The sequence below is a fragment of the Grampus griseus genome (genome assembly GCF_964374135.1).
Source record: "Grampus griseus genome assembly, chromosome: 12".
Taxonomy (NCBI): Eukaryota; Metazoa; Chordata; class Mammalia; order Artiodactyla; family Delphinidae; genus Grampus; species Grampus griseus.
In genome coordinates this window covers 73,241,754-73,360,689 of record NC_139006.1, presented here as the reverse complement: position 1 = coordinate 73,360,689, position 118,936 = coordinate 73,241,754, and the positions used below count along the sequence as shown (strand labels likewise).

At 44.8% G+C, this 118,936-nt stretch overlaps 1 protein-coding gene across 8 annotated transcripts; it reads right to left on the bottom strand.

Moving 5' to 3' along the window:
- Positions 1-3,056: 3,056 nt before the first annotated feature.
- On the bottom strand, positions 3,057-111,856 carry ZNF532 (zinc finger protein 532). 8 transcript variants are annotated; one of them, XM_082667831.1, is made up of 12 exons: positions 111,633-111,856; positions 109,958-110,039; positions 109,764-109,873; positions 74,413-74,532; positions 59,766-62,128; positions 47,631-47,812; positions 43,016-43,192; positions 35,718-35,880; positions 31,518-31,799; positions 8,850-8,962; positions 6,499-6,646; positions 3,057-5,082 (listed from the first exon to the last, which is right to left on the bottom strand). In XM_082667831.1, exons 5-12 carry the CDS (start codon positions 62,109-62,111, stop codon positions 4,588-4,590), a joined length of 3,906 nt encoding a protein of 1,301 aa, XP_082523957.1. In that variant the 5' UTR covers positions 62,112-62,128; positions 74,413-74,532; positions 109,764-109,873; positions 109,958-110,039; positions 111,633-111,856; the 3' UTR covers positions 3,057-4,587. The 8 variants fall into 8 exon arrangements, with proteins under 8 accessions (XP_082523957.1, XP_082523956.1, XP_082523958.1 ...); XM_082667830.1 differs by lacking the exon at positions 74,413-74,532; XM_082667832.1 differs by lacking the exon at positions 74,413-74,532 and having other exon boundaries at positions 111,697-111,856.
- Positions 111,857-118,936: the final 7,080 nt, after the last annotated feature.

Genomic DNA, 118,936 nt, shown 5'->3' with positions numbered 1-118,936 from the left:
TCCAGGTTCTTTATTTAAAAGATGTATGCTTAAAAGTAAGAGCTACAATCTGGGATCCTTACAGCATCTGATCTGCAGAGAGAGAGAGAGAGAGGGAGGAAGAGAGAGAAACTAAATGGCATAAGTATCATCCTGCATTTGGCACTCCCCTCTTTATTTTCAGACAATTCTCTGGGACAGATGAATGGTTCCTTTAAGTCATATTTTATTTATGAAGTTCTTTAAACACATTTCTTTTTTCCCCTTCCAAGTAGGCATCAAAAAAAAAAAAAAAGAATAACAGTGCTCACGGCATGATGATTATGAAATAATATATTAATCTCGGGCAAAGTTTTCAACAGGAAATTTCCGTTGGTCAAAGATCCTGGGACGGAACGCACTAGCCCACCGACCGTGAAGAGAGGCACCCATCAGAGCTTTGGGGTGGAACAGTTGTTCTTTGGAATACTTACTGGAGTAGGAGTCAGGAATTTGCGGAAAATGTGTTTGGGAGGAAGCAGTTGTCTATGCCAGGGATGCTAAGCCTGCACTGTCCTTGTCTTCATTTCATGTTTTACCACCTTGATGGTATTCTTCTTTATGCATTACTGTTACTCAATTATTGGTAACAAAAGCACCCAACCACACACATTCAAACAAAAACTAACCTTGAATGAATATCTAAAGTTCATCTGCCCCACGAACAGCTCTTAATTTTGACTTCCATATTTCTATTTAAGTAATCTAAACGTTGAAAAAAAATCTGTTCGTGAAATCACCTAGGTCTGAACTTTCAGGCTTCTCTTCTTTCTCTGTATCCCACAGCATGAAATTTTCCTTGATGCTCCTGAAATGCTACCTAACTGCAGCCTCTTTCCAAGATTACTTCCCCCACCCTGAGCCGAGTCCTCATGCCCACGTGGACCACTGTGTCGGCACCATAGCGACTTCGATTTCAACGTTATTCCTGTGATGGTCATTTATGCTGTGCCAATATTTTCAGTCTTCTGCTTTCCGGGCGCATGGTAGGATTGCACTTCTTGACCTCCTTGTGATTAGGTGGGACCATGTTACTGGTTTTGGTCAATGACATGTGAAAAGTGACATCTGTCACTTCTGTGCCAGAACAGTCAATTGCACCTTCTGTCTGCCCCAATAAGCAGCAATTTTGTTGAAAGTGGGGTAAGGGGATAAAGAGATTTGGAGCAATGTCTCCAGTCTGAGCAAGAAATAAGTCTCAGGGGACTTCCCTGGCGATCCAGTGGTTAAGACTCTGCACTTCCACTGCAGGGGGCACAGGTTCAAGCCCTGGTCAGGGAACTAAGATACTACAAGCAGTGGGGTACAGCCAGAAAAAAAAAGAAAGAAAAATAAGTCTTGTTATAAGCCGTTAAGATTCAGGGTTACAACCATAGCATAACCTAACTTATGCTGATTGATACACTCCCACCATCCACCTCTTTTTTGTTTAATAAATTTATTTATTTACTTTGGCTGTGTTGGGTCTTCATTGCTGTGCGCAGGCTTTCTCTAGTTGCGGTGAGCGGGGGCTACTCTTCATAGCACAGCCTGCGTTCGGGCTTCAGCACTTGTGGCTCGTGGGCTCTAGAGCACAGGCTCAGTAGTTGTGGCGCACGGGCTTAGTTGCTTCACGGCATGTGGGATCTTCCCGGACCAGGGCTCAAACCCGTGTCCCCTGCATTGGCAGGCAGATTCTTAACAACTGTGCCACCAGGGAAATCCCTTCCACCCTCCATCTTAAGCACTGTCACCAATTAATCTGGTAGTCACTCCCCTGTCCAAATAACTCATCTCTATCAGAGTACAAACCCCCGAAGATTGTCATTCAAGGTTTTTTACACCTTGGACCCAGCCTACTCTGTCAGCCTTGCCTCCCCTTCCCCACCAACAGAGGAAATGGGATTCCTAAAAGTTCATGGAATGTGCCCCAGTTTTCTACCTTTGGTCTATGTCCTGTTTCTCAAATGCCCACATTGACAACCACACCCAGTATCTTTAGCTAATGAAAAATGGGTAGAATTCACAAGTCCCAACGTGGATTTTTTGCTCAGCATTCACCATGTTAACCCAAGTATTCATGTCTTTTCATTAACAGCTAAGAATTTTCCACACTGGCTCTCTCCAGTTCCTTCTATTCCCCCTCTGGAGCTCCTATGAAACGTGTTAGAGCTGCTTATTTCGTCCTGGACTCCTATGCTCTTCCATATATTTCATCTCCTTATCTCTTTGCTGCATTCTAGGGAATTTCTTCACAATCCATCTTCCAGTTCATCAATTCTCTCTTCAGTTGAACCATCCAGGTTTCCTCCCAGGGCTACAGCATCGGGTGCTGTTTTTCTACTCTGGATTTTAGTTTCTTCTTCATTTTGGACCTCTGGGCCTATTTAAAACCTTTCCTGGATGCTCATCTAGGCATTTAATAGATGCCAATTTCATATTACCCAGCACACCTGGGTATTTATGAGTAGACAGCCTCCCAAGTTATCTTATAAAAGTCATAGTGCCACAAACAAAAATTTCTAGTATTGTGTTTTGCATACTTTTTATTTGTTGAATAACGGAGTATTTGTGAATATGTACATAAACACATAGAGCGAGCACTAGATTTAGAGCAAGAATATCTGGGTTCTAATACGCAAAGCCACTTACCAGCTCTGAGGGCTTAGGCCAAGAACTTAATGAGTTCAGCTTCCTCGACTGTAAAACTAGGCTATTAGACCCGTGCAGCCCACCACACAGGTTTATTGCAAGGTTCAAATGCAGAAACATATGAAAAGTGCTATGAATACAACTTAAGAGCAATACAAGTATAAATATAACAAGTAACAGCAATTGAATTTCAAGTTGAGGCGTACTTAATCACACCCTCGGGTTATACCGAGGTACTGATGGAGTCGATATGTTAGCTGATTGCTAACAAGAATGAATATGCCGCTCTCCTGAGCAGGGAGAATTCTGCGATACCCCGTAGCCCAGCCCTGCAATGAATCACTCCCTAAACTGCATGAAGATGTCAGCGACCCACCATCAATAACTCTCTCACGGAAGCACAAGGGCCAAATGTCCCACGTTTATTTACATATGAAATGTGTTTAATACAGTTAGGATGGATATGGTTAGTGCATGACACCTAACAGCAGCAAGACCTTCTGAGGAACCGAACGTCGACTACAGTATATCATGCAAGTATATCTATATATACACAAAAGAATTTCTTCTCTTAAAAAAAAAAAAGTACAAAACATGTTTAGGGATAAATACAAGATATAAAATGCAAAAGAAAACACAAAACCAAAAAGTATAACTCTCCCAGAGAACTAGAAACGTTTGGAAGGGACAGAAGAGTACCTCGGCTGCACTAAGAAAGCGGAACTACCGATGTTAAAGATACTTATTTAAATGGCTGAACTAATAAACCCAGGTGGCTCAGTGCTGACTCGAACGGCCAATTGCGACATGCCGGCTGCTGCATCAATAAGGTGGAAGTTGTGCATCCCAAGTCTAAGTACCAGGACGTATGGCAGTAGCACCCTGAACAGGAAACGCCAACTCTTTAGACAGCAAAGGGTTAAGTCAATTGTGATTTTTTTTTTTCCTGTCAAGAGCCAGAGAAATACTTGATATTTTTAGTTGTGTCTTTGCAATAGTTAATAAATTACATGACAAAAGCTTGACTATATAAATCTATTGGTCTAACTACGTATTTGTAACTTTGACTGTAGTCCAGCCCTTTCGCTGCTGTATCTCCTTGTGCTCTTTAGAAGTCAGCCTTGCAAATCGGCCCAGAAAGCCACCGCGGCCCCCAGCCACCCCGCACCCCCGTGTCTTCCCTTTAGGATATCCTTCTTCTCCGTTCTGAGATGGAATCAATCCACGTTCCTTACTGGATCTCTGGCCCAAGTTTTCATCCCCCCACTGAGAAAGAAGCGACCTGCAAGGCTGCTTTCGACACAGTTTGGCCTGGAGAAGACGCCACACGCCGGGCTGCGGTCCTGACGGGGCCGGCACCCCCTGGCGGAGCAGGCACGTTGAGGATAGTGCTAAGACACTTAAAAGTCCCTAGTGTTTTTGAGACCTACAATCACCTACGATTTATGTAGTGAATTCTAAAAATTAAAAACACTAAAAAAGGCATTATCGTAGCCTGTAATTAGTTAACCCATTCAAATCTGTGACATACAAAATGGTTTATTTGAATTCAGGAACTGCCCCTGATACTAAGAACTGTTTTAAAGAAACAGTACAAAAAGAAAAATTCTAACTCAAATTAAAAAAAAAAAAAAAAAACCAAGAACGAAACAAAAAAAAACTTCAAAACATTTTCCACTAAATACTGATATAAACATGTAACAAAGAGTATAAAAAGTTATTCATTTAAATATATACAAACTCTTTTCAACTCAAATACTGTTTTAATACTTAATCGAGGAGGATATACAGGAGGAGGCGGAGAAGGGAGTGGAAGGAGGATATATTGCAACAGCCTAGACAGTACTGTTAACTCTATGATAACTGCCAACTTTTTGTAAGAAAACTGTCTCTTTGCTTCCAACGTGGACCGGGACTCTCGGCGGGAAGGGTGCGCGGCTATTTCTCCGCTGAGCTCACTCTTTTGGATTTGATGAAGGCCATGCCGTGGGTCCGCATGTGGGCGTTTAAGGCAGCTTCCGTCTCGAACGTCTTTGCACACACTTTGCACGTTCTGTCCGACACGGGGCCGTCGGCCGGCGCGTCCTCTGGGCCAGGCTTGTTCTCCTGCTGGCTCTCCTCGCCGGCCCCGTTCTGCTTGGCCGCTGGCTGCGGCTCCTTCAGTTTGTGGACGATGAAGAGGTGCCGGGACAGGGAGACGTGCGACGTGTAGCAGAGGCCGCACTCGCGGCACTGGTGGGACGAGCCGTCTGACTTGTGCTGTGGAATGTGCTCGTGGAACTGCAGCAGGTTCTCCGTGGTGAAGCCGCACACGGCGCACTTGTGCACCTTGAACACATTGATCTTCAGCTTCTTCAGGGGCTGCGTGATGGCTCCTCGGGGAGGTCTGAACTCTAAAACGGGTTCTTCCAACTTCCGCTTGGGACTGGGAACCTTGGAGAGAAAAACAGAGCGGGTGACGCACTGAAAACCGGTCTCTGGGCGGGTGACGGGCGGTCGGTGCTCGCGGGCTCTGGGGCTGCGGGGAAACGTGTCCCAGGAGCGGGGGGGTGCGGGCTCCTTACGGCTGCGTGGCTGCCGCCCCACCCAAGGGTCGTGCCTTCCAGCCCCCCAACAGAGGTGGACTCAGCTCCGGGATGACCAGGCATCCTCCAACAGCCGGCTTGGTAGGACAGACAGGTCCCAGCCCTCGTGGGACACAGGCGCCAATGGAGTGACGAAGAGCCACGAAGGAGCCAGCGTGCAGTGTGGCAGGGACAGCCTGCGCCAGGAGGCCACACGGGGAAAGGGGCCCAGGAGGCGGGCCAGGGGGGCCGGGGCAGGGCGACCAGGTGAGTGTGCAGATGAGGCCGAGGAGAGGCAGGGGGCGGGCGGACTGAAAAGCACCTCGTGGAGGAGAAGATGTCCGCACTTGTGCTTCTCCCGAGACTCAGGCGGAGCCACCTGAGCCTCACCGGGTCTCCTAAGCGCCCTTTCCTGCCCACTCACCTTCCTCCCACCCCTTCCCCTCTGGCCTCATCAAATCCCCTCCCTTCCAGCTCTCTAAAAAGCCAAGACGAGGCGCCGCCCTGTCCTCCCAGCTCTGCAGCCGTCCTGCTTTTCCGCCTTGACCTAGGGCTGCTCCTGCACGTACATTCTTTAATTCCATCCCCGCCTCCCCATCACTTGAGGGAAAGGGTTACAATTTAATGCGACACGAGTCTGACTTGTATTCTGATTTCAATGATGAACTCCTTGAAAGCACACACAGGCTTTTACCCAGGAACGTTCCAGATGCAGCACAGGGCCAAAGACGGCAGGTCTCCTAAGTGTCTGCTTTACTGCAACAGCACTTGCGACACACACACCGTGTACTCAGGTTAGTATATGTGCACTCAGGTTAGTATACGTTCTGTTGTCTGCTTCAAGTTCACTACCTACTGATAAGGCACTATCTACGGATCTTATCTTAATCCTTTATCAGTACAAAGAGAAGCTAAATGGAATCAATTTTGATTAGGCACCTCTCACAACCAATATACTGCCAATGAAGAGGAGTCTAGATTCATACAATCTCCTGGCTGAGAGACCATTTCTGTGAGTCAGCATAACATTTTATATGTAAGTAGATCAATCCCTAAAGTTGTGTCTGGAAGGATACAGAAGAAACTTAATAAAGGTTAACCTTTTAGGAGCAAGATGAAAGCTCAGAACGAGTGCAGAGAGAGCTTCCCTATTATTTTAAAGTTTTAGGCACAGTGTGAATTTTTAGAACTGTGTAACCGTAGAATAATTTAAATGCAAAAAAAAAAAATGGCAAAAGCAAGTCAACACAACTTCACTGTAAAGAGAACACGTGCAGTGTTTGACCTTGGTATCTTCTTTTATTTCTGCTTCCTCCTCATTGGTGGCTTCTGTCATTTCTTTCAAGTCAGGATCCTTAATTCCGTGCATGAGTTGGATGTGTTTCTCCAGCATTAACCGTTTCGTGAAGGTACGCCTGGAGTCTGGGCAGTGCCTGTGAGGAAAAAGACAAGGAAATAACCTACTTGCTTTAAAGGAACTCACTGAGGCGCACATTCACTGCTGAAAGCCCTCAGCCGGCCGACAGCCCCGCTCAGAGGGGCCAGGGTCGTCTGCATGAGTACCACTGGTCCAAAGCGAAAGAGTAATTTTGCTATGAATCATAGTTTCCAATTGGTGGGAAAAAAAAAAAAAACTCTTGCAGCTTTTGTTAAAAGTTTTCTATCAGTTTTTGTGTCCTTACAGGATCAGCCTAATTTGGGTCAGATGGAGTATTTATTTTCTGAGTTTGGTTAAAGTATTACTTGATTCGTTATTCTAGATGGCTGTAATTTTTAACATGGAGAACATTAAATTTCAAAAGTTTCCTTTCCAGTGACTCAGACGGTTCCCTCAGAATTTACGTCATGAGACACTCTGATAGGAAGAAAGTCCGTGCCTGACTCCTTCACGCTGGTGTTAACGATTCCTGTCCACTCTGCCGTAACACAGACAAGACAGACTGTCTCCCCGTCAAATTCCTCATCAAAGCACAAATGCAATATGCATGGTTAGAACCGCAGCGCTCAAATACATGTGTTCAGTCAGTCGATTAAAATGTAGAAAACTGTGAACAGATATCCAAGACAGGTCAATTATTTAAACTGTCATTTCAGCGTGTGCAAAATTATGTTAATTACGATTACAGTTCTTCTTTAGAAGATATGAATTTATCATTTTCTTAATCAAACAGGCCAAACACAGGTAAACGAAAGTTAATGACCATGGTGATTACAGATACTCTTAAGCCAGACATCAAGAATACCACTGCAGCGAAGGTGGATGGAAAGCGCCTCACGGCTTATGAAGAACCAAATTTGCTGTCTTCAGAGAGGCTTCTAAGCATTTTATAATGATTGGCTCCCAATTCTGGTGTCATGTTAGAGACGCTCTGTGGGGCAGCAGTGGGAGTCAGCACCGACACCAAAGAACAGACGAAATAGCTGGACAATCCCGGCGTCTTACTGCCTTACAGTCACTTCACGAGGAAATGAACACCCCCGTTAGAGGAAGGACTGTGCCATCCACGCCAGCATTGCTTTCCATTTTCTCAGCCCAGGGTTTCCTCCTAAATTCACTGATTCTTTCAATGCAGTCTCAACATACAGACTGTATTTACAGAATGTTCTCATCTCACCAAAATCACTCCCAGCTTCAATTTCACGGAAGGAGGGTCCCTGTTTTCCTACCCAAGAAACATTCCCTACCTAACCAAGACACAGCAAAGCCCCGGCGATCTGGTAGCTGACTTTCTCACGTTCCCTCAGCCACGTGGTACACGGAGTCCTGCTTTCATCACGGCCACACGCTGGCTGTATGGCTTCTGTGTCGTTTAGTCCTCTTTTATGGGAAGTGCCTTAAAGTAAGTAACCCTGTTACATCACCTCACTTCAGGCATGTTCTGAGTGGGTGAGAAAGCTTTCTCACTAATAATAATATGACAATCGCTGACCTTCATACACAAAGAGTCTCATGGACTGTCCACTCAGTGGGGTGGCCCACTCAGTTCCTTGAATTTGGTCTCTAACCAACAGCGTGTGCTGAGATGAGGGATGCACTGCAGCCGAGGGGCAAACGTCCAGCCCAGGATGACTCCATGACTGGCCCCACCACGGCCTGCTCGGAACCCTGAGTACATCTACCAGCCCAAACGGCTTCCTGATGCTGCCAACGCCCTGTGTGTAAGAGACCGAAGAGCATCTCATTCAACCGTGCACCTACCTGCCCGTGAGCCACTTCTCCAAAATTCTCAGGAATAAAACGCCTACCTCTGTATAATGGGTAAGAACATAGGTGGGAATTCCCTGCGAGTACAGTGGTTAGGACTCTGTGCTTTCACTGCTGAGGGCCCGGGTTCAATCCCTGGTCGGGGAACTAAGATCCCACAAACTGTGTGGCCAAAAAAAAAGAACAAAGGTAACAGATAAGAACATACAAAGGGTGGGCAAGGGGCTGCTCCTTTTTATTTTAATATTGTTAAGTGTTACAAACCAAGCAAGAATGGTCTGTCAAAACAAAATACAATTCCGAAAGGAAATCCATACACCATGGAGCAGAGAATGGGAAAATGAAAAGTTAATGGTGAAATGGGAAAAACCTTCGAGAAGTTCCAGGCTAATCCTTTCACTGTGCTTCCCACATTAGAAATCACGACTTACGAGCAGGTATAAACTTTCCTGATGCCTTTGTGCTTGATCCGGTTGTGACGGCACAGGCTGTGGGATGAGCTAAAAGACTTGTCACACTGGCGGCAGGGGTGCTTCTTCATTTGCTTTATTAGGAGAAAAAAGAAAGAAAGACACTTGAGAGAACAAAAACGGGAACACTTTACAAATTAAAAACTCTTTTGTAAGAGTCTAAGTATCACTGCTGTTTAGCAATACAGTAACAAGACTAGAAGATTTTAAAGGTGTAACAGAGGACTTCCCTGGTGGTGCAGTGGTTAGCCTGCCAATGCAGGGGACACGGGTTTGAGCCCCGGTCTGGGAGGATCCCACATGCCACGGAGCAACTAAGCCCGTGCGCCACAACTACTGAGCCTGCCTGCGCTCTAGAGCTTGTGCGCCACAACTACAGAGCCTGTGAGCCACAACTACTGAAGCCTACGCGCCTAGAGCCAGTGCTCCGCAACAAGAGAAGCCACCACAATGAGAAGCCTGGGCACCACAGTGAAGAGTAGCCCCTGCTCAACGCAACTAGAGAACAGCCCACACGCAGCAATAAAGACTCAATGCAGCCAAAAATCAATCAATCAATCAATCAATTTAAAAAAAAACGTAACAGAAAGGGTGGGCAGGGCTGGAGTAATCATGGAGGGGTTCATTTCTAGAGAACACACTTTATCATAAGACTAAAAAACTATTTTTTTCCTTAAAAAGACTTATTGTTTTGATTGAACACAAACACCCAGATAGCTGAAAAGAAAACATTACATAAATTTTCTTTGCGTAAGAGACGTTATTTTTAAAAAACAGATAACCTAGAAAAACAATCTTCAGCAGATACCAAATAAAGCCATAGTTAATTTGTTATATCCAGAAAGAACAGGTTTCCTTCTCCAATATGCCATTTTAAATTACATCTCTGGCTAATTTTAAACATTTTAGCTTCTCCCCCTAATAACTAATTATTGCTTAAATAAGGAAAGAGTTTTCCAAGAATGCTTTTTGTTTTAAATGATACCATTTGGTTATCTCAAGAACACAAGTTTGAAACCACTTTGGGGATATTGCCTGTTGGTATATGTAGAGTGTGTGTGTGTGTGTGTGCAGGGGAGGGACACTGAGAAAGCAAGAGAACACGATCAAGAGATATATAAAAATCTGGGCTTCCCTGGTGGCGCAGTGGTTGAGAGTCCGCCTGCCGATGCAGGGGACATGTGTTCGTGTCCCGGTCTGGGAAGATGCCACGGAGCGGCTGGGCCCATGAGCCATGGCCGCTGAGCCTGTGCATCCGGAGCCTGTGCTCCGCAACGGGAGAGGCCACGACAGTGACAGGCCCGCGTACCACAAAAAAAAAAAAAAAAGAGAGAGAGAGAGATAAAAGTCAAAGTTTCCCACTTTGGCTAAGACATAATGTTAATTCAACAGATTCCCATGTGGAACGTTTGAAGTCAAATTGGTGGCTTAACATTTAACACAAATTATTTGGGCATGATATGCACTGCAGTCTGGAAGTAATGTCACATCACAAGGAAATGAAATCAAGAAAGAACTGTTCGCCTCGTGAATGAAACAAATTTGGCTCATCAGCCCTCGTAAAAAATGGGGATGAAGAAGGAATACGTTCTCACGTGAAATTGTGTTACTACTTTGGCAGTAAGAAGAGATAAGCAAGCAACTGTGACCTAAGTGATAAAGAAATGATGTTTTCTAAAAAATTATTTTTACATTAATCACCTGACAAACACATCCTTATTCAATCTGGTAAGCAATTCTATTCAGGCGGCTGAGAGGAGTCCCAGAGATGGGCTGGCACCTTTTCTCCACCACTCACTAACCATGTGATGGGGGAAAGTGTCCCAACCTCCATAAACACCCACTCCCCAAGCTGTCAAGTGGGGATCACAGCAGTGCCGTCCTCAGAGAGAGTGCTGGGGGAAGGGGGCCACTGAAGGGCTAGCACAGTGCTTGGGACACAGAGAAATCCTCAATATGTGTTACTTTATTAGTAATAAGAAAGTTACATGTCCAAGTTTCATTTTTTAAAAAGTGGAAAACACAATCTTTTAAATAAAACAAATCAGTCCGGCGGACGCTGAAAAGGTCTTGAACCCAGACAAAGGCAAAGGAGGAAGTTCCTTCTCCAAGTTAAAGATGAAAGTCGTACCATTGCTTGTACTGCTTTCCTAAGCATATCCCCGGGATATATGCATATACATCATGTATCCCAGACTGTAAGAATCATCTCTGGGGAAAAAAAGACACAACAAAGCAAGTGACCAACTAGTGCCTGAGATATCCTGTCCCTTCTCCTTCATAAAAATTTTCGATCACATTGAATAGGCCATCCCTAGTCTCTTTTATTAGCATATGTAGCCAGAGAATGAATAAGAGGTTTCTTTTACAATAAAACTTTAAGTCAAGAACAGTCAGTTATGAAGAGTTCTACTATGTTTCAATAAAGGTTTTTAACATCTACAAATACCTAACTCCTGTTGAATTCTGTACATATAAGATGGACAATGTTAAGATCACCTGGGAGAGCTGAAACATAAGACATCTTTCTAAAAGCAAGACAGTTGTAGCAAATAATCATAAAGGAGGGAGACAACGGAAGTGTATCTTTCTAAGCACAGAACAGGGCAGAGACCTCAGAGACATGCAGACTGGATTTTCTATTATGGTGAAGATTTTAATATTCTACTTCTTGTTACTGTGTAGTTATATTAATATCAAATCAAAATTGTAATAGAGAAATATCAATAAAGAAATCCTCAGAAGATAATAAAATAAATGAAGAGCAGTTTAGCTAAATCAATAATTATTATTTTCAAAAAGAGTTGACGATACTCTTTTTCAACATCTTTATGAAAAAAAATTGCAGAAATGAACTGTGCAATCTCAAAACAATGGGGCAAGGTTTCAAAATCACTGGTGACAAGAAAACTACAAGTTAAACTCCAGTTTCCAGATCAAACCTGCCATGTTCACAATACCTATCAAGACAAATGACTTTCTTCTTTGTTAAATTTTAGATACTAACTTGTTTAAAGGTGCTTTGCCTAATTTATCTTCATAACTTGTATCTTCAATATTATAATAGTTCATACTGCTACTTTATGACACAGGGAGCAATTTTTAATCAAACAAACATGGGAAAAAACAGTATTAAGAAAGTGTAGGACTTCCCTGGTGGCACAGTGGTTACGAATCCGCCTGCCGATGCAGGGGACACGGGTTCAAGCCCTGGTCCGGGAAGATTCCACATGCCACAGAGTAACTACGCCCGTGCGCCACAACTACTGAGCCTGCGCTCTAGAGCCTGCGAGCCACAACTACTGAGCCCACGTGCCCCAACTACTGAAGCTCTTGCGCCTAGAGCTCGTGCTCCGCAACAAGAGGAGGCACTTCAGTGAGAAGCCCGCGCACCGCAACGAAGAGTGGCCCCCGCTCGCCGCAACTAGAGAAAGCCCGCGCGCAGCAACAAAGAGCCAACACAGCCAAAAGCAAATAAATAATTAACTTTTAAAAAAAGGAAAAAAAGTGTAAAAGTCTATCATCATTCTGTTTTCAAGACTTTTAATGTCCTTTACTTCTGCTGGCTCCAAGGCTGCATAAACTGATATCAACAGAACCAGGGCCTTAAGTGCACTCTTTATAGTTAACTAAAATCAGAAAAGAAATTTATGAATTATAAATTATTTTGTTTTTAAATAGAACTCTTTAAAGAAACAGTGAACTAATAAGCTGGAAGGGTCTGAAAATTCTGCTAAAACGTTAGAGCAAAATATCAAATAAAACACGTGGGCACACCTCCTGAACTGTCTCCCTCATCTCCAATTTCTGACTCTTTTACCTTTGTGTCCTGTAGGGAAGAAAGCATTATTATTAACTGCTCTTACCAAACAAACTCCTTTGTTCTACATGCCCCAGCCCTGGGCTCAGGTCTGAGCTCTGGGATTTAAAATGCCTCTGAGAGCCATTCTTTTCGGATGGCACTTGGTGGAGGTGGGCGCTCTCACGATCAGACATTTCCATGCTGATAACCAGTCCCTTCCTGTCTCTTGGCTTGAAGGCCTCTGTCTCAGGTGACTCTGAAGAAGTTAGAGGGAGAAAAGCCACAACTTCACACTCCCATCTGGCCAGACACCCACGCATCTCCATCTCTTCTGCGATTCCCTCCTCCACGAGATATCTGCCTCACACCAACACGCACAGGGCCTCCTTGACAACCAGCACACGTCCAGGAACAGCCGCAAGTTTAAGATTAAACGGGAGCGAAGTTATTCCCAAAGCACGCTGACACACATCCTTCAGCTCTTATCATAGCGGTTTCTATGAAAAAGGAAAATCAAACCAACTGCATAATTTACGCCTACCACAGCAGCAATCCCTCAGAATTTAACTCCTAAAACCCTGGACCCTTCCACTTGGGAATCTATTCTACAGATAAACCCGCACATGGTACAGTCAGTTCTGATTTAACACAACATACATAGAACACGTGCTCTAAATCATTGAACTATGCAGAATCAGGCAACAAAACCCACAAGACTTCCAGCAACAGTGAAGTTCAGGGCATAACTTTCAAAAACTGCCAATGACCCATTTAATAAAAAACTAAACTAGCATGGATTTGCACATGTTAAACGGTTAAGAAACACATATTAGGTGCTGCAAAAAATGTGGCACTTTACCTCGAAAAAGACCTTCAGTTTGCTTGTGGAAGTGAGCGCCAGGGGGCTTGCTTGAGTTTCTGTAAAGTGGTGTAAGGAGGGTTATCTGAAATTGGAGGGAAGTTGTAACACCAGGTGTGGACCTGTGTGACTCAGCCCACGGGGAGATGAGGTCACTGGTGAAGGCAGAAGGTGTGTGCACAAGTGTGCCGGATGGACTCCTACACAACTCTGTTGCACAGTTTAATGATCATCTAGTGTTTCTCAGGGATGGAATCACACGAGCAAACTCGGAATTCACATTATGTTTCAATTGTTCCCTGATGTATCAACTACATTGGAACAAATCTGTGTTTTCAACACAGGCATTACAGCAGAACTGACTGTACATACAAGGTTATTCACTGCAGCCCTGTGTGTAAGGGGAAAAGATGGGGAAAAATGTGGGTCCATCCAAGGAGAAATGGTTAAATAAATGATACGTGCTCAAAACAATATTCTTGTCATAAAGCAGTAGAAAAGAACGAAAGATCTCAAAGCACTGGTATGAAAAGAACTGTAACATAAATTACATGGAGACAGAACCGGTGCAGAAAATTAACTTAATAAACTGTGTTCTGTGTTAAAAAGAGGTAAAAATGAGAACACAGATGCATATACGATGATACTGGCATAGAGAAACTTCAAGGGTGGCAAGGGTAGAAATAATGAGGCTTTTAACTGCATTCCTTCATATTATTTGGATTTTTGAACCATGTGAATATAGCTCATATAAAAAAATTATTTTTTTCTGTTGCCTCAAAAAGATCTTAGGTCAGGTTCACTGAGGTATTAATTTACGAAATGTAAAATTCACTTTTTAATGAGTTTTGGGAAATGGACACAGTTAAGTAACTGCTACTGCAATCAAGATATAGAACAGTTCCATCACCCCCCAAATTCCCACGTGCCCCTTTAGCGTCAACCCCTCCTTCCTACACCCAACTCTTAAAAACCACTCATCTGTTTTCCATCCTACAGTTTTGCTTTTTCCATTTGTCACGTACGTGGGACCATGCAGTATAATGTGTGTGGTTTTGTGAGCCTGGCATCTCTCACTCGGCATCACGCATCGGCAACTCTATCGAGTGCATCAGTAGTCCGTGCTTCTCGCTGCAGAGGAGTACTCCGTTGTATGGACAGATCCCTGTTTGTTTACCACTTACCAGGTGAAGGACTTCAAGGCTGTTTCCAGTTTTTGAAAATTATTAAAGTATACAGTATAAACTATAAACATTCATGGACAGGTTCTGGTGTCAACATATGATCTTATTTCTCTTGGGTAAATACCTAGGAATGGGATTACTGGGTCCTATGGTAAATTACATAAGAAACTGTCAAAGTGTTTTCCAGATGGCTGTACTCTGTTTTTCCACCAGCAATGGATAAGAGCTCCAATGGCTCTGCAGCCTTCCCAGCACTTGATATTGCCATTTTGTTTTATTTTATTTTATTATAGCCATTATCAAGGGTGGCTAGTGGTATTTCATTGTGGTTTAATCTGCATTTCTCTAATGACTAATGATAGTAAGGTAAAAATTTTTCAGTTAACAGATAAAATACCTATTTATATGGTGTGCCTCTTCCTCCAAAGAAAAGCCCTGAACTCTGTTTTTAGTTTTTTATTTTGATTTCAGGAGGAATTTCACTCTCTTGTAAGGTCCTTGAAAACAGAAGCTGTGGGTCATCCATCCTTACAGCCCTGGCATTCAGCACACAGAAAACACTCAGTAAATAGTCACTGTGTAAATGAATAAAAGAAAAAAATAACTGAATACACAATTATCTACTGGAAAAATACGAGCATGTGCTACAAAGTGTTCACAGAATAACAAATTTACCATAAAGTCCTGGACAGAGAGCAAGCACTGCTTGTTTCTGGAAGATGGATGAGACGCGGGCATGTTTAAATCCTGGTAAGAGCCTCTAAAAAACAAAAACACTGGGCTTCCCTGGTGGCGCAGTGGTTGAGAGTCCTCCTGCCGATGCAGGGGACACGGGTTCGTGCCCCGGTCCGGGAAGATCCCACATGCCGCGGAGCGGCTGCGCCCGTGAGCCATGGCCGCTGAGCCTGCGCGTCCGGAGCCTGTGCTCCGCAACGGGAGAGGCCACAACAGTGAGAGGCCCGCGTACCGCAAAAAAAAACAAAACAAAACACTGAGGACAGAGGTGGGGAGACAGGGAGGGACTCACACAGAAGGAAGAGCACATCCTCCTGTGTGACTGGAGATAAGGCTCTGCCCATAAACAGGTGCAATGCTTACATGGCCAGTGGTGGGCGGGTGAAGAAGGGACTGGGAAACGGAAGGAACTCCTGCCTGGCAGCTTCCATATCAAAGTGAAGTGATACGATGCATCTAGATGCTGCAGCGTTCACTTTCTTTCTCTTACTGTTGCCAATTATGAAAATAACAAATGGTTATTGCAAAATAAAAGACAATGAGATTGCTTCTAATCTCACCAACTGAGGTAACCACTATCAATTTCTAGCTGTATATCCTGCCCATGTCTTTTCTGGATACACGGATTCACGTGTACTTATGAGTCTGTATTATACATATTGATTTGTCACCTGATTTTTTGCTTGTAAAGCACACATAGCTACACATATTTTGATGACTCCACATTCTTCTGAATCCACCATCGTATTCTATTGTATAAATGGACCATAATCCATTTAAATATCTTCTATTAATGATTTAGATTATTTCAACTTTTACAGATAAAATTTTCTATAGTCAACCAATTATTTCCTTTGGATAGATTTCTGAAAATAGACTTTCAAGTTGTAAAAATGTTAAGGCTCTGTGTCCCTTCTTGCCGAACTGTCCTCAAAAAGGACACCAGTGACCTAAGTCGGTGTCTCTTCATCAGGAGTCTTCAACACCAGGTCACATTCTTCAACTCTGCCGAAGTCAATGGTAAAAATTCTACTGCACTTTTGTTTCTCTTCAATGCCTAGTGACGCTGGACATCTAGGCACGTACTCCTGAGCCATTTATATTCCCCTGGGGAACTGCCCGATCACATCCTTTCTGCGGTTTTCTATGCAGTGAGGGCTGGAGACAGCAGGTGGGGAGCTCAGAGGGCAGACAACAGAGCCTTGCACACCATGGTGAGGGCTCCGGATCGTCCATGAGTGCGAGGAGGGGGCACTGAAGGGTTTGAGCAGAGGACCAATATGACCGACACAGTTTAGATGGGTCACCCCGGCTGCCAAGTGTGGAAGCAGGGAGCCAGGGCACAGGCTCCAGAGGAGAGATCCTGTGCCCTGGGCTTGGGAAAAAGGGTGATGATAAGTGGTTAGATTTGGTATGTACCTCCAGGGTAGATGTATGGATGGGCTGAATGTAGGTGACAAAGAAGAGAAAAAGAGGGGTCAGTCATCACTCCAAATTCTTTGGCCTGGGCATCGGTGGAGCAGAGTTACCAGCTACTAGTTGGGAAAACGGGGAGAAGCAGGATTAGGGAAGGAGAGGGATCAAAAGAGTTACGTTTCGGATACGTTAAGTGTGAGAAGCCCACTGGAGATCTAAGCAGAGATGTTAAATAAATAGGTGGTTAGCGTCAAGTCCGGATCTCAGGGGAGAGGTCTGGCTGCAGATACAGATCCGTGAGTCACTAGTACATAGATGCCACTCTGAGTCATGGGCCTGGATGAGAACTGTCTGAGAGTCAAAGGACACGTCAACGTTCATAAGATGATAAAGACCAAGAAGAGCTATCGATGAGGCAGGATGAGAACCAAGAGAAGACAGTGCTTAAGAGGCCCAGCAAAGAAAGCACTTCTAGGAGGACAGAGCAGATGAGTGCTTCAGGCAGGTCAACGAAGACGCCAACTGAGAAACCCAAGGCCCCTGAACTCAGGGACACGGAAGCACTGGACAGGCTGGCAAGAGTGGCTCTGGTGGAATGGGGGGACGAAAGTCTAAACAGGAGAAGGAGGCAGAAAACAGAAGGACAGAAAACGATTCCAGGGAGATTTATTATAAAGGGAGGGAGAGAAAAAATGGCAGTAGGGAAGGGGGGTGAGGAAGGCTGCTTTGCTAGGATAAGGGTACCAGGGCAGAGCTTTATGATGCTGAGAAAGATGCAGGAGAGAGTGGACGAGTGTGGGCGGCTGTGACACCCTCGAGTGGTCAACAGGGGGCTGGATGGAGCGTGCAGATGGATGGGCTGCCCTTACAGGGGGCGGGGACGCAGGATCATCCTTTGTAATGGGAGATGACACAGTATTTGAGATCAGATGCAACAGGGTTTTCACTGCACCGTCTCCTTATGTGTAAGGCAAAATCCAAACTTCTTGGCTTTCGAGACGGTCCACAATCTAATCCTCAAGCCACCATTATGACTACATCTCCTGGGACTTTATAAACCTTCCATTCAAAGCCTCTCAAATCCACATCTTCTGGAGACCATGACACATTCCTCCCTGCTCTTCTGAGACAGCCTTCCCTCTCCTGGACGCCCATTCACGCCCTTTCCCCCTCCAGCCAGCTCAGCTCTCAGGTCCTTGGTGGGCCTTCCGCTCTCCAGCCACCTGCCTCTCCTTCTCTTGCCCACATCCCACACAGCTATGAGTGAATCTCTGGAAACACACATCTCAATGTGTCCCTTCTCTCCCTAAAGCCCACCTGGCGTTCTCTGCAGCTTCAGGGAATGAGGCCGTTGGACTTGCCCGCCTCACCCATCCCAGCCTCCCATCACCCCCTTCCTAGAGCATCACCCTCCAGTACTACGTGCTGGCAGCCACCTGGCAAAGCCGTGACGGTTTGTACCACATATCCATTCTCCTCCTGCTCGTCTGCACACAGGGCAAATCCCTCTTGTGCACCCTCCAAATACCTCTTTGGATAGTATGAGGTAGCATCTCTTCTGTGCAGCCTTCCCTGGCATCTCCCCACCCCTGCCGATGTCCCACGGAACAGTGACGCTCAAATCCTGTACCTTAGATGTAAGTCTAATTCTTCTCTTCCACGTATCAAACCCAATTTTAATTTTTAATTTCACTCTATCCTCCCGTGATATAAGGCTGGACTATATTTTATTGCTCGCTTTATTCACAGAGCCTCAACAGGTACTGAGCTAAAATCTGAATTGAATGCACCTTTCGCTTAGCACTTAATTACGTTCACACCTTGTGATGCTCCTGAGACTCTTGTTTCATACCCAACTCAAACTAGTTTTAGCTTTAAAAGTATTTATCCTTTATTTTTCTACCCAACTATAAGCATCTATAAGGCAAGAATTACATTTCACACTTGGAGCTCCCTCATAGCAAACACTATGCAATTTGATAAATATTTATAGAATAAAAGAAAGATACATACGGAAGAACATGGTGTAAAGCTAAACATTCCCTAAGTATGACTGAATGGCCTGTTCTAAGCAGTTGCAGAACTGTACATTATTCCTATAATATGCAAGTACCCAGAGGCACCAAAGACTTTAAAAACAAAACAGTCTAGACTGATAATCTGAACAGGTGAAAAACCTATCTATCTATCTATCTATATATACATATAGTCTAATATATGCCTCCTGTAATATAAATTAGCTTCCCTACAGAATAAGAATGTACTCAGATTACATATAAATAACTCAATAAGTTGATTATTAAAAAAGAAATTCACGAATGAAACATGTATCATTAGCATATGTATTAAATAAATAAAAGGTATAATTTGCATTGTGAGGATTCTTGAAACTTTTCACCAGGATAAATAAAAAGTAATGCTTCATTACGTATTTAATTCATCTATTTCTATTAGATCCGGATATAGTCAGTATGTGCCCACAAAACTGTAAAGCTTTCACTCTGTATGAGTATTACCTACAGTCACGGATGGTGAATCACAAGAAATAGCCCTGCTCACCCAAGCCACCTGTGCTCTCTTAGAAAATGGTCTTGTACGCACACAAGTAGAGTAGCCTTCCTCCGAAATCTGGAATACTGTGGGTCATAAATTCTAGTCTTTTCTGAGAGAATTTAATATCTAGGACACTAGTGAGATTTTCCAGTCTCACTACATCTAAGAATAGACAAATAAAAAGGTATTTAGAGGAACACAGCACAGGAAGCTCAAACTTCGTACATGTGAAAGCACCAAGAAAAATAATTTTTGAGTACTAAACCATCCAAGCTTCCACAAACTGGAACTGCGTGGTTTGGGGGAAATACATACAGAGGATAAATTTAGACCAGAGGTTGGCAGACTTTTTGTGTAAAGGGCCAGATTGTAAATAGTTCAGGCTTTGCAGGCCATAAAGTCTCTGCTGCAACTACTCAACTCTGCCTTGTAGTTCAAAAGCAGCCACCACAGACAATGACGAATAAATGAGTGGGCGTGGCTGTGTTTCAATAAATTATTTACAATAACAGGTGGCTGGCCTGGGAACCAGTTTGCTAACCCAGATTTAGACCCCTGTCTCGCATTCTACAGAAAACAGAGCCAAGTCTCAATCATTCAGAACCAAAACTATTTAACAAAGTAAGTAATCCATCCGGGTAAGAAAAGAAAAAGTCATAACTACTTTTTGTAGAGGAGAATGGTTTCCTTTCATAGGAAGTGCTCAGAACATGTCCCACGCACCACCAGGATCTAGATTACTGAATGAACACTGAGTGGGAATCTGTGACCTCTGAGTCACCTTCCAGAGCCATCTATTTTATGATTCTTACCAAGTCAACCATGGCCTTGTATTTTCTTTGATGCCCCCACTTCGGGATGTAAAATTATTTTCTGGTTGTTTTGGGCTTCAAGGTAGTATCAGCTTACTGAATCGGGTGCTGAATTATTATTTTTTTTAATTTTAATTTTTTATTGGTGTAGAGTTGCTTTACAATGTTGTGTTAGTTTCTGTTGTACCACAAAGTGAATAAGCTGTATGTATACGTATATTCCCTCCCTCATGGACCTCCCCCCACCCCGCCCCATCCCACCCATGTAGGTCACCACAGTCGGGTGCTAAATTCTTAAAATTTAAAAACCTGGTCTGCCAGTTGGGACTTAGGAACGTATTTTCCTAAAGAGATTACACATGGATGCTGCATTCCTGGTCAAGCACACAGAAGTCTCCTCACATCACACCACAATACCGCACCAATATTCTAAAGCCTCGCCACCATTCTCCGATCTGGTTCAATGAAGAAACCCAATCCCAGAGCAAACCTGGACACTTCAGGTCATAAAAGAAACTACTCTCCTCCCCTAGCCTCAGCCCACTGGATCTATACCTACATCTGCCTGCCGGGGATGCCACGGGCAGGGAGGGGACGCTGGGGCACAGGAAGGGACTGAGGTTTGACAGAGAACGGGGGTGGGACCCTGGGAGGCTTCAGTCTGCGTCGGGGGCAGTGGAAGCGGAGAGGAGGAAAACTGCTCATTGGTGACAGCGAGGGAAGTCAGTCCCCGGCTTCAGGCAATGTTTTTAATAACAAACGTTCTTAGGCCAGCAAGTCCTGGTACATTCACCCAAAGCAGACGGAGACGGCCAAGTCTCGTATTCCTCCCATCTGGCAACAGCGCCAGCCCGGCATCCAGGGAGCCTCCACCTCCTAAACCTCGAGAGATAAACAGAAAGAGCCCAGGGAGGAAGAGTCTTCCTCGGTCTCCAAAATCACAGCAACCCTGCTGGGCCGTGCACTGCAAGCACCTGAACGTCTGCGAACACCTCAGTCCCTGCAGGCGCGGGAGGCAGCCCTCTCTAACCAGGTGCTGCCTGCACGCTCCCAGGGCAGAGGACCACCGAGCTGTACTTCAAGTGCAAAGACACGCTGCGCTGCAAGGAACTATATTCAACACCCTGTGATAAACCGTAATGGAAAAGAATATGAAAAAGAATGTATATATGTGTATAACTGAATCACCTGCCTGTACAATAGAAATTAACACAACACTGTAAATCGACTATACTCAAGTACAAAAGAAAAAAAGATACCTTGTGCTGGTCGGCAGCACCAGTGCTTTAAGTTCGATGAGCTCACACTGATCCAGCCCCTTTTGGCCAGAGGCTTGCACCCGCCAGGCGGCAAGGTAAAAAATACAGGTACCATCCACACTTCCACAAAGGAGTGAGAGTAGCCAGCCAGGGCCTGGGCCTGGCCACACTGAAGGCCCGGACAGCCTGGTTCTCCAGTACCCCATGGGGCCCAGGGCTCTCTGATTCATTCCACACTGTTAACTGAGCTCCTACTTTCAGTCACCAGGATCTCCCTGCTGTGTAGCGGGAAGATCACAGTCTGCTGAAGACGACAGAAAAAAACTAAAGAGTGGATGTCCCATTTATGACTGCAGTGGCCACAGGCAGGTGGAAGAACACAGAGAGGCCCCACGGGCACAGGGGCACTGCTGCTGGCCACAATTAGCTGGATCCACCTGGGAGTTAACCAGGCAACGAGGCAAGGACAGGGATTTCCAGGCAAAGGGAACCGAAGTGGCAAAGACAAGGAAGAGTGTGGTGTGTGTGAAGGGACCGTAAGCAGCTCTTCTTGCTGCAACCACAAGGCCTGGCAGGGCAGGTGTGGGAAGGCCCAGGGGAGACACCAAGGGCCTCGGGACTCCACCTCAGACAAACCCACAAGGGTCCACCCGTGACAGACAGACAACGTTCCCAGGAGATGCTCTGGCAGTCGTGCGGGGATCTACCGCTAAGCTGTGTTACCTGCTGCTGGGTCTGATCTCCTGAGTTCTGACTGCAGGGCGACTGGTTCTGTTGGGGACCCTCTCTATTGGGACCACTAGCAGCTCCCGCTCTGGCTCCACCAGCCCCTAAATCCTACAAGACTTTCAGAGGCGACCTCACTGACCTGAGACTTAACATATTTGCCTACTACTTTGTTATTATGTGTATTGTACATCTTTTTTGGTTTTTTTTGGCCATGCTGCGAAGCTTGCAGGATCTCAGCTGCCCGACCATGGATTGAACCCAGACCACGGCAGTAAAAGCGCCAAGTCCTAACCACTGGACAGCCAGGAAATTCCCTGTACATTTTTCAATTTGGGGTTTTATACTGAATATCCAATGGAATGTGCAGTAACATGCCATGTCCTACAGTGAATCAGAAAACGTTCACCAAAGGAGCTCACAGAGAAAGCCATTCTTATCCTTTAGACTATGTAACTGGGCATATATAGATATATATTTAGGGCTTCCCTGGTGGCGCAGTGGTTAAGAATCCTCCTGCCAATGCAGGGAACACGGGTTCGAGCCCTGGTCCGGGAAGATCCCACATGCCGCGGAGCAACTAAGCCCGTGCACCACAGCTACTGAGCCTGCACTCTAGAACCTGCAAGCCACGACTACTGAGCCCACGTGCCACAACTACTGAAGCCCACGTGCCTAGAGCCTGTGCTCCGCAACAAGAGAAGCCACCGAATGAGAAGCGTGCGCACCACAACGAAGAGTAGCCCCCGCTCGCCGCAATTAGAGAGAGCTCTTGCGCAGCGACAGAGACCCAACGCAGCCAAAACTAAATAAATAAAATAAATGTATTTTATAAATAAATAAATAAAAAATATATATATATTCAAAGTCCTTCAACTTTGTTTGCAGAAACCTCTGGTGAGTTTACAGAAAATTGTCTCCTAAAATAGCTGCAACGGATGTACGAGCAGATATAAATGTTTTACATCTAAGAGCAAATCTTCTGAAGCATCTGCAAAAAAAATCTCTTCTGGCTATAAACAAAATTTGGAATAATATTTTAGAGTCTCATTTGAGTCACATTTTCAAAAGAACTTAATGTTTCTTGAAGGTTTTATTTTTCTTCATTTTCTGTCCCTCATAAATTTCAGAAGTGGAAACTGGTCACTCAACTTGTCCTTTCATCTTCTTTGAATTTAGTGCCAAATCTCATAGCTCCTTCTCTACATCTGTAACTGTATTTTGGTTCAGTGAAACAAGGCAGAATTGCTGGGAAGGCAGGGGCTTTCCAAGTTCTTGTTCAGGGTTAAAAAAAAAATAGGTCTGCTAAAATAGTTTAACTGGAATATATTAGAAACTAACATCAAAGAAGTAATTATTAAGCTTTTTTTTTGGCCGCACTGGGCGGCTTGCGGGATCTTAGTTCCCTGACCAGGGATTGAACACAGGCCCTCAGCACAGAGTCCTAACCACTGGACCACCAGGAAATTCCCTAAACTTTTTAAATGGAAGGTAATGCCCAAGATAAAAACTTGCTGCTTTCTACATATTTTAAAAGATATATTAACTCCTAAATTGAAGTGATTCTCCAGTGCCATCTCCCTGTTAGGCATCAGTAAGAAGTGAACAGTGAACACCCTCAACAGCTCATCATGCAGAGTCAACTAACTAATTCCTTCGGAGCAGAACTTCAAGGGACACTTCGAGGGGAGGAGTGTGACCAAGTGTGACGCTGTCACAGTTACCCACGGTGGACCCCACCCAGGTCCCACCCGCCTCTCCACGTCCCAACCCCCCAGACCCAGACCATCAGACAAACTCTCATCCTGATTCTGCTCTCCCTGAGAGCCTCTACTGTAGGTAACGCCTAGAGTCAGGCAGCGGACTCCTTCACGCATTTCTGCAGGTTTCTGAGCTCTCTTTCTGCAGGAAGATCCTCTATCTCCCAGGAAGCCCACTCCCGCTACAATCCACTCAGCCACAAACACAACCCAGGCAGTCTCTAAGAAAGGGGAGCCACCCCAAGCATCCCGAGACCCCGCAGGAAGACCCGCACAATGAATTAACGACACCTCCCATCACTGCAACCACTCCAGGAAAGCCGTGGGTCCCAGCTAAGGAATCTGAGACTGTTACGTTCAACCTTCTCCCTAAACCATAGACACATGCTCGTTTAAGGATGACATAAACAACTTTAACCAAGACCGAACGCCTAAATTAAAGTGACGATGGATGGAAAGTCACATATTTGCTAACTGTTCCACATCGGTACTGAAAGATCCAATGAGACGAAAAGTAAGCTCTTTTTGAAATATCAGGCTTTCCTGCTCTGCAAACAGTAGCTGCTAGCATTACACTGGGGAGTCTGGATCGGAATCCTCCCTCTGCTGCTTACAAGCTGTAGAGCCTGGGGCAATAAATCAACCTTCCCTAAGGTTCCATTCCTCGCCTGTAAAACGGCATTCGTAACAACGTCCACCTTAGAGCCTGCTTCAAGGACAAGCGCACTACTTATCAAAATGGTGCACGCCACACAGGCAGGAAGTCCTCAAACCCTGTCATCTCATCACCCCACCTTCCAAATCAGCACAACTCACCGACATCATCAATAGGTGTGTCTTAATATGCTTTCAACTAAAAACGTTGACATTTTTACCTTTAAAGTTTTTGAATCACATAGAAGACTTTTATAAAACCATATAAACTATACTAATAAACCATGTAATAGAATAAAATATACTAAAATTATAATAAATGTATAATTTAATTATATAGTAAAATATATAATTAAAATATATTCTAAAATTTTACATATTATAATTGAATTATAATAAAAGAATAAATATATTAACAAAATATCAATTTCAGTGGCCAAAATTAAAAATAAGTCTCCTGAAACCAGCAATGATGTACATTTCTTGCACAAAGCATTAATATACAAACTCTTAACTTATGTGACTTTCAACCCTTGGGTTCAAATCTGATGCCAAACATACAATCAGGTGGGAAACCATCCTTCACCAACAACTGACCAGGAATAGTGCAGAATACACAAGTGACTTAAACACACTTCTCCTGAGACCTTGAGCAATCACAAATAAGTTCTAAGCCAAAAAGATATGAGAAACTGATGTTTTTCACCTCTTGCCAGGGTGGTATAATTTTGGCAGAGTTAACACCACCACAGCTAAAAGACTGAGTTTCAGGATAAAACCCTATTCCTCTTCTTACAGTCATATTAATTAAAGGCCTTTTCGTATTGCTAAGTAACGCAGGCATAATGACAACAGGATGAACTCTAACTAAGGCTAAAAGAAAGTGAAAACATCTGGCAATTAACTGCAAACAGTTAACTGCAAACAATATTTTCATACTCTTAACTAATAATCACCACCACAGTAAAGCAGGAAGACAGCAACAAAAAGGAGATGTAACATTTTATTACATAATTTTCTCTAAAAGTGTTTCAGAAAGATTAAGGGAAAAGTATGCCCTATCATATATTTCATAAGCATGGCTAGGATCCAGGTCGGATGGGTGCTTTAAAAAAATACATACATAAACACACTCACAAACGTACACACACACAGGAAACTCAGCATCATTTAAAAAGGCAAATGACAGCACGCTCACACCAATAGCTCTGCTAAACTCCCAGACACTCTCATCGTTTCATTCTCCCATTTTCCGTTTCTGCCATTGCCCCCTTTTCACCTACACCTCTGAGTATGCTCAAAGTGTATTTCACAACAGAAGAGACGAAATAATATCAAGTATTCCAGGTCACGCGCAACCAGTACCAAAAAAGGAGGCGATGAGATCTGTGGACTTTTTTTAAAAGGGTTTACAAACCGATTAGAAACAGAAACATGAAGACATCCTGGAATAGTTTCCAATTAGGCACTGAAGAGTGAGACTCTAGGCCCAGCTGCGCATCTACTCACTAACGTTGAACTTTCCATGAGTTGTGTCACCTGCATTCACCCGCAACAGTGAGCATTAGGTGGAGTCTCATAAACAAATGCACTTGGGACCAGCCTCCCCTGCACCACAAACCAGCAAAGGTGTGTGCTCCAGTCAGATGAGCGAGGGCCACAGCAGGTCCCTGGTGATACCAGTGCTCTTGACCCTGTCTACACACCGGAATCACCTGGCCTAACATGCCAATGCCAGGTCCCATCCCCAGCATCGCCCAGGAAATTGGCCTGGGGAGCACATGGGTGCTGGGATTTTAGTGTCCCAGGTGATTCTAATGCGTGGTCACTCTGTTGGACTCAGTTCCACTGGGGGTCACAATGACTTTGTTCTGCAAGTTCTGCTGCAATTTACAAATCAGATCAAGTGTAAGAAGAAATGCTTTTTGCAGATGGATGGAATGACTTTTAGACTATGATCGCATACAGATGCCTACTTCCTGGTAGCTAGGCCACCACTGCATGTATTACTACAGATGCTTTCATTTAATCCCGGTGTGAGTCTGAAAGGCATCCTTTCTATTCCATCCCTTTACAGGTGGTCACTTGGCTGCTGCCTGAATCTACCTGCCCATGACAAGTAGGTAGGTATTTCACCCACAAGGCTCCAGCTGCCCCGTAATTAATCATGCACTGGTCCTTCTATGGAGGATACAGGTATCTAAAGACAGCTATAAAAGCTCCCTCAGACTCCAACTTCTCTTCCTCCTTACATTGTTTCCAGACCCTCACCCTTCCGGTTACCCTCCTAAGTGCTAGTGTCAATACCCACCTTCAGTCAGTGCCATGAAAACCCGGGCACACCACTTCCAATGCCGTAGCCACCGCACTGGGCATGGTAAACGTTGCCTGTCGTTTCCCCCTCCCTGGCCCCCCAGCCGGGGCACAGTGAAGACTACACTGCCAGTGGGTCTGCTCACATGACCTGTACTGGCCAATGGTATGTGTTGCATGTCACAGCCAGAAATATAAGGGCGTGTGATTCTCTAGTCTTTTTTCCCTACTGCAGGAAATGTTGAGATGATGGGGGTGAAAGAAATGGTCTTGATCACTGAGTCACTGGAAGGAGAGCTGCCCCAGAGAACTGGTCACACTTGTAGTAAGAAACTCTGCATGGGCAAGAAATAAGCATTTCTCGTACAAATCGATGGGCTCTAGGGGCTTTTACTGCTACCTAGGGTACACCAACGGTGTAGCAGGAGTGGAGATCTATACGAGATGCAAATTATCAGGCTCCATCTCAGACCTACTGCATCAGAAACTGTGGGGGGGATGGAACCCAGAAATAAAGATTTTAACCAGCCCTCCCCCAGGGGATTCAGCTGCACAATCAAGTTTGGAGAGCCACTAGCTAGATTACAGCGCCAAATCAAAGGGCATCCGCCTCCCCGATGGGAATGCTATCTCTGCAGCCACAAAGGATGGTGGTCTTAAGATGGGCAAACAAAGGTGCAATGTTTTTTCACGTAAGATGACTAAACCCTACCTTCTCCACATGATATCAGTGTGCTTGATTTTTTTAAACCTAAATGAAACGTCTGTGTTTACTTGTTAAGATTTACCTTGTGAAATCCCCCCCAGTTTCTTTCCCTACAGTCAAAAGTCACTGATAGAAATACTGGGTAAAATCTGATCCAGAATGGAAGCTTTCTCTCCAACAGAGCAATGAGTCGAGAGCCAGCTATAAACTCAACGTCTCATCAGGCCCGTCTGTGCGATCCTACACAAAGCAGCACTGAGTGACCCTGTCAAAGGCTGTGCAAAACCCACTTACTCTCCACCTCTGGTGTTACTCTACCTACCACCAAGTACCCTGGTAAACGGAAGAAAATAAAACTTACCTGGAACTACCTGCAGTTAGGATTCACCACATTCTTTTTCCTGGTGCTCAGAACCAAGCTACTCGACAACCTGTTCTCTGAAATGGTTGGGCTCCGTAAGGCCAGAGAAAGAATTCAAACCCAAGTCTGTCAGGCTCTGAAAGCCCAGGCTCCTCCCAATTTCTAGACACAGAACTGGACCACACCTATACCCCGAGAGAACCTCAGCAAGTCTCATAAGGTCCATTTTGATGGCATCTGAGTCCCAGAATTCAGTAAATGCAAATCTGCTTTAGGATCTTTCTATTTAAAAGTTAATAATGGTCCCTTGATGGGTAGGGGTACCTGGCAGCAAATGAGAAAATGGCTACAGTTATCATAGATCACTGAGTAATTCTCAAGATATGAACAAGTACAGACAACTTTCACTTTTTTATTTACTATCAGGTGCCTTAAATTCTAGATTTATTTGATCTGTGAGAATGACCTCAGACACTATCTCATTGAGGGGATCCTAATCTGAGGTCCCCAGGACGCCCCTAGAGCAACCAAGAAAGTATCTCAGGAGGTACGTGAGCCCCTAAAATTGTATATAAAATTCTGTGTATTTGTACATTTATCTGGGAGAAGGCTCACAGCTTGGATGAGATCACTGGATTAATAATACTGACAAGCTCATCTTTCTGATTTCATATTTGAGAATAGTTTAAGTTCCTTGTTGAACAGGCTTAAAGCTTCTGTAAATGATACAAGAAGCTGAAACACTTGATAAGTGGCTGGATTTCAGGGACTGGAATACAGGCAAGAAACCAAAGCTATAAACAGAGATTTGGAAGTTATCTGCACATATACTGATATATATGAGAAGTGAAGCTGTGAGGATCCCTGAAACTTCCCAGAGAGAGAATTACCAGGAGAAAACGCAGGAGAGAGTGTACTGTTCCACACTTAAGAGTAGAAAATGCTTTTAGGAAGAACTGTCAGTCGGGTGAAATACTGCAGTGGGTCAGGGACGTAAAGACGGAGAAATGACCACCTGCCTCGACAAGGAGGTCACGAGTGAGGCGGGTCTGGCGACGGAGCCCGCAGTGGTCAGCTGAGGAGCACAGGGGTGGAAATGTGCGGAAGGCAGGGTGCCTGCTGGCTGTCCGAAGGCAGGAGAGAGAAAAGAAGGGGGCAGGAGATCTGAGGTTTGGGGACAGGAGGGAAGGAGGAAAGAGTGGGAACAGACACAAGGACGTCTGTAGGTGGGGTGTGGAAGCAGAGGGTCCAGTCTGACTCAGTGCGGAGAACTCGCACTTTGGTTTCTGAGTCAAGTTCAACACTCTTTTCATTTCAAAACAGCTTATAAAGACGTGTCTTCCTTCCCTCCCCACCTCCCTTTGGTTCTTTCAGGAGGCCCAAGTGAACAGCATTGAAGCTGTAATCTAACCTCATGTGCCTCACTCCAAAAGGCAGAGAGTCTCAACTTCTTCAAAGCTAATCCTAAAATCCTGCTAAGCTAAACATTTCCTCGGTGACGAGCGGTGCCCCGAACGTCAGGGCTCACACCGCGTGCGCGGCGCGCATGCGCAGACCGCCGGCTGTGGTCCCGCAGGAAGGTGTGACATTTCATCCCACCAACTCTTTCAACGAGCTGTCTCTTCATGTTATATTCTAGACCCAATAATTGTCAGACGTGCAAGATAAAGATATTAAAAAAAAAAAGGAAAGAAAATAATTCTGAAAGGTTCCAAGTTGGTTACAGAAATCTCAAATGTATAAGAAATGAACGGTTCGGACTACCAGATAATTATTACCGTCTGCTCTCGTTTCAACATTTGTTAAATCCAGTTTGGATGCCAAGAAAAGAAGACTTTTCCTAGAATCATCACACTGGGCTCTGAAAGAACTACAGGTCATGTATTTATATACTAGGTTTATCAAATATTGCTGCAAAAGAACTACCAAATATTTAGCACAAATATTCTAAGATGCTACAGCCCATGAGGGGAGCCTAAGGTTGAGACAGTTAAATGAGCGATGTGCTTGCTGCTAAAGCCATTTATATTCTCTAAGTAACTAATTCTTACATGAGGAGATACTGAATTAAGTGTAGCTAGACAAAATATAATAAAAAAACATCTTTTTGCCATCTGTGATCATTGTGATCAACGCTCAAAGGCAAGTTTACATTGTTTGGATGGCAGGAAGGCCAAACATGCCAGCTTCATGAGTACCTCAAATAAACAGCATAAATGAGAATACAAAAGTAATGCTTTTAATTAATTCGTAAATGCTACAGAAACAGACTTTTCAAGGATCTAGTATATACTAATCACAAACCAATTCTTATGCACTTTTTACACAGGTTCCCCAAGAATAACTATTTGGTTTTATTGGCTTAAATTAAAGCAATAAGATGGTTTCTTTAAAAGTACAGTGTCATCTGAACCAAAAGTAGGACAAGCTGGTATTAGGTGCCTCAGGATGTGAAACAAAAATACAGCAACGATGACGTATTCCCATCTAAAAAATTCAACCTGAATCTAATCCAATTTCTAGGAATTATGGGATAAAGAGAAACAAACAATGTCAAAAGGAAGCAATTACCTAAGTCCAGAAATGTGAGGGACAACTACAGGACAGATAACCCAATTTTTCCAACATATACAGCACATTAAAAAATAAAACAAAATGGAAGAAGGAATGCTAGAGAATAAGAGATTTAAGTTATACAACAACCAAAAGCAAAGCAGACTCTTTGGATCCTAACTGGAACAAACCAACTTTGAGACAATGAGAGTAATATTAAAAAATAATCTTGCTATTTTTATTAAGTCTAATAACGGGCATTAAAAAAAATCCGTAGTAGTTAGAGATGTATACTTATTATTTTAAAAAGAAAAAGTATGCACACTCAGATTTTTCGGAGATTTTGAGTTACAGAGCTTCTCCTGGATGGTTTATGGCTGAGGTCCTTCTCCTATCACCAAACTCAGGAGAGAATCACAGAAGTCAGACAAATGTTACAGTTTTCAGAACACCCACTTTCTTTCTCTCCTCCTTTCTCCTTTGTTTGTCATAGAGCTAACAGGCAAATTCAAATGTTTTTAACCTTGGTTTATCATGGTTCTCCGTTTCCTCAGCTATAAACACGGCTGTGGTGGATAACTCCCTGCTGGCCCCGGGGAGGACAAGTGAAGGCGTTATCAGCAAAATCACACAAGATTATAAGGACTTGGAGAGTCTTTTTTTAAAAATTCTTTCGGCCACGGCACGCGGCATGTGGGATCTTAGCTCCCCCATCAGGGATCGAACCCGTGCCCCCTGCAATGGAAGTGCGAAGTCTTAACCACTGGAACACCAGGGAAATCCCAGAGAGTCCATTTTATAGACTAAGAAACTGAGGCTCAGAGATAATGAGTGATTTTAGAGGTCATCCTACTAATTACCAGCAGAGCCAAGCAAGCACCCACGTCTTGGAGTGTCCTCCTTACACTGACAGGGAGGATTTCACTCGTCACTTACCTTCCCATGCTCCTTCCTCACGTGGGAAATGTAAACATCTCTTTGCGTGAATAACCGGTCACACTCCCAACACGTCCACCCAGGACTGGCCACTTTCTTGGGTTCCAAAGATTTTTTCACGGGTGATGGGGATTTCTTTTCCAATTTCTCTTTCCCGTTCACGGATCTGGTGTCCTCTTTGTTTTGATTTGCTGAATTTTGAGTTGTGGGCTTAATGCTCAAAGGCAAGTTTATACCCAAGTTTGGAGGCCCTTCAATACTTTTCAATGTTCCATGCATAGACTATGTTATAAAAAAAAAAAAAAGAAATATCTTTCACAAGTCACACCACTAAAAGAAAGCACATGTGGACTATCTTACTACATTATAGACATTTCAGTATGATTTTATTTTCACTCAGAAATATTTTTTAATATAGCAAGATGAAAACCTAAGCAAGATATACACATAAAAAGAAATAAAGGAGTATTAACTTTTACAGTTGCTCTAAGTTATGCGTTTCTTGTTCCAAGTAATTTTTAAAAGCTTATTTGCTTGTGCCATTTTAAAATTTGAAAAGAAAGACTTCTGTATTGAGTCCAAATCATTCCTGGCACTCTGTCATCCCCCAATGTACCAGAGTGAGTCCTCTCTACCACAGACCACTTCTGGTGAAGAACATTTTACTTTCACATCTACCCAAAAATGTTTAAATAGGCTAATATACTGGTAGGGGTTCAAAACCCTTAGCTAACCAACTTTAACAAACACCTGAGACCAATGTGTTAATAGCAAACCTTTCTCCCTCCCTCGAAGGTCTTTCACATTCTTGAAATACTTCTTACAGTTTGGGTTTTTGCTGGGGGGATTTTTGGTAATTTTAATCTCTCTACCCCTATCCCAATCCATCCCTTCTTACTGATAGCACCCAGACATGTGAACTATACACAGTAGCTGCTCAAAAAGCCTTTCTAAACTGCCTGTTTATTATCATTAACATAGTAGCCTCCATAGCCTCAACTTAAACTCACAGGATTTCAAATTCCACTGGCGTAAAATTAGTGCAATTTGATCCTGAAGCCCTCGCTTTGGTTTCTGTTTTGTTTGTGTTCTAGAAGCCTGGAGTCCAAAAAGAGAAAGCAAGCAAATATGTCTGTGCCTCAATTTACAATTTATCTTTGGATGGGGCTGTCTCATATCAGTATCCTCTGAGTTCTTGAATCTTCAGAAAGACAACAGGACACGTCCTAACTCGTGTTAGCACGGCTAGTGCCCTGGGCCACAGAGACTCACACTGGCACAGACCTCAGCTCCCTACTCTGAGTGTTCAGGTAAGAAGCTGCTCCTCTGGCGAACTCACCAGCATACTTTCTCAAGGCAGGCTCTTCTCTAAATTGTACCAAGAATTAACCAACCTTCTTCAATACCGTCTCACCCCAGCGGGAAAAATGGGGCTTCTATAATTTCCTCATGAGCAGAGGTTATAGGTCTCCCCAGACAATCGTTAAACTGGGCTGTGAAAAGGGCCTGGGCTGAATGTCTAATGTGCCTCTGCAAAGAGAAAATCTGGGGAGAGATGTCATCTCTTGACACCAAACACTGTGCATTTGCTTCTTTTCCACCATGCAGTGCAGAGGCCTGTGTTTAAATGGTCCTTTTCAAAACAGAAGCCAAATTTTTACATTTTTAACCACTTAAAACCCAAAGAAAACAAACCCCAAATCTTCTGATGTACTTTTCATAAGGTTCTAGGCAAATGCACTTTTACTAACTAAAAAGTTGAAGAGAGGGTAAAGTATCAAAGTATTCTAAGATAGCCTTATGCTATAGAAACTCCAGAAAGGCAGCAAAAAGTGCTGCTGTGACCACAGAGCAATGGAATGTGTGCAAAAATGAGAATTTCTGATTTACTCATTTTGTTTTTATATTTTAAGTAAAAATAAAATTATTTTTTAAGGATGAATGTCTTTTTTAAATAAAAGAAATACAACTTAATTCTTCTGGAATTAATGCTTCCTTAGCTCCTGCAACAATAAAAAACCTGAATGGGGCTTCCCTGGTGGCGCAGTGGTTGAGAGTCCGCCTGCCGATGCAGGGGACACGGGTTCGCGCCCTGGTCCGGGAAGATCCCACGTGCCACGGAGCGGCTGGGCCCGTGAGCCATGGCCGCTGAGCCTGCGCGTCCGGAGCCTGTGCTCCGCAACGGGAGAGGCCACAACAGTGAGAGGCCCGCGTACCACACACAAAAAAAACAAACAAAAAAAACCTGAATGACTATAACTTGAAGGTTTACTTTAAATGGAGATGCCAACATGGAGCACAGGGGTCCCACACAGTGAATAAGTCCACACTGTGGTGGAACAAAGAAATTATACAAATTGGATTAAATTGGGCAAATAAAAATCTACCTCTAAATAAATATGTATGTAGAGAAACAGGGTTCCTGGGCTCCTTTCTCTTAATTTCTTCCTCATGAAAAACTGAACAGCGCTAGTATTAGACAATGTAAATAAATTCACAAGCTAGATATATACATACATGTAAAAAACAAAAACAGGGTGCCCCTAAAACTAGCTTTATCCTTACCCAGCCCCAAACACGTAAGGGCAGGATAATATTTTCGAACATACAGAACATACTTGAAATAAGAACAAAAGTGAGCATTCCCACTGTTTTTGTACCATGGAGTCTCGTGAAGGTTCAGATGAATAAACACAGTTCTCTCCTCCTTGTGGCCACAGGGTTTACCAGTTTTCTTCAGTCTCTATTTCTTGGAACCTTGTATTCCTCCAAATTCAGTATTAACACAAGGAAGACCCTAACCACAAGTGGGATGACCCCACTTCCAGATGTAACACGAGTTCCAGAAAACAAATACTTTAAAAGCCTCTAAGAAGCAACTTTTCTTCTTTTCCTCGCACCCCACCCAACCCGCATATCGTACATGTAAAATATCTGGGTCTGATTCCTATGTCCCTGTGTTTTTATTAGCAGTATGTAGTTTCTCCTGATCATTCATTAAATATTTATTGTCAAGATAATTTTGTAATTTTAGTAAGAATCTTTAAAACATCTTCAGAGGATTTTATTGTACTTAAAGTGAGAATGAGGAAACACTTCTCCCATGCATTTTCTTCGTCCTAGTAATGCCACGCCGTCACCACCTTCACCTGGCTTCTAGTGAGTGGCTTCTAGTGAGTGGCTTCTAGTGAGTGGCCTCTCTGAGAGGTTTTAGGCAGTTATGCTCATATACACTCAACACGGGAACTTTCAAGAACTAAGAGTCCATTCATTTAACTAACATGAGGTTAGAATAATTTAGAGACTTGGTTTGCTCTTTAAACTGAACTTTTCTGTATAATACATTTAAAAACAGAAAAACTAAGAGAAAGAGGGATTGAGTTTATGTAATACTGGGTCTGTTCTCTTTTTAAAAAGGAAGTCACTTTAATCTCTGAGAGCCAATGGATATTATCTCCTAATGACACAGGAATCAAACTGCTTAACCTCTCACAGTGGACAGTTAAGAGGCTAGGACTAAGCTCTGTCCTTAGTGAGCTTAAAAGGCTATAAAGAGATTTAGGTGCCCCTTTTGGGGACTGGAGAGTGGTTCGTCCAAACTGGACATTTATTCATTTCATTAACTGAACACCCAGCAGGTGCCAGATACTGTGCTGTATCCTGGACATTTCACTGTCAGTTTACATGCAAACTTGATTAAAAAAAAAAAAAAGACTACAAGATCCAGGGCATCAATTATAATGCAAACTTAACTGCTTAAGTAATTTCAAGGGAAAACCTTCATTTTTCTAAACACACCAGTATTTATACAAATTAACATAATTCATCAGAGTCCCTGTCTATTTCTAAATCCTACATAACACCAAGTTCTCAAAAAAGTAAACTTCACAGCCTTCATTTTCACATATGGGGGAAAAAAAAAACCTAAAGCTTGATTATTCTTTTAAAGTCAGGGCATGCATTTGTTACTTTGCTTTGATTTTTCATGGTATGCAGACCAGGGCTCGGGAATAAAAAGCATCCCTCAGTTAAGTGAACTCGTGATGACAGCATGTTGTAAATTGCTCATTACCAACGACCAGCGTCCATCCCTTCCTTCGACAGAGCACATGCTTTACCGGAATCTGCAGCTCAGCCTTGATTTATGACCAATGAATGGATCTGCGGTTCATTTAAAGGATGTAAGAGATGCGCACACACCTTGATATGGTCCATCATGAGTTGCTTCTGTGCGTATAAGAGAGAACAGTCTGGACACTTGAAAACAGACACCTTCTGGTTTTCGATGTGTTGGTCAAAGTGGCGATACAGCAGGGTTTGCAGGGTAAATACAGTGTCACACATGGAACACTTATATATTATTCTAAAACAGAAGAGGTGCAGGGAAATGTCAGTCAGCCCTCATCTCTCAGGCCAAAGGAACCACTACTTCACATCCAAGAATTCAGGAGGCAGAAGCAGCAAGAACAGACAAACACAATAAAAAGAATAGAGCAGTTTAGCTTTGAAACAAACTTTCGAAGGCAGCTGGCATCACTGGAGTGCAGCTCAACTTAACATTTTGGGATAGAGGCACTGGATCACATTTGCTTAGAAATCATTCTACTACCCACAGATCTACAACTGACATGGTTTTACAAGGTCTTTACTCGTAAGCTACTTTTAACACAGAGCAAAAGCATCCTTGATTTTTTTAAAATATTTTTAAAGATCAGACAAGGAACACAGCCTGATGGTAGTACCCTAACTTGAGAGAATTTGACTGATGAACTAAGCAGGCCCACACGTCTTGGATGCCTGAACACACTGTTACTTGTTCCAGGTTTTCTTTCAGAGTTAGTAGTAATTTTACACTTGAACATCACTATTTCTATACCTGTTCTTAACAACGAAAGCCCTGCACCAGGAAGCGATTATGCATGAAAATAAAGACGCATACAATAAAATCCACAAATCAAATGCTGCTTCAACACCTGAGTGCCTACTGTGCTCTAAATGGTTTAAAATACTCACTATCCACTACAAACCATTTCCCTACCTAATATGTTACTACCAAGCAGCCTCCTGAAGTTAACTCAGCAGCTCTGAACCTTCTGGACATAATTCCTTTATCCATCCACACTTTCCTCTGGCCGTCAGGAGAGAGTCCTCCCCGCTGCCAACCTTTGCCCCCAGGGATTTACTGGGTCACTGGTGAGCGCGTCTGCCCACAGGAGGTCACCCTTTCCCAACAGGGTCGTCCTGGGCCTTAAGGGAGGCCCTAGGGACACCTGTGTTTCCTCTGAACAACCAGGATCACCAGAACAAAGAATACCGAAGAGCAGCTTAGGAAAATGGCAGAGAAACCCTGACCAAAGGTGTGAGCCACATGAGAAAGAAAAAGCTGAGGTTGTTTGCTATTTCTACAGAAAAGTTAAAAAAAAGGAATGGCTTTCTTCTTGAAACCACTCGTCTCCTCGCAGGGTTTTCTTAAGAGAGCACTTCTCACGTACCTTCGGACTTCGCTCTCTATTTCTATACCCCCAAATTATAGATTTAACTTGTTTTCTTTTTCCACATGAAATTTATAAATTTAATTGGCGTGAGTGACATGTTTTTAGAAGGTCCTGACATGTCAGTTACCCTGGCACAGAGCACAAGCCCCCTTGATGGGAGAAAGGTTTTTTTTTTTTAAGATCAGACAAGGTTTACAGGATTTCATCATTCAGCCCAAAGGTGGTACATTAATGATGTGTCACCCTTAAGTTTACCAGATGCGACGAAGATGTGCATCTCCTCACTGTCTGAAATAGCTTAGAGCTGGAAATAACCCAAACGTCTAGTAATATAAGTAGTTAAATAAGAACAATAATGTATGATTTTTTTTAAATTATGATGCAGACATATACCAATGACATGGAATGATCTTCATGCAAATTAAAAAACAGGTAACAAGACAGTATGCGGGATACGACCACATTTGTTTAAAGGGTATAGAAAAGAAACAAATGGTATATAACTATCATAATCTCTGCTGGATGGTAATTTTTTATTGTTTTGCTTGCTTATATTTCCTGATTTTTCTGTAATTAGCAGAATAGCCTCAAGAAAAGTACTAAGACTTACTAGCTAGGCTAAATATTTTCTCAGGACTCTATTCTTACACTTTCAGAAATAACTCTTTCATGAAAAATGGCACGGCTTGTTTTATTCATGCTACATTCCTTTCAGGTTCTGTTTGTTTTGCTTTGTTGCCTTCTACTGAACTGCAAAGAAAGTATAAGACAGGACATAATCTATTTACTTCAGCATTTTTCTGAGGAACAGGTTTTTGGTGTAATACTGGAATACACCCTACAAACCACTAACAAATAACCAGGGGGAGGGACTTCCCTGGTGGTCCAGTGGTTAAGAATCCTCCTTCCAATGCAGGGGACGCAGGTTCGATCCCTGGTCCGGGAACTAAGATCACACATGCCGCGGAGCAGCTAAGCCCTCGCGCTGCAACAAAGAGCCCGCGTGCTGCAACAAAAGATCCCACATACCACAAGGAAGATCCCACATGCCACAACTAAGACCCGATGCAGCCAAATAAAAAAATTAAAAAAAAAAATTAGCTATCCTTAAAAAAAAAAAAAACTAAGGGGAAATGGTGACCTCACAGTGCAGAAATCTGGCCGCTGCCAACTGGACTAGATGATGGAGGGTAACATCCCTAGAAGGACAGGTAGGCGGTGAGCATCCTCGATGGGATTTGATGAGGAGATTCCTGCCTGAGAATGTATCCTGAGTCCAACTATGAGAAAGCGGGGCCGGGCCGGGAAGGAGGGTCATCCTCAGAACACAAGACCGGTATCCTCTGCTGGATGAGAGGGGGAAAGACTGAGCAACTGCTCCAGATGGAAGCACGCTGATGGGACAGAACAATTAAATGCAAAATGTGCTCCTGGACTAGATTTTGTACCAGAAAGAAAGGGGAAAAAAAAGACAATATCTCAACTAGAGAAATTTTCATGGGATCTATGAACTGGTTGGTAATGTAATCCATGCTGGTTCCTGGTTGGGAGGCTAGATGGTAGTAATAATATACATGAGTGTCCTTTTGGGGAGGAGAGGCAGAACACACTCAAATATTTATGTCATGATGCCCCATTATTCCTAAATAGGAGACAGGGAGAGATACAGAAAGAAGAAAATGAAAGGATGAAACAAATGTCAGAAATGCTAACAACTGGGGGATACGGGTGAAGGGGACGCACGAGTTCTCCACAGTGCTCTTTCAACTTTTCTGTAAGATAGAAACGATTAAAAAATTAAAAACTGGGGGCTTCCCTGGTGGCGCAGTGGTTGAGAGTCCGCCTGCCGATGCAGGGGACGCGGGTTCGTGCCCCGGTCAGGAAGATCCCACATGCCACGGAGCGGCTGGGCCCGTGAGCCACTGAGCCTGCGCGTCCGGAGCCTGTGCTCCACAACGGGAGAGGCCACAACAGTGAGAGGCCCACGTACCGGAAAAATAAATAAATAAAAAAATAAAATAAAATCTGGTGCTAATGTCAAAAAAGAAAAGTCCAAATAAGGGTACCACGAACCTGACAGACATAGTGATAGGCCGTGACCACAGAGCAGACTCTCCAACTATTGCTACAGTGCAGGAAAGAACCACAGGGAGACTGGCGGGCAGAGAGGAGGGAGGGCTTTTGTTCAAGAAAAGGAGACCAGGACTTCCCTGGTGGCGCAGTGGTTAAGAATCTGCCTGCCGAGGCAGGGGACAAGGGTTCGAGCCCTGGTCCGGGAAGATCCCACATGCTGCGGGGCTACTAAGCCCGTGCGCCACAACTACTGAGCCTGCACTCTAGAGCCCGCGAGCCACAACTGCTGAGCCTGCGCACCTAGAGCCCATGCTCCGCAACAAGAGAAGCCACCGCAAGGAGAAGCCCGCTCACTGCAACGAAGAGTAGCCCCCGCTCGACGCAACCAGAGAAAGCCCACATGCAGCAATGAAGACCCAACGTAGCCCAAAATAAATAAATTAATTAATTAATTAGAAAAAAGACAGGGAGACCAGTGCGCACAAAGGTGGAGTCTACACGGGCACAGCATGCTGGGGACAGTGTGGCTGGATGCAGGGGAGGTACTTTGAAAGATAAACCTAAAAGTTTGACTTGACCCAACTGCAAGACTTGAGTGAATGGCAGGATAACTGGACTAGAACAAAGGAGGGAGGAGGTGGCTGAAAAAATCTGCAGGGGTGGGGAGGCAGGGGATGGAAGGTAGGGGAAGAAAAACAGGAGGTGGAAAGGAAAAAGTCAGTCCAAAAACCCACCCTCAGTCAGGACAGAGTGCTACCCTTGAAACAAATGTAAAAACACATGAGTAAAGGATTCTAAGCTCAGAATTGCTGTCAACTGCCTCCATCGCCACTGAGTGAGTACAGCCAGGTACAAGGCACCGTCCGAGTAGGACACATCCCCACACCTCCATTAGGTGGATCTGCACCACTGCCCCCTCACAGCTGGGACACGGGCTCAGAGATTAGAGAATCTGCTTGATGCTGTGTAAATCCCAGGGCCGTGCTTTAAATTCAGCTTCGTCTGAATCAAAGTCCTCCACCACGCCGCTACTGTAGTTTTGTACCGTTTTATTTCTCAGGAACTTGCTCCAAAACTCCATCTCTTGGGACTTCCCTGGTGGCGCAGTGGTTAAGACTCTGCACTCCCAATGCAGGGGGCCTGGGTTGGATCCCTGGTCAAGGAACTAGATCCCATGTGCCGCAACTAAGAGTTCATATGCCACAACTGAGGAGCATGCACGCCACAACTAAGGAAACGGCGAGCCGCAACTAAGGAGCTTGCCTGGTGCAACCAAATAAATCTTTTTTTAAAAAAAGGAAAGAAAGAAAAGAAAAGAAACTGAGACATAAAAAATTAAACAACTTGCCAGTAAATGGCAGAGCAAATAATCTGGATTCAGGGCCCATATTCAATCACATAGCAATCAGCTGGGCACTCATGATAGGAGACCCAGGAGTGTCATGGATGAGGGCACTCAGACTCTTTAAAAAAACAAAATGAAACAAAAAAAAGAACAACTCCGTCTCATACAATTCACTTTGAAGTCCTCATTGCTCTATTTATATACATTTAGAAGAGGCAAATGGAAGGAAGGGAAAAGCACCCAAAGAAACGGCTGGTTAATCAGACGTCGAGGAAGATATAAAAAGTCACAAGACTGTATCCCCATAAAACCTAGTAGTGGACATTCAAAATGATCTTAAATTACCCAGAAAAGATTAAAGGGTGTTCAAAGTTCCCTTTGACACAGCAGGGAAACATGCCTGACCACACACTGGAAAACAAAGCACTGGAATGGTACCTGCACATAATAATCACTACATCTGTGAAATAAAAGTCTTATGTTGTGCTTTTCAAGTTGAGGTGCTGGGACTCTTCATGGGTGTATTTTCAGACTTCCATATATTCTCTAAAGGAAATGGGAGGTGGGATTTTCATATTGATCTTTAAAAATTAATGTAAATCATCTGCATAATTTTGAGTCATCTGCATAAAACCACCTTAACCAAAGATTCTGAGTCATTTGCATAAAACCAGTTAACCAAAGACTGCTGGGAGATTTCATGCCTGATGTTCTACTGGTGTGGGAGCTACTTATTTACGTGGGGCTATAACTTTAACAGAACAGAGATCTAATGTCGAACGAAAGCTTCTGGGTCAAATGTAGGCCAAGCAGCTCCCAGCATGGCACAGGAAGCCAGGCTTTATAGAGTGTGCATAGGGAAAGGTGGCACCTGTAGTACGGGTGACAATCACAGGGCCCGAGGAGCAGCATCTGCTGCTGCAGTGAGGTCTTGACTCATTACCCTGAATTAATGCTGTTAGCTGTGCTCACTGGTCTGGGAGTTTTGCTGTGTTTTATTTGTAAATTTGTTTTAGTTTTATAGTTTAAAACTCAATCGTTAATGCCTACCTTTGGGCTTGCACCTGTTAAAAAACCACTGTAGTAGAGAAAAGTTTTTAAGAAAATACTGGAATGATTTTTTTCCTATACATTACTCAAATTTGAGGAATATTGTTTTAGTTTACTTTAATCGTTTGCTATGCTGTATTCCCAGGTAACAACCACTGTTCCAGATTTCATGCACATTCCAGTGAATAAAGTTTTATTTACTTGAATAAAAAAAACAAGTCAAAAACTATATTCACCGGGGGGTTGTGGGGGGAGAGAGTAGGGGGTAGGGCAGACTATGCTATTGTCCGAAAGGCTGATGACCAGGAACACCGAAGGCTGTTTAACTGACGTTTCACTAATGTCTGTCTTCGGAGTCAAGACACCAAGTCGTATGTGGATCCCCTAATTTGTAATGTGTTTCATTTTGAAGATCTACAAAGATCAGAGTGAAGGTCCTATTAGAATAAAATTCCATTTTCTCATAGTTTTTTAGTAAACAGAGTCACTTCTATCGTGTTTAGCCAATGACATTTCTCCCAAACTAAATGTTACATGAAAGCCAGACATACATAATATGGCATATCCACATATCTTCCCCCAATGCTTCCTTGATTATAGAGTTTTAGACAAAACACACCAATAGGTTTGAGGCAGCAAATCTAGCCTCACATAATTATCAAATTCCACACTGCCGCAAACAACACAGGAAGAAAGTGAACATCAGGCCGGGCATCTGATCCAGGGCTGTGTGCACATCCAGGGACCAAGGAAGCAGGGGAGGTGCCGAGGCTACGGGCTCTCCGTGTGCCAGAGAGAGGGGCCACGCGCCATGCATTTTAAAGACCTCACCCTGCTTTATCCTCACACAAACCCGGGGACAGAAGCGTGACCCTCACTTTACAGGGGTCAGTGCCAGCCCAAGGTCACTCAGCTGGTGGGTGGCAGCAGGATTCTGACCCCAGCGCCCTCACTGCCTCGTCTTTGCGAAGCTGGCCACCACTGCAGGCGGGCAGCCCGTAACTGCCTGCTGAAGCACAAACTCAACGAGGCAAACACTGACAAAATTAAGAGCGAAATCAAGCAAAAGATGAAATTTACTTTTTACTAATCAAGGATTTACATCGGCTATGAAGTTAAAATGCAGGAACCAGTGTCTTAAGTAGACTTCATCTTATAAATGTTACTGTGAAAAGTGTATAAGAAACTATGAAAATTGAAAGAGGACAGTTTTTTACAGCCTTCCAAGAACCTATTAAAATCATCTTAGAAAAAGAACAAAATCATCTTAAGAAAAAGAACAAAAATGATAAACATTCACCTGTTTAGCAGAAACTGATGACAAGCGCATGAATGGTAAGTGACATTTTAGGGCAAAGAGTCCCCCCTGGACAGGACTGAGAGGTTTAGGGAGTTACGAGCTATACTTCGCAGAGCATCAAAATCTGCACAGCAGCATAACTTTTCATATCTTAAATTATATCCCACAGAACTACCACCTCTTCTAAATTACTAATAAAGGAGTGGGGTAAAAGGCGAAAGGCAGCATGACTTACTTTGGCTCTCCTATCTTGATGCCGGGATGCTGCGTGTAGGCATGAGAATGTGTACTTGGGGCAGACTTAAACGCCATTGGACAAATAGGACACTTGTAGAAGACTTCACAGTGAGAACCTTGAATGTGAGACTTCAGTGCGGCCACATCAGAGTACACAACATTGCAATGCACACATCTGTTAGAAAATAAACACACAGTCGTTAGCACGAGACCACTAAACATGTATAACTTAACTGTGTAAAACTGGGTAAAATGAACAAATAGCCCTTTAAGGTTCTTAGGAGCTTTTTTAAGCGTGTGGGTTTTTTCTGTTTGTAACAGATCAAATTATTTTTATATATTTGAGAAGGAAGATCATGAAGAAGAAAACTAACACTCCAATGGACTATTTTCTGAGCATCTTTCAAGTTTCTAAGAATGAACATCCAGACGCCAGGCTGTGGTGAGACCAATGGACCATGGGGCCACGTCAAGGCCAGCAGCACAGCAAGACCCTACGACTGCTGGCTTTGAGAGGACCCCCGCACGCTGGATTCTGAGGTTCCCACCCATCCCCAATACCCAAAGGAAGAAAGCTTTGCTATCTAATCCTATATGCCATTGGAATCCTATATGCCATTGGACCCAGAGGAATGCATGAGTACTGGCTCCAAAGCCACAGCCGCAGTGTCGTGACCACACAGGAGGCACTGAACGTTCCTGGCGGCTACAGAGAAGGTCAACCACCTAGTGTGTTTGTCTCCTGGAAATTCAATTTAAGTACACTTACATTAGTTTAACAAATGACGTGAAAGATAAACCGTCTGAAAAACCAACCTCCCTATGTAAATTGCCTCTCTATCTAACCTCTTCTTGAATTTCTAATAATTTGATGATTAGCTCACTCCTCACTCAAATCTAGTCCTACAGAAACAAACTTTAGAACTTGGAGACACTTCCCCCCAGCCTCACCTTTCTCACGCAAGGACGCCCAGCACCCCTTAACAGTCCACCCATCTATCACCTAGTCTTCCTTCTTTGTTCACACCTGAAAATTATTTGAGAGCGGTCTCTCTGTCGACCCTCGAGGGTCTGCAGGGGCAGACCTTTCACACACCCGGCAGATGTGTCCTGGTGTGAATGTGAGGGCTGACCTGGGGGAGGAAGACTGCAGTTGGGGCTGCCTTCCAGGGGCAGCGCTCGATGGCGTTGACATCTAAGACACTTCTGTTCTTAGAACCTCCCTCCAAATTCAAGGAGCAGCTTCCAGAGTCGTACAGGAGTGACACACTCTAAACTACACGTGCTCTATAAAGCCTGCCATGTTAAGCTTTGCGGGCATTTCATAAAAATCATAATTAATGCCTTAGCATTTTAAATGACTTACGGCATCATGTTCAGCAGCATATACATTAAAAGCACTGAATATAGGAGAATAAATACAGAATGCTCCTCTGTCCTATCTACTTGACCTACTGTTTTAGGCAATAAAGCCACCCAAGCACACTGCAACAATTCTGAGTTAACTAGAACCTGGGTTTTCTTGAACAGGTTACTGATCCTCTCTGGGCTGGTTTCTCATTTGTTAAATGAGAAGAGTTGGAATAGATAATTTTTTAGTCCTTCCCAACCCTAGAAGCCAGTAATTCCTATGAAAGAGGAAGATAACACAAAACAAAAACAGATGGGTTACTAACTATTAAACAAAAGAATCTGCTACATTGTGAATCATAAAGTATTTTCCCCATCAAGAGTACAAAGGTGTATTCAAAGGGCAAAACACCAAGGAAGGGCTGTTTCTCTGAAGTCGCCTGGAGAGGAAGATTTAATCTCTAAGAAAACAAGCAGGAGGTTAGAGAACCTACAGCTGATAAAGGAGGTGGCTAAGGCTTGGTCCGAAGAGCCTCATGGAGGCCGAGGGAAAGCCCCCCTCCCCTTAACGTGAGGAAAGAAAGGAGAAAAACTTAAAAGAACTTGAAAGAAACTTGTAAAATATCTGCCTACAAGTGGAAGAGGCCAATATGGAACGCAAATAAGACAGAAAAATAGAAGGAGAATTTGAAGGGTTCATACAGCATCCTAATGCTACTAAAAACCCAGTCTATTAATAAATATTTAATATAGCTGAAGCCCTGTGTGTTCCGGGTACCAATTAAGTTTCTCTTCATTAAAAAAAAAATTTTACAGTATACAATCCTATAATTCCCCTCCCTAGACGCAGATCTAGTGGATCAAGAAGCAGAAAAATTCAGAGAAATAAATGACTTTTACCAAGTCAACCAGAAGCTAGAAATGGCCTCCTCACTATCTGGGAGACGCAGTGTATGATCAGGAAGAGAGCAGACAAGGCACCAAACCAGGAAGAGGCTGGGATCCTGACACAGTCAGGCTGGGAGCCACGCCAGAGAGGCTCCTCTGGCTAAAAATGAAATAAAGAAGTTTTTTAATTGGAAAAACTATAAAGCCAAAGAAGGAGGGGAAAATGTACAAGGTCAAGGGGCTGCTGAACCCCAGACAAGTAGCAGACTGGACCATTATTTGAAACAACAGGAAAAAAACTCAGGTCGCATTCTGTTCTATTACCTAAAGAGGTAAACATGAACTAAACTTCAGAATGTACAAACACAGTGTTTTTTTTATAGCTCTTGTAACCCCTCAAATGCAAGAAAAAAAGTCTATACTAAACACAGAAATTTTAGTAAAAATTCAAAGTGCCAAATTTAAGCAACTCTGTGAATGAGGGGGGAAAAAAAAGAAAAGAAAAGCAAGAGATGGTCTTTTCCAAGTTGAGTTAATTACTTTTAGCTTGCCGGCAGAGTTTTTGTTTTAATTTAGAAAAGATACCAGGAATAGAGCTTCCCTGGTGGCGCAGTAGTTGAGAGTCCGCCTGCTGATGCAGGGGACACGGGTTCGTGCCCCGGTCCGGGAAGATCCCACATGCCGCAGAGCGGCTGGACCTGTGAGCCACGGCCGCTGAGCCTGTGCTCCGCAACAGGAGAGGCCACAACAGTGAGAGGCCCGCGTACCGCAGGAAAAAAAAAAAAAAAAAAAGATACCAGGAATAGCTAGCATTATAGGAGTCTTACTTCCTTTATTCATTCCAACTTAAGTTCACTTTCATTATATTAGAAAAACCAACTATAAATATCTGAGGAAATTGGCATCCGTTAAAAGAACTGCACTTGTAGTTTTACATTAAATAAAGAATCCAGTAATAAGAGTTTCAAAACATGGGATAAGAACCAAAGTATCACTGTGTATGAATTCTGTGGAATCAAGGGCACCTTCAATGTGGAACATTCCTCTTAAGCACTTAGCATGCTTTTGGACTATCCTGTTTTGCTCTGTAACATGCCCACAGAGATGGAGGCAAACGTCACACCCATTTTACAGACAGGGCACCAAGGCACGAAGAACACATGAATTACCACACAATGAGGAGCCTAACTGGTACAAAAACCCTGGTTTCTAAGTTTCCAAACCAAAGGTTTTCTACTAGGGTGGTTGCCAATCCATTAAATATCTGTGCATCACAGGTTTGGAGGCGTGAGATAAAAATGTGAAATAAGTCTTAGTGTTAGAAGAATGGACTGAACCACCTAGAAATTGGTGATGCCATAACGTAAATTTAACTGAAATAAAACTTTTAAATCATACCGACTGGCCTTCATTTTTATAAAACATCATATCTGTATCACAACTAAAAGAAAAAAATAATTGTATATTAACAGTCTAACATTAACAATACCAGGTGAACAAATGTTCAAGTTTAAGATAAATACACAATACAGTAATACCTCTATTAACAAAGACACTGTATATCAATGACGTGTTTTCTGGGTGGACCTTCACTGGATCAAAATGTACAGGAATAAAATGTTTCTAAAAGGTACAGGAATGCATTTCAGAAGGTCACAAAGTGGAGGATCAAGTTCAAATGCATCATCGCTCAATACGAAACTAACATTTAGATTTGTCAGATGTTGTAAAAGACTAAACTAACATTAGCCTTGTCAGATGTTGTAAAAGACACATCTGAGAATATTAGGGGGCAGTGAAAGGGGTCACGGTTAAGATGTGCAGAGATGAGGGAGAAGCCTGGACTCAGGTAATGGAGAAGAAGGAATAAAGGAAGGTGATCTGGGGTGGAAGGCTCTTCCACAACGAGCGGTGGTAGGAAAGGACACACACCCAATCCTTTAACAAGACAAGATAAAAGTAAGGGACCATCCATACCCTTTCTGTTTTGATGAGAGCAAGTATTCAGAGGTACAGAAACGCACTGCATTCTTGCAGGGCTTAAAATGCAGAGAGCGTGACAACAGAAGTATGCTAGAAAGGGTACAGAAAGTATAAAGGCTCTAACAGTCAATCAAGGCCAAACCTTACCACCTGCACACTTTTGCTTAGAAGGATGGGTCCCATTGACCCTCGGCTTCGTGTGGACCAGAGTCAATACCACATTACAGGATTCACACAGATCAACTCGACTACAAATGAGCCAGGTTCCCAGAGGATCTGTTAATCGAGGTATCACTGTATGACCCTGAAAACGATGTGCACAGACCACTCAGAACCCTGTGCCCTCAGACGTGAATAAGCTTTATTTGCACAGAAATGAATGATATACTGACCGAAAACCAACTCTCCGCGTGTAGTGCAGACAGTTCTTGGTGACGTGGGTCTGGAAGTGCACCGACCTGCAGATGGCCCCGCACTCGGGGCAGGTGTAGGGAGATTTGTGCTGGTGGATTCTCTGATGAGATGCGTAACTGCACTGGTTAGGAAGCAGCATCTGGCAGACAGTGCAAGTCTTCTAAATAAACCAAAGGGGGAAACAGGGTTGGTCCTACGAAGTATTTTCTAATATGCAAAGAAGCTTGGTTAAACCTCAAAATAAGTATACAGCGGTCATTTCAAATACTAGGATAATTGATTTCCAAAGAAAAAGCAAACTTAAAAGTTAAATGGTCAATGTAAAATGTCCCTGTAAAATACAGACAATATGTACTATGTAGTCATGCTCATCCCAAAGTACGATGTAAAGAGACTGTTAGCATTAGGTAGACTTCCAATTTTGTTACGTTTACATTTTTTTTTTTAGTGTGAAGAAGAGGTATCCTTATAAAGTATGTTAGTAAATCTACTTTAATGTATAATTAACTTTAAAATACAAGTTTATGGGCATCTATCTTGACAGTAGAGCTCCCACAACTCAAAAAAGTTTCTTCAAAATAATAAAAATTAATTAGTGGTTAATCCAGCTTTCTTTCTTTCTTTAATTTTTTTCACTTCAGTTATTTGAGATCTGAAACACAGGAATGCAAAAAGAATGGCCGCAGCAATCAGTTGTTCTTTTTTGCACATGAACTGGTTTCTTAAGTGGATGAACTGATCATTATGACTTATGATTAAAACCAACGAACCAAGTTTAGATACATAAATTCAGATATGAAATTGAAACTTCACAGAGCTTAAAATCTAATCACATATAAACTAAAACAGACTGAAATCCTCTGTGGAAAGGGCTCTACACCATTCACTAACCAGGAAAACCTGGAACACACTACATCGTTTTCATCCCCTTAGATATAAGCACTAAACAAACATGGCATGTTTTTAAAACACAAAAAACTCAAAGTAAATATAAATAGAGAACTCAATTACTTCCATTCCAAAAATAAACCTAACATAGCAGAAGATAAAATGTGTCTGAATACTATCTGGACATTCGTGCCACAAGTACCTACTACTACCTTCTAAAATGTGTAATTTTTATTAAAGTCAGTTAAAGAAAGCCTCAAAATATAGACTCCAGCTAAAACTGAAACAATCTTTTGTACTGACAACAGAATTAAGACATTTTCAAAAGACTTTTTATTCTTTCAGCTATTGCAAACAAATTAAGGTTTAAACTTCTGAGGAACCTAAACTAAGAAAAATCAGAAACTCACTTGAAAACTCTTTCTTGGTTCTCTCCTGAAAGGCCTAAATTACAAATTTTATCCCAAAAAATGTTTATTGCAGTCACAAAATAAGAACATTACAGGCAGCTATGATGAGGTTAAGCATCATTTAAAAATAGCATTCCTTTTCTAATAACACATATTCCAAAGCCACAGCAACGAAAACCAATCAACAGATGCATTAATTATAAGATCCTGGTGACACCTACATTATCACAGGTAGTCTGTTTCTTTGAATGAAGGTTTTCTATTCGCTTTTACCACACCGTCATTCATCCCAGGCAGTGAATGATAATGTCTGAATTTCCACAGACATCTCAGAATGTCTTGCACTTACTTAGGAATAAAACCAGTGTTTTCTACACTCAAGTCAAAACATTTTATGTTTATCATATGTATTGAGCCCATTCCGCTCTAAGCCAAGTGGTGAACTAGGTCCTTTAAACAGATGAACTTCGATACATCACCTCATCTGATTCTCATCATAACCTATGACGTGGATAATATTATCTCCAGTTTACAGATGAGGAAATGAGGTTTAGAGAAGTTAAGAAACTTGCCAAGACCTCACAGCTATGAGGTGGAAGAACCGGGATTTGAACTGGGCTCTGAATAATTAATTCCAAGGCCAAGGGAGGAGTAGGGTGGGGGTCCACAAGGAATAAACAAGCAAAAACGCGCCCCCCGCCGCCGGGCAAATGCACGTGAAGGACAGAGGACCGCTGTCAGGGTTACAGGCCATCCCCCAATCCACCCCCGCAGCTTCTCCTTCTCGGAGAGTGATGTGGTTCTACCACTTTTATTATAGGGAGAGACAGCAACAAAAATAAAAACAGGAGGTCGAAAAAGGAGACAAAGTATGTGCTCCTTAAAGCTGAAGAGAAGTTTCACATGATCTCTCATCAAGACATGTTAACAAACACCCTTCACGATACACATAAAATTCACAATGAATTACTTAAACACGCTCCCCTACTGGATGCCCGTATGTTTGTAACACACGTAACTATAAAAATAGTTATGGACCGGTTGGTGGGTGAAAGAGCTCTGTTACTAGCAGGTCAACTAAAATAAGTATCAAAATTATTCAAGAAGAGGTTTTGTTAATTAAAGTGCTCTTTACGATAGAAATGTCTGACTGCAAAGACTATGAAAAATGCTTTTAGAGTAACAAGGTCACCCAATTACCAACCTTTCAATAGCGACCTCTCTCGTACCAGTCCTTGGAGAGGGGACGCATTCCCTTCACACTGCACTGTGCAGCGGGGCGCTCCCTGTGGCCCCAGGGCTCTGTGAGAGCAGGCGGCAGCCTCTGCCCTCCCTGTCCCCTCCACCACTGATGAGCTACAGGAATCTGCACTCAGCCATTTCCATGGGCTGAGGCGCCTCACCCACTGTAGGTACAGAAAGAAGTACAGGCGAGGGTGGGAGCCAGAGTGGGCTACAGCCCCAAATCACAGTGCTTCCATATTGCTGAAATGGGAGAATTCAGTGCCTGGGAAATCACATCAGATTAAGTTCTACTCTTTAGTTTGCACACACAGATGCATGTGTATTTGTGCGCAGACTCTGTGCTGACTCCCACGTTTCCGTTTACCTGTTCCCACTCCATTCCATCTTGAGAACAAGCAAGTTGTCTGGACTGCAGACGTTCTCTTCCTGGATACTTGTGTGCTAGCAATAGTTTTAGGGTTTACCTAATTGCTCTCCCTCCAGTTTTATCCACCGCCCCTGTTTTAGATAATGTGCCCTCTCTGCTTCCTGAGACAACGGTGACAGATCTTCACAGCACAGAGGAGCAGATGCCATTAGCTTCTCTGGGATACTGGGAATTCACAGTGATGACACACGTTCTCTGGATCTGGGGAGATGCATTTGAGGATGGGGGCAGGCCAGGATTTCTCTGTGGTCTACAAGAATCTGACTGTCTTTTCTTCCTTACTTTAAATCAAAGAAACAAAAATGTATCTTAAAACTCTAACTCTCTACTATACAAGCTGAGGCTACTTTCGACAGGATAAAGCAGGTTAACGTGACAGGACCTGCCTTCTGAACAGAAAACAGTATAATAAAATGCATTTAAATAGTCTCGTGTGTCTTTTGACAGTTTACTTATGTCATCTGAAAATGGAAAACGTTTGCAGTACTTAGGTAATAAGCGGTTAATTTCTAGTCTGGGGCAGACTCATTTGCTCAGAGAACTGCTACTTTTTAAACTAAAACATTATTTTTCAATACTCAGGTAACATGAGAAAGTTGAAAATAAAGCTGAAAAGTAATCACACTCACACTTGACAGCTACCTGCATTGCACCCTTCTCTGCCCAATCCTGGCACAGAGAGTGAAGGCTAGGCCTCCAACGCAGGCTGTGAGAAACGGGGTACACTGGGGCCCTGGTAAGGATTCAGATAGCCCTAGGGCTCGGCACCCTCTCTGTATACAGGAGGAATTATCTGAGTAACAAGGAAAACAATTCTATGTGTTTCACCTCATGTTTTAGGGAGAAGAGGAGCAAGGGAAAAGATGAGGAAGGCTTGGGAAATGTGAGTAAATATAGCATCTACTCATGCTTAAATTTCAAACAGACCAAAAGCCTGTGACAGCATGAGACCCACTGATCCAGAGGTCAAAACACTGTCAACTTAACAGTCAGCCCAGATGCTAGGTACACTGTTTCTGCCTCACTGACAGCAGTTTTGTAATTTTCCATCTACAGTATAATTACCAAATAATAGTAATAATAATAAAAGTATACCAGTTTGTTTTCTGGCTCTCACTTTCACCCAGTTTCACAATGAGAACACAGACAAAGCACTGCATTTCAGATCTCAGTTAAATGGAAGTAACACAAAGCAAGCATTATAGCAGAAATAACTGTATATACCATTGTTCCCAATGCTAGCTGTTGGTGCTGGTTTTGTCCTCAAATCATTCTGCACTAAAAATCCCTAATAAAAGTTGACAGTGAAATGAGCAAATTCGCAGAAAGCAGTATGGTCCACACATATAATCCACTCAGATGACAATCGCTCAAGAAGACGGATAAATTAAGAGTTGATAACATTAAACTATCAACTGGGACAGGACTAGCCTGACCAAAATTAATAGTAAACGTTTAGGAGAGCAGGGCCAAAAACCAAGCTAATGATGGTGTTTGGGGTGGGCGCGGGAACTGAGGCGGCCCCACGGCCTCCAGAAGCAGCTGCTGGAGCAGAGTACGTCTAGAAATGAGACCTGGGGGAGGCTGCTCGGGATAATTTAATACACCTGGTATGTTCTAGTAATGATGCCCATAAACTCCCTGAACCTGAACTGAATCAGCAACCTCCCAAAATAAGGACCGTGGCAGATAAGTCACCTTCACTTGCACCCTTGAAGCTAATCTGAATGTAACCCCAGGGTCCATTGTCAGAAGACTCCTATGGTCCCTGCAGCTGTAAAGTTCTATGCTTCTACATCTTAGGTTACCAGCATCAGAAACTGGAAAGAATAGCTAGCAATAAAGAAATCTTGCCTCAGGTTCTGAGTTGGCCACTGATTGGGCATTTGTCTCTTCAACTGTAAAATAAAAGAGTTGAGCAAAGGACCTATGACATCCTCTGATTCTACGGCTGATACAGATTCTACGGGAAGAAAACTGATTTTACCAATTCGGAGGTTATAATACGCGCTTCCAGTCTGTACTTGGCTAAGTTTAGTTGTGGTTTTACCAAGAGGTGAAGCAACAACATTCCAGTAAGTTTAATTTTCAATTATTAAAACTACAGTTGTCAGCTCTTAACTACTTCATGGAGAGGAGGGAAACTTCTCTAGCCCCTCCACCCACTCCTTTTTCTCAGTGTGCCCCAAGGCAGGAATTATTAATGAGATAGGGTGGAACATAAACCGACAACCAGGGCAGTTTTACCGGGGTTAGAAGTCGATGTCCACGTGCTCCACTCTTATTGCACCGCTTGGTTCAGGGCGGCTGGGAAGGGCATGACCCATCCCAGATGCTCCATCGCACCCCCACTCCTCGGGGCTTGCTCCTCGGCAGGGTAAGCAGACGGAGGCAGGGCAGACTAACCTGGGCCCGAGCTTGCCTGGGGTCCTGGCTCGGATTCAGGCTCGGGGGATGCAGGGTGAAGAGGGCTTCCAGCTGAACCACAGCTTCCCACCCGGCTCGCCACAGAGACCTGCATGCGGGTTTGCTGAGCACAGGGCCAGCGAATGATAAAGCGGCACTCTGAGTCCCTGAGTCCATCATTCCCTTGTATAGACTGGCCACAGAATACCTTTAAGAGAAGGAGTAACTGACAAGGCAGAATTCGGCAAATGCCACCCAAACCTTACTTTATCCCATGACATGCTGGCTCCAGAGCCTGAGCACGTATGTACGGGGTGACGGTGAGAGGAGTTTCGCGCAGACAGCCACAGCTGGTGTCAAAAGAAAAAGAAACCCTTCACCGGGTTCAAACAAGCACCCCTGGACCAACTTGGAAAAGGAGCCTTTCGAACCATAAACAGGGGTGAAAATATAAATGGGGAGAAAATGAAAGATAAAAAGAGAAGGGAGATGGTGCCTGCACTAAACCGAGAAGTCATTCTCAACAGAAAGGCTGAGGTCTGAAGAGGCCGCGTTCAACACATATGAAAGGGAGAAGAAGAGACGCTCACTCCTGACAGCTGCCACAGATAGGCCAAGATGGAGGTGACCTCACTGAGCAGGGGACATGCCTCAGGCTCAAAGAGGAGAGGAGTCCAGAGTCAAGTGGAATGCTGTCGTCCCAGGAAGCCTGACTCCAAAAAGCGCCTGAGAACCACAGGCCGGAGGGCCTCAGGCAGAGCCCAGTGACGTAACCACACATTCTCTCCTGGAGGAGCTGTATTTGAAAAAGTAGAGTGAAACTTCCACTTCAAGGGAAATGGAATAGAAGCACCTCTCTCTATTCCTTCCACTAAGTACAACTAACACTTCTGGGCGTTATATATACAACAAACATAATGAGGCTCTGGAAGGCAGAGAGGAGGCAGGCTGGCGAGGCACCTCAGGTCCCTAGTGATGAGTTCTCCGGGGTTCTTTTTGCCTCACGGATCCCAGATTTGGAGCTGAGGAAACGGGGAACCCAGGAACGCCAAGGGGCACAGACAAAAAAATCCCCAACAAAAGCCTGCTATCTTTAGCCAAAGGATCCGGAAAGGGGAAGCCTAGCAAAAGACAATTACTGCTCTACTCCAGCCAAACACCCCAGGAAGCACTGCGCCCTCACCCATAGCACGCCAAGTCCAGGTGGAGCCCAGACCTCCGCTCCTGAGGCTGTAATAAGGTGTCCTAGTACCCTCACCCAGATGGTATCAGAGATGGCAGCAGGGAAGTGGGACCTTCATCCCTACCAAGTGATAATGAGTCCCTCCACCAGCCCAGCGGGTGTTTAAAAAAAAATCCCAAAAAAAGAAATCTCCAGGCCCAGATGGTTTCACTGAAGAATTCTGTCAAATATTTAAAGAAAATCTAACACCAGTTATAAGTCCCTTCCTATATGAATACAGATGCAAAATACTAACAAAATATTAGCAAATATAATTCACAATATATAAAAAGAATTACACACCTTGATCAAGTGGGATTCATCCCAGAGATGCAAGGTTGGTTCAATATCTGAAAAATAATCAATATAATCTTTCCCCCCAAAAAATACCCTAAATCCAATAACGAGTTTAACAAAGACAAGGGATACATGATAAATACACAAAAATTAATTGTGTTTCCATATATTAGCAACGAACATGTGAACACTGAAAAATATAATACCATTTACACCTGCCCACGTGCAAGGGGGGCAGGGGGGAGGGGAAGCACCAACAAAACGTAAAGAAAGAAGGAAAGTAAGCAAACAAAACATGTATAGGGCTTGTATGATAAAAACTACAAAATGATAAATCAAAGAAGATCGAAATAAATGGAGAGACATTCTTTGTTCATAGACTGAAAGACTCAACATAATAAAGAAAAGACTTCCCCCCAAATTGATATACAGGTTTAACATAATTCCTATCAAAATCCCAACAAGAATTTTTTGGTAGATTATAGACAAGACTCTTCTAAAATATATATGGAAAGGCAAAATAACCAGAATAGCTACAAACCGATTTTGAGAGGAAAGAATAAAGTTGGAGGAGTCAGTCCACCAGAGTCCCAGAAATGCCTCCACAAATATGCCAGCTGACGTCTGACAAACTGCAAAGGCAATTCAATGGAGGAAAGGCAGCCTTCTCGACAAGTGGTACTGGAGAAAAAGGACATGCATGGGGCAAAAGAAATCTCCATCCAAGTCTCACACATTATACAAAACTAACCCAAAACGGGTCACAGACTTAAACGCAAATCATAACACTAAACTTTTTTTAGAAAAAAAACATAAAAGAAGGTTCTCAGGATCTACAGCAAAGTGAACTTAGACCTGACACCAAAAGCACAGGCCGTAACAGAGAAAACTGATAAATGGGACTTCATCAAAATTAAAAACATTTATTCTGCCAAAGACCTCATAAGATGAAAAGACAAGCCACAGACTGGGAGAAAAGACTTGCAAACACATACCGACACAGGACCAGTATCTAAAATATATCAAGAACTCTTAACACTCAACAGTAAAAACAAACAAAAAAACGAATTAGAAAATGGACAGAAGAAGAGACATTTCACCAAAAAGGATAGGCAGATGGCAAATAAACACAAAAAGGTATTCAACATTATTAGCTATGGAGGAAACACAAATTAAAACCACAAGATATCACTACACACCTATCCGGATGGCTAAAATACGAAATGATGCCACCACCAAATGTCGGTGACGATGTGGAGAAACTAGACCACTAATACACTGCTCTTGAGATTCAAAATTGTATAGCCGCTGTGGAAAAGAATTTCTTGTGAATATAAATATGCAACTACCATACAACCCAGCACACAAAAGGATTTACCCCCGAGAAAGGAAAACTTACGTTCCCACAAAAACCTGCAGACAAATGTTTGTGGCAGCTTTATTCATAATAGCCCCAAACTGGGAACAAACTAGTGATACATCCAACAACCTGGATGAATCTCCAGGGAATTACGCTGAGTGGAAAAAAGCCAGTCTCAAAGGCTACATACGGTATGACTCCATTTATATAACATTCCTGAAATGACAAGATTATAGAAAGGAGAAGAGATTAGTGGCTCCTAGGGGTTAAGAGGGAGGCAGGGGTGGGAAGGAGGTGACTGGGGCTCTAAAAAGGCAATATGAGGGACTCTTATGGTCGTGGAAGGGCTCTACGTGTTGACAGCATCAGTGCCAACAGCCTGGATATGATACAGTTTAATAGTTTTGCAAGATGTTACCATTGGGGGAAACTGGGTAAAGGGTACACAGGATACCTCTGTATTATTTCCTACCATAATCTACAATTACCTCAAAATAAAAAGTTTAATTTGAAATGGGATGATCTGAGAAGACTCAAGGTGTTAATTAGCACGGAATACTTTCGGCATTATCACATAAAATTTTTTAACTACCTTGGCAATTATAAGTAGAAGGTGGGCAGGAGAAAGGAAGGGAGGAATAGGAAAATCCCTGATGGGAGGCAGGAAGGGAAGGAGGAAGGAATATCCCCGCTGTCAGTGAACCGGCACACCTTTCTCTAGGTCTGGTAAACTCACACGTGGAAAGGCACGGAGCAAGGGCCCGGGGGCCTGTTAGTCTTGCCAGGGCCCTGAGGTCACACCCTTTAACCTCCAGAATCAACGCTAGCTGGGGTCAGTACAGGAAGCTGTTGTACATGACTCTAAGCCTATGTGCAGACGTAGGGAAGCCCGGCCTGGGCAGACCTGAGAAGAGCCAGAAGAGAAAACGGGCAGCTGCGGGCCCGCGGCTGACCCTGTAACGGTCCCCACCCCCGGGCAGTGAGGCAGCCTGCTCCGGCTCAAGTTCACGCACGAGTCACCAGGAACGGGGAGGCCAACGGAGAAACGGAAAGCAAGACAGAAAGAAGGCACTCAGGCAAAGACTGGTGCTTGAGGTGCCCTTAGATCTTCTTACAAAATTGAGAAGTTGAACTATGTGTTGTAAGTGCCCTCGTCAGAGAGGAAACAGTTTATACAGGTGGACTTTTTCCCCCATACTTAAATTTAAGTTCACAAACTGTAAACCGGCCAGCGGTTGTGTGAATAGCAAACTGGAGAAGACGAAATGAAGAATTTTTCTCTTTTCTCTCCCGTCCTTCCTGTCTTCAGCCCCAGCCTCCCATCGCCATGGGTACCTGATGCCGCGCCAGGGGCCAACCACAGGTGGGGACCACCCGAGCTCCCGCTACACTTGAGGCTAGGACAGCAGGAGCTGCACGGATGCCACTGGCCTCCTGGGCTGCAGGAGAGACTCGAGGAAGGTGTTAAGGAGGCTGAAGAAGGGGCAGCCGCTCCGCACCCAGGGGCGCAGGCTGGGTGGCCGGGTGACAGACCAGACCAGGCTGCCCCTGCGTGCGCAGAGCCCCCGGCAGAGCCTGAGAAGAGTGGCAAGTTGTGGAGGGGATACCGTGGTGAAGGGCAGGGTTTGGGTGAAAGCAGGGGCACTAGGAGCGGGAGACGTGCCTCGGGGTGCGCTGGCGCTGCCAGCCAGGCGGTGGCTGGCTCAGGCGGCAGCTGCAGCTCACTCGACAGAAATGCTCTTCTCGGGTGGGCTGAGTGGACCCTAGCTCGGCAGAGTCAGAGGAAGGAACCAGAACAAGGTGACGGTCCGGCCTAGCATGACCTGGCCCTGGAGTTAACATATACTCTGCCCTGACTCACCCCTCAGTGCTCCAGGGGACACGGGGGAGCTGCGCTACCCACCTGCCCCAGCAACATACAAAGAGTCAAGCAAAGCAGCCACCCACACAAGCAGAGACGTCCATCTCTTTCCCTGAGGGGAAGCGCTTCCCTATTTGACCCCGGTTCAGCGGATGAGCCTAAATGGTTAACAGAGAACAAAAACGAGGGGAAAACAGGGAAGAAAAGGTCCCCAAGGGAACAGACATCTCTCAAGGCAGCTCCACATGCCAATACGGACCAGCACACGTGAGCCGGGACATACTCCACCACCTGCACAACATACCACCAGAACAGAGAGAACTACGGAAACGGCTTTTTCTTTTTTTTTTTAACTGCATCCTTTTAAGACAGAAGGAAAGACTGCCCCTTTGATGAAGCGGTGACCAGGTAAGAGGAACCCAGAAAGAACCCAAGCCCTGTCACCAGGACGCGCTTGGGGGGCTGCAACAATCACTTCTTCTTGAACCAGCTTAACCACCTGAGCGCTTTACCGTCAGAGCCAATGAAACATGTAACATCCAACGTTCTCGATGCAAGAATGTTCTCGAAACTCTTTATCGCCTCCATTTCCACTCAACTGAATGTCCACAGGAAAAGTCACTGAGGCATTCTTGATCTTTTGTTCCCCAAACTTAAATCCTACAAAGAACTTGACTCAGCAGTTGCCCTTGGGGAGCTGATCACGGTGACAGTACCAGACGTCTGAACCACAGCATAAAGCTCCTCGTCACAAGACAGCGGAGGCAAGTAAGGGAAAGATCAGTTTACCACTGGGGCTTCCAAAACAGAAGTTTGAGCCAGGGTATATATCAGCTCAAACCAGCGCCCCTTCTAATATCACACGTTTCCTGGTTTGCACAATAAATCATATGGTCTCTCTAGCTTGAATTAGTTTCACTCAACATGCCCAGTTACTTCCATATATCTGTAAAACACATTTATCTACTGCCCAGAAGTTGCCTCATGGAGAGAAGCAAATGGTAGAGATAAAACCGCCGACTGACGCGCACTGTGAAATACATCTCACCAACACCAACCTACACATCACCACAAAAAAACAAACCAAAAATGCCACAAACAAGGGATTTCCCTGGTGGCACAGTGGTTAAGAATCCACCTGCCAAGGCAGGGGACAGGGGTTCAATCCCTGGTTCGGGAAGATCCCACATGCCACAGAGCAACTAAGCCCATGCGCCACCACTACTGAGCCTGCGCCCTAGAGCCCATGCGCCACAACTACTGAGCCCACGCACCGCAACTACTGAAGCCCGCACACTCTAGGGCCCGTGCTCCACAACGAGAGAAGCCACCGCAACGAAGAACCAACGTAGCTCAAAAAAGAAAAAAAAAAAAAAAAAATGCCACAAACAAACTCAAAGGTATTCTATTTAAATGGATGGGTTTTCCGTTAGAAGGTTAAATTCACTGCAGTGGAGAATATTACTGAATATACCAAACCAACACCTTAAGTAAGCAGGCATGCCTGAAAAGTGGGTATCAACTGGGTGTGTTTAACTGTAAAAGACAATAATTATAAACAACAACAGGAAATTTTTAAATCCCACAACGGTCGCTAATAAATGACTCAGGAACGCTGGTGACGTAGCCTGACTTGAACACTTAATCCAAAGGGTCTATACTATCACTCGCTAGAGCTCAGACTTCCGACGTAAATTCCAATCACCCAACAATTAAGAACTCCTTTACTTACCCCACATCTAAGGTGCCATGACCCAACTAGTACACAGCTTCTGTCTAAAACAGTCATCTTCAAAAACACTGATTTTTAAATAAGATTCATATTTCAACACTGCTTTATGCAAACAATCCTCTCTCACGTGTGAGTGTGTACACAAATAGACACACACATCCCCCCATTTAACTGAGCTCCCGCCCCTAAAATCCACGGGCACGGTATAGAGCACTCATGCCTACAGACTCGTCACCGAAATACCAAAATGTAAATGATACTCTACTTGTCCACTTGTATCTGCAGCCTGCTGGAAATGAGTGGCCAGCGACGTCTCATCCTGGAAAACTTCATTACACTCCAAACATTTCAGACTATGCCTACAGAGCTTGGATGGGTCTTCATCCAGAGGCATAGCTGGAATGATGGGTGTGCTGGAAGGGGCTGATATGACTGTCCCGGTTATGCCAGACTGAATTTTTGTTACAGTGTGTGTGCCGGCTCCCGAGGAGCTCGGGAGGGCGGAAGATGAAGCAGGAGTATTGCTTGATGGAGAAACAATCATCTGATCTGCTGGGACTGGCTTCAAGATCAAGTGTGAACACTGCATCACCACTCCCTTCTCCTTGTGCCCGCGGGCATGGGACAGGAGACTGCACTTGTTGTAAAAAACGAGGTTCTTGGTGCAGTGGTTGCACGTTACTTCGATGCGCACGCTGCGCCTGTCGTAGTGTTGGGTCAGGCTCTTCTCAAGGGCGAAAGAGTCCCCACACTCCAAGCACTTGTAGCCGCGGGTCGGTAACGTGATGCCCGCGTTCGCAGGAGGACTAAGGTTGGGGATGTAAACTGGGACTGGGTTGACGCTGCTCAGCACCTTGTTGAAAGCTTCCACCACAGAACTCTGCAGGGAGGACACCACCTGGACCCGCGACACCTTCTTGGGTGGCTGTGAGGCCGCGGCACTGATTATTGCCTGCTTTATTTGCTGCTGAGGTTTGGTGAGCACCTGGCGGAGCTCGGAGGTGGCCTGGGCGCCCTGAGGCAGAAGGTTAAGGTTGGCAAGGTGCACAGTCTTTGGCACGAGTTTGGCATTGGCCAAGCTGGAGGCCGGCACCACGACGGTCTGCTGCTGGATGGCGTTGGCAGCTTTAATGATGGCACTGCTGGCGCTCTGCACGGAAGCAGCAGATATGACCGTGGCTTTGACCGTCGTGTTGTTGGCGAGCTTCAAATTAATGACTTGAGACCCGGCCGTCTTCACGGCCGACACCGGGAGGAAGGCAGTCGCCACAGGCTTGATGGTGACCTGTTTGGGGGTCAGCTCGGCGGGGGCCACCGCGTTGGTAACGACCGCCGATTGCAGAGGCGCCCTGGGCGGGGAGGAAAGGACGGCGGCCGAGGTCGGAGACGACAGCAGCGACGTCACGGACGCCACCATGGACCCCGTCTGCTCAGAAGGCTTTTTTCCGGCATCGAGATCGACTTCAGGCAACACCCTCGTCACTGTTCTCTTGATTTCCCCAGAAGACGTCTTGATGGTTTTTATGCGGACTTTGGGAATTGCTGGTGTTGACCCTGCAGGAGAGGATGGCGATCCCTTGCTACTGTTCTCACTGGAAATGCTCCTGGGACTATCCGGCTGCTTAAGGGATGCTTTCTTCGTCCCATCGATGAGACTCTGGGATTCCGGAGACTTTTCAATGGCTCTAGGGCTATCGTTTACTTCTTTTGGTAACGGAGAGGCCTCCCGGGAGTTGGTCACTGGTTCTTTAGAGGAGTCCGAAGCGGCCTTTTTAGCACTAAGAGCCGCAATTGCAGCGATGCAGGAAGAGAGCTTGGAGGATGGCTTGGTCCTCGAGGGCACCACACCGCCGAGGGAGGCGTCATTCTTCTCCGAGCTCAGCTTGCCCTCGGGGACCCTGTTTTCAAGCACCTTTTCAGAGTTTTCCTTCAGTTTATCCTCCATTTTTCTGACTTTGAAAGGTTCATAAACACTCAGGTTTATAGAATTTGTTTCCGTTTCTCTCTTGACAACTTTGTTTTTCTCTAGGTTGCCTGGCGTAGAGATGCCAGTTTTGCTTAAGCCTTCTCCCCCAAGTGCCTTCAGTTTGTCATAGTCCTGCTGGGGAACCGACCCTGTCAACACATTCGATCTGAAACCGGAGCGCATGTCCTCTTTGTCCGGGGGGTCGTCCACCTCTATCTTCTCATCGTCGTCAAACTCTTCAGCACTGGAGATGGGGCTGAACTGGCTGAAAGCGGAGTCTTTTAAAGTCACCTCTGAGGTAGGCACGTCTCCTTTCAAGGACTTCGATCCATCTTTACTGTAAGTGTCCAGAGAGGACGCCGAGAGAAACCCGTTGTGCAGGCCGTTGCCGGTGGGATTGTGGCCATCCTTCTCTGCGCCCTCGGAGGAGTCGATGTTCCGCACATTCTTCACAATAACACTGACGCCGACGTCGGAGGAGGACGGCGTGTGGGAGTCGTCGTCCACGTGGGCGTTCTGCTTGATGTGGCCTTCCTGGTCGTCGTGTCCAGACTCAATAGCTGCTTTGGGATCGACCATATCTGGGATGTCAAATGCTGCCAGGAGGTCATCAAAGTCTGGGGTCTTCATATCCCCCATGGTCATGAATTTGATCAGATGTTCTGTTAAACGAACAGAAAATAATTCCATCAGCAATGAACATGCAGATAAACACCCCTATGGGACTTACACGAACAGTGATGATTATCATGAAAGAGCGAGTTGCCAACTGCACTTATTATAATGTCAGGACATTGAGCCAAAGTGAACAAGCATCTGGAAAACAGGTATAAAGCCCTGACGATTACAGCTTTGAAGTAATTCCTCCAAAAGGCCGTGCAGCACTGCCAGCGTGGAGCCTCTCTAACAAGCTGATCAAAACTATTATAGCACGAAGAGCAGGTTCTGGTGTTAATGACTAGAAAATGTTATTTATCATTGGATTCACCTCACCATTTTCACAAAAAACTACTTCCAAACATATCTTGATCTTGACAGCATTTAATTCTACTGGCAAAACTATTGCTAACACAGTCACCGTCAGATTTGGGGTATCACATGAAAAGCAATAGATTACAGGCAAAACCCCAATTACAGATTTCAATTCATCCACAGAAGTGAGCATCCCAACCCAGCACAGGCCGTCTACTGCTGATAAAGTTTCAAAAATCCCCCAGGAGCTCATTCCATCACGTTTTACTTAATCTTAATTCCCTCCATTATGTTAGGGAAAAAAAACACTCTCCAGGCAGAAAAGTGCAGTGTCCCTTCCATCTCCCTCCCCAGTCCAGTGGTTTCGCTAGTTAAGGGAATGCACAGCTGTTTCCTAATCAATACTCAGCCAACACAGTCTTGCAAATGGCTGTGGCAGCTGAGAAAGGCCTTCCACGAAATTACTCCCAGCACGTTGACAACATGGACCCAAGTACGTGACAGAGCCCGGGGGAGGAAGGCCCTCTCTTTGGCAGCCAGGCTAGATCAGGGTGGACAACAGTCTACGAAGAAGTGCTTTCATTGGGGCTTCCTTGGTGGCGCAGTGGTTGAGAGTCTGCCTGCCAATGCAGGGGACACGGATTCGTGCCCCGGTCCGGGAAGATCCCACGTGCCGCGGAGCAGCTGGGCCCGTGAGCCATGGCCGCTGAGCCTGCGCGTCTGGAGCCTGTGCTCCGCAACGGGAGAGGCTGCAACAGTGAGAGGCCCGTGTACGGCAGGAAAAAAAAAAAAAAAAAAGAAGAAGTGCTTGCATTAATGTGCACGAAGCCCTGGATGGTAGAAGGATGGAGAGTTTTAGGAAAATGGACAGTCACAGCCGTTACTAAAGATGAAGGATATATAAATACACAGACTGCTTGGGGTCTTTACAAGGGGCCCTTCCACTGTAGGGGAGCTCTTCCTCCTCCCTGAACCCCCAGAGCACTCCATCTTAGGATTCGATTATGCTCTGTATGTATTAAAGTGTGTGTGTACTTGTCTCTTCTTACCCACCGGCCTGGCCAGCTGCCTGAAGACAGGCAACGTCCCACTTGCCTTTGCACCATAAATGCCAAATAACCAACAGGACACAAGTCAGGGACCACAACACAGGACTTACAATAAGAACAGGCCTTGACCCTGCTCTGCAGACAACTCAATGCCTCTGAGACCCTCAGGAAGTAAGGGGATCTCTCTGGGCCTGTTCCTTCCTTCTGCCATGGAGGCCAGCAGCCAGGAAGAGAAGGAAAGGGAAGAGGATGAATGAAAAAGTGGAAAGGGAAGGAGAGGGAGAGAAAGAAAGCAAAGGAGAAGGGAAGAAGAGAGGGGAATCAAGAAACAATCAATGTCGGAAGAAACAAGGATCACAGCTGATCTCAGGCAACTTTCAATGGAAGAATCGGCCTAAGTGATTTGTAGACACCTAGACTCTTTCCTTGTCAATATTTACTACATCATTCCTCCTTTAAGTCTGCTTTAAATCACTGAGAAGTTGTCTTTCATATTTTACGAAAGTATTTAATGATTTTTTTCTTGTACTATCTGTAAAAAATCATGCATTCCTAATAAAAATAACTATAAGAGGATCACAGTAGGATTTCTACTCAGGCAACAATAAACGTACCCGTGAAAATTCACATTAACCATAAATCCATCATCAGCTGCTAAGACACCCTCAGCATATTCACCCACTCTGGGACACACCCAAATACTTCAAAGAATTTCGTTGGGAAAAACTACTGTTGAAGATGAAACAAACACTTATGGTTCAATAGGAGCTGAAGAATAAATCACTTTCCAGGGCTTCCCTGGTGGCACAGTGGTTAAGAATCCGCCTGCCAATGCAGGGGACACGGGTTCAAGCCCTGGTCCAGGAAGATCCCACATGCCACGGAGCAACTAAGCCCGTGTGCCACAACTACTGAGCCTGCGCTCTAGAGCCTGCTAGCCACAACTACTGAGCCCACGTGCCACAACTACTGAAGCCCGTGAGCCTAGAGCCCGTGCTCCGCAACAAGAGAAGCCACCACGATGAGAAGCCCACGCACCACAATGAAGAGTAGCCTCCACTCACAACTAGAGAAAGCCTGAGTGCAACAACGAAGACCCAAAGCAGCCAAAAATAAATAAATTTTTTTAAAGTGCATTAATAAAGAGAGAAAGCAACAGAAAATATCATAAATAAAAGAATAAATCACTTTCCATGCACTTATGTCTCAGAAGTCACATGTACTTTTCTCTAGATGGTTTGCTTGGCCTAGAGAGAACACTCTGGGCCACTTTTCTCCCAGATGGGTGCCTGCGGGACCAGACAGGGAATAATGCACCCCCGGCATCAAAGTACAACACTTCTAAGCATATGATGACATGAAAACATCTATATGAAGTCAAATCTAGCGAGAAAGTTTGATATTATGATTTTCTTTTTTAAATGAAGCTGAACTGTAAAATGTGGGCAATGAAAAATCCATCTGTCAGACAATATACCCACTTAAGAGTCCACCCACTTAGGAATAATCCCTGAATGTCACCGTGTTATTTATTTATTTAATTTATTTATTTTTGACTGCGCTGGGTCTTCATTTCTGAGCGTGGGCTTTCTCTAGTTGCGGCGAGCGGGGGCTACTCTTCGTTGCAGTGTGTGGGCTTCTCATTGCAGTGGCTTCTCTTGTTGCGGAGCACGGGCTCTAGGCGCGCGGGCTTCAGTAGTTGTGGCTCGCGGGCTTAGTTGCTCCATGGCAAGTGAGATCTTCCCAGACCGGGGATCAAACCTGTGTCCCCTGCACTGGCAGGCGGATTCTTAACCACTGCGCCACCAGGGAAGTCCCTCACCAGCTTTATTTTTAAGCATCATACTGCCTTCATAAATTGAACACTCACAATAAAACCACCATGAGCGAAGCGTCCCTATGATCTATCTTTACCAGCCATGATGATCCAAGTCTGTAGACCACTTTTTAGAGAATTCAAAACATAGACTCATGAACCACCCCCAAAACCCCACTGGAGTCGAATGGGCCTGAAAGGTGGTTTTTTAATGCCACCACTTATCCAAAGCTGGGATCCAGCCTCTGGATGTCCCCAGTGGTGGCTGGGCTCTGCCTAAATCCCTCAACCCTTTCTTTACAGCTACATGGGATTTATGTCATTTGCCCTCTCCTTATGATTTTGGTGAGCAAAAGACGTCATCCAGTTTCACACCATTCATCCTAGAGGGCAGTCGGTTCAGGAACAAAAAGAACATAACAGAAAATTCAAATACTCAGTGGGTGGGAGGCCCAGAACACACAACCACAAGAAATGATAAAAGGGTCACCACGTGAAACACAACTTGCTAAGCGACTGGCAGTTCACACTGGCAGTGCAGCTGGCAGGCATTCTGATGAATACTTGGAAGATTAATACATGATTCGTACCATCTCCCTCCTGTTTACACACAACAGGGACCTGCCTGCTTTATGGACACACAGGTGCTCACATATGGCGGCGACAGCAGCAGCATTAAATCTTATAGTCAATGGTAGGATGTCGCCCACCACACTGCCGTTATCTTTTCCTATCTGCATAAGTAAAGCAGAGTGAAGGCTTAGAAAACCCCAGAGAGGAACTTCCACGTCTGCAAGCCCCCCAAGGAGTCCAGAAGACATTCCTGATGCAGGAACAACTTTTTCTGTGGACATCTAGGCATACCTGTCCCCACCCCCCCTTCCTCCTAACGCCTAAGATGTACACACTTTCTCTTTAGGGAAGAAGATAAACCCAGATGAACTCTTTGGGGTGAAGTACTGGGACACTGTGGAGAGGTAAGAGTGAATTAGCAGCAGTTTAAAAACATATGAGTCAGCTCTCCTAGTTCACCTGAAAGAATAAGGTGAAAATGCACAGCGGGCATAACAGGCCAAGTGCAGCGGCTGCTGAAAGCACATCGCATTGTCTGAAACCCAAGACCATAGTGGCGGTGAGTTCACCTCTCCCGGGCTGTATAATCAATGTAACAAACACCGCTGTCTGTAACTTCACACTTCTTTTTTGGTTTATAGAAATGTTTGTCATGCCCACAATCACACCGTCCTATTACTACCCTCACCCTTCCCACATTCTGGAAGGCAAGAGTGAATTTACCACTTGGGGGGAAAAATGCTTAACTCCTGCTTCATTTCTCCGTTCTATCAAGTACAGAGAGAAATGTTTATGTTTGAAAGTTTTCTTTACTTTTGTTCACCCCAATTCCTAAGTACTGTTTTAAAAATAGATTCTTCTGCTTAAAAACATTACAAAGATAAATCTCAGTCTTCTCGTTTAAAAGATAAGATAAAAAGATCTCATTTTAGCTTCCCTTTCCCTCAACAGCTTGGCTTTCAAACAGAATTAGTTTTAGTTATTGCAACAATGTCTTTCATCTCATTTAAACCCTGTAAAATACAGCTTCCTTCAAAGGCACTAACAGTCTTTTAATTTAAAACTAAACCCCCTATAAATAACGTATAATTCACTAACAGCATTTGTGCTTGATGTATAAAAGTCCTTTCACCTTGAAAATGTCTTGGGGGGGGAATGCTAGGCCTGTTTATAAAAAAAGAAAATCAAAGAACTCAAGTCTGTCACATGGTCACTCTATTCCCTCCTATGACACAGACAAAACACTTCCTTTCCTACCAAAGTCTCTTAAAATTATAGTAAGCTATTTCATCTTTGTTGGTAAAAGTCAAAAGTTATCAAATCAAAAGAAAAACTTACGAAAAACCCATTCACCCCTTAATCATACTTCTTACACTTTGCAATAAGAAACTGTTCTTCATGAAGGCACTTGTCAATTTCCAACTAGAGGATGATGGCACAGAAGCTCCCAGTCATAAAGTAACCACTGAACCCAACTGCAAATAATCCCCAGATACACGCCTGCAAAATGAATACGCAAAGGTCAATGTGACCGGTGACAACACATCGGCTTCCCCATGTAAATGGAGAAACTAACATTTTCTTTAATGAAAATCAATAAACACTAAGTCATAATAATCCTAAAGAAAAACAAATCCAAGTCTACAGATCGCCTCAACAGCATTACACAAACTTTTCAAAGAACAACTATGATAATCCAAGGTCTGTTATCCTTCTGGGGGACTGTATTTGTCACTGTTTTCTGGCACTTATCTGGCCACTGAAGCCCTTTTCGAAGAAGTAATTCAACAGATTAATGCATCTAACTCACATTTCTAACCTTCATTTCTTCAACTGTGCAATGTTCTTATGTGTGTTGATATTATGCAATGCTTCACGTTCAGTCTGCTGCTCACAGAAAATGACTTAGCACCCTCAGGTTTCATGTCTTCAAAGAAATAAGCAGGGGGTTGGTTTCTCCTGGCCTCTACCTCCCAATCCCTGCCTTTCCCCTCATACTAGTACACACACACCCTTGGGCTCTTCCTTCTTCACCAATCCCTTTTCACCTTTAGCATTTTCAACGCCCTCCATCATGACATCTCTTCAACCACAAAAGAGAAAAAGACATCACATCTCTTTTTCCCCAACTGACCATTTCCTTCTCCCTCACTTCAATCTGAATTGCTTATCAGGGAAAAATATTTTCTCACTGCAATTCCATCCCCAACAGCAGGTTCAGTTACACCAATCTGCTTCATGCTTCTTTGCTTGCTCTTCCTAAACCAGCTGGGAAACGATGTCAGTTTTGTGGAGTTTAAAACAAAAAACAGAAACAAAACAAAACACCTGATGGGCTATGTCTCTGCCTCAGGGCTGCTCTCTAGGGAAGGGTGGGGGATGGACAACGAGACTGGGCCCCAAAAACTGGCAGACACTTAGGTCTCAAAAAAATAATAACTAAAAAAAATACACAAACACACACACACACACGAATGGCTACGTGCGTATAGCTTTGAGGGAAAAAATAAGCAATAATAAATGGAGCTATGGAATCTCTTAAATACATGCTAGTTGAAGGCCCCATACAAGTGCCAAAACGCCAGAGAGAAGTGTTTATTTTATCTCCATCCTCCACATTCATCAGGCCCTGGGGGGATCTGGACGGTAAGCCAGGGCACCATGTAGGTCTGAGGCTCCTCTCCAGCCACTGGGAAGAAGTGTGACCCAGGACCACAGAGCGCCCAGCCCCTCTCAGCTTCCAGCACTGGCGGGCGTCCCCCCCACTCCCTGCACACCACCTGCTGAGGCCAGAAGAACTTCACTTTCTAAACAGCCCCCACCAGGTTAGCTGCCCACGTGTAAAAAGACAGTTTACACATAAGGTGAAAAGGAAAGAATATACGTTTTAATTCTGTATGAGTTAATAAGAAATTAGTAAAGGCAGCTGCTATTGTCCAGAATAGATATCTTCTTGTTTCACTGAATCCTGATGGTATCAATATTGACATACAGATACTCTGGCCAAGGCCGTGTTTTCTTCTTCAGTTAAAACCTAATATTCCTGACTTGAAAAACCACCGATGTGAAAGTTCAAACTGCTTCTGGAAACATAAACACAGAGGCACTGCATCAGGGCACAACCTTGGGAAAGACAAGAATATATCCAGCCCCTGCCCCTCCCTGCGGGTTATCCTTCACTTTTCCCTCAAGGCTACACCGACGAGCGCCTCCCCTTCCCTCCTCCACCCACCCTTCCTCCCACAGGAATAGAAGCAAATGGTCCCTACAAACCTCAGCCTCTTCCAGAAGCTTGACTCGCAGTCTTGGCCTACTCCTCGCATCACTCCCCCCAACTCCAAGCACTCACAGGTCACACGAAAGCTCTGCAGTAAAAAGCTCCTTTGCGTTTTCCACGTGGTTCTGCAGCTGTCAAGGGTACCTCCAGAGAGGACTGCAGCAAATCCCCGCGCCTCGTGCCCCAGGCCGTCCTCTGTGTCACTCTGCCCCACCACCCTCTCTCTTCCTTCTCCTTAACTCCCACCCTGCCAGGGGACAGAGGCTGTTTTCCAACCTTCCCCCGGTACCTACTCCACACCTCCTTCTTTCCACAGTCAGCTGCGAAGACAACAGGCAGGACCCCTCCCCACGGTCCGCCTGCCCCTTCAGACCCTGCCTGGTCCGCACAGCTGGCCTTTCCCAGCTGGTCCTCACTGGGAGGTTGCTGCCCGGCTCCGGGGCTTTTGGCCACTCCTATTACCTCTACCTACTGGCTAAAGAGACGTCCCCCAGCCTCAATCTGGAGACCCTACCCTTGTGCTCTGTCCATGGGCACGCTGCCCTCACAGTCAAGTTCTCAGTCGTCGGGAGATCCTACACCGCCCAGCTCCTTCCCCACCCCTTTGCTACCCACTCGCCTGAAACCACCGTTAAGATCCAGGCTGTAGGGGGAAACGTGGAGGTGACAGAACTGTTCTGTACCACAACTGTGGGGCTGGATACACACGTCTATGTCTTTGTCAAGACCCAGAGAGTTTTACTGTGTGTAAACAAAAAATAAAAGCAATCAGGAATGAGGAGAGGCCCAAAATAAGAGACCAAGTGTAACAAAGAACTAACTGTATCACAAGCAAATGATGTAACACCCGTGCTGAAGATGAAGAGACCGTACGGAGGAAAAGAACCCACCCAAGTAACTTTGGAAAACAAAACCTTGACTGTATACTGTAAGGTTACAGAGAAAGGGAACTGTACACAAATAGTGTCCTCCACTTAGTTGAAAACTGCTGAAATTTGAGTAAAGTCTATGGTCTAGTTAGCATTATACCAATGATAATTTTTTAGTTTTGATTAATATGTTATAATTATACAAGGTGGCTAGGGAAAATTGGGTAAAGGGCACCTGGAAATTCTTTGTATTATTTTTGCAATTTTTCTAGAAGCTAAAATTATTCCAAAATAAAAAGTTAAATGAAAATGCATGCGTTCATTTAATAGTGTATAGCTACTAAATGAAATAAAGCGAGTGCCTCACAGCTAGAAAACACTCCAAAAACGGTCCATTCCCATTCTTTGTTGCCTTGTGCTGGTCCTTGTTGCCTGTGTCCTTTCTTACTGCCGCTGCCTTTCAGCAGAATTTCATTTTCCAGCCATCTTGTCCTCTCGTGGACCCTGCAAGCACTGCTAGAAGCCCCTCGGGTTTCCCCTGACTCCCTGGCTCTTCCCCTCCTGGGTCCCGTCAGACTCTGTCACCTACCTTTGTCCAAAGGCAGCCTCGGCCACCCCTGTGGTCACAACAATCCCATATATTCACAGAACTCACACATTTCTACCTACAGCCCTAATTCTGCCTTCAGAGCCACCTTTCCAATTGCCAACTTTATATGCCACTTGACTCTCCCAACAGGAGGTCAAACTTACACTAAAGCCCTCCTTCGTTTTCCCTCCCAACCTGTCCCCCGTCCAAGTCCTATCCACGTTGTCCATGACACTCACCTCCACTAGGGAAACAGTAAAAGCCCTTCACGTGCTGCACTTCACACACTGCGAAACACAGACCCCAGTTTTGAAGGACCTTACTAGGCTTTTCACAAATGCAGCACTGAAATACATAGAGTAAATGCTGAACTTTTCTACGCTGAACAGATTTCTTTCTGCAGGACAGCCTCTATTACGCAACAAATATTGTAAGTCTCCAAAAAGAGGGATGCTATAGTTCCCAAATTTTGATCTAACCACAGGTCATTTTTTCTGATCTGTGAACACAAATGCCAGAATGATTTCCCAGGTGGCTGCACCAATTCTGTTGCTGCCACCATGCATTAGAGTTACTTTAAGCCCACCCTGCCCCCAACTTTATAAATATTTATGACACAAAATGATGACTTCTTATACAACTTCTACATTACTAGGAAGTTTAAACTTTTCCTAATATGGTTTGCTTACTAGCTGTAAAAGAAATATTTGTTCTGTGACTGATGAATGAATGCATGGAGGGAGATGATGAATTTCCTATTTACTTCTCTCTGCAGCTCCATGAAATCACTTACCGACCTACGTTCTTGTCACTTAATAAGCAAGAGCATACAAAAACCCATCCATACAGTTGCCTAAAATAAACTAGTTTCTATGGACAAACCCTGGTGAAGAGAATGAGCTTTAATGTCCCAGCGACAACACACAGACAGCGGGTGTGAGGCCCAATGTCCCTCCCAGCACTAACATTCCCTGTGCTCTCTCTGGCTTCTTTGTGTTGGAAAGTTTTCCACCTAAAAATGGAGATAACAGCATACACCCAACCCCAGGGCTGTGCTATTTAGATATCTAGAGGGAACTGTCATGATCAAATACACTACACAAAAAGCACAGAGAGCATAACATTCAAACACGGAGGGCAGGTGGTCAGACATTTTCAAGGCATGTTCCTACTCTTTTCATCCCACAACCAGACCAGAGACCTGCAACCACAGCCGGGAGACCCGTGTGGCTGACAGGTTCCTCGTCAGCGTTTGGATCTGAGCAAGAAAAGAAAGGAGCCTAAGTGGGCAGCACTCTCAGCAGGGGGGCTGGTACCGAGGGGCTAGGGGTCAAAGGTCAGGGGCTCGCCCTGTCCAGCACAGAACCCACAGGCTGAGGCGTGAGCCTCAGTCGGGATCAGAATTAGAGGCTGAGGTGCAAATGACCCAGCAGGTCAGAACCAGGGGGGTGGACAAAGAGATGCTCAGACCAGAGGCGTGGGGCACCGCCCTCACTTGAGCTCCGCAGCGCCCAAAGGACAGCAGAACTATGGACTAGCAACTCCATGGTGGGCAAAGCTTCCCACGAGCAGCGGCAGCAAGCTCGGCAGCCACAGCTGAAAGGATTCTGGCTGCTCGGTGCCCTACAGAAGACGTACTGTCCTCCAGATGCAGGGCAGGCCGGGGGTGAGACCTGCCTTCTCCAAATCCTCAGGACCCGCACGAGTAAGTTTTCCCCACGGGAGATCCAAGAATTTTATCAAGCTCTAAGTTTTGAGTCTCAGTTAGTAAAATAAAATAGAATAAAAAACTGATTAATAGGGCCTCCCTGGTGGCGCAGTGGTTGAAAGTCCGCTTGCCGATGCAGGGGACACGGGTTCGTGCCCCGGTCACGGAGGATCCCACATGCCGCGGAGCGGCTGGGCCCGTGAGCCATGGCCGCTGAGCCTGCGCGTCTGGAGCCTGTGCTCTGCGGTGGGAGGGGCCACAATAGTGAGAGGCCCGCGTATCGCAAAAAAAAAAAAAACTGATTAATAATTAAGGTGATGTGGGGAACAGAAAAGAAAATGTGTATCTCTGTTTTGAGACAAGGAGTAAAGAAGAATATTCACTTCAGCTTACAGTCCCCCCTCACACTCAATAGCAAGACACATGCTCAGAAGGTTCTCAGGCAGGGTTTCCCAGGAAGGACAAATACAGAGAAGAAATTACATCCGGAAGATGTGAATTTTATATCATTCCAGTTGCCTACACTTTAATTAATCTTCATTTAACTATACTGCTACCCTTGGCATTCTCTACCATCTAAGCTGCACCTTAAATTGGGGAATGATAAATGCAAACCTCTAGCTCCCAGGTCCATTTTATTTCAGCTGCTTATTTTGCCTTGATAAAACCAAATGCACAAAATTTAATTTTAATAGGTTTTTAACTATCTCCCTAAGGTTCATGAATCTGTAAAATTCTTGTAAAAACTGTATTAAAAGACAAATCACAGACCAAAAATATCACCCAGCCAAATGCAATCTAAATTTGTAGCCAGATTCCTATGTAGTGTTGATACTAGAACACAAAACACGTTTTTAAAATATATAAAAGCAGCCTAATTGCCCATCCAAGGAATAATTTTGTATTGATCTAGGCTAAAATTCTGACAGCTATAAAAACCAGATCTGGGGACTTCCTTGGTGGTGCAGTGATGAAGAATCTGCCTGCCAATGCAGGCGGCATGGGTTCGAGCCCTGGTCCAGGAAGATCCCACATGCAGCAGAGCAACTAAGCCCATGGCCACAAATACTAAGCCTGCGCTCTAGAGCCCGTGAGCCACAACTACTGAGCCCGTGTGCCACAACTACTGAAGCCCGCGCACCTAGAGCCTGTGCTCCGCGACAAAAGAAGCCACCGCAACGAGAAGCCCACGCACCGCAACGAAGAGTAGTCCCTGCTCGCCGCAACTAGAGAAAGCCTGGGCACAGCAACGAAGACCCAACGCAGCCAAAAATTTTTAAATTGATTAATTAATTTAAAAAAAAACAGATCTGGGCAACCATATGAAAAGATTTGACAGGAAAATGAAGAAATGAGTCATGTGAGGTGAACCCAGCACTGGGGCAGATGCCTGGCAAAGACCAAAAGTGAGGACAGCCAGCACCGAGACCTGGGTTTCTAACACTGTTCTCCACTAGAAAAAGAGACCAGCGCTCCTTGAAGAAATGGCCAATTCCAGCACTGGGCAGGAAATGCACAAAATGAGCCTGGAGCATTCTGTGGTGCCAGAAATTAAGGAAATGCTCCAAAACAAGACAAAAAGAAAGGAAACAAACTGCATTGAGAGGAGCATGTCAGAGGGACACAGAGGTGAACTGAAAGAGTTCCCAACGGCTCAAGCTGTTACAACACAAGCAACAAATAAAGCAATACTGGGTTGTAACCTGAAATATAAAATAAACATCCATGAGTCCGTACTGATACAAATGATTGAATAAATGGGGAAAGGCAAACAAATCTGTGCAGAACTCCAAATAACTTAGGTAGATGCCCTACCCTTACGGAGGCGAAGAATAATCCCACTCCTTAAGTGACTCTCCTCCAAAGACGACGGTACGGAAAGGGGAGAGAAAAGAGTAACTCCACAGTGGAAAGGCCTCACCAACACTACCTGAGCCAGGTGACCAAGGGCAACATCAACAGTGATAAGTCATATGGATAGTATGTCCCCTTGATGTGACAGAACAGCACGTTATCCCAGAAACACATCACACCCCAGCCTAACCACAGGGAAAACAGACAAATCCCAACTGAGGGACATTCTACAAAATTACCTGACCAGTCCTGCTCCAAACTATCAAGGTCACAACAAGGGAAGTCTGAGGAACCGTCACAGCAAGAGGAGTCTAAGGCGACACGGTGACTAAATGCAATGTGATCTCCTGGATGGGATCCTGGGACAGAAAAAGGACACTGGGTAAAAACTGAGGAAATCTAAATAAAGCATGGACTTTAGTTTTTGTTTAAAAAGTAAGAGAGATAATGAATAGTTAAGAGAGTGGGGGAGTATTAAAATGCAAAGAAGGGAGCTGGGATGAGCAGAAGTTGGGTACTTCTATCCTTTTACTCCCAAAGAACGTTGGCGAATGGCATTACAAACAAGAAGTAATTCCTAAAATGTTTAAATAACAGCTCTGCATATGTGGAGATTAATTTTCCATTTTATCCTCTTACCAATAAGCTGCCTCAAGGTCAGCCACTGAGTAATCAAAACAGCTTAGCAACTTTTAAACCTAAGTTTATTAGAAATAGAATTTCTAAAAGTTTGCATTCCCAATGCTTTCTTGCACACAAAATGATGGAGATGACCGTTTGCTACTACAGGCAGCCCCAGCCTGTGGCCAGAGACGATAAACGATTTATTCGGTTTCTCTTTATGCCCAAGGAGGGCAGCTGGACTACTGAATCACTGACAGTTAGCCGTATAAAACAACAGCCTATGTGGGGACTTCCCTGGAGGTCCAGTGGTCAGGACTTCCACTGCAGGGGACACAGGTTCAATCCCTGGTTGGGGAACTAAGACCCCGCATGCCACGTGGCGCAGGCAAAAAAACAAACAGCCTGAAAAATAAGTCCCTCCTAGCAATTTGGTTATACAGGTCGCGTGGAAAGAAATGAATCATTTACCCCTCTTGTCATCCTTCAGGTGTCTTCTAACAAGGCCAGCCTTTCCTTTTTTACAATAACAGCATAACTGGGTTTTGCCATTTCAGAAGTTAACAGCTAAAACGGGAACTACTGTTTCCCTTTAAATAAATTATAAGCAGTATAAGTTCCCAACCAAATATTAAAATCCACGCATACCACGAAGCCAATGTAATTAACAGCCCACATACAGGAAAGCAAAGCAAGGCACGCATTTCATTTTTTAAAACTGTGATAAAATTTACCATCTCAAATATATACATTTACTTTTTATATGAAATTTTTCTCTCTCACCAAGTCCTGTATCTTTTCCTTGGCAATGTTACATCCATGCTGAACATAATCCCTGTCACTCCTCTCACTGTGGACCATCCCATCTTACACCTAGAAAAACACAACACCCCGTTCTCTATGCTCTCATTCAGAATTGCCAGATTAATCTTTCTAAAACTACACTTTAATCCTATCTATCACTCCCTTCTATTAAAAATCCTTGAACCAGGGCTTCCCTGGTGGCACAGTGGTTGAGAGTCCACCTGCCGATGCAGGGTACACGGGTTCGTGCCCCGGTCCGGGAAGATCCCACATGCCGTGGAGCGGCTGGGCCCGTGAGCCATGGCCGCTGAGCCTGCGCGTCCGGAGCCTGTGCTCCGCAACAGGAGAGGCCGCAACAGTGAGAGGCCCGCGTACCGCAATAAAAAAAAAAAAAAAGAAATCCTTGAATCACCTTCCAAATTAAGTCCAAATTCCTTGGCCTGACACCAAAGACCTTATTCAATCAGAGACCAACCACTGTTCTCCTTGGGTGGGGGGATGGGGACACACACACACACACACACACACACACACACACACACACACACCTTTCCTCCTAGGGCCATGCTATTTCTTAACCTGGAATCTCTCTCTCTCTCTCTCTCTCACACACACACACACACACACACACACACACAGACACACACACACACACCCCTCCATTAGCCAAGGATGAAGAACCCTCAGGTTTTTCTGAAGAAAGAGCCTTAATTTCCTCATCTTTCAAATGAGAACTAATAACAACTTCCATATCATAAGACTGCTGTATTTAAGAAAACAATATGTATGAAAAGAACCAAACACGTAGGCATTAAAATGCTATTTTCTTCCTCTTTGTCTCTTTGTTAGAATAAAACAAACTAGGGGGAAAGAACGGAAAAATGAAGAAATGTTCTTGAGACAAGAAAATGAAGTAGTTTTGAGGTGATGATGGTCTGACTGGAGAAAAAGGAGGAGGAACATTCTTGGGTACTTACAGAACGATGCCCTGGCTCTTTATCACATCTCATTTCATTTCGAAACGCTGGTCCCTTTCCTAGTGTAGATGTGCCTCCAAGGCCTGCTCTCGGGATCACCCACTGGTGGGTCACCTGGAGTTCATACATTGAAAAGAATACCGTTTCCTCTTCAAGGGCAGCAAAAGGAAACCATAAACAAGACCAAAAGACAACCCTCAGAATGGGAGAAAATATTTGCAAATGAAGTAACCGACAAAGGATTAATCACCAAAATTTACAAGCAGCTCATGCAGCTCAATAACAAAAAAACAAACAACCCAATCCAAAAATGGCCAGAAGACCTAAATAGACATTTCTCCAAAGAAGATATACAGACTGCCAACAAACACATGAAAGAATGCTCAACATCATTAATCATTAGAGAAATGCAAATCAAAACTACAATGAGATATCATCTCACACCAGTCAGAATGGCCATCATCAAAAAATCTAGAAACAATAAATGCTGGAGAGGGTGTGGAGAAAAGGGAACACTCTTGCACTGCTGGTGGGAATGTGAATTGGTTCAGCCACTATGGAGAACAGTATGGAGGTTCCTTAAAAAGCTACAAATAGAACTACCATATGACCCAGCAATCCCACTACTGGGCATATACCCTGAGAAAACCGAAATTCAAAAAGAGTCATGTACCAAAATGTTCATTGCAGCTCTATTTACAATAGCCCGGAGATGGAAACAACCTAAGTGCCCATCATCGGATGAATGGATAAAGAAGATGTGGCACATATATACAATGGAATATTACTCAGCCATAAAAAGAAACGAAACTGAGCTATTTGTAATGAGGTGGATAGACCTAGAGTCTGTCATACAGAGTGAAGTAAGTCAGAAAGAAAAAGACAAATACTGTATGCTAACACATATATATGGAATTTAAGAAAAAAAAAATGTCATGAAGAACCTAGGGGTAAGGCAGGAATAAAGACGCAGACCTCCTAGAGAACGGACTTGAGGTTATGGGGAGGGGGAAGGGTGTGCTGTGACAGGGCGAGAGAGAGTCATGGACATATACACACTAACAAACGTAGTAAGGTAGATAGCTAGTGGGAAGCAGCCGCATGGCACAGGGATATTGGCTTGGTGCTTTGTGACAGCCTGGAGGGGTGGGATAGGGAGGGTGGGAGGGAGGGAGATGCAAGAGGGAAGAGATATGGGAACATATGTATATGTACAACTGATTCACTTTGTTATAGAGCAGAAACTAACACACCATTGTAAAGCAATTATACCCCAATAAAGATGTTAAAAAAAGAAAAAAAAGAAAAAAAAAAAAAACTACAAATAGAACTGCCATATGACCCAGCAATCCCACTACTGGGCATATACCCTGAGAAAACCATAATTCAAAAAGAGTCATGTACCAAAATGTTCATTGCAGCTCTATTTACAATAGCCCGGAGATGGAAACAACCTAAGTGTCCATGATCGGATGAATGGATAAAGAAGATGTGGCACATATATACAATGGAATATTACTCAGCCATAAAAAGAAACGAAATTGAGCTATTTGTAATGAGGTGGATGGACCTAGAGTCTGTCATACAGAGTGAAGTAAGTCAGAAAGAGAAAGACAAATACCGTATGCTAACACATATATATGGAATTTAAGAAAAAAAAATGTCATGAAGAACCTAGGGGTAAGACAGGAATAAAGACACAGACCTACTAGAGAATGGACTTGAGGATATGGGGAGGGGGAAGGGTAAGCTGTGACAAAGCGAGAGAGAGGCATGGACATATATACACTACCAAATGTAAGGTAGATAGCTAGTGGGAAGCGGCCGCATAGCACAGGGAGATCAGCTCGGTGCTTTGTGACCACCTAGAGGGGAGGGATAGGGAGGGTAGGGGGGAGGGAGATGCTAGAGGGAAGAGATATGGGAACATATGTGTATGTATGGCTGATTCGTTTTGTTATGGAGCAGAAACTAACACACCATTGTAAAGCAATTATACTCCAATGAAGATGTAAAAAAAAAAAAAGGGCAGCAAAATTTCAACTCACAAAGCAACTCACTATGTCTCTGACTGCCCTATAACTCTCTCTCTTAATTCCGAAGCTCTGTCCTCCCAGTCGAGGATAACCAAGGACGAGCTGCGGTCTCACCTGCTCCCTGCCTAACCCTGGGCCAACCCACACCTCTGGACCATGTTCACACGCTGACTGACAGGTCACCAGAGCCCAGCTCAGACCAGGCCCCCCCCAGAGGGCTGAGCGCCAGCCTGAGCAGCCATAACACGCCATGGGCGGATGAACGCCATGCTGGGAGTCCAGCATCATGCCCCCAGCCAGGAGCCCCCATCCTAGAGAAGCAGTGTCCAAGTCCTAAACCAACACCAACAAGTCACTACACCAACAAAAGCTAGAGAAAAACAGGAATGCAGACCGGGCTTGGAGAAAAGTCAAAGCAATCGTGGGCTAAGTGCCCCCCATATTGTAGCAGCATCTACCTCGTAGCCACCTAATTCTCTGGAAAGATGAGATCCCTTTCTTCAGGGAAAGAGGAAGGCAGGCAGTCTTGGAGGTGGGAAAGGAGAGGACCACAGCCTGGCAGGCTGTGAACGCAGTGCGTGAGGTACAGAACCTGCAGAGGAATCCTGGAGTCCAGAAGAGATGGGGGCAAGGCTCCCTGGCAGCTGCCCCAAGGAGAGGTTAGTCTCCACTGTCAATCCCAAAGGCCATGAGAACTTGTGACCCTGTATTCATCACCATTTATAACAGGTGATGTTGTCTGTCTGTGTGTCTGTCTTCTCTACCTCACTGGCTCAGTCAGAGCTCAAAAGTCCATTTTCTAAAACTGCCCAAGGGCAGGTGTTGACTGACTAGTGAATGCACGAGAGTGAGAGCTGTTAAGTGACTGAAAGTAATACCCACTTTCCAAGCTCAGAGCCTCAACCTAGAAGGTACCTGGGGGCCTGGATTCAGAGGCTGACCTGCCAGCTCCAAGTCACCTACCCCATACAACCACTATTCAGACACTTGAAAACTCCAGAAGCCAAGAGAACTTGAAGGCCACTCGTCTGGGCTTGGCAATTCCCAGCTCTGAAAGATCAGAGGTTCCGGTCAAGCAAGGGCATTAAACAAGGGAATTAAAAAAGGCATTAAACAAGGGAATTAAAAAAGGCGGGGGAAAAGAGAGAGAATACAAGGAAAACTCCCACGTCTGTCAAAGGGTACTTCAGTCAATCCTCAGAATGCAGAAGTAGAGAAACGCGCAGAATGCTTTTATATGTTAATATTTTATACATGGCAAGAACTTGCCACGAAAGAAAGTTGACTGAATTCATGAGCTTCTTTCCCTTCCCTCCTGAAATCCTACAAAGATGACATTAAAAGTATTTTTAGAAAGATAAAAATAGCACATATAGACAGAAAGTAGATATGCGGTTGCTTAGGGCTGGAGAGTTGGGAGAACTAGGGAGAGACAACTAAAAAGCACTGTATTTTTGTTTTTATTTTTACTCCATTTTATTTTACTTTTTTATTATTTTTTAAAATTCAGGGACTTACCTGGTGGCACAGTGGTTAAGAATCCACCTGCCAATGCAAGGGACATGGGTTTGAGCCCTGGTCTGGGAAGATCCCACATGCCGCAGAGCAACTAAGCCCATGCGCCACAACTACTGAGCCCGTGCGTCACAACTACTGAAGCCCGCACACCTAGAGCCCGTGCTCTGCAACAAGAGAAGCCACCGCAATGGGAAGCCCGCGCACCACAACAAAGAGTAGCCCCCGCTCACCACAACTAGAGAAAGCCTGCGTGCAGCAATGAAGACCCAACGTGGCCAAAAATAAATTTAAAAAAAAAATTTTTTTAATAAATAAATAAAATTGAAGTATAGTTGATTTACAATGTAGTGTTAGTTTCTGGTGTACAGCAAAGTGATTCAGTTCTACATATATATCTATTCTTTTTCATATTCTCTTCCATTATAGGTTAAAGATATTGGATATAGTTTCCTGTGCTGTGCAGTAGGACCTTGTTGTTTATCTCTTTTGTATATAGTAGTTTGTATTTGCTAATCCCAAACTCCTAATTTATTCTTTCCCTGCTCCCCTTCCCCTTTGGTAACCATTGGTTTGTTTTCTATGTCTGTTGAGTCTGTTTCTGTTTCGTAAATAAGTTCACCTGTATAATATTTTAGATTCCACATATAAGTGGTATCATATGATATTTGTCTTTCTCTGTCTGACTTACTTCACTTAGTATGACAGTCTCTAGGGCCATCCACGTTGCTGCAAATGGCATTATTTCATTCTTTTTAATGGCTGAGTAATATTCCATTGTGTATATATATATACACACATATATATATACTACATCTACATATATATACATATATATGTATATATATACATATATACATGTATACACATATATACATATATATACACATATATACATATATATACATATATACATATATACATATATATATACTACATCTACATGTATATATATGTATATATACATATATATACACATATATACACATATATATATATATATATATATATATATATACTACGTCTTCTTTATTCATCTGTCAATATTCACTTAGGTTGCTTCCATGTCTTTGTTATTGTAAATAACGCTGCTTTGAACACTGGGGTGCATGTATCTTTTTGAATTAGTTTTCTCCAGATATACGCCCAGGAGTAGGATTGCTGGATCATATAGTAACTATATTTTTAGTTTTTTAAGAACCTCCATACTGTTTTCCATAGTGGCTGCACCAATTTACATTCCCACCAACAGACAGGCTTTCTTTCTGAGGTGATGGAAAGGTCCTATATCTGACTGTGGAGATGGTTACACAACTCTTGGGAAAAGACCAAAAACCACTGAACTGTATGGTACAAATGGGTGAATTGTATAGTATGTGAACTGGATCTCAATAAAGTTTTTACCAAAAATATACAGTATACACCCACAGGATAGGGCCATGAGAATGGAGCCAAAGCCAACATAAGACACCAGTAAAGTTTTGGGAAAGGGAAGAGGACAGTGCTCGAGAAGTTATATCCCAAGGTCCTGCAGGAGGGCGCTGCAGACATGGAGGACAGTTAGTCCCAGGGACTTCAAAGAAGCTCAGGCCTTGGAAGGAGTGGGGTGGGGCTGAAAACAGGGAGTAGATGAAGTCCGCATGTCCTTGTATGATGGGCATGCCCCTGTAAGAGCTCCTGGATGGCGCTCTGACCCTCTGCTACCTGGCACAGCTGGGGGAAGGGCAAGAGGAAAATTCTCTGGGTTAACCAAAGCCACGGAGGCTCAAGGTTCAGAGCCCCCATGGTGAGACAGGAGATGGAAAAGCCTAGCCTTCCCTTTCCTCCACCCCTAAGGCCAAAAGCCAAGTTTCTTCCCCAGGCAGAAGAATGGACCCTGAGAAACGAAAGCTCCAGGTGCTGATCTGGGGGATCCTTCGGTGGAGAGTCCGGCTCCATGACTGATCACAGAGAAGCCCAAGGACGGGTCTGGGCGGGCACCGCTTCCAAGGAGCTTGTCACAGTCTCGTCCTTAAAGATCACCAGACCTGTGGGAAAGCCTCCCACACAAGACAGACCAAAGTAAACAAACAAATAAAAGAGCAAAATGAGGACAGAAATGCCTCAAAGAGTAGAGAAACATATGGACGTACACAAACACTAGCCTCAGAGAAAAAGAGCAGGAAGTTATGGAGAAGCAGCACCCAAAGAACAAGAAGGGATGTTTGGAAAGAATAAATAGTAATAACTGAAATAAAAGATAAAACAAGTAAAAAAAAAAAAAAAAGTCAAGGAAATCAGGGTATCTCTCAGAAAAGAGATCTGGACAATAGGAGAGAAAAGGCATTAAAAGTAAAACTTCAATCCAGTGGGTCCAACGTCTAATAAGAGTGCTTCAGAAAGAGAAAACACAGAGACTATATTATCAAAGAAATAATACAGGAATATATCTCCCAAGACTAAAGGAGCCAAGTCTCAGACTGAAAGGGTCCTCACAGAGCTGCCAGACACATCTGAATTTCAGATAAACGACAATTAGTCTTTCCCTAGAAGTACATTCCATTGTTTATCTGGGCATCTTTTTTTTTTTTTTTTGGCTTAACCTGGCAAGCCTCTACCTCTGATGGCCCAGCACCTCATATGACAAACGTCCACACCACAGCCAAGTTACAGAACACCCCAAATTTAAGAAACACAGCAAACAACAGTACAGGACTTGGTGTGCCACAGGCACTGTGGTGAGAGCTCTGCTTGTGATTCCCCGCAACAGCCAGGGGCACTCAGTACCTCTGCCTCCAGACAAAAGGAGCCTCTGCCCTGGGCCCAAGCTTCATACAACCCGTTTATCTAAACACGGAGGTTTTTCTTTTTTCTTTTTTCAGTCTCACAGCCAAGTTTTGTTTCTGTTGGTTTTTGTTTTTAACTTTGGAAACTGGCTGAGTGACTGGGAATCATGGGAAAGAGAGAGATGGGGTGAGGGAGGGAGGGGCATTTGCGTGCAGATCGCAGCCTCTGCCCCGGGGTGGCAGAGCCCCTGCGCACAGCCCCCCCACCCAGAAGGTGCAGGTTTGGGGAGGTGCTTACAACTGCCTGGATAAGTCTCAGTCAGAAAAAGCTCCAGACAATTATCCCATTGGGAGAATCCACCCACAGCCAGGCTCCCTGGGAGGCTTGAGCCGCTCAGTCCACAGCTGGTTCAGTGGGTCCAGGACCAGCGTCCAGCGGGGCCGCCCGTGCAGGTTCCTGCCGTCACTCAGCTCACGGGGCTGCTCCAAGGATGAGGGCGTCTCCAGACTTTGGGTCTTGAGGGAGACGCTGGAGGAGCAGGCTCCCAGGCCCTGGGTGAAAACAGGGGCCAGGCCATAGCTACAGCTTGATTTAAACCTTTCAAATATTTAGGCATATGGTATATACCTTTTAAATATTTAAATGTATCTCTTAAATATTTCATCATCCCTTTTAAATATTTAGCCATCTGGCCTCCTTTTGTGCTCTTACCCCAGGCCCTGCAACATTAAGGGCAGGCCTGGGGGCCATGATTATCATTATCATCCCTGTTTTGTATATCAGGCAGGGAACGTTTAAGTATGTTGCTCAAGGACAAGATGGCCAGTGAAGGGGAGAGGATGGACGAGAACCCAGACCTTCTGCGTCCACAGCCCAGGCTCATCATCCCTACGAGAACAGACAGCCAGAAGGTAATTTCTAAAATGAAGAAGTCCAAATTCAGCAGCGTAAGAATATTACTTTGCAATGAGAATAACGGAAGAACAGATCAAAGAGCTGACACTGACTGCCTACAGGGATAAGGACTGGAAAATACTGTTGGTTTTTTTTTTTTTCATCTATGTATACAAGTATTACTTCAACAAAAAATTTAAATTGTTAAAAATCATTAACCATCTTAACTTCACATCACCTTCCTCAGTGTAAACAACTCAAAAATCACTCTGTTCCTCAAGCCTCATTTCTCCAAAAATACATCAAATGTGTTCATGGCTTTTCCTAAACAGAAATGCAAATATGAAAACAGTTCACTGATTGTAACCCGTAGGCTGTTCCTGCACTCTGTGTGGTCTCAAAATTGTTTACAGTGAAATACAGCAAATTCTATTATTTGTCCCAAAATGTTATGTAACTGAAAACCCCAAAATAGTCATTTTCGATTCCAAAATTAGGTGTCATGAGAAAGAATTTTTTAATGTATTTTTCTTTGTTAGGTCTCTCTTCCCCAACCTCAATGCTTTTAGGAGACCCTTACTCAAGTGAGAGTTAAAAATCAAGGGAAGGAGGGACTTCACTGGTGGCGCAGTGGTTAAGAATCCGCCTGCCAATGCAGGGGACGTGGGTTCGAGCCCTGGTCCAGGAAGATCCCACATGCCATGGAGCAACTAAGCCTGTGCACAACTACTACTGAAGCCCGCGCCCCTAGAGGCTGTGCTCCGCAAAAAGAGAAGCCACCACAATGAGAAGCCCGCGCACTGCAAGGAAGAGTAGCCCCCGCTCACCACAACTAGAGAAAGCCCGCTCGCAGCAACGAAGACCCAATGCAGCCAAAAATAAATAAATAAATTTATAAGAGAGAGAGAGAGAGAGAGAGAGAGAGATGGTCTATCGAGCGATAGATTCAAAAAATAAATAAAGGGAAGGAAAAACGGGGAGAGAAGAAAAGCTTTTGGCATTCAACTACTTTTAGATGATCTATATTCTGAAAAAAATACCTCTTACAAAACTGCTTAATTCAGAAACAGCTTAACTGTTCTGTCAAACTTACCCAATCTAAGAGCAAACATAATGAAATGTGAGTAACAATTCCCCCTTAGACCAGGACCAATATCAAAGAGAAATTCCAACCCAGAGAATTTTTTGTGTTTCTGTCCAAGTTCTGGGGGGTAGAAACAGAAAGAAAAAAGAAAAAGGCTTACAACCGAAGGCTTGACCCCAAAACAGAACTATGGCCCTTTGAAGAATATATTCTGTGTAGCCTTTTATGTCTCTAGCTAACCAGGCTGCCCAGTTTAAAATGGAAGGTCACATAAGGCTGAGATCTTGTCTCCCAACTTGTTCTTTTGCTGGTTTCTCTTCATATGCTCTATTCCTCTGCCTACTCTATCTTCTTCCTGTTCAGAGCCTCCTGAAGACACCTCTCTCTAACTGATTAATCCCAACCTGCTCCAGTCCGTCCCAAGTTACTGGTCTTTTCAACATTTATGTATATCGTATGTTGTTTTATCTCTATAATATCTCTAAAGAAGGATTTAAGGTGGTTTACAGTAAGAGATTCATATATACGGACCAAAAACTGTGCGGGGGGCTTCCCTGGTGGCGCAGTGGTTGAGAGTCCGCCTGCCAATGCAGGGGACACGGGTTCGTGCCCCGGTCCGGGAAGATCCTACATGCCGCAGGGCGGCTGGGCCCGTGAGCCATGGCCGCTGAGCCTGCGCGTCCGGAGCCTGTGCTCCGCAACGGGAGAGGCCACAGCAGTGAGAGGTCCGCGTACCACAAAAAAAAAAAAAAAAAAAAAACTGTGTGGGGAGGAGGAATATAAAGATCATACGACTGAGGATGTCCCAGGTATGTGCTGCAACCCTCCTTCCCACCGGACACCAGGGATGGCTCGGCTGGGTCACAGCAGACATGCCAGAAAAAAACTGCTACACTTTCCACTTATCTAAGGTACCTGGAATAGATGAACTCAGAGAGACAGAAAACAGAACAGAAGTTACCAGGGGCTGGGGAAAGAGGGGAAGGGAGAGTTATAGTTTAATTGATTCAGAGTTTTTGTTGGGGGTGATGGAAAAGTTTGTTGAGGGTGATGCATTTAATGCCACTGAACTGTACGCTGAAGAAGGGTTAAAATGAAAGCTATTATGTTACATGTGTTTCACCACAATTTAAAAAAAAACAAAAAAAACAAAAAAAACAAAAAAAAAAACCTGCTGCACTGAACAGGGAGAACAAGTTACAATCAATTTTTAAATGACGATTTGAGAAGTGTATTCTAACGTCCGGCTCTCTTCTGCAACATCTTGAAATGGGCTGCTTATCAGCAGAGGGCTTGTAACCTTTAACAACCAGCAGTCTGAGGGGTGGGCAGTCCTGATTTTTAGTGTTTACCCATTTCTGTGATTTAAATACTCCCACCATGATACATTTCCAGGTACTGATATGACATCCCCGGGGGGTTGAGAAGAGGTACCTGCGACGGGCGCGGTGTGCTGGTGAGAGGCAGCCTCAACTCGTTTCCCACCATCGCAAGTCCCCAGAATGTGCTCTCTTTACAGATATTAGGAGGGAAGGAAGATTCTAGGGTCCCATGGTTAAACGAAGTTTAAACTGGCTTCTTTACCACAAGACATTCCACAAAATGTGGGAATCTTTCTTCCCACCTCCTTTGAGATCTTCAACAGAGCAACGTGCATCTTGAATCACAGAGAAGGGCTGGAATGTGGAATGTTTCCCAAATCTATTTGACCCCTGGACCTTCTTTTCCTTGGAGAACATCTCAGAGGTGCTCCATGCCTTCTGGGAAATACCACATTCAAGAAATGAGTCTAGGAATTCCCTGGAGGTCCAGTGGTTAGGACTCCTCGCTTCCACTGCAGGGGGGAAGGGTTCCATCCCTGGTCGGGGAACTAAGATCCCGCAAGCCTCTCGGCGAGGTGCAGCCAAAAAAATTAAAAACCAAAAGAAAGAAAGAAGTCTATTCACAAGCAGACAGCCCCACACAAAGCAGCGACGGCCAGGCATGCAGAAGATGCCTAGTCTCTGTAGACCACCACCAATGCCGGCTGCGATTGGCACACGCTGTCAGACAATCCAAGTGGGGCGAGCCAACTGGAGTCAAAATTTAGTGACAATTTACACAGAAGAACGCAATTAGAGCCTCTGCTCATTGGCCCCGTGCCACAGGGATGTTAGACAAGAGGGGAAAGTTCGGGTACAATTTCTCTTGCCCTTTCCTGTGGGATATTAACTTTTTTCCAAGTCCCACAACACAGTTCTTATGATTCCAGTAGCACCTCCCTCCAACTTTAATGTACATTAACGTCTAAAATATTCCAGGTAGGGCACAACATTAACCTAGATAAAACTGCCAAAATATCTAGAAAAACTTGATAGGCTAGTTCTGATCATAAAATGCCAAGGAGTGCCTGACAATGAAGCGAGTAAAGGGAGGATCAAAACTGCAGAAAAGGGCTTCCCTGGTGGCACAGTGGTTAAGAATCCGCCTGCGCGGGTTCGAGCCCTGGTCCGGGAAGATCCCACATGCCACGGAGCAACTAAGCCCGTGCGCCACAACTACTGAGCCCGAGTGCCACAACTACTGAGCCCGTGAGCCACAACTACTGAGCCCGTGTGCCATAACTACTGAGCCCATGAACCACAACTACTGAGCCCGCATGCCACAACTACTGAAGCCCGTGTGGCTAGAGCCCGTGCTCCACAACAAGAGAAGCCACGACAATGAGAAGCCTGTGCACCACAACAAAGAGTAGCCCTCGCTCACCACAACTAGAGAAAGCCCGTGCACCGCAACGAAGACCCAACACAGCCAAAAATAAATAAATAATAAATAAATAAATGTATTAAAAAAAACAAAAACTGCAGAAAAAGCAAATGATTAATTGATTCTTTCAGGAAGAGTAAGGAGGTCAATACTCCTAAAGCCTCTCCAATTAATACCCAGAGCGAGCCATGGTTTATTGGATTTGATTAATGAGAATATTATTTCACTTATTTTATTATTTAAACACTTCCTAAACAGAAGGCTTTCCACGATGAAAATCATGGATTTATGCTTCTTTGCAAAAGCGCTGATAATGAGAAGACAAATGATGGACTAAGAACAAGAAGACAATGGGGATCCACTACAAAGGTACCAGCAAGACAGCACGGGGCCGTGGAGCATCTCTTCCCTCTCTAAGCAGTGTGAGTCTAGAGCCAGAGGAAATGGCTCCTCTACCGCACTACCAAAGGCAGTCAGTACAGGAGAAGGACAAAGCCACGATAAGCCCAGTGAACTCTGCCGGCTTTCCTGAAGGATTCGGATACGCTGGAACCACCCAGCTGATCCACAGTTAAATTCCAACGGTGCCACCATTCCACCCCACACAACCACTGCTCTCTCTGGCTTCCACACAGAGACGCATAGGCCAAACAAACCCTTTGAAGATAAAATACTAAAGCCAACCGTTTCACGAGGAAGCTAGGTCTTCAAGCAGCTCTAATATATTAAGTAATAAGCACTTAGATCCAAAAATGTATACAGCTTCCTAATTACCTCATTTCTGAAAGCTAACCATTAACTTACTCCACAATGGGAAGAGATTCACTGACGTCTAAAAGTAATGAGAAACTTCTAATTACTCTTTTGTTTCTTTGAAGTACAAATTAGAAATTGCTGATTTGATAGCCTGGAATAACCAACTTGCTCTCAGTTTACTGACAAGCATTCCTTAGACGTTCTGTGTAATGAACACTACAGCAACGATAGGGCAAGAAGCCCATCATTTCGTCCATCAGCAGCAGAACCTTGAGTCCCTCTGCATGAATTCCGCTGCACTAATAGTATCCTACCTCCTCTGTCTTCTTCACCCCCCACTCAGGGACCTTCCAGCCAACACAACCTCTTAGATTCTTAGATTCAAAATCTCTACGTGAACATCGCTACGTCGTCCTTAGGATCACTCTTAACTGAATGCCCAGGTAGCATCTTTGAAAAGAGCTTTATTTAAACAACGGACTGCCATTTATTCAAAATACCTCGCTTTCTTTCCTGGATTTTTAAAACATTTTTCTTGTAAGAGTAGTATATGCTCTTTGCCAATATTCTAAAAAAAAAAAAAAACAGAAGTATAAGCAACAGAAAGTCAAAGTCTCCAGGAGGCCCACTTGAAACACTGATAATATTTGGGATACAGACTTCTAAATGCACGCATAAACATAAAAACACATATATAATTTTAACATAATAGGCTTTTTTTACGTTCAACAATATATCAGACAACTTTCTATGTCTATACACGTTTCCATCATGTCACAGACATACATCCACGTTATTTCAACACACACATTTGTGCAGGAGTACCCTTTTAAATACAGACTTTGATCTATTCCAAAAAGACTCTGCCAAAGCACAGAACCGCAAGAGAAAACTTTCTCTTCAAGAATTCTTGTAAAAATAAGAACACTTCAAAAAATAACCTTTAAGATATACAGTGCTGAGTTTCACCCATTTGCTTTAAAATTCTGAAGATGTATTTTTAACTCATGTGATAAAGTGAAAGATGAGGGAAACAGAGACATTAAAACCATTTACTCACGCTCGTAAAACGTAACCCTTGTTTACCATGTCTCAAAGAACAATTTCTGTCATTCCACTCATCAAGAGACCACATATTCTTGACTTCAGAGTAAACCAGGCTCGCCTACGGAGAAGTATCCATATGTATGCATATACCTGATATTTGGTACTCCTTTACTTTCACTTTCCTAAAGGATCTTAGCCTGAAGGAAATCTTTTCTAGGCAATCGACTACTTCCCCCAAGTCAAGCAAAGTATGAACCCAGGAGTTCACCAAGCCTCAGGAGAGAGGGCAAAGTGGTTTAGGCTGGCACTTACTGTCCTATCATGCCAGGGTGAGACAGAAAATGGTATGGTCGACAATGAAAAGCACTGGTCAGAAGGACAGAATGAGGTAGCTAGTCAACTTTCCAAGGCACCTTTAGTCAGACTTGGTATAGATAAATTCTTATTTTAGGTAAAAAGTCTTAAGACATATGCAAAACAATAGACCAAAACCAAGTATAAAAAAACTTTAAAACCCCATTTATAAAGCATAATCCATTTTATCTGGTGATTTTTAAAATATCCTTAAGTACAAAGGTCCCAGGTCCCAGGAAAAAGGAGAAAAGGGGAGGAGGAGAAGGGAAAGGAGGAGAAAAGAGGGCTGAACAGAGAGACAGAGGGGGAGGGAACAGAACATGTGTACCAAGACATTCACAGTTAAAAGAGTGGCTGGTAGGAATATAGGTAGTATTTGATATGCAACTCATAATTTTTAAATTTAAATTATATTTTAATTTAATTTAAATTTAAAGTACAAAGTACTTTTAAATTTCTCAAAAAAGGTTGGGGGGAGAATTCCTTTGGGGAAAGGTGGGGGCTGGGATGAACTGGGAGATTGGGATTGACACATACACACTACTGATATTATGTATAAAATAGATAACTGGGACTTCCCTGGTAGTCCGGTGGTTAAGAATCCACCTTCCAATGCAAGGGACGTGGATTCAATCCCTGGTGGGGTAACTAAGATCCCACATGCCTCGGGGCAACTAAGCCTGCGCAGCGCAACTACTGAGCCTGCATGCCACAACCAGAGAGACTGCGGGCCGCGACTACTGAGCTGGCGTGCCGCAGCTAGAGAGCTCGCATGCTCTGGAGCCCACGTGCCACAACTAGAGAGAAGCCCATGTGCCACAATGAAGAGTCCACGTGCCGCAATGAAAGATTCTCACATGCCACAACCAAGATCCCACATGCTGCAACTAAGACCCGATGCAGCCAAATAATAAATATCTTTAAATTAAATAAATAAAATTTTTAAAATAAATAAAATAGATAACTAATGAGAACCTACTGTATAGCACAGGGAACTCTACTCAATGCTCTGTGGTGACCTAAATGGGAAGGAAATCCAAAAGAGGGGATATATGTATACGTATAGCTGATTCACTTTGCTGTACAGTAGAAACTAACACAACATCGTAAAGCAACTATACACCAATGAAAATTTAAAAAAAAAAAAAAAAGAATTCCTTCAACAGGGCAATGCAGAGTCACGGAGATTTCAGCAAGCAGATACCAGGTACAGTTAAAGGTCACAAAACTAACTAGAAGTCATTAAAGAGGTAATAACCACCCTTCTGGTGAAAAAGAGTAGGAAAGAATGTGGAAGCCTGAGGCACACAACATCTGGATATGCCCCGGTTATGACAGGGGAGCACTGACAACGGTACTTCATTTTACTTAGGAGTTTATATTTTCTAAGCACCTGCTCCAGTCTGGGAAAACGCCCTTTCAAGTTGAATGTACAAGTTAATGTGATGCTGTTTTCTTAGTAACTGTATTTTATAGAAATAAAGTCAAATATGTCTATGAAGAGGCAAGTAAAAGTAATATAAAGAAAAAGTAAAAGAAAGACAGCCCGCAGGATGGAGGCTCCACCCTGACAAACACCCTTCTTTATATGTGACGCCCACCTGGACACAGGGAGCCCACGAGGAGTTTATTCACCTCCACTTACCTAACTTCAGAGCTTTTAGCTCTTAAGTGTTATCTAAATGCTTGGGAAGAAGGGAAGGAAGAGAGGAAAGTCAAGGAAAGAGAAAATATGGCCCACAATATGCTGAAGACAGGAGGAAAAGAGAAGGAAAGTCTGAATCACATAATCATTTTTTAACTCAAAATGAAAATATTCTATTCCATCTTCACAAAATTAGAAAATATGCAACACTGAGCCATGACAGGGTACGTCAGAAGTGGTTCTTTACTTTCACATGGAGTTAAAACGGATTTAATATTTGATTTTAATTTGCAGTTGGCTAAAATGTTCCAAAATGTCCCATTTTCCACATTTTGCTTTATTAATGAACACCCCGGAGTTGTATCCTGAGTCTGCCTGTAGAAAATTAAATATCCCCTGAAAATTGTGTTTTATTATTCAAGTGACTACATTCCTTTAAAATGCATTTGCGTTTTTGTAACTTAGATCAGAGCATAACCCCAGAAAACCCTCTGTGTGGAAGACAAACTCCTGCTCTTTCCATCTTCTGTTTACCCAGGTACAGGACATCCACAGAAAGACAACTGGAACGGCAGAGCAGTAAGAAATAATTTTTGAGAGCGAAGCACAAAAACATCAAACGGAACTAACAGAAAGATGTCTGCAGAGGGCTCCTTTGATTTCAAAGCCCCTGCCCAGAGGACAACCAATCTGCATGGGATGTCTGCTCCTCCCCGGCTGGCCCCGCGGGACTCCTGGATAAAGCAGCTTTCACAGAGCTCGCCCTCAGTCACTTCCTCAGGAAGTGGGACTAACCACAGCTCACCCCCCCACCCCCACCCCCCGCCCAGCGTGGTCCTAGGATTTGGGAAAGGACACTTTCACCACGACTGGCTCATCCCGCAGGGCAGAGGCTCCCGCGCGCTCAGCCCTGGGGTTCTGGCTTGGCTTTGTGGAGGCCCCAGGGGGAGGGGACGGGTCCCGCACTGCTGCCGAGGACCAGTTTATGTCCCTCTTCTGCCACCAAACCACCTCCCCGACACCAAGCGCGGGAGACTCAGGGTGCTGGACTGCCCCGTGACTGAAGCCGCACCCGACATACCCAAATTAAGCAACTCCAGTCCATCCACGTGACCGCTGTTTTCTTTCCCTGCGCAAGAGTCAAAAATAGAGTTGTGCTGACTTGCCGTGAGCGCCAGGGCTCTCAAACATGGAATATCTACTTAACCGAATACACAAAGCGTCCAAAAATACCTGTCCTGTGTTTTTCTTTAGAAAGCAGAATGTAAATTTGAAGGGCAGGACTGCCCTCGGGTTAGCATTTCAACATGATGGCTCTGCTAGAAAAGCTCGAAGGCCGGAGTCAGAGCTGACCAAATACCAAAGCCCTGCGTCTGAAGAGCTGGCTCAGTTCTGCCCAGACAACTGTGTGAAGGAGTAAGCCCCTAAGCGGCCGGCCAAACCCGGTTATTGAAACTCAGCCACCGGTCTTCCCAACGGGTGGCCTTCCTTTCACCTCCAGGAATGCCTTTGGGAACCAGGTCACCTACCTGGGCCGACGGTCTCTGCAGATATCTGGCGCGAGACAGTAAACAGGTGTTTGGGGCAAGGGGCTTGCCCAGACACCCTCCAAGTCTAATGAAAGAAAACCTTCAGCTGAGGAGATTACAAACTATGGGATTCTCTCTCCAAAACCACACTCACAACCAAGAAATTCTTAAAGTCCAGAAGGAAAAACCTGTTCTTTCCTTAGCTACTCCCAAGGGAAAAAGGGCCAGGATCCCAGTTGCTGGATCTGGAAGACATGCCATTGATCTTAGTGCACAGGCGCAAAGCTTTAAACCAGAGAAATAAAATCTTCCAAAGTGAGGGGCATCTGTGTAAAAATGTTTGGTGCACAGTTATTTGCAATACAGCAAAACACTGGAAAACGTATAAATGTCCATCAGCAGAGAAATGATTATATCAATTACGGTACATCCTTTTTCTTTTTTAAATTGTGGTAAAATATACATAACATAAAATTTACCATCTTAAACATTTTTAAGTGTACAGTTCAACAGTGTTAAGTACATTCACATTGTTTATGGTACATCCTTTCTAATGGAGTGCTATGCACTCATTAAAAGTAAGGTAGAGCTATTATAGATACTGACATGGAACAATCCAGATACACCATTTAGTGGGGGGGGGAACCAGTTCCTAAAACAATATATACACTACATTAAAATCAGAAAGAAAAAATAAGCATACTGCATTGTACATGTTTATACAGACAGTTATGTAAAATAAGCATACTGCATTTTATACATTTATACATAGATACGTAAAATGTATAGATACGTAAAGTTCATAGAAAGGCTCAGGTTTCACACTAAACATCTGATGCCTGAATCCAGAAAGGGCAGGGGCAGGATGGTTTTCAAAGTTCACCACCTAAGCATTTTCACAATCTCTTACCTACAGGGAAGTAGATGAAAGTTTACATTTCCTATGAACTCGGGGAGAGTCAGAATCATCAACCTTGGCAATTCTGTCAAAGGTACTTTTGCAAGCGCTCTATCTCCCACTGGATATTCCACATTCTTTTAACTAAAAGGCCCCTGTGCCGGCAATTCACTAATTTGTCCATGAGTTTATAGAAATACTGAAAGGGTCTGGGCTAAATCTGTCACCATTAATAAACTTCAGAAAAAGTCATTACAGCCTCTGCTTGAAGTGGGTTATTCAAACAGTTTCAATGATGAGAGAGCAAGAAAAAAATTTCTAAATTTCTTTGCTATTAGTTGGATACAAAATGCTTCGTGTTTGGTGAATTCCAGTTATTTCAAAACTAAGAAATCACTTACAGACCCATTTAAGTACTAAAAACAAAAGATCCTGGCTTAAGAGAAAAACTCATGAAGGCTTCAGAAGCATTCCTTTGGCATTTTATAAATGCCACACTTTTCAGTAGCATCTCTATAATTCTAGCTTGAAGCAAAGTATAGATTTTCTAAATTAGAGGTGATATTTTGAGAGTACAGACAGGAGAGCTTCAAAGTAATTTTCCTTTGTCACCTGAATAAGCCTTCCAGATTTTTGCACAAAAATCCTAAATCCTGCACAGAAGGCTTTGTCCCTGAAATGCTCCCATCAAACCAGCGGCTCTATCTTTTGCTGTTTTGTATTCATTTTACCAGCAACTTTTTTATTTTAAATACGAAACAAGCTATTTGCAAACATTTTTGAGACTTCCAGCGTTAGAAAACATGGAGGCGAGCCCTAGCAGCTGAAGGTATCTTGCTCTTCTCTGGGGATTTCACAGTCCAGCCACACATGCTCGCCGGCTTCCCTCAGAGGTCTTTCTTTTGGAATTTTTACTAGCCCAGTTTTGAAGTGTCGTCCTTGCTACAAGGCTTTGAGTCAGTGGTTCTCAACGGGGGTGATTTTGGCCCTCGTCTGCCACCACAGACATTTAGCAATGTCCAGGACGTTTTTGGTCGGCACATCGGAGCAGGGCGAGGGGTGCTACTGGCACCCAGCGGGGTACTGAGTAGAGGCCAGGGACGCTGCGAAACATCCTACACTGCACAGACAGCCCCCAGACAAAGAACTGCCCAGCCCCAAATGTCACCAGTGCTGAGGGTGAAAAGCCCTGCTCTGCATGAACAGACACTCCCCTTATCACCTGTTCTCCTCCCACCAACACCTAATCCTAAGATCACGAGAAACCTGCTCCCCTTGCGCATGCACACCAGAGCCACCTCCCAGCCTAGAGAGGGTGTCGTCACCACTCCAGCTACCCCTCCACTTCCTCTCCCACCAGCTGAGGAAGGGTGTAGACAAAGGGGCTCCCCGCAGGGTTATCACAACTGGTCCTGAATTCCAAAATGAGGCCATTGCCTAGTCTTGCTAGATACCAAATTCACTTAAGGCATTTTTGGATTTATGAAAGGTAGTACTTTCATCTATAAAACATGACTGAGAGCATCCCCCAAGGTTATCATTCACAGCATGTCTACAGGCTGCTGACTCTAAAAGAAAACTCACTTAAAGTTCTCTTCCTGGAGTAGACAGAAAACAGAAACACACAGAGAAAGAGAATTGATCATATTTTTGTCCAACGCTGTGTTCTATTAAAAGGAGGAGGAGGAGGAAGGTGTCTGTTTCTCACAAGGCCCTCCCTCATTTTTTACTAATTTCATCAAAGACAACCGACAGCTTGGAACAATGGTCCCCCAAGAACACTCCTCCTGCTGTTCAATTTCCACCAAAAAGGCGAAAGAAGGGATTCTACAGTCTAGGAATTTGGGAAGTGCTGGATTCAGCACCCACACACACACCTTTCTTTTAAGGCTTCTCTGAACCTGCCAAGTGCTGATGTGAACTTCTAGTGCGAAACTTCATTATGGGGCTCCGGTGCCCAGGCTGGGAACACTACCCAAGCTTATTTGATGCTGGAAGCTTTCGGGGGGAGACATCTTTGGGACATATTTGAAACAAGGTCTAATCAATTATGCCCTCCTTGGAAGACGGTATTAGGAAATAGGAGTTCTGCAGCCGAGTGTGAGGGAGACGCTTCCTGCCCGTGTTTCTGAACAACTCTACCTCCATGTTTTTCTTGGTACTTCCTCTCCAGGGGCACCTCTGCATCGACCCAAGACAACTTAAGGAAAGAACAAGAGAGCAGAATCTCCAAATATGGAGGAAGAACAAGAGGTAGTATTTCTAAAGGGACTCTGCCGTAGAAATGACTATAAAAACAGTGTTTGACCGGTTCTGTGAGTACTGCCAAGAGGAGGCTATCTGTGTTGCCAAACGCACATGCACACAGGTAGGCACACGTTTACGGACGGTAAAGGAAGAAAAATCAGGGGACCAAGGTATCTCTTAATGTTCACCTACTCTCAGTAGCCATAGCCACATCAGGGTCGGGCAGCAAACAAGACACACCTCCTGAATCTTGACAATAGGAGAAATACTGGTTGACCCAGAAGCCGTGGCTCTGAACCTCAAAGATATCTGAGCCGCCCACTGATCAGCTATAGACATGACACCTCTAAACCACAGTACGTTGTGGCAGCTAAAACCTGGGCTTTGGAATAAGACAAACTGGAGTAAGTCCTGGCTCTGCTCTTTAAAAGTTACAAGATTCTGCGCACGTTACTTCTTTAAGCTTCTGTTTTCTTGAGTAGAAAATGGAGATGGTAAGATCTACCCCACAGTTATTGTGAGAATTAGATAAAACAATCCAGGGAGGTGCTGGCTACAGTATCTGGAATATAGTAAGTACATATTAATGTGAGTTATTAAAACATCAAAACAAGGCCAGTGATAGAATTCTAGCATAGAGAAAGCCCTAGAAGAAATTCAGCCACAACTCTGATGCCCCCAAATAGGGGACGATAAGGACACAGATGCCACCAGAATTCTCAACAACTACATGGACTTAATAATGAGCATCCTTCACTCAAATGCCTCTAGCAGAAAGGCAGCCCAGCAAGGTCTTCTAAGAAGCCAGCAGAGGCAGAACACCATTTTCCTATCCTCAATGACCTGAAATTAGAGCACTGTGTAACCAAAGAAGTTATAGCTAAATCTGAAACTCCAACAGAAGTCAACAATACCCTAATGCCCAAGATTAGGAGGAAAAGAAATTTTTTAAAAATCTGTGAGTCATCTAAATGAAAACCAGCAAAGCTTAATTATTACTACTCAAGTACTAAACCATGTGTTTAATCATTCCCCCAAATGAACGTTGGACAGCTAAACCAGACTTGCATTTTGCCAAACAGACATACACCTGTGAGGGGCCTCAAACATTCATACACTCACACCAAGCCCCCGCCACCCCCCATACGAGTCCTCACATATACATCTACGCACCCAGGAGAGACTCTAAACATGACGCTTGAACAATTCCTCCAGCCATTCGGCCAGTTTTCCTACCTCCAGCGCCCCAGTCCAGGGCATGCCTCAGACACGTGCTATGCATTTATGGAGCAAATACTGAAAGCTAAACATTCTGTTTTTGTGATTTTTGAGTAAACACAAAATAGAGAAAAGATTGCACTTCTACACTCAAAAGAGCTCGTACACCTTGGCTCCTATACTGAAGAATGTAAAAGGTACAGGCGTCGGGTCCTGAAGAGGCAGCTGTGAACACCGACTCCAACAATGACTGGCCGCTCAGCCTGGCGTATCTGTTCATCCTCGGGGCCTCAAGTGCCTCAGGCATAAAATGGTTTAAGGCCACCCACTTGTCAGGGTTGCTGTGAGGCCTGATGATTCAGAAATCCAGAGTGTCTCCAAACAGACACAGTTTCCTTCACTGCACTTTCCCAAAGTGACCAAGTCACCCGTTAGCTATCTTCCTTGCAACTCTTGTTTTCTGAGTCATTTCCTGCCTCAAAATCTCTGTCCCAGCCTGAAGACTCTGCCCGGTGTCCTCTGCACACGTCTTCTTCTCATGCCAGGCGCTAAGCTTTCCCATCATTTCCCTCCTTGGGTCTGCTTTCCCTTTTTGTAAAAACTCCATCCCTCTATTTTTCAAAACTGCACCCGAAGTTTATCTTTACTGGAACCGCTACTTCCACGCAATGTTTCCTTTTTTGTGTATTTCCTCCCACCTCTACCTTTAGAAGCCAGATGAGCCTATCAGAGAACAGTGTGAAAACCTGACACAAATTCCACTCGTTTATGGCTGAGCTGTTTCCTGACAGTAACGAATTATGGCAATGCTACAGGCTGCGCTCCCTAAATGGTGGAGTCAGAGAGCAACCCCGGGCTCTAGGCTAGAGAGGAGAGCAGATGAAAGACGGGACAAACCAAGGAGACCCCACCCTGACTGAAAAAGCCAACAGCTGGTCCACAGCATCGTCGTCACGTGTGAACAAGAGCACGTTCTATAAAAGGCACCCCCCCCTTCATTGCCTCCTTTTGGCCTACAGCCTGTTGAACTTCGCTAATAAACACGAGCAGCTCGTACTTTCACAGCCTTTACTCATCTACTTACTGGTGCACCGATGTGAGAACAAAGGCGGCCGCCAGACCTTGCTCTTCGGATGACATTCTCTAGAGCATCACATCGTACAATGGGGAATGCCTGGACCAGATGCACCAAAGACAGCTAACACTGCAGCTATTTGCCGTTATGAGCCCTCTACTGTAGCAGACATTCCTCAGGGTGTTGCACAAGCCCACTGGCCACCTCCTCTGAAACTACTGTCCCCTGTTTAGGGTCAGCAGTAACCCTGCCCTCCAAGCCACAGCGGATGAGACCAGGACCAATTAGGTTTTTGGTCTTGAGAACTGGCAGTGAGACTGAGGAATACAGGTGATGTCCACCGGCGGCTTAAACGAGGACGCGGGGACACGTGGGCTGTGGGACAGCCACATGCTCAGGAAAGAGAACGCCGCTGTACCAAGGGAGAGGCACAAAGTGACAACTGAGGACGCGTGGCCCTAAAAAGAGCAAAGAATAATCTTAGAGCAAGATGATGTCTGAGTTCCCGGTTTCAGGTCCTCGTGGCAGCAGCTGGGGCCTAACGGCTAGCTCCCTTTCTTATGGTGTTGGTTTAAACAGCCGTGTCCTGATCGTGTGTCCTCTAAAGTCAAGCAAACTCCAAACGATCTAGTGTTGCAATGCCTTCCCACGTGAATCCTGTCTACAAGGAGCTACTGCTTCTCCCAATCCGTCTCCTCACCTCGGCCGCCTGAGCTGTCCTTGGTTGTCACCATCCCAAGTGAAGGCCACCTCGTAAGGCTGGTTCCGATTCAGTTATCCAGGGACCATGGGCACTGTATCTCCTACTGTGCTCACTCACTCACCTGTTCACTAACTCGCTCCACAATCATCCCGTGGTGCTCTCCTATGAGCACAGAGATCGTGCACATCTCCTGGTGCCTGTGGTCCTGGACTCTTACATGCTGCGCACTCCCGGTTCTTTCCTAGCTCACTGCACTGGGGACCAGCCATCTTTGCTTTGCCTTGTGATGTTCTCTGCACGTCTATCTGCCTGGTCTTTGACGCTGACTCCTGGCATACTCCAGTAAGGCTTCTGACTCACTACCCCACTACATCCTGAACTCACCCCCAACTCAGGTTAACATCCACGGTTCCAATCCTTTTCTCCAGGGCTGCCTCCGTGGCCGTGCCCGTCCTGAATGCCCAGACTTGTCCCTGCTCCCCGCACGGCAATGTGACACCACGGACGACATACTCACAGGTCCAAGACACGTACCTCCACCACCCCAGGCAGGGATTCTGCACGAAACGAGGAGCTGACGGATTTAGCCAACAATTAATAAATCGTATTCAATGTGCTGGATCCATGTATCATAGAACTCTGGGTCCAAATGTCCAGTAAGAGCTAAAACTCAACTAGGATTTCTGTGAAATGGGAGGCTTTACTTGTAGAGAGATGGGGTGGCAAACTATCTCATGGAACAGATACCATTTTAACCTTACAACTAATCTAATCAATGTCCATTCCCAACATCAGAAACAAGCCAACTACAGTTTCGTAGTCTACAGTTTATCATTCAAACGCATAACCAAACTCCTTCCTAGAACTCAATCTCTTGTTTGGCCCAGGCCCCGGAGTGACCCTTCCCAAGGCATCTGGATCCAGGGACTCCAGGGTGGTCGCCTTCATCAGGCGCTGGACAAGCAGGTGGTGGGGATTAGCCATTCTTCAACACGGCCCTGGGAGGCGGCTCATTAGGACTCCCATTCTAAGGAGAAGTCACAAGTCACCCAATTCCTTGTCAGGTATGGAGGCAGAAATAGTGGCCGGCTAACAGCTCCGAGTCCTCACCTCCCATCAGATCCCAAGTCCCTGATCCAAACATGGCACAGTCACCCTTACGTGTTGATTTAAGGTCTGAGAGTCTTCATCACAATGACTTGAAATGGTTGGAGCCCTGTCGTGTATCTCCTGGATCTCATCTCAATATTAAAATCACCTTGTCTCATCAGACTAGATGCCAAGGGCTCAAGGTAATAAAGCTGGAGTAACGCAGGTATGTGGGAACAAGAATAAACTGAGGATCCAGTCAGACCCCGTGTACCCAGAAATCAGTGTTCACGCCAGACTGGGCGTCCATGGCTGAAAACCAGGGCTGACCCCAACTGCACTCACTGGCATCAGATGCAAAGCGAGGGTGAGTTCCCACAGTCAGGCAAGGCTGGGAGAATCAGATCACTCTGGAAGCAAAGGCAGCAGGTCTGAAACCAAGGGAAACAGTGGAGACTTCCGCTACTCAGTGTGGTCCACAGGCCAGCAGATCACCATCACCTGGGAGCCTGTCAAAAATGCAGAATCTTGGGCCTGTACCAGTCCTATTGAATCATTATCTGCATCTTTTAACAAGACCCCCAGGTGATCTGTATGTAAATTAAAGTGCGAGAAGTCCCATCTGGATAACAAGGGCACCCAGGAAGGACATGGGACTGTGGGCCGCAGGTACAGGACAGCAGCGGCAGGTAGGGAGAGGCAGCAAGAAGCAGGGAAGAACTCCAGAGCCAGCCAGACCCTGGTCCAAGTCTAGGCTCAGTCTCTCACTAGTGGTGCCACCCCTGGTCACTTAGCCTCTCTTTAAGTCTCCCTGGGGATATCCTACCTTTCAGGCGACAGTCAGTGTAAAGCATCTAGCACCCAGTAAACTTGCAGTAAATGCTAGTTCCCTTTCCATTCAGAAGCAGACACCAACCGGCACGCATGTTTAAACCCCATAACCCGGGGATGAATTAGGAATATCTGGGAGAGAAAGGGAGCCCAAACTAGGGGAGAATGAGTTTCTCTAACAAGGAGACCCTAACGTAGTTCTTACACTATCTTTTTCAACCAAAAGAGGGACTCAACATCAATAAATATGAACACTGCAGGGCACCAGTGGAGTTTCACTGTTAAATTTATTTAGTTATCCAGACCAGCACTGTCCGACAGAAATAGAATGAAAACCAAATACATGGTTTTAAATTTTCTATTCCTATTTTTAAAAGAATAGAAGGGAGGGAATGTTGTGAAGTAAGTTTTAATAATAAATTATATTCAACCAAAATGTCCTTTCAACATATACTATTAGTGAGACATTTTACATTTTTTTTTGTATAGGTCTTCAAAACCTGGTGTATACTTTATGCTTACAGCCCATCTCAATGAGGACTAGCCACGTTACAAGTGCTCAAAAGTCATGTGAGGCTGGTGCCTGCCGCACTGGACAGGGCAGTCCTGGACAGAAAGGTCCCGGGGATCCCTTCTCCACTCAATCTTCCATCACCTCCAAATCCCAGTGTGCAAGACACAACTATCTGGTCCCTGCAAGCGAACATGCGCAGGAAAGGGACGGAACAGAGGCTTGAGCTACCTGCCATATAGTCACGATCAAATTTTGCTTGTTTTTAAACTCTGGTTGACATAAATTACACCAGTAGACGGACAACCCAGACTCTAGCCACTCGCCGACTGGGCTGAATTTTTCTGGGAGCAAAGACAGTTGTAAGATTACAACTACAAAATTTGTCCAAGATTTTCCAGCTACAAAAGGAAGTGCAGCCAAGTAGGAACAAGTACTCTTACCTAGATTTCACCCACTTTCACCAGATATAGGGCAGCTGTAACTGAAAACCTAAAGGCAAGGCAGGAGACACTCACTGTGTAAGTTTTCACGCCCCGCCCTCCAAAAACAAAAATCGCTACTGATAAAGGAGGTAAAAGAACAGGAGAAACACTACCTTCCAAGACAGAAAATGCCCGGCCTAAGGCCCTTCCCCTATAACAGGAAGCCTCAGGAACACGATAGCTAAGATTTTAGGGAGGTCTCATCGCGCACCAGCCACTTCCCTAAGCACTTCATATGCATTTAATCTTCAAAACAACCCTCAAGAAAAGTATGGCTTAGAATTTAAGTAACTTGCTTGAGGTCTCACAGCTAGCCAGGGGCAGAACACAGGTTTATATCATTGAGGGCTGGGCAGACAGGTATCTATCACTGAGAGCTGACCAAAGGCAACTGAAAATCTCCATGGCCTTTCCACCCCCATTTAAGTAGAACACTAGCCATAATCATTTCTCAAGCTAGAGACCTCAAACTACCTTCCCCACTCTTGCTATGTTAAATCAGCAAAACCGTTAAGAACCAGCTTATCAATGAGTACCTGTATGAGGGCTTCATTTGAATCACTCAAGCTCTCAGGTTCACAGGATGTAAGGACTGTAGTTATGAGCTGGCCTACATATACCATCAAAACACATATGAGAAATTCTGGAAGGCAGAGAAAAAGGAATGATGGCAACAGTCTCAGACCAGGAGGTCTAGCGTGCTGGGTTCTAGTTCCAAATGTGCTATTGATATTAACTACCTGCTGAACCGCCACCCCCCGGCCCCGGCCGGCACTGCTACCGATTTAGGCTCACTATAGAAAATAAGGAGATAACTGTAAATATTTAATGTATTTCCAGTTTTGTGATTTTTTTTTAACACAGAGCTAGAAATTTTCTAACCTAGAAGTTTTTCAAAAATTCTTACTGCTCAGATACCTAAAGAATTTATGCCTCACAGAAGAAAATTATCAAAATCAATACCCATTACCAGACCCATGAGTCAGCAGGAGTTTGGTTCCCTAGAAGGTAAGACTGACTTGAGAAGACAGACATTCAAGAACCACACCACCTTGACTTTACCTTTAGGTCTCTATGAATCCTTCAAGATGCTCAGAATCTCTAATTATGTACAGTTGTAGTAATATCTGACTGAAAACAAAACCTGCATTTGGGGGCCCTAACGACCATCAACTAGAGGATACTTGGTGGGGAATACTTGGGACAGCTAAGAAGGCCACTCTGAGTTCATCTAAAAATTACTTATTTCAGTCTCCAGATTTCGATTAAGTAGAATTTTCTCTCCCCCCTCATTCTAAAACAGGCAGAATTTAGAACTTCCTGTCTATAGCAGATGATTCAAAGAATTCTTTAAACTATGTTTCTGTGTTAGAACAAAAGATTTTTCACAACACCACTTTCAGTTTCCTTTGATTTTCTTATCCTTTTCAAAGAATAGATAAAACAAAAACACCTCTTGGTTCCTTCTCCCAATTTGTACCTCACCCTAGTACCCAGAAAAAAACATTTAATTAAGTCTTTCCAACAGGTTATTCCTAGCACTGTCCGTCTTGGGTGTAGATAGATTCTCCCCTCTCCGTGACGACTAAGGTCAGGAAAACCTGCCTAATTACAAAGGCCCGCGACTGTGCCTTCCGCTTCTCCATGACACACTCACCGTCCTTAACGGCCACTCCCAACGCAAGAGTCTTCGGTACCTTTGCTGTTTACCAGCTACTTGTGTCTCTCCAGCCTCCTCCCCCCAAGCACCTTCCATGGTTTCCCCTTGTCCCCAAGGCAGAAGAGCCCAGTGACGAGGAACATGCTTCAAATTCTCCCTCCACCACCATTTCTTTTTTCTTTTTTTAAACATCTTTATTGGAATATAATTGCTTTACAATAGTGTGTCAGTTTCTGCTGTATAACAAAGTGAATCAGCTACACATATACATATGTCCCCATATCCCCTCCCTCTTGCATCTCCCTCCCACCCTCCCTATCCCACCCCTCTAGGTGGCCACCACCATTTCTGAGCTGGCACACCTTGGCCAGGATCCTGGCCTGAGTTTCCCAACCTGCACCATGGGGATAACAGCATACAGCTCACCTCATCGTCTTGCTATTAAATGCAGGGAAAGGCCACCACAACGGACTGTGCTGCCTGCAGGTGTCAGCTACTAACACGTGGTCTGCCTTTCTGGAAATGTCCTGCCCTCCAACTTTCTGAAGCATGCTTCTCAAGTTCTTCAGCCCCTACCTCCCCTTCATTTATGCTTTTTACTATAGAAACCATTATCTTATGGGAGCCCAAACTCAAACCTTTTCATACCTTTCTTCTATCATCTCTGTTCTGTATTAGTTGCTGCCAGTCTAGACCTCCAGCTCAAACAGATCTGGGAGGCAAAGGACACCCCGCGGGCAGGCAACACAACCCAAACCTGAACTCACTGTATCAACACCTCCACCTCCCAAATCTTTTCTGCCTCCTGAGTTCAGAATCTGAGAGACACAAGTAACCCGTGGCGGCAGGTAACCTCAGAGAGCTGCCTCTGCCCCTACCCCTCCATCACGCTGCATATCCAGTCGGGGCCCAGCACACACACACCTGCACCTGATGCAGTAGCCACCTACCACTCCCTCCCCACGCCAACGCCTCAGAGGGAGCCCTCCTCCTTTCTCCTGCACTGCTGGGGTGGGGCCTCCCCTCTGACCTCCCTGCCTCCAGCCAGAGAAGTCCTCAGTCCTCATTCCATCCTCGTGGTGCTGGCCCAGGACCTCTGTCATGAAGAGTCTTTCTGCCTCTGCTGTCTACACAGGGAAGCCCACGCTGGAATGGACGATATAAAATGAACTTCAGAAGCCTGGCCCTTGTCAGCCTCGTAGCTTCCTCCTACTCTCCCATCCCCACCTGCGACACCAAGCTCTCCCAGGGCCTTTCCACACGCCACTCCATCGGGCTCTCATGCTCTTCCCCCAAGTCTCTGCCTGCCTTACATACTCTTAACTGGTTGTGCTCAGCAGCCACCTCTTCCAGGGCTCCTCCCTCCATGCTTGGCACTAGGTGGCCTATTCACATTCCTATCATAGCATCTGTAGGCTACTTCCCACTAGGTTTTCCTCTCTGGATTCCTTTTCCCTCGGTCCTCCCAGTGCCTAGCACAACGTCCGGTGCTTAGTAAACACGCAGTATCTGCTAAATGGATGAAATAATCCCCAAATTAACAATGATTCCCACTTCTCGAGCTCCTCTCCCTCCACACGTCACCATAACCTCTCCTGATCCTGAACACTGCTTTATCCTCTAAAAAAAAACCAAGCTGCTTCCAAAATCTCCCTACTTCAGTGCTCTGATGTTGCTTAAATACTTTCACTTCTTTAAAAGACACAGGGCTTCCCTGGTGGTGCAGCGGTTGAGAGTCTGCCTGCCGATGCAGGGGACACAGGTTCGTGCCCCGGTCCGGGAAGATCCCACATGCCGCGGAGCGGCTGGGCCCATGAGCCGTGGCCGCTGAGCCTATGCATCCGCAGCCTGTGCTCCGCAACGGGAGAGGCCACAACAGTGAGAGGCCCGCGTACCGCAGGAAAAAAAAAAAGACACAAAAGCTGAATAATAACTTCAAATATTAAAATAACACCAATATTTTGACAGTCAATAAATCAGACAACTTATCATTAACGGTAAGTTCTTTCTGCAGCTAAGATTTCAACGGAGCTCTTTCGTACCCCTTTCCAAAATTTTGATTCTATTATTGGTTGGTGTTTTATGGAACCTGCCGAATGCCTCTGAGGAGATGAGGAATAACTGCTGAAGGGAATAAAGGCCATTTCACCACTGGCAGGTTCTTGTTTCCACTTTCGGCTAATTCCAATTAGTTCTGGGTTATAAAGCCTGTCATCCCGTTAGTGAGTGGTCTATTATCATGAACATCTCTCAAGTGTCTTCAGATAACATTTGCTATGAAAAATTTACTTGGGCAGTCTTAACTGCAGCTGACAAGGCTAGATCTTTTTTGTGAGGAATGACCAGCTGAATTTACTTTCATTCCTAACTTCTAATTCTTATCTACTTACCATATGACCCAGCCATCCCACTCCTAAGCCCTTACCAAAAACTTATGTTCAGACAAAAGACCTGTATGCAGATGTTTATAGCAGCTTTATTCCCAAACACCAAAAACTGGAAATAATCCTAATGTCTTTCAACGGGAGAACAGAGAAACAAACCGTGGTACATCCATACAGTGGTCGACACAACTTGGCAATAAAAAAAAGAACCACGTATGGATACAGAAGACAACATGGATGCCTTTCAAATGCACTTTGTAAGTCAAAGAAGCCATTGGTATGGCATTCTGGAAAAGACCACATATAAGGGCAGAACAAATCGCTGGCTGCCGGGAGGCTGGAGTGGAGAGAAGAGTCTGACTGCAAAGGGACAGCAGGAGGAAAGTTTTTCAGGCAAGGGAACTACTCCCTATGGGTAGTGGTGGCGCATACACAGCACTACATGCTTGTCAAAACCCATAAAACCATGGGTTTTACTGTATGTAAATTTAAAAGTAAAAAAGGGTAAAAAGTTAATTATTTAACCATGACATAGTTAAAGATTATACGCCAAATACAGGCATACCTCCTTTGCGCTTTGCTTTACTGCACTTCACAGATACTGTGCTTTTTTTTTACAAATTCAAGGTTTGTGGCAACTGTGCATTGTCAGGTGATAGTTAACATTTTTTTCAGCAATAAAGTATTTTTTAATAAAGATACGTACGTTGTTTTTCTAGATACGCTACTGCACACATTACAGTACAGTGTAAACATAAATTTTATACATACCAAGAAACCAAAAAATTCAAGTGACTTGCTTTACTGCGATCATCACTTTCTGGTGGTGGTCTGGAACCCAGACCCACGGGATCTCTGAGGTACTGCCTGTATAATTAACACAAAGGTGTGGATTTCCTCGACGTTAAACAGTGGCTGTTGTTATTATTTTGTTGCTACTGTATTGCACTGATGAGGAAGAAATGTTAGGGGGACGGGGTGGGGGGCAACCCCAAGTCTTTCCCCCCTCCCCGTGCTGGCAACCTTTGCGAGGCTCCACAGGAAGGCAACCTCCATCCCAGCTGTGAACAGCTAAATGGAGTTCCACCAAGGATATGGGAAAGCTTATTCACAACCAACGGGAGACAGACGGTACCCCACAGTACAGCCCAAGAAAGCATTTCAAGGGAAGAAATAAAGGCGGCGGGGGGGAGGGGGGAGAGACTACAAATCCTGAAGTTCTATCTCATCCTAGTCAAAGGTATCAGCAGAAAATTCCATCCACGTGTTGGCTGCAGCATTCCTAGACCCTCCTTTAGAAAGGAGTCAAGGTGGGAGGTGGGTGGGGAATCTCTTTGTGAGAAAAGACAGCAAAAGAGAGAGAGAGAGAGAAGGCGAGCGAGAGTTCTCCTAAACCAGGAGGCTGAGAGTTCTAAAAACCCTGGATCCAACGTTCTTTAACATGGAAAAAGTGATGCTAAGTAGGCAAATGATAAAAACAAGCAAAGGTTCACCACCCAGTGACACTTTCTTTCCAGCGGACCCTCGTCAGCCAAACCGACGCATTCTTCCTCCAGAGGGGACGGCCCACCTGGCGTCCCTGGAGACTGCCCCAGGCAATCCTGAGCAGGCGCTGGGCTCCGGGCTCCAGGTGTGGCTGCCCACAGGGCGACAGATGGGGGGGGGGACCCGGAGGGCGCCAAGAGTGGGTGCCACCCTACTCCCACCTGGCTCTTCTGGGCAAGAGGATACTGCGGCTTCTCCGCACTCACATTCCCGAGCCCAGAAAACTCTGTTCCTCTCCGGGAGACCTGGGCCTGCCACATCCTCAGAGCCCAGCATGAGACCGCCACCTGAGACAAACCTCCAGCCAAGATGGGCTCCTGATTGCAGCCCTGGAGAACCAGCTCTCTGACCTGCAACGGCTCTCTGCAGCTGGAAAGTGGAAAGACGGGCCTGCGTGCAAAGCAAATGCTATTTTCCAGGCGCCTTCTGGGGGGAGGGGGAGTAACAAATCTAAAAACCACAGAGAGTAAACCAGAACGTTCTGGGACACGCCACGCCTTACAAAAAGGGCTTTAAAACATCCTATCAAGAAACAGTCACTGCAAGGGGTTAGCTGTCAAAGGTAAATAAAAATCACTGACTTTCTAAAGATAGGAGTGAAGGACTCAATTATAAAACAGCTTATTGTAGTATTAAGCTAATTAAGGTTTATCACATTAGCCATCTGAGTTTTAGTTGGCACCAGAAAAGCAGGAACAGCATATCATGCAACGTGGATTGGGATCTGCTTTGCAAGCAGATTTCTGCCACATTCAGACACAGAACCTCTGGCAGTCAAAAATGTTGCAGAATTGAAAACCAATTTTCGCACAGTGATTTGTCAAGAATCTTGTTCCATCACGTGAGCTATTTACTGGTCTCCCGGTCCGAGATTACATTTATCTCTATTAAATACCACACAAAGTATTCTGAGCTAACCATGCCCTGTTGTTTCTCTTTTGCCAGTTTTATCACACGCTGGATGCTCTGAAATCCTATGAAAAACATTTCAACAATAAAACCCTTGCATACTTGACACCCTTCACTGCAGATATTCTGCCCACCAACTGTCAGCACAGAACCCATTCTAAGACCCTCGGCACTTCTGAAAAGACTGCTCTGCTGAATGCAAAGAGGAACAAAATACCCTCCACAGAGTAGGGGAGAAATTTGTTTTCAATCGTGTCTTCTATGGGCTCCTCTTGACTGTACTTTTACCAAACCAGAAGACAGAACTAGTTCTATCCGTTGTTGGCGTTCATCTTGGATTTGATTCTGGAACTGCTGGTTTCCTGTTTGGGGAAGTTGCAGTTCTTTTCACAAGGAACCCCAAGGCGAAATGTTTCTTATTCCCCTGTGAGGTCTCACTGCCTTTGTTCTTTACTTTGCTACCACTGATCACTGCTGCTTCTCTCTTCTCCTCTAAAACCTCTTTTGGTTTTGGAGGATGCATAAAAAATGCCAGCTCAAAGCAAACTGTCATCCTTTAAGGCCCTGGACATTTTCTACCATCCGCTGCTGTAAAGCTCTGAGTTAACAGGCATCTTTGCACAGAGGAAGCCAGACTACCCAGTCTTCTCCTGGCATTGCATTAAGTATTCCATATTAAAACGTATGCCACAAATAATCCAATGGCAAACTCACCGTCAACACCCCACCCCCGCCCAAATCAATAAAAGCCATTCCACCACTTGACTCAGAGTGAAAAGCCTTTCAGGTTAACACACAGAGCAAGGTAAAAAGAAAGGTGATGAATGAACAAAAGGCAAATCTACCTGCAGACTCCTCAGATCCCAAAAAGGTGGCTAGGCTGCCTGGATTTGACAAAGTCCTTCCATTTCCCTGTAATCATCGGGAAAATGCCCCATGTGTACTGCTTTAGTCTTATGCAAAACAGTGCATTCCCCACAAGGCCCTGACGCCTACCATTTTCTTCAACTTGCTTCTTTTCAGGCCTGCCTCTTATAAATGACCAGCCACATGCGATTTAATGAAGTCATTCTGATTTCGCCTTGATAGCAACACTATCATAAAGTCACCCTAATCCCATTAAACTTGGCTAAACGTCAAGAGTATTTCTTCTCCACTCTCCACCCAATATTATCTCCAGGGTACCAATGCACTGTCAATCTGTGTCTGAACGGATCTTCAAATAAATACTTAAATTCATGCTCAAAATTATCATATCTCACCTTGTGAACCTTGACCTTTTGGAAAGACTTTGGACCAATGTTCAGTTACTGTCACACGGTTGCATTCTCTGCAAATATGAAAGGGTTAAAAGCAGCCCCAGTCAACAGGCCTACAAGGAAAAAAAAGACAGCATGTATGCCTTACAGCATCACTGGAACGCGTTTATGCTCATTTCCTAGAACAATATTGTTACCTTTTGGCCTTCATAATAGTCAGAAGCATCCCCAAAACCCTTTAGTAGCTTCTAAAAGGAAAAGCACAAAACAGAACATACCCTGCAAGAGAAAAAAACATGCAAAGTAGCATTCTCCAGCAACAAACTATTATTACAAATCCATCAGTTCATTTTGGTTTTGTTTTGTTAAAAACATAGAGGAGAGAGAGAGAGAGTGAGAGAGAGAGAGAGAGAGAGAGAGCGAGCCTGCAGAAACCAAGTGTCCCCACCCTAGCAAGGCACATTTTTTTCTTTAATAAGGGTCATAAATCTCAGCTCCTTGTCCATCCCTTAAGCAAAAGAAAAAGGCAGGAAAAGCCCAAGTAATCTCAGACCTTGCAAACCTGCACATTTTCCCCCATCTTCTCTACACAGACTCTTCTAGGGCTCCATTAGTCACGTACCAGTGCTGTGTGGTGTCTAAGTGTGCATTCACATACTGTGTTGGGATGGTCCCTTCCTGCAAGCTCCTCTGCTTTTGGCTGCCATGAAGGGAGGAAGCTGCTATCCCACTGTAGTAGCTCAGTGACTGCATTGTGCTCAGGAGCTGATCTGCCTCAAACCAGTTTCAACCGGTTCTGGTCACCCTACATAAAAAAGCTATGGCAACCCTCGCTGAGTTGCCAACAAGTCCCTGAAAATCATCAGCACAGGGAGGATCTCGCTGGGGGTGGCTGCTCCCTCTTAGGTCTTGGTGAGGACGGGAAGGTCATCGTGGGTCCCCTCCACCGGCGCACAAGCACACAGCCCTGGAAGGGCTCCCCTCACGAGCACCCCAGAGCCCCTCGGGCCCATCCCCCCTCCCGTCCACCCCAAAGCCCACCGCAGACACTGCTGCCCCTCCTTCTCCTTCCCCCACTTACCTCCCACAACCTGGCTCAGATCTTTGTGTACGTGTGTGTCAGTGTGTGTGCTCTGGGTTGGTGGCTGACAAAGAGCCCCCAGGAAAGCAATCTATGTGTGTCTGCTCACCCTGGCTGCGTCGGCGGCAGGGGCCGGCCTCGGCCTCCTAGCAGAGTGCTGCGGGCTTGTTGACCAGGCTCCTCTCTGCCTGTCACCCCCCCACCCAGCCCCCTCCTCCCGTTCCTCTCCTCTCTCTCGCAGCCCTGTCACCACCACCAGCAGCCCCCCAGTCTCCTCCTCCTCCTCCGACCTTCTCTTCTTTCAAGCACCTGGGGGGAGTAGTCCAAATCCCTTCACCTCGGGCAAGAAGTCTAGGGCTGCCCGGGGTGGAGGCGGGGGGGTGGGGGGGGGCGGACTCGGGGCCAGTGGGACAGAGGGGCACAGAGGCCTTTTAAAAAATCCGCTGCGCAGCGCCAGCGCCGGAGGGGGGAGGAGGCGAGCGGCGGCGCTCACGTGGCCCCCCTCTCGGAACCTGCGGGGCCTAGCCAGACCGGCTGGTCCTCGGCCCCCCCAAGGAGGCCGGCGGGGCGCGAAGGCCGGCCGGCCCCAAGGCCAGGGTGGGACAGGCCGCGGCCGTCAGGCCCAGGGGCCGGAGCCTCACGCGCCGGCCCCGACCGCAGGGCCGGGCACGAGGGGCCCGCGCCCCCGCCCCTCGCCGGAGCCCGCCCGCGCCGCTTCCTCCGCGGCCCTGCACCCCTCGCTCGGCCCGGCCGCCCCCTCGCCGCCCCCCGCGTCCCGGGCGCACACCCACCCCCTGCCCGGGGTTGGCCTTCGCAGCGGTCAAGCCCGGGCGTCTGGGCCGCAGCTCGGATGACCTTTGTTCAGCGCGGCGCCGCCGGCGGCTGCTGCTGCTGTAGCTGCTGCTGCTGTCGTCGTAGCGGCGGCGGCGGCGGCGGCGGCTTCCATGTTACGGGCGTGTCAGCCGCATTCCCGCTGCCGGGGTCGAGGTGTGCGTGTGCGGCGGAGGGGCCTCGCCGCCGGTGCCGCCGCCGATGCTGCCGATGCAGCCGCCGCCGCCGCCGCCCGGGCCGCCCCGCCGCCGCCGCCGGCACCGCCACCGCCGCCGCCGCGGCCTTGCGGTGCGCCCGGCCCGGGCCCCGCGCCTCCCCGGGCGCCGCGCTCTAGGCCGCACGGCGGCGGCGGCGGCGGCGGCCCGCCACGCCGGGGCCTACGATCGGGGTGCGGGCCCGGGCGGCGGCGGCGGCACCGGCGGCTCGGCCCGAGCGGCGAGCGAACAAAAGGGAGCGCGGGAGAGGGGGAGGGGGCGGCCGGTGGGGGAAGGGAGGATCGGGGAGAAGGAGGCGAGACGCGAAGCCCCGCAGCCCGCGGGCGCGGACGCTCGGCCGGTGCCGACTCGGCGAAGGGAAGGCGAGCCGCGCGGACCTGCCAAGTCTCGCCCATATGCGGCCGCCGCATCGCGGCTTCGCCCCGGAGAGCGGGGTGGTGGTGATGGTGGTGCTGAGGGCCTGCTGCTTTTTCCAGCGGCATTGCAGGCTCTCACCCAGTCCTTTTCATGGCCCCAAGCCGCAACTTACTCGAGTGGAAGGAAGCAAGGCCTCGCCAAAGATGGTTGCAAAAGACCGCGAGCCTCTACCCAGGATCTTGAAGCCAAGGTGGTGTTTTGTTATCCTCGTAATGGTGGCCAATAAGTCAGAAGAGAGCACGCTATCTTCAGATGCATTAAATCTGGAATTCTCCCTGGAGGTGGAAGAAGGGGCTCTCTTCTGGGTAGTTAGTGGTTTGGAGCCCTTTTCGCCTTAAACTGAGCCACAAAAGAATGGAAGACACCCCCTGGGGTGGGGAGAAAGCCCTGGTGTAAAAGACACACGTTTTGCTTTCGGAGAAAAAGCCACTGGGGCCAGATTGAAACATGGCATGTTCAGTTCATGTAGCTTTTTTTTTTTTTTTAAATGGGGGGAATGATATTGAGTAAACAAGATGTAATAGACAAATCTTTAAATTCACGAAGGGAGATGTGTACAAATGTAACAAGCACATATTGTACATACAGCAGGTGGTCACAGCCTCCAGAACACACACACACAAAAGATACATACATAAACCCCGTAAAGACTACAAAGGTGTATAATCGTTACCACGTCCGAGATGGAGACAATATATTAGCACCAGATCAGGTATGCTGTTCATATAGCCTTGGGTCCTGGTTCGTACAAGGTTCACAGACGTGCACTCGGTTGAAAGGTTTTTTAAAAAACGAGGAACCCCCAAATCAACCGAATTGTGCTTACCCTAGAAATAGGACAAAATGGAAGGATCTGAAAACAATGTCACCAACACCTCTTAAAAAGGCTCACTCCTGTTTGATCGGACTGTGAAGATACTAACGTTACTCGAGGAGCCGTGAAGATTCCCAGCACAGGAAGCGTTTCTGTGCTTTATTTTAAATTACATTAATTGGTTAATATTTGCAAAGTGTGCTGCAAAGTTTTCTTTTGTTAGTTTTTTTGGGGGGGGGAGGGTGTTGTGTTTTTTTGTTTTGTTTTGTTATCTCAGTGTGCCTCTGCTTTGCATTAACTTCCATCGAGGAAGCCATTGTTCTCTGTTATGGGGTCATTGTCTGATGTAAATTGGAAGCAGCATTTTTGCTATTTAAGACTTTTCATGTAAATGAACTGAATGTTTCACGGAAGAGTTGTTGGTCTTTAATTTCAAACAGCAAATTGTTTGGAGTTGCACGTAAATTGGGACACATTTACACGTGTTTAGAAGGACCTATGTAATCTGCACATTTTGCCAGCCACGGGATCACATTTATCAATGTTACAAAATGGTGAAATTGAAACTCATCTTCTTTTAGCCTGAAAACGGTGCCAGTACTCTGTGGGTTGAGTTTCAACTTTACCTGGGCTTGATTTCATTTGAAAGGAGGCCTTTTTTCTTCTCCCGAAGGTGGGCCTTTATTAATATGCATGTAAAAACATTACGTGCAGTGGAAAGGATACAAGGCCTTGCTTATCTGAAATCGTGATCCACTACACATATTACGATGTATGGAATTTCATAATGTCCACACAATAGTAAATCCTAGCTTTCCTCGATTTAGAATCTTTGTTTACTTAGAATACCTTCTTACCCCTCCCCCAATTCCCTTCTCCTAAAGAGTTGAAAGCACAGCACAAAGTGTTTGAATGGTTTCAAGAATTGTACTTCCAAAACTCAAGTCTGGATTGCTTATCGCAGGAGCCTTCGGTTGTAGAACCACCTCACATGGCTTCAGAATATCATATACTTTTTGAGCAGAGCTCTTTACAAAGCCCAGTATTTTGGTCAAGCCTCGGAAATTAGTTTGAAAGCACAATTCATCATTTGCACAAACAGCAACAGATAACATTGCATCTGCTTTTTAAAAACCTTAACCAACCAGAAGTAAAAGATAATAATTTCTTGCAAATTATCTCAGTTCTCTTTTTACAAAGAGGATTTCAGAGAAATCCCTTTGCCAGGTAGATCAGTAGTGAAAAGCAAAGCACCCATCTTTATTCTATGAAATCACTGAATTTCACAGCAGAAAAAAACAATTTTTAGTGTAAGTTAAAAAAAAATAGCACTACCCCTCTTCCAAAAATTAATACAAAGGTTCATTCTATTATTGTGCATATGTAAGGCTATCTTGGGCACCACCCTGCTTTGGGCAACAATAGAAGTAAAGAATGAAATAAACTATTATTTGACTGCTGTAGATACGAAGGGGCAGAACAAAGAAATCATATTATTCTTCTGTCAAATAGAAACTAAAGGAATTCCAAATCCTTTGGGATTTTGTTGTTGCTGTTTTTATTGCTAACTCTTAATGTCTTCGTTTATTCCTCCAATCAGTGTATTGCAAAATCCCAGCATTTTTTTTTTTTGCTTTTTTTTTTTTAAACCTTTTGTGGTTTGAAGCTGACTTTGTAGGCGCACATAGATATCACTCTACACATCATACTTTTCCTCTGAATTCCACTATGAGATTGGGAAATTCCTTGGTTAGGCAGAGCACACAAAAGGTGTGTTCCTTGAGGGAAGGGAGAAGGAAAACAAAAAGAAAAGCCTTTTCTTTATCTCACCATCAAAAGGCCCGACAAACCACTCCTTAAACTGACAGCCCCCTGACTTGAGCCACATATTTCGTAGCTCAAAACTAAGACTAGGCCTAGGAGTTTATAGAGTTTCATATGTTAAATTTGTTGGCTTCTTTTCAAAGGAAGTATTACACTATTTAACACTAGCATTACAATTTCAAGATCTGTAGCTGAGTGGCCAGCAAAGGGGGAAAAAAAATCCATCCTACGTCTTCAACAAAATATTGAAAGAATCAGAATTTTTTAATCTTTTCCAAAAACATACCTTTGAAAGAAATCATAACCAGATTTAAGTTATTATTATATTAACCTGCCAGAAATAGACTGAGGGGAGGTCTAGGAGAGGATTCCCCTTATTTTTTGTTAGTTATTTCACAAACAGATTTTCCATAGCAAAGCTACCTCCCCTTTCCCAAACCTTATCTGGAAATACCTGCAGAGCCTTCACTCAGAGACCTGAAGGAGGTGGGGGCTATGTCCTATTAAAAGATAAACTGAGACACATTAAAATTTTTAAATGGGGATTTGAGCAAAAATCGATTCCACTAGGGCAGTGCCAAACCGGAAGTGCTAGGGGACTCCACCTACAGAGGCTGGGGAGAGGCATCGAGAGAAGGTGAGGACTCAAAGCAAGGAAATTATTTGATTGGCTACAGCTTAAAACCTAGTTGGCTGTTTGTGATTGGCCGTCCTTATCGGTTTTGATTTTGTAACCTGGAGGTATTTCCGGGCTAAGATTTTGGTTTATTTAAGTAAGTGGCATTAGAGCCACCTCAGTTTAATGGCCTCCTCATTTAATTAATTTAACGGTGCAAAGTTGGGCATTATTTAAGAGTCCCCCTAGGTATCCGAATGACCTCCGAATTCCTGGGCCCTGGATGAATTCGCTAATCTTCATCTCCTACTGTCTCTTTAGGCCTAAATGCTGCAAAGCCAGCCTTGCCTAAGGAAAGAAAAGGATAGGGACTGAGGAAACGGTTGTTGTATGAACTCTAGAGAATCAAAGAAGAGCAAGAAATTTTGGGATTGGGATACCAGCAAAGAGTCATCTTCAGCAACTATGGGCCAACAGACAATACCTGTTGAGACCTTTGTACGATTTCCTAACCCTTCGTAACTTTTACATTATGTCTGGGCTTCTTTGAAAGAAACTGGTTGTTTGGGCTTTTTCCTACTAAGAGGAGGAGAAGAGAAAGAGGAGAGCTAGGAAGGTATATGAGAAAAGGAAAGACAATCAGACTTAATCCTTTAAGGAGGAGAAGCTAACACATAGGAAAGGGGACTTACTTCCACCCAAGAACGGATCTCATTGGTTCCCTGCAGCACAGAGGCTACCTGGGCACTCTGTATGTGCATCTTCATCTTTGCATCTTCCGCCCCCCACCATCTGTAGCAGTTAGCCCAATACCTTGTACATCCCATACTTGAAATTAACTAGTTATTTGTGAACTAAAGAATGGATAATAAACCCACAAGTACCTAAAAATAAGCATGTCCCAAGCTAAACATAAGATCTTTTGCCACTGTAGTGGATACTGTAAGCGTTTTGTCTAGAACCATCTTTGGGGTATACACGCCCATCCCCTAGCTGCTGAGACTATTGCTAGCTGACCACTCACAACTGAGTCCCCGGCAAATTGCCTTGGCTATTTTGTGCCAGGTTCTGTGAACTGTCTCACCCAAGTTTACACTCCTCCCCCGGGAGCAGCCAATGTCTGGCTGATGTAGCAAGACCAAGGCTTGCCTTAATTTGGGCCAGTTCTAAAGAGCCATCCTAGCTCCAGAACTCCCTGGAAACTGGCTTAGGCCTCAGTCTCCACAGCACTGTGGGTCAACTCCTTCTACCTAATCTGGCCTTCCTCACTCCCTCACAGGTGGCTCTCCAGAGATTATCCAGAGCCTATTTCTAAGAAACTCAGCCCCAGACACCAACCAAACCAGATCCACCTCCCCCTTGATTCTGCCACCTGATGACACTTACTACCTCATCTATTCCATCGCCATGTGCTGAGGATTCTACCTCCCGAGGATCTGTTGATTCCAGTCCCTTCTCTCCATATCCATCACCTGGACTCAACCTCCTGCTCATCCCCTCAGCTCAAAACTGGTCCCTAACTGATCTTCTTGCCTCCAACCTGCCCAACTTCCAATACATTCTCCACACCGAGAACTCTAGGAACATTTCTAAAGATGCCAGCTTGTCACCCCTCTTCGCAAACCTTTCCATATCTCTCCATTGTCCTTAGAATAAGGTCCGGGCTCAGAAGACTCTCCATGAGTCAAGCCGTTTGCCTGTCCACATCCCTTGCCCTCCCTCCTCACACTCTAAGATCCAGCCTTGTAGAACTTTTCGTTCTTTGAATGAGACCTGATGGCTCTCGCTGCCAGGCCTTCACAGCGCTGTTCCCTCTTTCCGGGAGGCTCTCCCCACCCTTCCCAATCCCATTCGTCTAACTAACTCCCATGTATCTTTAGGTCTAAATTTATGTCACTCACTTGGAGAAGCCTTCCTTGACCTCTCTCTACATGTACAAGCTGAGTGGCCCTGACATGTCCCTAAGTTATTCTTTTCACGTGACACTTGCTGTGCGCCTTGCAGGATCTTAGTTCCCGGACCAGGGATTGAACCCCGGCCACCATGGTGAAATCACCGAGTCCTAACCACTGGACCATCAGGGAATTCCTGACACTTGAGTTTTCGGCTCTCTCCCCATGTGACAAGAAACCTGTGAGATCAGGGACAATGATACTTTGGCTCACTGAGGTCTCTCCAGTGCCATCATCACATATAGAAAGACATTGAAAAATTAGGTGTTCAGAACATCCAGATTGATTAAACGCCCGTAGGGATTTTTTTTCTCAATGACATTTGGAGATAAGAGATGATTAAATACAATTTTTGCTAAACAATGATAAGTTTATTTAACACCAAAAGACCCAAAGCCACATATCACTAGGGAAACATTGGTTATTTCTGGAGAGGTAGAAAACACAAATATAAACCAACAAATGTTAAATTAGGAAAATAATAACCAGAAAATATGACTGCAAAATAAAATACATTCATTTGTCAGCAAACAGTTGGAAGATGCTTAAAAAATATTGCTGTAGATTTGAGCAAACACGTATTAGAATAAATTACACAGTGTGGGAAGATTGCTGTACTGTTGAAAGAGAAGAGCAGCTATTTCTAACATGCCACTGCTTAGGGTATATATGCACGATCCTGTTCCAGTGATGACAGAGCTGTACAAACTGATTTTTTATGAACAACTAAATGAAAAGTTTAGCAGAGAAGGTATATTCTCAATAATAACTGATTCTTTAATGGAAACAATATATGATTTTTTAAAAACTCATATATTGAGTTTATGTTATTGTAACAGTAACAACCAAAGAAGCAGCCACTCTCCAGGAATTTTTAATTCTGGGATTAAATTACAAAAATTCTAGCACATAAAATCGATCACTGAATCATTCACAGATAAGCTACTGCAGCCAAGATATTGAAGCCAAAATTTCAGAGCTTGCTACAGGATATCATCAGTGAGGTTAATTTTATTTTTAAAGGGGGGTGGGGGGGTATAAGAAGGACTTTCCTGCCAGAAAGACTCAATCTTGGACTTTGAAAGATGAGGCATCGCTACTGAAATCTTCGTACCACACAGTGGTTTGCTGGATATGTTACAGCAAAGAACTTTATAAAGATAAGCTATTCGTTGTCCTCTTAAAGACAGTAGTTTCAAATCTGCTGTCCTTTTCATTAGTAAATGCTGTCCATTACACACTGCCTGGCAGCTATTTTGTTAGAACAAAAAAATGCGTGCGAATTCCCTGGCAGTCCAGTGGTTAGGACTTGGCGCTTTCACTGTGGTGGCCGGGGTTCAGTCCCTGGTCGGGGAACTAAGATACCACAAGTCTCTCGGCAAGGCCAAAAAAGGAAAAAAAAAAAAAGCTTAATCTGTTCTTTTAA

Coding starts and splice junctions, on each gene's coding strand:
- ZNF532 (XM_082667831.1), bottom strand. CDS start 62,111: ATGACCATGGGGGATATGAAGACCCCAGACTTTGATGACCTCCTGGCA. Junction 31,800..35,717: donor TCATGATGGACCATATCAAG/GTGTGTGCGCAT, acceptor TTTATAACATAG/TCTATGCATGGAACATTGAA. Junction 6,647..8,849: donor AGGAAAGTTTATACCTGCTC/GTAAGTCGTGAT, acceptor TTTTCCTCACAG/GCACTGCCCAGACTCCAGGC.